The sequence below is a fragment of the Panthera leo genome, chromosome C1 (genome assembly GCF_018350215.1).
Source record: "Panthera leo isolate Ple1 chromosome C1, P.leo_Ple1_pat1.1, whole genome shotgun sequence".
Lineage (NCBI taxonomy): Eukaryota > Metazoa > Chordata > Mammalia > Carnivora > Felidae > Panthera > Panthera leo.
In genome coordinates, this window is record NC_056686.1 from 17,724,933 (window position 1) to 17,865,029 (window position 140,097).

The 140,097-nt window shown below is 51.7% G+C and overlaps 4 protein-coding genes and 1 long non-coding RNA gene across 6 annotated transcripts; 2 read left to right on the forward strand and 3 right to left on the reverse strand.

The window, feature by feature from the left end:
• Nucleotides 1-25,174: 25,174 nt before the first annotated feature.
• MYOM3 (myomesin 3) lies at nt 25,175-69,363 on the reverse strand. 2 transcript variants are annotated; one of them, XM_042951842.1, is made up of 35 exons: nt 68,991-69,363; nt 68,240-68,399; nt 67,337-67,494; nt 63,053-63,148; nt 61,366-61,454; nt 59,320-59,364; nt 58,711-58,851; nt 57,381-57,542; nt 56,580-56,721; nt 55,395-55,594; nt 54,072-54,125; nt 53,560-53,687; nt 50,774-50,957; nt 49,202-49,376; nt 45,995-46,116; nt 45,401-45,588; nt 45,014-45,140; nt 43,905-44,083; nt 40,838-40,952; nt 39,700-39,856; nt 38,925-39,034; nt 37,636-37,680; nt 36,820-36,956; nt 34,768-34,912; nt 34,595-34,654; nt 34,115-34,182; nt 33,205-33,315; nt 31,384-31,471; nt 30,810-30,848; nt 30,455-30,563; nt 29,129-29,292; nt 28,860-28,896; nt 28,648-28,670; nt 27,863-27,918; nt 25,175-26,643 (listed from the first exon to the last, which is right to left on the reverse strand). In XM_042951842.1, exons 1-35 carry the CDS (start codon nt 69,131-69,133, stop codon nt 26,350-26,352), a joined length of 4,251 nt encoding a protein of 1,416 aa, XP_042807776.1. In that variant the 5' UTR covers nt 69,134-69,363; the 3' UTR covers nt 25,175-26,349. The 2 variants fall into 2 exon arrangements, with proteins under 2 accessions (XP_042807776.1, XP_042807777.1); XM_042951843.1 differs by lacking the exons at nt 63,053-63,148; nt 67,337-67,494; nt 68,240-68,399; nt 68,991-69,363 and adding an exon at nt 62,668-62,696 and having other exon boundaries at nt 25,183-26,643.
• On the forward strand, nt 55,634-66,536 carry LOC122227392. Its single transcript, XM_042951845.1, has 4 exons — nt 55,634-55,870; nt 62,847-62,967; nt 63,874-63,991; nt 66,140-66,536. Exons 1-4 carry the CDS (start codon nt 55,787-55,789, stop codon nt 66,486-66,488), a joined length of 672 nt encoding a protein of 223 aa, XP_042807779.1. The 5' UTR covers nt 55,634-55,786; the 3' UTR covers nt 66,489-66,536.
• A 9,910-nt stretch (nt 69,364-79,273) lies between the features above and the next one.
• IL22RA1 (interleukin 22 receptor subunit alpha 1) lies at nt 79,274-97,561 on the reverse strand. Its single transcript, XM_042951520.1, has 7 exons — nt 97,243-97,561; nt 94,026-94,158; nt 92,928-93,106; nt 91,088-91,263; nt 86,411-86,549; nt 82,221-82,342; nt 79,274-81,197 (listed from the first exon to the last, which is right to left on the reverse strand). Exons 1-7 carry the CDS (start codon nt 97,283-97,285, stop codon nt 80,244-80,246), a joined length of 1,746 nt encoding a protein of 581 aa, XP_042807454.1. The 5' UTR covers nt 97,286-97,561; the 3' UTR covers nt 79,274-80,243.
• Nucleotides 97,562-107,265: 9,704 nt separating this feature from the next.
• On the reverse strand, nt 107,266-126,124 carry IFNLR1 (interferon lambda receptor 1). Its single transcript, XM_042953664.1, has 8 exons — nt 126,060-126,124; nt 125,778-125,977; nt 122,232-122,355; nt 114,667-114,851; nt 112,375-112,517; nt 109,970-110,129; nt 109,517-109,650; nt 107,266-108,541 (listed from the first exon to the last, which is right to left on the reverse strand). Exons 1-8 carry the CDS (start codon nt 126,122-126,124, stop codon nt 107,771-107,773), a joined length of 1,782 nt encoding a protein of 593 aa, XP_042809598.1. The 3' UTR covers nt 107,266-107,770.
• Nucleotides 126,125-126,386: 262 nt separating this feature from the next.
• Nucleotides 126,387-128,034, forward strand: LOC122227253. The gene is made up of 3 exons (XR_006205943.1): nt 126,387-126,436; nt 127,128-127,257; nt 128,000-128,034. It is a non-coding gene; the product is annotated as an uncharacterized LOC122227253 (long non-coding RNA).
• Nucleotides 128,035-140,097: the final 12,063 nt, after the last annotated feature.

Here is a 140,097-nt window from a genome sequence, read left to right on the forward strand (position 1 = left end):
AGCAGGCTCCAGGCTCTGAGCTGTCAATACAGAGCCCGATGCAGGGCTTGAACTCACGGACTGTGATATCATGACCTGAGCTGAAATCGGACGCTTAGCTGACAGAGCCACCCAGGCGCCCTGAGAAGTATAATTTTTGAAATGTCTGTCCAATACCGAGTGCCAAGCAGACCTCCACACTCTCCTCCATTATTCCAAAGAACAATTATCAAATTATAGTTGGATAAGCATTATATCAGAATCATTTCTGCCCCCCTCCCTGTTTGGATTTATGTATATTTTTGGTTAACTGCCTTTTCTTTTCTTTTCTTTCTTTCTTTCTTTTTTTTTTTTTTTACTGACTTTTTGATTGGGACCAGTTTTATTTGTCCATAGGAAGATTTAGGGCATTGCTATTTGCCATAAAAAAGAAAGGTGGCTCAGTCGGTTAAGCATCAGACTCTCCATCTCAGCTCAGGTCTATGTCTCAGGGTCATGAGTTCAAGCCTCGCCTTGGGCTCCTTGCTGGGTGTGGAACCTACTTAAAAAAAAAAAAAAGGAAAGAAAAGAGGAAACAGACATAAAACTAACAGGATACTTTTTAGTACTTTGGGGGATTTTTCTTCTTAGCGTCTGTCAGTGGCAACTGTCCAGTTTGTGCAGCTGCCTAGAATAACCTTTAGAGGTTTTACAGCAGCTTGAAATTGTTCTTTATCATTGGCTTTGATGTGTCTATCTTGATTTATGAAGCCACATCATATTTGATAGATTTGATAGATTTAAGCCTGTACTTCTCTTTGAGCAGTCAGCAGATGATTCGACTATTTGATTTCTTACCATGCTTCCTAGGAAGGATGCTGGCCTCCCTCCTTTCCTCTCTTTTTCTTTGTCTTTTTTTTAAGTTTATTTATTTTTGTGAGAGAGAGAGAGAGAGAGAGAGAGAATAAGAGTGGGGGAGGGGCAAAGAGAGAGGTTGATAGAGGATCTGAAGTGGGATCCTCCCTGACAGCAGAGACCCTGATATGGGACTCGAACTCCCAAACCCTGAGATCATGACCCAAGCTGAAGTCGGACGCCCAACTGACTAAGTCACTCAGGCACCGCTCTTTTTTCTGTTTTCTATAGAGGAATAGCATACGCCTTACAAAGTTCATAGCCTGTACTGACTCTAGGTGCTTAGTGGATTTTTACATATGGACACATCCTTGTCGCCATCACCCAAATGAAAATGGAGAATGTTCCAGCAACACAGTGAGCTTCCTGTGTTTTTTCCCTAGTCTACGCCACCCCACTCCTGGGGCTACCTACAATTCTGACTTCTATCCTCTGTTTTACCTGTTCTTGTGTATACAGTGTGGACTTTTGTGTGTGGCTCTTTTTGCTCAATATTCTGTTTTTGAGATTCATCCATGTTGTTGAGTGTACCCATGGCTGTTGGTTGCCGTTGAGTAGTATTCCCTTGTGTGACTATACCAGTTTCTTTTTATTTTTTTTAATGTTTATTTATTTTTGAGACAGAGAGAGACAGAGTATGAATGGGGGAGGGTCAGAGAGAGAGGGAGACACAGAATCTGAAACAGGCTCCGGGCTCTGAGCTGTCAGCACAGAGCCCGACGCGGGGCTCGAACTCACGGACCGCGAGATCATGACCTGAGCCGAAGTCGGCCGCTTAACCGACTGAGCCACCCAGGTGCCCCATATACCAGTTTCTTATCCATTCATCTGTTGATGCGTTTGAATTGTTTCTGGTCATTGGCTATCAGCATTTAAGCTGTTCGGAACATTCTTTTACGTGTCTTTCTGTGCAGTTACTTCTCCTGAGTGTATACTTAGGATTGACATTGTGGAATGTGAAGGTAGGCATGTAGTTAGCTCTAGAAAAATCTGCAAACAGGTTCCCAAAGAGGTTGTAGCATTTTATATTCCCACCAGCAAGATATGAGCACACCGGTTGTTCTAGGTCCTTGCTAACACTTGTCATTGTCACTCTTTTTGATTTAGCCGTTCTGATGGGTGTGTTATGATATAGCCTTGTGGTTTTAATTTGTTTCTCAAGAGGCTACTTGATTCTGTGGCTCATTCTACTCAGGCTTTTACTTTTTGTCTGAAAAGCCTTCACATTTTGTGTAGTGGAATATGCCAATTGTTTAAAGTGATTTTGAGATGACTAGACTAATTTACCAATTTGATTATTCCCAGTCTGGACATCAGTATTCTCATGGCCTGAAAATGCACACATACACGTGTGTGTGTGTGTGTGTGTGTGTGTGTGTGTGTGTGTGTATTTACACCTGGCAAGTCTCTGTTTCTGAGAACAAGCTTTCTCTAGAACGTTCTTGGCGTGTGGAGTCCTGCTGGGTGTTCCTGGAGAGTACTGGACGGTTACCTTGAGGGCATTGTTGTCAGAGTAGTAGTAAATCTCATTACTCTAAATTACACTTCAAGCATCACCTTCTCAATGAGGCCCACCCTGATTGCCCTGTTTAAAAATGTAACCTCGTCCCCCCCCCCCCCCCACATTCCTGATCCTTTTTCCCTTCCTATATTTCCCCCCCACAGCCCTCACCATTTTGTAACACAATTTACTTACTTATTATTGTGCCAACCCACCTTCCCATATTCTTTCTGCTCTGGGATTCTGAATTAGGAAATTTCTGCTTTGCCAACTGTTACTCTCTGTGGAAGCTGGAGGGAGGCGGCAGGGGAGGAAGAAGGGATTTGCCGCTGTTGGTTTGTTTCCTGCTCCCATTGTTGGGAAAATAAGTGAAGTTTTGTTCCATAAGATGGCTGACGGGACTAAAACAAGCTCTAGTTCCCAGCTTAGAGACTCCTCTTCTGGGTTCTTCCTGCCCTGTTTGCTGCGAAAGCTGCCACGAATGCAGAAGATGATGCTATAAATTACTCTTCCCACCTACATTCGGGGCTCAGATATTTGGAGAAATGGTCTCCTCTGAGCCCACTGGTGTTAAATAAATCTCCGATCCACCAAGATCTCTGAGGGCCGCTTGGTTTTTCTGCCAGCGTTCCAGCCTGGTTCCGTAACACCATGAGCTTCTCCCCAGCAACAGATCATCACCCGAGCGCAGCAGGTCCTTCATGGGGCAGGCTTTGGGGTGTTTGTAACCCTTCCAGAAGCAGCTTCACTCACCCCCTCCCAGACCCCAGCACCAGCCAGGTAGCTCCCCATCCTTAGAGGTCTGAGTTTCTGTTCTGTAGGGGCTCCTATAAACCTCTCCGGAGTGATGTCCCAACCTCCTCCCTGTGGCCCCCTGCCCTGGGGGTGGGAGCTGCTTCCCAAAGTTGCAACCTCCAGGATATCTTGAAATCCTTTTAGCACTTTAACCCCTTACTGACCTTGACAGTGACTTTATACCTAGTTAGCAATTCCTTACATAAGTTCTCTCTTCCAATCTCTGGTGTAGTTTCAGTCTCTTGAAACAATTCAGCATATTGTTTATTGTCTGTCCCCTGCCACCCCCCCCCCCCATTATCACCCCACCCCTGCTCCCCACTATAATGGAAGCTTCATAAAAACAGGGAATATTGTCTTTTTGTTCACTGTTCCAAGCACCTAATAAAGTGCCTGACACTTTGTAAGTGCTCAATAAATATTAAAGGACTGCATGAACGGGTGGGTGGGTGGATAGGTGGATGATTGTTAGTTTATGATTTTATTTGAATTATTTGTTTGACAGAGTATTCTATTTAGATTTTTGTTAGGTCTGAGCCAAGATTAACTGCAAAATGAGAATTTAAATAAGTTATAGTGCTATGTTCTTTTTGGAGGTAGAAACAGTCCCCAGAACTTGAATATTTCGACCTCAGTTTCATCTAGTGACGTTTGGGAGCCCCCTGGATTGGCAGGTACAGAAGGAGGATAAAACCACTAACGACAGGGACAACAGAATACTACTGTGGTCAGCAGTCAGCTCAGGACATCAACATATTTAACAAAATATGCTTGAGGCAAACATCGGAAACTAGTGTTTTACAGTCTGTGATGTGGAGACTCAGAGCCCAGCGAAACCAGGCTTTCATCAAGGTTCTTGCAAGAGCAGGTGTCTGACAGATACACTCAGGGCACTTACAGCAGACCATTTATTTCCTAGCATGCAAGTCCCTTCTCCGGTTCCTCATTGGCTGAGTGCTACAGAGGTTCCGGCTTTACCTGGACATCGACTATGCCCAGGTAAGGCAAAAAGTAGCCTGTCAGTCCCTCCTCCCTTTGTTCTTTGGCGCGTGCTCATTAGCACAAGTAAGCCCTCTGAACCGGTGAGGGGAAGAAGAACCAAGAAGTGAAGTGTCTAAGGCTTTGGGACTCCATTGTGGGGGTGGGAGGTGGGGGGTCCATCCATATCTCCGATAGGTTGTAAATCTACTGTTAACTAGACAGTACAGCTTTCACTTGGTATTTCTGAAAATGAATCATCTCCCTCACTGCTCACACAGTCAGGGCAAGATGGCTGTGACAGGCCTCCAGAATAGAGAACAGTCTCTTCGGCTAGAACCACCAAGACCTCAAGAAGTCATGGTGGCAATTAGTCCAGTCAACAGACTTAATGCATTGGTTTTCCATGGGATCAGAGAACATGTGGGTCGTTAGGATCCAAAGGTGTCTTGAAGGGACACTCAGAAAGTCACTGTTTGGGGCACCTGGGTGGCTCGGTCGGTTAAGCGGCCGACTTCGGCTCAGGTCATGATCTCGCGGTCCGTGAGTTCGAGCCCCGCGTCGGGCTCTGTGCTGACAGCTCAGAGCCTGGAGCCTGTTTCAGATTCTGTGTCTCCCTCTCTCTCTGCCCCTTCCCTGTTCATGCTCTGTCTCTCTCTGTCTCAAAAATAAATAAACGTTAAAAAAAATTAAAAAAAAAAAAAAAAAAAAGAAAGTCACTGTTTATTGAAATGATTTTTTCACAAGTTTTTTTAGCTCACCAAATACTAATTAGATAGACTAAGTTTTGGCTTGGACCTGCAAAAATTATTTTTAAGATTTTATTGTCTACTTTTGCCATGTTGTATAAACACTGTCACAGGCCGCAGGGACAGTTTAGTCTGAAACTACACCACTCACCAGCAGCACAGATCACAGAGTTATTGCTTTAAGTTTTGGCCTCCCGGAGAAAAAATGTGATCACTGAGTGAATTTGGGTCAGTTTTTTTTTGGGGGGGGGGATGGTAAAATTTAACCTATAGTGAGATTGCATAGATATATGTTCGGTGCACTGTCTTTTATTATTAGGGTTATTATGTCTATTCAATGCTTTAAAAAGAGTCTGGTCCACTGGGTCTTTGTATGGGATAGCTATCTTCTTATGGAGTGACTTGAATAGCCACGCTGTAAAGTCCTGGTGCTTCTGGCAGTTTCTGGGCTCAGGAGAATGAGGTAAGGTCTCTTCCAGGGTGAATCTAAAAAAAAGTTTTCCTTTAGCAGTCCTGCAAATGGATCTATCAACCAGGGTATAAATTGATGGCAGAGACAGGGAAGGATATATGGAATTGTTCTGTAGTGCTGTGAATAATATTTCACAAAACCCATAAAAACTCGGCAGGAACTTACAACTCTAGGAGTGCTTTTGAAGGTCTTTTTTTTTTTTGTTTGTTTGTGTTTTTTGCTTTCTTTTTTAATGATAAGGGTAAGCCAGGGTTATTTTTTATGGGTCTTCTTCTAAGAGGGCATGAGCTCAGATTAATTTACCTGTTGGAGTTTCTGCAATATTTATTAGCCAACGGGAAGCAATTTAGGCCATTTGATATTCGTCATGGCAAGTATTTTGGCTAAACTTGTCTTTAAGGAAAAAAAAATTAAATTTCTTCTGAACTCTGAGAATCATAGGGACAATATAACCTATGTTGAATCAGAAAGAATTTTGAGATTTTTGGAAACAATCTTCTGGGACGCCTGGGTGGCTCAGTCGGTTAGACTTCGGCTCAGGTCATGATCTCACGGTTCATGGGTTCGGGCCCCACATCAGGCTCTGTGTTGACAGCTCAGACCCTGGAGCCTGCTTCGTGGATTCTGTCTCCCTCTCTCTCTGCCCCTCCCCTGTTTGTTCTCTCTCTCTCTCTCTCTCAAAAATAAATAAAACATTGAAAAAAAATTTAAAACAATCTTCCAAGTGCAATGAGTACCTCTATTACTTGAAATGGAGAGGGTTGGTCTCCTGTAGGCATTAATATTAAAAAAAAATCTTAATAACAAAGGCAGAGACAATATTTGTACATAGGAGGGCTTTAATTCTTCTGGGGGAAGAAAACCCCACCTCATTTAATTATGAAAGAGATTGATAGGAATCAGCCTTAGGAAATTGAATAAATGTCATTTGGAGGTGCAGGAAGGGACCAAGAGGCATTATCTCTATGGGCTAAGCCTCATCGTGGGTTTGGCAGATGGGTAATAAAAAGTCCAGTCCAGTCCGATATAAAAACCGCAGACTCTTGTCCAATTTACAGTTTCTCTTTCCCCAGGCTTGCAATCTTGCAGAGTGGGCAAGGATGTCTGGTAGGCATCTTCTCTCTTTCTTCTCCCACTTCCTTCCTGTTCGCTGGCTGCTGGTTTGGGTCTCTGTATGGTTGGAGCAGGGAGGGGGGAAGGTCTTTCATCCGGAGTTGGTGCCTTTGGGTGGAAGTCCAAGGAGAACTGTCTTGCGAGGTGATTTTGTGGACATTTTTTGAGGTTCTCCATCTACAGTTCCATGGAGAGGAGAACGCCCCCTCTGGCTGGCCACCCCAGCTTGGCTTCCATGTTTGATAGTCCAATATCCAGCCTCTTTCTGCCAATGACACCTGGCTTCTGGCAGGAAACTCTGTCGGTCAGATTTCCTTTTGGGCACCTCACCCCTGGCAGTCCCCTTGGGGTCTGCCCATGGAAAGCATGCCCCTTTACCCTGCTGTACGTTAAATTTCTCTCCTTGGAGATCAATACTTCGTCAGCTTCTTTTCTGTCCTTCTAAGGACAGCCTGTGTTACCTTTCGTGATGTCACTTAACGATTTATTGTGTCTTAGCATGAAACCCACCCTTTAACGCCCTGCTTTGTGTTACTGAAGCCGGAACCCTGCAACTATTTCTCCTTTGCTGGTGGCCATCATGTGAAGCCTTGTCTGTAGAGCATACTGGAGGGACACTGCCGGGGGAAGGGGACTTCTCGTCCTGTTTCCTGTGTTCTTCTTTTCTTGCTCCTGTGATGCATAATGGCCAGCAGTGTTTAGTGGCCACTGGCGTGTGGGACAACCAGGGCTGCTTATGCCTAGTGAGTTTTAGAGTCGCCCCCGTGGGCTTCCCAGTGAGTTTCAGGGGCATCTTAAGTGAGTTCTATCGGCACCTAGCAGGCAGCTTCCCAACGGTTCTTCTCGACAAGTAGTTTCCCCCCCCCGGGGTTTTGTTGCTGCTCAAGAGGGCAGATTTCCACTTGCCAGCCCCGGCCTGTGTCACGTCAGCGAACTTCTCTGCCATCTAGTGGGCCAAGCCACATCTTCTCCAATGGGGTCTGAATCTCTTTCAAATTCGATTGTTACCTATAGGTAATGCCGGTTTCCTAGGTCAGCAGCTCTTGTTTCATTCTTTTGAGTTCTTTTTACCACTTAGTAACTAACCCCCTGCTATTACTTAATGAGCTTTCCCTGTTCAAATTACTGTGTGGCTTCTGTCTCCTGACCAGACCCTGACTAATACATTTGTCTATTTCCTCCTAATCTTTGGTAATTTTTTGTATATTCTGAATCTTAATGCTATGTTTATGTATTTGTCATGTATCTTTCCCCAGACTCTTATTTATATAAAAGTACACATATGCATAACTTAATTTTTTTTTATTTTATTTTTTATTTTTTAAAATTTACATCCAAATTAGTTAGCATGTAGTGCAACAGTGATTTCAGGAGTAGATTCCTTAGTGCCCCTTACCCATTTAGCCAATCCCCCCCGACAACCCCTCCAGTAACCCTCAGTTTGTTCTCCATATTTATGAGTCTCTTCTGTTTTGTCCCCCTCCCTGTTTTTATATTCTTTTTGTTTCCCTTCCCTTATGTTCATCTGTTTTGTCTCTTAAAGTCCTCAGATGAGTGAAGTCGTATGATTTTTGTCTTTCCCCAACTAATTTTGCTTAGCATAATACCCTCCAGTTCCATCCACGTAGTTGCAAATGGCAAGATGTCATTCTTTTTGATTGCCGAGTAATACTCCATTGTATATATATCCCACATCTTCTTTATCCGTTCATCCGTCGATGGACATTTGGGCTCTTTCCATACTTTGGCTATTGTCGATAGTGCGGCTATAAACATGGGGGTGCTTGTGTCCCTTCGAAACAGCACACCTGTATCCCGTGGATCAATGCCCAGTAGTGCAATTGCTGGCTCGTAGGGTAGTTTGATTTTTAGTTTTTTGAGGAACCTCCAGACTGTCTTCCAGAGTGGCTGCACCAGCTTGCGTTCCCACCAACAACGCAAAAGAGATCCTCTTTCTCCGCATCCTCGCCAACATCTGTTGTCGCCTGGGTTGTTAGCGTTTATAATTTAATTCTTAACTGTAGAGACAACTCTTGTGTATCTTCCTACCCTAAGTCAAGAAGTACGACATTGTAAGCACCCCAACATTCCTCAGCATGCCCCCTCCCATTCACAATTCCGTCTTGCTCTCCCTCCGTCCCACTCCAGACAACTACTACCTGTATTTATTTATTTATTTAAAGGTTTATTTATGTATTTGTTTTGAGAGAGTATGCCCACGACTGTGTATGTGACCTGTGTGTGAGGGTGGGGGAGGGGCAGAGAGAGAGAGAGAGAGAGAGAATCCTAAACAGGCTCCATGCTTGGAGCAGAACCTGACATAGGGCTCAGTCTCACGAACTGTGAGATCATGGCCTGAGCCAAAATCAAGAGTCAGACACCGAACTGACTGAGCCACCCAGGCGCCCCTGGCCTGACTTTTACAATGATAATATCCTTGCTTTTCTCTGTCGCTTTAGGACATGTTTGCATCCTCAAACGATGTAATCATGTCTATTTTTAATCCTCTATGAACACCGTCTTACTCGATGTGTTCTTCTATAACTTCTGTTTGTGAATTCATTGGCCTCATTGTGTATAGCTCTAACTAGTTTTTTTATGTTGCTGTAGAGTATTTCATCGTGTGAATAGATAACATAGAGTGTATCTGTTTTACTGGTGGTGGACCACAGCCTTGTCCACAGTTTTTGGCTGTTAGGAACTATGCAACTATGCAACTAGGAATATTTTTGAACAGGTCTCCAGGTATGGCTGGGAAAGCTTTTCTACAGTACATACTTAGAAGTGGAATTGCTGGGTCAAAGGAATAGAATATCTTCAACTTCATAAGATGATTCCTCTTTTCCAAACTGGTTGCACCAATTTACATTTCCACCAAAAATGTAGGTGACATTTCTCTTCCTCTACATCCACACCAATACTTGTTATTACCAGATTAAAAATTTGTTATTATTATTATTATATTTTTGGCTATTTTGGAAAGTATGTAAATAGTATCTCATGGTTTTAACTGGCATTTATCTGATTACTAATGAGACTGAGACCCTTTTAATCTGTTTATTGGCCATTTGTATTGCCTTCTTGTGTGTGTGTGACATTGTATGAAAAGCGCTTACCTATTTTTCTCCTGGGGTTGTCTGTCATTTTCGTATTGATTTATGGGATGTATTCATTTATTCTATGTCCTAGTCTTGGGTGGGTTTTTTTTGTATTTCAAACACCTTTTTCACTCTGTGGCTTGTCTTTTCACTCCCTGTATTATACCATTTGACAAACAGAAGCTTTACATTTTAGTGTTATCAGATTTATCCATTTTTTTCTTTATGGCTATTGCTCCTTGCGTGTTTTTTAAAGGAATTCTTCATGACCCTGAGGTCATGAAGATATCCTTTCTAAAATCTTTTTCTTTTTTTAAAGGTTTTATTTTTAAGTTGTCTTTACCGCCAACATAGGGCTCGAATTCACAACCCCGAGACTGAGAGTCATATGCTCTACCAACTGAGCTAGCCAGCTAGCCAGGAACTAAAATCCTTATACTTTTTATTTTTCATACTTAGACTTTTTATGAATGCCGTACGGACAGTCAATTGTCTAGCACCATTTATTGAAAGACTGTCTTCCCACTGATGAGGGTTGTCACTTTGTCATCTATTAAGGCTATTTAGAAGTTCAAGTATGTTTCCAGGCTCTATAATCTGTTCCATTGGTATGTTTGTCTATTCATGTAGCATCAATTTGTAAATTTTCATTTTCTTATCTTTTTCTTTTTTTTTTTTTTTTTTTTTTTAAATATTTTTTTTAACGTTTATTTATTTTTGAGACAGAGAGAGGCAGAGCATGAACGGGGGAGGGTCAGAGAGAGAGGGAGACACAGAATCCGAAGCAGGCTCCAGGCTCTGGGCCATCATCAGCCCAGAGCCCGACGCGGGGCTCGAACTCACGGACCGTGAGATCGTGACCTGAGCCGAAGTCGGACGCTCAACCGACTGAGCCACCCAGGCGCCCCTCTTATCTTTTTCTTAAAGTATGGTTTATACCCAACGCAGGGCTCAAACTCACAACCCTGAGATCGAGAGCCACATGTTCTACCAACTGAGCCAGCCAGGCGCCCCCAAATGGATTTTTGTATATGTATTTTCTATCCAGAGACTTTGCTAAACTTTCTGATTGACTTGAGCAGTTTATTGGAGGTCATTTTGAATTTTCTATGTATATACAATGTAGACAAATAGACCAATGGAATGGTTTAGAGATCCCAGAAACAGACCTAAGCTTTTATGGACCCTTGATATATGTGACAGGATTGACAATTTCCAGTCCTTATAACTCCTATTTCCCTGTTCTGCCTAATTGCCTTACTGAGTTAGCTAAGACCTTCAGTACATCGCTGAAAGGAAATGGTCATCCTGGGCCTCTTGGCCTTCTTCCTGATCTCAAACTTTTCACCATTGCATATGATTTATGCTGTGGGTTTTGTTTTAAAATAGATATCCACAATCAGATTAAACAAATTGCCTTTAATCATAGTCTGCTAAGAATTTTTACCGTGAAAAGATGTTGACTTTTACCAAATGTATTTTCTGCACCTATTGAGATGATCGTATGACCCCCCCCCCCCAACCAACACACACACACAAACTTGCTACTTTTTGTACCTTCTAGTGCCTAGTAGAGGGTCTGGCACAGAGTGGATATTGAGAAAAATGATATTTGAGTGAAGTAATGAAATACTTGCTGAATAAATTAGGGGACTTGTGACAAGTAAGTAATGGAGCCTTAAGATCTAGGATTTTGGATTTTTAGTCCCAATATAGTTTTATCAACCCCTACCCCTGTCACCATGATTTTCATATCAACCTCGCAGCTGGGGAAAATTGTTAGAAAGGTGACTTTCTAACATGGTCTTAATACTGTGCTCAAAAACCAGTCTAGCCTCGGGAGTCATGATACTAAGCTTACCATGGATGATTGGCAAGGCTTTCCTGCTCATATGCTTGCTGTATTTCACTGCAATCTACTTGGTGACTACAAGATCGATGACAGTTGGTGACACCAAGAAGGTTTATGTCTTCACAGAGAATCTGAAGTTATTTACATGGAGTGTGGGACCTCATGAGGCACGTGGAAAATTATTAATTAAGGAGCAATTGGTAAATGACTTTTTAGAAATGGCTAAATTACTTGTAGTGCATTGTGTTTTATGGAAAGATCATCTGGGTTACTTTTCCATTTGTGCCTCAACCCCTGCAGTTTATGATTAGGTTAGATTTTGGATGTAAAGTCGCCAGTTATATTTATCTCGGCATATTTCCTTTACCACAAGCCGCGCTGTCACTCAAGGCTCCTCTGTGCTCATGGTACTAGGGCCAGTCAGTTGGCCTAGAACTTGGCCATAGATACTGTGGATGCCCAACTCATGTTCTGGGCCCAACCTGGAGATGATCTGTAAACCATTACTGCAGGATAAATGGCTTCCTATTTCCCCCACGCCTGAAGATGCCCTCAGGCCTCAGGAACTTGCTTGGCTTGTGCACAGGAATACTAGAAATGGTGGAGAGTTAGTGCCCAAGATGAGGGATGCCCTGGTTAATAAGGGATGGAGTTGGGATGAATACCCCAGCCTTGCCCTTTGGGTGGACAACTCTGTGTGCTACGTAGTCTCTCAGAGGATCTCTCAGAGGGTCCCCGGGTCGGTCCCCACCTGGCCACAGCAGCAACCTGCTCCTTAACGCACCCTTTCTTGGCTTCCTCCCTTCCCTCTCTCACTTGCCCACTCCCCTACTGGTGCTTCCTGCCATCACCTCTCAACTAAACCACTTATACCCAAATTCTTGTCTCAGGGGCTGCCTTTGAGGGAACTCAAACTAAGACAAACGTTGTTTGGTCCTTTCCTTCTGCCACTCATGAAACTGCATTGGCTCCTTCCCATCCACCAGGTAGAGTCCAAACTCTGCTCCCTGGGGTTGGATGCCATTTGTGATTGGCCACCTAATGTCGCTTTCAACACTCCCGCACCCCATTCTCCAGTTCAACCACTGATCCCTACCCATGCTGTGCGTGTGCCCATCTCTGTGCCGGAGCTTTCTCTTGTTCCTCGAGGGATGCCTTTTAATCACCTGCCAGTGTTCTCTTCTCTGTCCCGCTGGACACAGCTCCCCAGAGACCAGCACATAGTAGGTATGAAAAGGATTTGTAGAACAAATCCGTTAACGATTGAGACGTCATTTTTAGCCCGTTAGACTACTAAACTATTACAGAGTTTGAGAATAACAAGGATTGGTTATTGGTGTTGGGATGTACGTATGTCCTGTGCTGCAGTAGGGGTATAAATTCGTAAGTCTTTCTTGAAGGACATGTGGCAGTATCCGTCAGAAATGTAAACATGCCTAACATTTCAACACAACCGTTCCAGAAATACTTTATCCTGCAGAAATACTCTATTCCTTAGAAATATTGCACGTGAGTTCATGGTATAAAACACTCTACCTCAGTTAAAAAGGATGAGGAACGGTCGTTAAAAATCTTTGACACTCATGTTCAAAAAGCAAGCAGAAGATGCATAGCATGATTCTATTTATATAAAAAGAAAAGTACACATGGGTATATTTATATATATGTATATATTATATATTTATATGAATGTACAAAAAGACTGGACAGATACACTCCAAACTGTTAACAGCGTTTACCTCTGGCAAGGGAAGTCTTGCGTGTGTGACCCTGGACAGGGGATGGAAGGGGAGACTTCTGCTTTGAATTGTAGGCATTTTTGTTCTTTTTGCATTTTTTACAGCGAGAACATAGTTTTTTCCATTTACAGTTACAACAGCGGGCCTATTACCTATCTCTTTTCGCCAAGACCCTTGGTGGGATGAAAAAAGGTCTCCACTCAGATCCCCTTTGCAACCATTCTAGTAACCAGAGCTTCTGCTAAGCAAACAAATGGTATTTACTAGTGGAAAGATAATAGTCTTTATCTGTAAAATGCATTTCGATCTTCCTAGATGGTTTATTGTGAATAAACCCGGGATTTATGGGTTTACGAGGGCATAGCCTGGTGGAAAATGTTACCCATGCTGTGTAATTAATGGGTCATAAAAAGAAGGTGCTGCATAACCAGTGTGCTCCCTCACATAAGTGATGGCACGTGCAATTGCTTAATTGCTTAAGCCTTACATGTGAAATCCAAATCACAATGTGTGCCATGTGGGAGAGGAGGAATTTATGGGGAGCTATGGAGATGGTCTCAGACTTCTCCAAGGAAGGGATGTTTTGCCAATGTCTTTCAACTGCTGTAGACTTTGAAATAGTAGTGTTCGGTCCTGAGTATGCTCTGTGGTGCACGTGAATCTGATTTATAAATCGGCAGATGGAAGTTGGATAACATCAGCAAATAAATGCACTTGAAGGCCACGGAGCTTGGGAGAATAATCTGGGCTGAGGGCATGGATAGGAGAGAGAAGATCTTCGACCACCGGGATAGCCTCTAACCTGGTCTCCTGGCCTCAGGGCTCTTGACCTCTCCCCAACTCATTCTCCACTGCCTGACGTCACCCTTTGAAACTTGGCAGGAGTTTGCCAACACCTTCAGAATAAATACAAAATCCTCACCATGCAAACAGGCTCCTGGTGACTTCTTGGGCTCAACTCCTGGTGCTTACCCGCCTTGTGTGCCAGTGGCCCCGCTAGCCTGGCCTCCCTCGACTGCCAGAGAGCCTCTCTCTGGCGTTGCCTCTGCCCGCAGGATCCTTCCCCTGGGACATTCTCTGTGTGGCTGGCATCTCTCATGTTTCAAGTCTCAGTTCCAATGTCACCCTCTCGAGACTTGCCTTGATAGGCAACCTAAAATAGCTCCCTTCTCGGCCCCAGTCTCTCATCGCCACACCGCTTTCACAGGCTGCTCTCTGAAATGGTTGTGGCTTTTGGACAGATTTTTTTTTTTTATTGTGGTAAACTCTACATAACATCAAATTTACCATTTTCATCACTTTTAAGTCACATCTCATGGGCGTCATATGTAACATTCTCAGTGTTATGTAACCCAACACCACTATTTTCCAGAACTGTTTTCATCCTCCCCAGCGGAAACTCTGCACCCCGTAAACAATAACTTCCCATTCCCTCCTCCTCCCAGGTCTCTGGCCACCTCCAGCCCACTTTTTGATTTTACGATTGCCTATTCTAGGTTCCTCCTGTAAGTGGAGTCATCCAATACTTGTCCTGGCTTACAAGACTCATCTATGTTGTAACAGGTGTCAGAATTTCCTTCCTTTCAAAGCTTGAAGAATATTCCATTGTATGGATAGACCACATCCTGTTTATCCATTCACCTGTTGACGGCCACTCGGGTTCTCTCTACCTTTCAGTTGTCATGAATACTGCTGCTATGAGGCGTACAGGTGTCTGTTTGAGTCCTTGTTTTCTATTGTCTTGGGTATCTACTCAGGAGTGGAATTGGCGGTTTATTATTGTTTATTTGTTCACTTGTTCATTGTCTCCTTTCCACTAGAATACAGACCCCCCCCCCCCCCCCCCCCCCACTGCCCGGAACGGTGCCTGACCCACAGGAGGAGTTCAATACATATTTTCGAAAGGGACATATTTCTCAGGTAAACTGAACAGGGAATCATAATCATCACCTACTTCATAGGGCTGTTAAGAGGATGAAATGCAGCCACTCACGTCCTAGCACGGGGCCCCAGAACCTTGTCACAGTTCGGGGTATGGTGGCTGTAAATGAACACTTCACAGCTCAAGTTCCTGACCTTCATAACTGCTATTTTGGCTCCGATTTATCTTCCTGTGGCCAGCAAAGTGTTTTGTTTTTGTTTTTTTTGACATTCTCCAGCTGCCCAATGCCATGAAGGCACTAAAATCACAAGGATCGAGATCTCACCCCTGTCCTCAAGCAGCTTATAATCTAATTAAACTCAGAATATAGCCTTAAAAGCGGGCACCAGAGGAAACGGTTCGTGGAGCGAAGCGGCTTGTGTTTCAAATCGAATCCAATTAGTTTCATAACTGACAACGTGACCTGGGAGTCCTATCCAAAATGGGTGAAAAGAAACCGAGAACGGAAAGTCGCCCCCGTGTTTCTACGCTTCTGCCGTGTATGATGATCCCAGCAGGACCTGAAGTTCTGGGCTAGAAGCGGGCACCCGCCCTTCAGGTTTTCTCTTCACCTGTTGCGTGTCGGGGGGCAGGAAGCTGCTTAAACGTTCGCCAGCCTATACTCTCATTTCATGCTTCTTGGAATTGTAATATGTGAATCTTCGGGGGCAAGTGGAGAGAGGAAGGAAAAGGACGCGGGAGCTATTAGTAATGGACTTGAAACAAATATCAAACCACCAGAGGGTTCTTACTGAGTGCCGACTATGTGCTTCTTACAGTGCAGTGAGAATAGGGGTGGGGGCAGAGGGGAGTTAATTTACTGTCACTTTGTCCTCACAGAGGTTATGGTCAGGAAGGGGCGGGTAGGACTCCTGGCTGAGAAACCCCCACCAGACAGAGTCGTAAGTGCTGAGAGATAAGGGGGTTACGGGTACAAACTTAGACTGTCAAGATGGAAGGCCTCATTGCAATAACGAGCTTGTCCCTCATTTTAGAGGGGAGAAACCGAGACTCAGAGAAGGTAAGTGATTTGCTTAAGGCCACACAGCTAGATGATGTCAAAGGGAAGACCTGAAACTCGGGTCCCCCAACTTCTCCACCATAGTGTTTTTTTCTGTTGCACCACCGATGACTCAGTTGAACAGTCAAGCTCGGCCGTGTCCAAGTTCTGTAACATGAGCCACATAGAGAATTCTAAAATGTTAATGTGGCCACATTAAAAAAAATTACAAAGAGACAGGTAAAGTTAATTTTCGTAATAATTTTGTTTAACCCAATGTACTTGAAATAGTATCATTTCATGTACAAACAATATACAATTATTAAATGAGATATTTTATAATCTTCTCATTGTACGAAGTCTGAGAGATTGATGTACGCTTTACGTTTTAGTGAATCTTTGGACGAGCCACATGACAAGTGTATTATAGCCACACGTGGTTAGTGGCTGTTGTGTTGGCCAGGGTTGGCTAGCTATTTGAATTTGCTGATTGATGTGTGACGTTTTCAGGGGAAACATTGAAGAATGTGGAAGGCGTCACGTAGACATCAGGGCGTATAGACGAAAGAGTCTTTAAGTTGGCAGCCTGGGGCTTGGATCTCGATTTAACCTCTGAGGAGCGGTGTAGACTCTTGGCAAATCACTGAACCTCCTTGATCTCCCTTTCCCTAATTGGTTTCTACGCATCAAAGGGCAATTGTAACGATCTGTTGAGCAGCATATACGACATATACATGAAAATTATTCGCTAGTGTGGCATCTGGTACTCAGAGTATTATTTTTATTCCCCTAGAATACAAACGATTTTGGAATGCTGTCATGTGGTGAAACAATTTGATCAAACATCTTTAGCATCCTGTGAAATCAGTACAGAAACAAGCAGGAAGCAACTAAAGATGTCACAGGATGTTGAGCTGGGAAAGCCAGCTCGTCCGGTCAAAGTCAGGAGGTGGCAACCTCTCTGAGTCCCCGGTCTGTTTGCCTCCTGGGCCCAACCCCAGATGACAGCCTGTGGAGTCACCACGGTCAGGGAGATCTGAGCTCTTGGGCCGGCAAACCGAATGCTTTTGTGATCTGCTATGTTAACATAGTCACTTAAATTTAGGATGCGGAATTAGATGCGGAAAGTTCTGCTAGAAGCTGAACTGCCTGAGAACGCAGTCCCAAGCCATTCTCCGATACCGGAGAGCACCCCGGTTATCCAAGTAGGTAAGCATGTTTTCATCACCACTTGGCCCATGAAAATACTGAGTTCTGGAAATTCAGAAAATATTGAGTTCCGCGGTGATTAGGCCAAAACAAATAAGCTGAGATTTGAACCCAGGTAGCCTGCCCCGGAGGCTGTGTTAGGGACCAGAGATGGGTATTAGAGAAATACTAGATAAACTGAATGCGATGAGTGGCTTTCCCTTCTTCAGAGAGCAATCTGGAGGCTCTGCTTTAGTTTTATTTTCTCTTTTTTGACTTTTAATTAATTAATGAATTCTTTTTTTACCCTACATATAATTTATCGCCAAGTTAGCTAACATACAGTGTATACACAGTGCTTTTGGCTTCGGGAGTAGATTCCCAGGATTCAATGCTTCCATACAACACCCCGTGCTCATCCCAACAGGTGGCCTCCTCAATGCCCATCACCCATTTCCCCCTCTCCCCCGCACCCCCATCCACTCTCAGTTTGTTCTCTGTATTTAAGAGTCTCTTATGGTTTGCCTCCCTCTCTCTTTGGAACTATTTTTTTCCCCTTCCCTTCCCCCACGGTCTTCTGTTAAGTTTCTCGAATTCCACATATGAGTGAAAACATATGGTGTCTCTCTTTCTCTGACTTATTTCACTTAGCATAAAACCCTCCGGTTCCATCCACGTTGATGCAAATGGCAGGATTTCGTTCTTTCTCATTGCCGGGTAGTATTCCGTCGTATATGTAAACCACATCTTCTTCATCCATTCATCAGTCGATGGACATTTGGGCTCTTTCCATAATCTGGCTATTGTCGATAACGCTGCGATACACATTGGGGGTACGTGTGGAGGCACCGCTATAAATGGGTCTGTTTTTAGTTCGTTAGTGGCTACCCGTATACCTCTAAAGATAGGTTTGTGTGGTTATTTCTCAATGTATTAATTTTAGACATTTCTATTGGCTTCTCACTGTGGGTTATACAACCTCCTTTCCTTCCTTCTCGTTCTTGGGTTGATGCATTACACGCATGTAAGCTTCATAAACCTCTTTCCTTTTCCTCCAGCTTTCCGCGGTTACCTTTGGCTTCCAGGAAACAGAGTTTACATATCATCGTCGTGTAAGTAGAGCCCAGTAATGTTCTGACATGGCATTTCCTCCTCTATTAACTTAATGCCCCCGGAGTCAATTTCAAAAGGATTCCTCTTTCATACACGTCACCAATTGTTTAAAATCATGACCTGTTTTACTTTTGGATTATGTCTTTCCCATACCATTTCTTCCCCCTGGCATTTCTGAGCCTCTGTTTTCTTGTTGGGAGCAGCTAGTAAAGATTACTAATCTTTTTTGAGCAATGACATGCTACACACATCACTGAGTGCTCTACGCGTAATAATTTAATCCTCGCAGGTACCCAAAGGGGAAGGTGCAAGAACGTCCCCATTTTACAGATGAGGAAATTGAACCACAAAGACGTTAAGAGATGGAGCTGGGATTTGATGCAGACGGCCTGGCTTTACATGCCTAACCGCTACCCTCTTCTCAAGGGACACGTGCCACTGTCACCACCTCCCTACTCCATTCTCGCCCCCTACTCCTTCTGTGTCTTGCTTCCTTGTCTTAATCTAGATCTGTTTCCTTGCCTTTAGACCATGTCTTTCTTGTCCAAGTATTACAGCTTATTTCAAATAGACATCTTTGGGAGTCCATTGCTCAGTTTTCCACACCTGCGGAAGAGGTCCATGTAGGTCCTGGAAGTGAGTTTGGAGACTTTCGGTCAGGGAATTCTGGTTTCTGGATACTGGGTGCATAGTTTATAAAAGACGGATGTCACAGGCTCTGTGTGGCCATGTTCCCTTGGCTCGAAGGACTCCTCGACCCATAGAGAAGGGTGTAGCCAGCAGAGGGTCAGAATAGCCACTCAAAAAGCATGGGGCCCACAAAGGAGACCCTCTTGCCTGGGTCTAAGGCCAGTACTTTTCTCCCCAAGAGGTTTTTAACAGCTTTGGACAATAAACCTATCCTCAAAGCCCAGTGATTCACTACCACTGAAGCGATTCAAGAGAATGTACCCTAAGTTCTGACTGTCCAGTTGTGGGTGGCCATTTAAGGTCAGACCTGTTAGACAATCTCTCCAGCGCCAAGGCAAAGGGTGCCCAACCCGATCCCAAATCTGTGCTGCAGACCAAAAGGCAGATGTCCGAAATCCCTGGGGCATTTCCCAGAAGGAAGGGCCGCCCTGAGAGGCATGTCCTCTTGGCCATGTGGGCTCATCACCTAGAAGGGGCTGCTGAAGATTGAAGAAAGGCCAGCAAGTCACAACAAGGAGCTGCACTTACGGTATGCCCAAGGAAGCTCTAACTAGACTGATGCTCCTGCAGACGGCAGCTATTAACTTCTGCTCTGTGTACCTCGTCCCCACCCCCCCAGCCCCCCATTTACCTGAAGCCCTGGAGAAGAAGCAAAAGCAGGCAGATCCAGGAAAGAAGTTAACACTTGGAAGAAACGAGTGACACAGGATGAGTTTCTAATTATTTTATGGCTTTCAGCATACTGCAGTCAGCACGCTTCAAGGATGGCTAACATCCCAGTAGAAACCCTACAGTGTTTCTGGCCTGAAAACCCAGAGGACGGAGTTGAGGGCATCCACAGCCCCTGGAAAGTGGCTCAGGTGCCTGGGTGGCTGAAGTCAGTTGACTTCAGCTCAAGTCATAGTCTCGTGGTTTGTGGGTTTGAGCCCCACATCGAGCTCTGTGCTGACAGCTCGGAGCCTGGCGCCTGCTGAGGATTCAGTATGTCCTTCCCTCTCTGCCCCTCCCTTGCTGCACTCCATCTCTCTCAAAAATAAATAGACATTGAAAAACAAAGCCCACAAAAACCCAGCTACCATCTCCTTGGATAGCCATCTGTTAAACGGCATTTCTCACGCGGGCAGGCTCCTTGTCTGGTTTGTTCATCACCGTATTGATAGCACCTAGCACATCGCCTGGAGTGAAATAGCTGCTCAATAAAAACATATGTTGGCTGATCAACTAACTTCTAACCTGTGCCCCTGAGGGGAAGGCCCAGGGTACCATCACTGTTTGCTGGCTGGCATTCCTGCCGTGTGGCTAGTCTGTTTTTGATCCAATAACTTATGCTCTTTGACCAAGCAATTCCTCTTCTAGAATCTGTCTTAAATCTTTTAGAGATGTAGGCAAAGATTTATACATAAGGATGTCCATCCGAATTTTATTTATAAGAGGGAAAATTGAAATAGTTTCCATGAAATGGAAATATGGAAATGACACATAACTAACTACATGATGGATAAACACAAATATGGGGTTTTAGAGTGCTTTTTGATACTGTGAAAAAGTCCTCACAACGTAATGGCATATGAAAAGCCCAGGATGTAAAATCCTAAGATTTCCCAACTCTGTTAAGACTAGCAGGAAATATACCAAAAAAATATTAACAAGTGGTATGTGAATTGGGAAGGCTTTCAGCTCTAAGGAACTCAAATCCTGACGTATGGTGCCTTAAACACAGAGGGGTTTATTTTTCTCTTATAAGTGGTCTAGAGGTTTGAGGAAGTGGAGTTAGCAGTGTGGTGATGTTAGGTATGGCATCCTGTGATTTTTTTTTTTTTTCTTTATGGTCACAAGATGGCTGCCACAGCTCCAGGCATCACGTCTACATTTGAGGCAGGAAGGAGGAAGGGGAGTAGCCTGGTGCCTGCAGTCTCTGTCCCTTTTATCAGGTACATCTAGAGCCCATTGAGGTGCCCCAGCAGATTTTTGTTTAGGTCTCTTTGACCAGAATTGGGTCCTGTGGCTGTCCCCCATCTACAAGGAAGCCCGGGACGGGGAATATTTAGCTTCCAAGTCTCCAGAGTGGAGGCTGCAATGGGGAAGGAGTAGGGATATCTGTTATGTTAATAAACAGTGTCTTTTACGCTGCTTATTTCTGGTTGGTGGGCTTATGGACCTTTTTACTTCTTTTTGTGGTTCTTTTCGGTCTTGTCCAACTTTTCAGTGACCAGCCTTTATAATTTTTATCATTGACAAAAAATACAACAGACGCTACTTTAAAAATCCCTGTGAGTACAGAAAGCATCTGTATTGTCATCAGTCACAAACGTGCAGAAGCAACTGTTGAATTCTGTGGGAGCTGGACTGACCCATCTATTGTCCCCCCGGCAGACTGTGACCCGCCACCCCCCTTTCCCTCCTCCAAATTAGACACTGTGCTAGTTACTCGGCAAGCATCCCTTCACCTAATTCTCACAGCAGCCACCTTTTCCAGAGGAGATGCAGGAAGGTTAAACAAGTCACACACAGACTCAAACAAAGCTTGGTCTCAGAAGATGGCACCAAGCTTTAATTTTGTATGTTCCTGCCACGCCGCAAGCTCGGTAAAGATTGTGTTGAATGAATGCAGGGCAGATGAATCATGGGCAGGTGCAATTTTTTAAAAAGATGTTTAATGTTTATTTTTGAGAGAGAGAGAGAGAGAGAGAGAGAGAGCAGGGGAGGGGCAGAGAGAGAGAGGGAGACATAGAATCCGGAGCAGGCTCCGGGCTCTGAGCTGTCGGCACAGAGCCTGACGCGGGGCTCAAACGCACAGACCGTGAGATCGTGACCTGAGCGGAAGTCGGAGGCTTAACCAGCTGAGCCACCCAGGCGCCCCTGGATGTGCAATTTTTTTCAACTACAGCTATTACTTGATAATTATTTCTCGTAGTGCCTCTATGTTACCACTAGCTCACTAGTTAGCGTGATCGAAAAATAACGGGCTGTTATAAACTGCCTGCGAGAGAGGACCTCTGCTCATTACCCTGTGTTGAATACCCTTGCCTGAATAGCTGGATAAATAACTTGGTATGACTCCAGGTGAAAAGTCAGCTGAGGATTTATTTCTCGTGGAGCCTTTAAAGATTTTTATCATGAAACGTTTCAAACATAAACAAAAGTAGAGACAATGGGAACTGAACTGCATGTGCCTAGCACCCAACTTCAAGAATCATTTTGCTAACTTTTTCATTTATCTTCCTCCTTCCACGTGCAACAAGACAAAAGAAAACTGGAGGATTTTATTTTATTTTTTAGTGTTCGTTTTAGTTTTTACTTTTTTAAAACTTACATCCAAATTAGTTAGCCTATAGTGCAACAATGATTTCAGGAGTAGATTCCTTAGTGCCCCTTCCCCATTTAGCCCATCCCCCCTCCCACAGCCCCTCCAGGAACCCTCAGTTTGTTCTCCATATTTATGAGTCTCTTCTGTTTTGTCCCCCTCCCTGTTTTTATATTCTTTGTTTCCCTTCCCTTATGTTCATCTGTTTTGTCTCTTAAAGTCCTCAGATGAGTGAAGCCATATGATTTTTGTCTTTCTCTAATTTCACTAAGCATAATACCCTCCAGTTCCATCCACGTAGTTGCAAATGGCAAGATTTCATTCTTTTTTGTTGCCGAGTAATACTCCATTGTATATATATCCCACATCTTCTTTATCCATCCATCCGTCGATGGACATTTGGGCTCTTTCCATACTTTGGCTATTGTCGATAGTGCGGCTATAAACACGGGGGTGCATGTGTCCCTTCGAAACAGCACACCCGTATCCCGTGGATCAATGCCTAGTAGTGCAATTGCTGGGTCGTAGGGTAGTTCTATTTTTAGTTTTTCGAGGAACCTCCAGACTGTTTTCCAGAGTGGCTGCACCAGCTTGCATTCCCCAAAACCGGAGTATTTTAAAGCAAACCCAAAGGTTCATTTTATCATGAACATGTCTATAATTGGCATACAAAGGCTTCTGGGTGACCTCGTGTTTCTCTTTCTTTAGATCTGCTCACATAGGAAGCAGTGACATGAACCTCAGCCAGCCCAATGACATTGAAGGGGCCCAGGAGGGACACATTCCTTCCAGGCTGTGCAGTTTGCTTTCCCTCCAACCCAGGCCACTCCTTTGCTGAAACTCCTCTGGCCTCAAGATTTATACTTTTCTCAAATGCTGAAAATATCTGGCTTCCTCTAGCTAGAGACATCTGGGGAGTGTGGCTTCTGAAAGTATTTTTGGCATGAAAATGTCACCCAAGTTGCTGGAAGTGATTTGGAAATTTTAAGGTATTGAAAGCATCTGGCGTGGTGGCTGAGGCCGAGTGGGGAGAGGTTAATTGTAATAATGGGCAGTCATTTCTCTTTAGGGCCCTTGCTGCCTATGCTCTCCCTGTTTACAGCTCTTAAAAGTTTTTTTAATGTTTATTTTTGAGAGAGAGAGAGAGAGAGGGAGGGAATGAGCAGGGGAGGGGCAGAGAGAAAGGGAGACAGAGTTCCAGGCTCCAGGCTCTGAGCTGTTAGCACAGAGCCTGACGTGGGGCTCAAACTCACAAACCACAAGATCATGACCTGAACCGAAGTCAGACGCTCAACCAAGCCACCCGGGTGCCCCTCCCTCTTTACAGCTCTTAATGTTTTAGGACAAGGATTGCACCCAAGGTGCAGAATAGGTGTAGGGGATGGTGGCTGGTGGGGGAATAAAGGGGGACCCCACTGCTCCCTGGAAGTCTGGCATGTTGGGAGACCCACCGAGGGCTCCTGGGGGATGCTGGGATCACGTGTTTGCTGATGGGCTCCGTCAGATAAGACGGATGAAGTTCTGCCTCTCTGAGTCCCACATAGGGTACCAGGGATCGGGCTAGACCAACAGATGTTTCCCAGGAAGAACCATTAAAAGAATAATAAGGAGCAAGAGGAAATCGTAACTAAGGAGGAGCCAGAGGGATCCAGGAAGCAGGTGCTGAGAGCAGCCTAGGCTGGGGGCAGGAGCAGAGGCCACTGGGAAGGGTAGAAGAAGGTGAAAGCCAGCGGTTTGGACACTGCTCAAGGGCAGTGTGGCAGAGCAGAACATCCTCTGGACCAGGACCCAGGGACTCTTGTTCTTGTCCTGACTCTGCCATTTACCATTTGGGCTCTCATTCGCCCTGTGTGGGGAAATGGAGCCTAGGATGCTGTCCCATTTGATCTGATTAGCAATGAGGTATGAGAATGCTTCATAATCTTTAAAGTGGTTATTTTTTAAATGTTTATTTTTTGAGAGAGAGAGAGAGCACGCAGGGGAGGGGTAGAGAGAGGGGGAGACATAGAATCTGAAGTAGGCTCCAGGCTCTGAGCTGTCCGCACAGAGCCCGACGTGGGGCTCGAACTCACGAACCGCGAGATCATGATTGGAGCCGAAGTCGGGCGCTTAACCGACTGAGCCACCCAGGCGCCCCTGAAGCGTGGTGTGCGTGTGACCATCGTGATCTCCGCCTACCTCCTCCCTGTGTTGGGATGATCTCGTGAAGGAGAAGTGCTTTGTGTCATGACCCAGTACATACATAAGCAAATGTGAGGCTGTCACAGCTCTAAGCAGAAAGCGCATGGACACCGTGCTTTCTGATTTCTTTGACGCAGGTGACATTTTGCAGTGACACGTGAAAGAACCCAAGTCCCCTCTCCAAGTACAAGAGCGGGAGCAGGGGCTATAGCATACAGCCTTCTTTTCCACCAGTCACGGGGAAAGCAAAGCCAAAGGGAGTTAAGTTCTGGGAGGTAATACGACTCTCAGTGTCAGCCGTAAGGCCTTCAAAAATGATCTTTCGGCTTTCTCGTGTTACAGATGGGACGCAGAGAGAGGCCCCGAGGAAGGGAAAGAATCGCCCAAGGGCACACGGCGAGCCTGTGGTTTCAAGCCTGGGCGTGTTTGCCTCCAAGATCTGCACAATCCCGATACTCGTTCCCAGCCAGGGACAGTCGCGTTCCCCCCACACCCCGTTCCCCCCGGCTCCCCTTGCCGAACACCCGTGCTGACCCGCACCACGGAGCCTGGAACGCGAGCCTCTGGGGGGGTACAAGTTAAGCCACCCTGCGTGCATGTGTAGGTAGTGGATGGAGGGGTGATTCGTTTCATCCTGAACTTCCGAAGCCGTTTCAGAAATCGGAGGCGGGAGTTCTCTCCTGCTGTTGGGAGTGTTGATGATTTTATTTTCTCCTCTATCATTTTCAGGGTTTTTCCAAAACATTACAACAAGCATCTATCATTTTATAAACCCCACTCCCTCCAAATCTCATTTTTAAAAAAGAAGGAGATTGGAGCGCGGCGACACGACCGGCTCTGTGCTGAGGTCCAGCCGACAAGGCCAACCAGTATGGGCCGCGCCAGGCAGAGGCCCCAAGCTGGAGGAGGTCCCGAGGTTCTCCACCTCTCCAGCCTGGAGGCCAAGGCCACCGAGGCAGCGTCACCCTGAAATGTCCTCCTCTCAATACCATGGCCAAATTGGACTCACTTTCCAGCGTCCAACTCCAATTCCACTAGTCCTGTGAAGGTGTTTTAAAGCTCACCTTCCCCCACTGGGACGAACACCTATCTCCCTCCTCTGACCTCTGGGGGCACTTTCTTTGGATCTGTTTTGTCATCCTTCTCTGCCTTGTCCTGGAGTCTTTTATATCCAGGTCTGTCTCTCCTGCTGGGCTAAAGCCTCGAGGGCAGGGCCTGCATCTCAACGATCTTTGTGTTTCCAGGGACATTCTCAGCCTGGCACATAGGGACCTCAGAAGAGTGTCTGTTGAACTTCAGTGAATTGAAACTATAGACCCCTAAGGGGGGACGTGGCGACCTATGGGTTTATGGCAGGACTCATGAACCTCGGCACCACTGTCCTTTGGGGTCTGATAATTCTGTCGGGGGGGGGGGGTGCTGTGGTTTAGTAGCGTCCCTGGCCTCTACCTACCAGATGCCAACAGACGCCCCCGGTCGTGACAACCATAAAGCGTTTTCATAAACAATCCCTCGGAGGAGTTCCCATTTAGCAGATGAGATAGGCAAGGTGCACGGCGACTTTGGACTTGGAGTGGGGTCTTGTGTGTAATTCTCCACTCCAAGTCCAGTGCCCATCTCGTTACCCCGAGACCCCTGGGGACCCCAGCAAGGTCTTGGCCTCTGCGCTTTAGCGTACCCACTGCACTCTCACCCCCCGTCCTGGGTTCCACCCTGTCCCCTTCCCCCCTGCCCGGCCCAGGGGCCTGTGACCCACTGGTTGACCCTCCCGGGCCATGCACACTAGGCCTCAGGCTGTGTCTGAACACGCTCTCTCATTTTCTCTAGCACCTTGGCCTCCTCCCCATGTTTAAACACGCTGATGGTGACCTGGCCCGTCTCGGAGCCATACTTGTTCTTGACGAAGACGCCGTAGCGCCCACTGTCCTCACTGTTGACTCTTTCGATGGTGATGGTGACCTCCGACCCCTTCACCTCCATGTGGTAGCGGTCAAGGAAGGTGACAGGCTGGTCGTTCTTCAGCCAAGAGATTTCAGGGGTGGGGTCTCCCGAGATGACACAGGTCAGGCACAGGGTCTGGTGGAAAGCACAGGAAGGGAACACTCAGTCTGGCCTCCCCATACTAACACTTGGCGTTCATCTTCACTACCCACCCCCCCCCCCCCCACCGCCCGGAGAGCTCCCAGTACGTTTCTCTTGGTGATAAATGTATTACATGTGTTCTCTTGTGACCCACAAAAGGATAACAGTAAAATGGGAGAGGCAATGTATTTTAATTCCGCATCCTTCATCCCTCAAGTTTTCTACAGGCACATTTACTTGTTGGAATTTCAGACCATTGTTACCCTAGCAAATCTGCCCCAGATTGGCCTGAATTTTGCTTTATTGTTTTTTGTTGCATATCTGCCGTTAGGATTTTACCATGTAAAGAAGACTATACTGCTTTAATACAAAGATTTATGAATTGGCTTTGAAACTTCTTTTTGTTTTTAAATGTTGATTTATTTGTTTTGGGGGGGGAGAGGGAGGGGGAGAGGGAGAGAGAGAGAGAGAGAGAGAGGGAGAGAGAGAGAGAGAGAGAGAGGGAGAGAATGAATCAGCGTGGGGCTTGATGTCTCAACTTTGAGACCATGACCTGAGGCAGAATCGGGAATTGGACGCTCACTCAGCCAGGCGCCCCTGAAATTCCTTGAACAAGCTCTAACACAGAGCGCTACAGTTTAACAGTCAAACACTCAGTGGGGAGCTGGGCACATGCAGATTCTGAATCTCAGCTCTGCCCCTTAGGGCCTTGTAACCTTGGGAGAGTCCCTTAACCTCTCTGGGCTTCAGTTTCCTCAGCTACAAAGAGGGACTAGGAATAATCCCGTTTCATGTGGTTGCCTTGATGGTTAAACAGACTGAAGTACGTGCACATAACGGAATAGTGCCTGGCACAAAGTAAGCACCATGCAAACATTAACGATCATTTTCTAGAACACTAGACTTGGGTATTTTCGGGTCTAGAGGGGTTTTTAGGGATCACCAAGTAGAACTCCTACGGAAACGGAAGTTCACTGACAGAAGGCTGTGATGCCCAGGGCCACCCAGAGAGCTGGGGTGAGCACCCCCACGGGCCCGACACGAGGCTCAGTGTCTCTCCTTATACTACACGTGCCCAGTGACTGTGGTCACTCGGCCAGACTCGGGTGGATCCGGCTCCTTCGGCTCTTGAATCCACGGTGCTACCTTGTATCAAGATCTGTAACGGATATGAGAGGGGGCAGAGCGTGGGACTGCGGGGGTTGGTCAGTACCTTATCTTCCATGATGGTGGCTACATCGGGCAGGCCCCTCACCACCTTGGCACGATCTGGAAGGGAAAAGAGAGACCCTCGGTGATGAATGCTTTCCTGCCAGCTGCTTCCCGGGATCAGGTTCCACAGAGCGGGGGTTTTATTTTTAAGCAATGTTTCTTTTCTCTATTTTCATCATTTCGGGTAGAAATCTTTAAGTCCGTATTACGTGTTTCTTTGCCTTCACAAACAGAAGATAGGGACACGCTGTGCTTCTGTTATTGACTTGAAGTCACCATTATGACCGGTGGTGCCTGAAGGTGACAGTGAGGTGCCCCTCCCCCTCCAGAACTGGGGAGGAGGAACGGGCCGGGGTCACCTGATGAAGGTAACGTGTGTGGACTTGGTGGTGGCATCCTTGCTGCTCAGAGGCCAATTCACGTCCCTCTGGGGTTGGGGCTGTGTCCTGGGCTGCAGGAGGCCCCAGTGCCCCAACAGGCAGAACCAGCTTCGGCTTTAAGGCCGTCCCCTCCCCAGCCCTCACCCCTCACCCGGAAAGCCCGCCCAGCCTCCCTCCCGTCTATCCCTGCCTTTCAGGCCCCGGCTGCTGCACCTGCTCAGTCCATACCCACACATCAGGCGTCCGTGGACCCCTTATCCATCCATCTGTCGTCGTGTCCCTGCCGCCCACAGCCACACAGACCCCATGGGGAGCTGGGACCTCAGAGCCCTGCCAGGAGGCATGAACTCACGGGAAGCTGCCCCGAACTCAGACATGAAAATAACAGAAATACGACTGGACTTACTCTTCTCAATGATGGCCAAGGCTCTGAAAAACAGAAATGGGAAAAAGGCTTGAGTTCCATTTGATAAAGGACAGGCCTGCCCGGGGTGGGGGTGAGGGGGCGATGAGGGAAAGGCACAGCTGGCTGAGGCTCCCAGGAAGGGGTCCTGTACCCAGCTCGTGCCAGACCCCAAGGGGCCGATGGTTCACACAAGAAATGCAGGGGGCACTTACTTCAGCCGCTGGTGCTCAGCCAAGGCGTCGTCAAAAGCTGCCAGAAGGAAAGAGAGGGAGGTGGGGGTGGGGGGGAGCGTCAGAGCCTCAGTCCCTGTGACCTGCAGGTTACAGGGCTTAGCGCTGACTGTTCCTCCACCGTCTTCCCATCCCTGTGTTCTCTCGGGGCAGTGCCAGGATTGGGTGGCGAGATGGGAGTCCCCTGCCCCCAAAAGACCACAGGATTTTCTAAACAGGTTTCTCTGCAGACAGACGGATGGACAGCTCACCTTGTCCCGAGAGATCAGTTGAGAGCTGCCGGGTATCCTTCCCGGCGGCTATCTCCAGGGTGTATTTGCCCTTGTCTGAGTCCTTGGGGTCCAGGATGTGGAGCCAGATCTCATCCAGGGTGGTGCCAGCCCTCACCCGATCACCACTCTCCAGGCGTTTTTCTCTGGATATGAGGGCAAAGAAATGTTGAACACGGCTCAGCCCGTCAGTGTTGCCCTGCTCGTCAGTGTTGGCTGGCTAGGGGTCTACAGGCACCCCCCACCCCCGCAAACTCCTCTCCTGGGGTTTTGTTTCCAGATCTGTGGGCTGACCATCCATCCATCATTCATTCATTCATTCATTCATTCAGCAAATTCATGGCACATCAACCATGTTCCAGTGCTGAGTCTGTATTTGTGATGTGTCCTTCAGCCTGGGACCTTAAAGAAACGGGGCTCTGGGGTCAGTGATTCCCACGTCCTCCACCCCCGGGGATCACTTCCTCACCTCTTCATTTTCCTCAGCTTAAACCCTCCCAGTGTGTCTTCCCACCATCATCCTTCCCTAGCCCTTAAAAACCATATCGACTCCTTCCCTTCTTTACTTGTATTTCATTCCTGGAGATGCCCGGTCCATGTCCTCAGTGTTGTGTTGCAGAAGTGACACCTGTGGACCTGGTCACAGGGCTCAGAAACTCTGGCTAGGAAAGGAGCCCTTGGCTTTGACAAACTCGTTTGACAAACTTGACCAAGTCAGTCTAGCCTTCTCCATAGGATGAGTGCAGCAATGTCTGCTCCACAAGGCTGAGGCATGCAAATGGTAAGCAGCACCGGGAAAATAATGCTCTCAAACTGTCTGCAGTCCCTTAGCTCCCGGCTGAGTTTCTGTGGGTAACTTACCCATCCTGCCTCCCGGCCCTGGCACGCAGTCCGTTGTCAGCCCCACACATCCCTCTGCCTGCACCTCTCCCCTCAGCCTGGCTGCCTGAGTTTGCTAAGGCTGCAAAGACCCACAAAGGCGCCGTGACCCACCCAACCATCTGGTCCTCCCTCATTCTGCATCCTTCCAAGATGCTTCTCTAAGACAATGATGCTTCTGTGGCCATGGATGTGCTAGAAAAATTGGTTTACCACCAGGGTTCCTACCTTTCCTGGGGAACCTCCCTTCTGTACCTTTCATTGCTCTTCCCTATCCCTGATTCTCTGTGGACAGAGTGACTAGTAACAGACCCTGTCTCTGCCACCCCTGTGGGATTGGGCTCTGGGACAGATGCTGTCTGTCCTCCCCCACCCTCTACTCCCCCACCCCCAGAGCTGGGCTAGGGCTCCAGGGAAAGGCCAACTTACTTGTGGAACCAGGTGGTTTTCATGTACTGGATATTGTAGTACTTGACCTTGCTGAAGATCCGGATCCCCTCTTCGGTCCCCTGGATTTTCAGCGGGGTTGCAGAGAGGGCTGGGGAGGCAAAGGAGAAGGCCAAGGCCCTTTGGGCAGCACATCTGGGTGCCAGCCCGCTCCCCCCCTGCTCTACACGTGCGGCGGGGGAAATGCAGCATTGTGAGGAGGTACGAACTTCTACGTCGATCTTTGAGGTTGGAAACTAAACCCATGCCTGGCAGCCAAGGCTGGCTGGAGGTGCGTTGGAGGCTATTTGGCATCAGGACAGGGCTGAAAAAAGGGTGGGGGGGGGGGCTTGCTTACCACCAATCCTGCCCAGCTCAGTGTAGATGGCATCCAGGGCTGGAGGGAGACAGAGAGATGGTCAGCTGACATAGGGTCCTTCGAGGGATGTGCCAGGGGTAGGCATGTCCCCGGGAAAGCCTGGTGGACCTCATGAACAGCTCAGGGTACAGGGAGCTCCACAGGATGTCCCCTCACTGGCTTGGGTCTGGGGCACTCACTGATTGATGGGACAGGGGGGCACCACGGATGGAGGACAAATAGGGCAGCCTGACAATTTTCTTGGAGGCTGAGTCAACCAGCCTGATGGTTGACTGAGCCTAGGGCTCGGTAGGGGGTGGAGGGGTGAACTCCGGCTTCGGGTCTCGAAGCCTAGGCTCACGGCGGTATGCTGCAGAGAATCCGGATTTCGGTATCACAGACCAGGTCCCGGCCACCCGCCCGCTGTGCAGCCTTGGGCAGGTCCCTTAGCTTCTCTATTGCCCCAAGTGATATGGTGATCTCATAAATTTTACCCTACAGGTCGTATCACATCTTGTGGTTCTGTGTGATCCCTGGGTCCTCCTGGCCCATCTCTCACATCGCCAGCTCCTACCTTCACCTGTGAGGTCCAGTATGGTGTCATCCTCCCCTCGATTGTCAGAAACCGTTGCTCTATAAATTCCCTTGTCTTCTTTGGACAGCTGGAAAGAAGGATGAGAGCATGAGGGTATTGGCATACGTTCTGGAAGGAGTGCCAATCAGCCTGGGCTCCAGGCCTGCCCCTAACTCTCTGTGTGATCGCAGGCAAAAACTCTTCTTCTCTCTGGGCCTCAGTTTACCCATCTGGAATGGGTGATCTCTAAGGCTTCTTCTACCTCTGGAGCTCTTTGATTCCAAGTTCAGGGCTGGTCTGGGCCAGGGGGCAGGTAGCGGGAGGTGGGGGGGAACTGAGGGCAGAAGCAGACACCCCACCTTTAGATTCACAGGCAGCGGCACTGAGAAGGACATGAGGACCTCTCTTTGCAGGGTTACCTGAGCTGCCCTGCTCCCTGGAGGCCCCGGCTGGAGGGACCCCTCTGCACTTCTCCAGAAGGAAGCGTGCTATCTTTTGGCCAGGACAAGGGGCTCCTTTCTGGCGCGTGCTCGTCAACCCCAAATGAAGCCCGAACTGACACTCAGCAAAGCAAGAGCCTGGGTTGCGCTCCTGAAGCAAGGTCCAGCTGTCACAAGTGACCTCTCCTTGCACAGCATCTCCTTCGGGCCCTGGGAGAACTATCTGCTTCCCTGTCCCCCCTCAAAGGGTCTCTCCCACTCCGACCATCTCTCCATAGTGTGTTTTGAGGCAGAATCCAAGGCAGAGACAACCCTTGACCTGGGGATTGGAGAGCTGAACCCCAACAGACCTCTCCTGCTTGGCCCCCACCTCCCCCAGTGGAGGCTCCAAAGTCCCAGCCAAACCGGGGGCGGGGGGGGGGGGGGGTGGGGGTGATTGTGTCTTTGCACTTAACCCCTCGGAGCCTCCATTTACTCGCCTGTGAGATGGTGGCATAATCCTCGCCCTGGCCACGGGCTGTCGCTACAAAAGGCGGTAACTCTTTGGAAGCCAGAAAGCCAAAGATAATCCAAGCAATTATTACAACAAGCCTCACGAGCTACGAAGCGCCTACTTGCCCTGTGCCAGGAGCTTGCGCTGTGGCGACAAAGGCCGGTTGTGGCATCATCCCGGCCGGGATTTGGGGGAAGACCCTGAAGTCACTGTTCCCTTTCTGGTCAGCAAACTCACATTTGCTCCAGTCCTCCGTGGCACCCCGTGAGGCCGCAGAAACCAGCCGCAGGGCAGAGAAGCATCGAAGGTTTGAGCACAGGCCTTGTGTTTCCATCTCAACCAGGCCACCCACCCTCTGAAGGCCAAGTGGGCTGGAGAACTGAGCCTCAGGCCTGCTCTGCTCTGCCCAGACCCGCCTCACATAGCGATCGCCTTCCGGCCCTGAATCCTACACTCTTGGTCGGGGCAGGAACAAATCTTTGACTGAGCGTCCCTTCTGACCCATTCATGTTACAGACGAACGCTGAGCTCAGAGGACAATGACTAGCCCAAGGTCACACCGTTAGTGGCGGGGCCAGAAATGCAATCCAAACAAAAGGAAATATCTGTATTGCTGTTCCTGCCTTTACCTAAAATGTTTCTATTTTCCCCTCCATGGGCTTTTTTTTCCCTTGAGTTAATTTTGGTTCAAAAAATACTGCGTGAAATGTTATTTATCTTGATTACTGAGGTTTTAGTGCCCCCTTAAATTCTGTGCTCAAAGTGAGTGTCTCACTGGCCTCATCCTGGTCCCAGCCCCGCTCCTGATTCCGTGCCCAGTGCTCTTGACTCCGGTGCCCAGTGCTCCTGGTGCTGCCTGGAGGGTGTGAGACCTAGGGTTGCACTTACCTCCTCGATGCACAGGATTCCCACTCCAGTCTGTGGGTCGTACTGACCGTCCGGTGTCTCTTTCTTCTGGAAGAACCACTGGAAGCAGGTTTCCTTCTTGGTGTTGGTTGCCTGAGGGAGGTAGGGAATGAAGAGACTCTCTCAGGCTTTCTCTTTTTAAGTAAGAACTCAACTCATCAGATCTCTCTCTCTTTTTTTTCCTACAGACTTGCGTCTCCCTCACCCCCATACTCGCTCGTAGCTAATTCCTTCTTAGATCTCAACTATTCCTTCCTTCACACCGCATGTCCTCTGCTCGTTCCACATTCTGGATCTGATCTCTTCTCTACTCTATTTTTCCTTGTAAGCGTCTGTGCGTCTTACAGATCCTACCCTTCTCCAGGCATCTAAAGAGGCTGCAGGGTGCTGAGAAGGAGCACCACCCTTGGAGGCAGACTGCGTTAAAACCACGCTCCAGACTTCACCTCCTACCCCGTGGTCTTGAGCTGTTTCTCTACTTGTTCTCCGACCCACGCCTGTCTCACAGATGATTGTGAGGCAGATGGGTGCTGAGCACAGGGTCTGGCAAGGCTACTAACAAACATTAGGGAATCCCCCTCCATATATAGACCCCTCACTTGCTCCTGGCCCCCCTGGCCCCACAGAACCCCTTCCTGGAACAGCTGGGAGATCTAGCTGAAGGCTGATGGGACCCCCACTAATTTGGCTCCTTGGGCTCTTCCAGGGAGTAGCTCTGTTTTCTAGTTAAACTGGTCCTCCTGGGGCTACTTCTCCTTGGGATCAGCCAAGCACAGGAATTTGGGAAAGCGGGCAAGGACAGCCACCGGGCTGGGGGGGAGGAGCCACATGTTCCCCGCACTGGGGGGGGGGGGGGGGGGGGGCAGGGCTGGAGGCAGGGGCGGGGATTTGCCTTGCATGTCAGGAGCACTTGGCAGTCCTCCGTGACCTTCCACTGCAAGGGCTCCTCGAAATAGGGACCTGCGAGCACAAAACAAACACGCCCACCGTCAGAGCTCCAGGCTCCGCCAGGGCGCCACCTGGTGGTGAGATGGGGGGCAGCCCGCGGGGGAGGGGCAGCTAGAGATCACAGGTCCCTCAGATTCTGCCGCCACCAAGGCAAGGGACGGAGGTGAGGCAGGAGAGGTGCCTGGGGCGCCAAATTTAAGGAGGTGTCACTCTCAGGGTTGGGCTTGACCCTCAGGGGTGTTGCTCGGTGTCTTGTTCTTGCACCGGGACAGAGCTGCATTGAATTGCAGTGGCCCTCCCTCGGGGACCCAGTGGGGCTGAGGGACCTGTTAGCCCACCCGTCCCGCAGGTCCCTAGCAGGTCCCCAGCACTGTCCGCTGGCTTGGCGGCCACGGCCTCTGAACTTCACCCCAGCACTTCTTACCCTGTTTTCTCTTCCAGTCTCTCCTCTTAGCGTCCGCTTTCCGCAGAAGTTTGTCAAAATCTGTGAACACATCGGGACGAAGAGTTGTGAGCCGGGAAGAGCCTGGGGATGGACACAGGCCCCGGAGCTGAGAGCCCAGGTTGGGCGTGTGGGGCGGGCAGGGCGCGGCTGACCGTCATCCACCAGTGCCAGGGTGATCTGGTTTTTGGCTTTTCCATCCTGGAGCTGAGCAGTATAGGATCCTTTGTCATCCTCCGACAAGTTCTGGATGATCACTTCCACCAGGCCCTTCGCTCGGTCAAAATTGATTTTGCGGTTCTGGGGAGAATAAAGCCGGAGAATCTTTTTTGCCCTTTTCCTATCCCAGGGAATTTGTACTGTGGGACACAAATCAGGGCGTACCTGGACTTGAAGGGGTGGGGGGTGTGATATGTGCAGAGTTAGATGCCTTCAGAGACTGGGGAGGAGGCCCTGGGTAACTCTGCTTCTCCTATAGCCCTGGGCTGCGTCACACCGGCCCCCGGGAACACCCTGGGGCCCAGCGGGCACAGGAGAGTCTTGGGTACTTGAGTTAACTGCGATTAATAATAAGCCCAAACCCCCACTGTGCCACATTTTCTACAAATCCCCATGCAAGTTTAAAGGATAATATAAAAAATGCCTGTGTGCTTGCTACCCAGAATTAACACTCATTTACATTTTGTCACGTTCTAACAGTTTTTAAAAGTTTTATTTTCCACATTTAGGACTGTCTTCTCTCCGGACTTATTTGTATGTATGATTTGAGGGAGCCATCTAGTTTTATTTTTTTTTATAATTTTTTTTAATGTCTATTTATGTTTTTGAGAGAGAAAGAGACAGAGGGTGAGTAGGGGAGAGGCAGAGAGAGAGGGAGACACAGAATCTGAAGCAGGCTCCAGGCTCTGAGCTGTCAGCACAGAGCCAGATGCGGGGCTCAAACTCACGGAGTGTGAGATCATGGCCTGAGCGGAAGTCGGACGCTTAACCACTGAGCCGCCCAGGTGCTTCCCCCGCCCTTTCTTCTAAGTTTATTTTGAGAGACAGCAAGTGCAAGCAGGGGAGGGGCAGACAGAGAGAGAAGCAGAAGCAGGCCCTGCGCACTGTAAGTGTAGAGTCCCATGCGGGGCTCGATCTCACGAATAGTTTTATTTTTCTGCAGGGACAACCGATAGTCCCAATGCCATGCACTCAAGAGGGCAGACTTTTTCACACTTCCTCTACCATGTGCCAAGGTCGCTGTTAATCTTTGTGTAGAAGTTTCATGTCTATTTTCTCGTTTGCTTCTTCTGATCCCGGGACAACCAGCCCCGTTGTACCGATACAGAAACGGAGGCACAGAGAGGTGCACAGGCCTGCCCAAGGGCACACAGCCCACAGGTAGGAGTCCTGACATCCAGCCCTGAGCAGATTCTCCTCTGTCAGAACCAGTGCTCCTCTCTGTAACACATATTGTCTGATGCCCACTTTGCCATCTGAAAATGCAATTTGCAAACAACATGGCAGTATGATCGAATCTCTCCTGAGACTGAAATTGCCATGTTTGTAAAAACAGTTGAACGTGGGCAACTCATGCTTCAATCTAATACAATCTATCGACAGGCATGATTTTTTTTATACCACAACTGTAACGTGAAGAAGAAATAAAAATCATATGCATTTCAATAGTAGATGCTCAGCGATAATCTGTCTTGTTGCACTGATTTATGATGAACTGGTTTGAATTTAAGAGAAGTTCGGTAAAGCAAAAAGATCAAAAGCCATTTTGTACAAAAAAGAACAGGAAAATGAACGAAAGAGTGTAGGGTCAGGTGGCTAACGGAGTAACTTGTCTATTAGGTGTATGTTAAAACTGCACAAATACTTTGTATCACAAGGTGAGGGTCTAGGTTCAGAGAACTGTAAGCGTGAATGTAGGTTTTTAATCTTAAGAATGTCTAGTAAGACAGTCAAAAGTTGTGTGTGGCGGGGGGGGGGGGGGGGGGGGGGGGGGGGGGGGGATGGAGAGTCTTTATCCGTGGGAGTGTTTCTCGCACTGGCGGGCCCTAGCCACCAGGTGTCCCCACCCCCATCTCATCGCTGTGACAAAGCATGTGGCCGTTCCTGAAATGTCCACTAGGGGGTGCTGTTGGCCCCGCCAGACGCCGCGTCCCGGGCGGGAGGGGGGGGGGGGGCACCTCCCCTAAGAAGTCTGAGCCCCCGGTTACCGGTGAGCTGAAGATCTCCTTCTCGTTGAAGATTAGATGCAGCTCAGCGGCGGGAGATAACTTTTCCACTTCCAGCCACAGGCGCACCTCTCCTTGCTCGAGGATGTCAACGTTCCAGCCAGAGATCAGCTTGATCACTGGAAGGCGGAGGACAAGAAGCGGGTGGGTGGGGCACCCGTCTCCCCTCTCCACTCCCGACCAGCCCCACCGTGAGCACACCCTGGCCATTTAACAGGCAAAGCGCTTCAAGAGTCTGAGGGCCACGCCGCTGGGATGGGGGTCCGGGGACGGTTTCCACGTTCAGTCCCTCTAATGCAATTCATCTCAGAGAAGCGTCCCATCTCCCTAGGGATCTGAGGCCATGGTTCTCACCCTGGCCGGGCACTGGATCCCTGAGGATTTTTAAAAAGGTGAATGTCTGGGCTCCAGCCCCAGAGGTTCTGATTTGTCTAGGGCACGGCCTGGACACTGGGGCTTTAAAAGTTATCAGGGTGACTCCCAGGTGCACCCAGGTGTGTGACCCCTGCTCTGGGGACCACACGCTGCTGCTAAGCAACGGAAGGGGGCGGAGGCTGAGATGATCCAAAGTCCACAGGACGGAAGAGCCAATTATAACAATTACAAGAGGACGGACGAAGCCATCTACTCTGCCCTCCTCTGTATTCCCTTCCCGCCCTGCTGGCCGCCCTTTTCTCCTTTGCGGACCGCAGACTCCCCAGGCCTCTGACCCTGCAGCCCCGTGATGCTCCCATCCTCTGTCCCCTCTGCTGGGCCCCAGTCAGCTCTGCTCCAGACACCCCCGAGGGCCCAGCCTACCTGGGTTTCTGATCTCATGGCTCAACTTCTTCAGCTTGTTCAACTCTGGGACCGGGAGGCACAAGGAGAAACAAAACAAAACAAGGAGAGTGAAGTGCCCGGGGCCAGTGGGTTCATGGGAGCCATCCTAGCGTCCCGTGCTGGGTGAAAGTCCCAAGAGACCCCTCCCCAACCCCCCCCCCCCCCCCCCCCCGGCCTGGAGTCACTCGCTACACAGGAGGTGAGGGTGAGGGACAGTGCTGTAGGCCGCCTGAGGCGTGCTACCTCCTCGGGGAAGTTTTACCCTGTGCCGGGCTCCGCGTGCCCTCACCCGTCCTCACACAGCGCTGTGGGGTGAGCACTACTGTCCCCTCTGACCGCTCCAGGCCCACTGGTGGCCGGGGTGGGGCCCACACTTCATTTTCCCTTGTAAGCCCCAGAGCCCTGAGTATGGTGAGTCTCGACTCATGGCAAAGTGAAAACAGAATAAAACGAAAACCAGAAACGTGGCTTGAGTCTGCAGACAGTCAATCACCTGACTGTATCCGCATAACATTGTTTCTGCTGGGACAGCCCCGGGGATTATCATCTCCCTTTGCAGATGAGCCAACCGAGGTCCAGAGAGGCGACGTGGCTTGCTCCACATCAAGCAGCCGGCAGATTATGGAAGTGGACTCGGGACCTGAGCCTGTGTGGCTTCTGCATCTTAACAAAATCAGAGGGCCTCACGAGCAAGCACTCAGCCGGGAAGACGGCGGCCCGTCGCCCCTCGTACTCTGGGGACAGCGGAGCCGGAGTCTTGTCCGTCAACAGCACTGGCTCCGGTTCTGTCTAAGCCATCAAATGTGGCTGACCCTTGAGACACAGCATCCCCTCTCTGGTTTGCCACAGTCCCCGCTGCTCCCTATTGCCCTGGTTCCTCAGACCAGCGGCCATTTGCAATTTGCCCTCACCCTGCGCTGTGGTATTTCTGGGGCGACAGAAGGAGGTGAAATAATTCTGGTTCCTTTGCTTTTTATCAAAAGTAGAAAAGGGAAAGAGAGACAAGAAGAACGTGAACTCCGCCGAGCAGGGGTTTTTGACTGTTGAGTTCCCAGTGCCCAGGACAGTGTCTGGAGTATGGTAGGCGCTCCACAGATACTCGTCAATGGACTGGCTGACTGAATGGGTGGGTGACGGCCTACTTCTCCGGAAATCGCTGCTTTATCAGTTTTTGTTGCTCCTTGCCAGCCTCTGGGGACATTTGTGTTCGGGACTCTTGATGTGGGCCTGTCTCTCTGGGGGAGGTGGCAGTGGGGCAGGGGCATTACCTTCCTCAGTCAGCGTGTGGCTGGCCGAGATGTCTTCGTCAGCATCGGTGACCACTACTGAGTAGGTGCCCAAATCCTCAAGGCCAGGCTCTTTCAGGATGACCTTGGACCTGGCGGAGAGAGGAGAGCAGAGACTCGGTGAGGAGCCTTGTGCCCTGGAGGCCTGAGAACTGCAGGCCCCGGCACCCCAGCCCCACCCCTGGCCACGCCTCCTTACACCCCCCCGGGGTGCCCTGCCCAGGGTAGCTCTGGCCTGGCACCTTCAATGGCCCCGTTAGCCAGGCTCTCTGGCACAGGGTCTTCCTACTGGCCACACTGCCCTCTTGCCCCCCAGGGCTCAAGCCATCATCTGGACAGGGCCAAAGCCAGAGCTGCCGGGGGTGGGCGAGTGAGACATGGGGACGTTTGACCTCTGGTCCCAACCCCTCTTTTTACACGTGAGGACGCTGAGCCCAGAGAACTTTTGAGAGCAAGCCGTTGGCACCCAGGCTAGAAACCACGTGCTTTGCGTCTCCTTGGCAGCACAATTCCTTGCAGAAGAATCTTTAGTGAATGTTGCCATTTTTGCCCTTAAATGCATCGTCCCCTCATTTCTACCTAAGGTGGCAGCTGGCGTCCTTGGTGAGAGACCAAGCAGCCCCAGCCAGGCCCACTATCGTGAGTACCCCCCCTCCCCCCCCCCTCCCCGGTGGCCTTGCCCCTGAACTTCTCCCCACTCACCTGACAGCCTTTGGGACCTGTGGACTAGTTACACTGCCCCTCTGCCCTCACTTACTTGTTAGCTTTCTCCTCGACCTTGACCCGCTGGGGGTCTGGCGGGCCCTTGTAGTCCTTGGACCACTGAAACTCTGACGAGTCAGGGGCCTCGGGGGCTTCGAAAGCCAAGTAGATAAAGCCCTCTTCATCCACACCAACCTCGATCTCTCGGGCATCTGAGGGCAGGACCCAAGGCAGGGCACCAGACGTTGAGAAGCAATAAACCCAAGTCACTCGCCTTCCTGCTTAACCCTTTCCACGGCTGCCCATTTGCGCTCGAATAAAATGATAAACCCCAGTCTCCTTGCCCGGGTCTCCAAGGCCTTGTGTGATCAGCTCCCTCTCAGCTCTAATGTCACACCTCCTCAGAGAGGCCCTCCCTGACCACCCTGGCTAAAGTAAGCCCCGCCCCACCCCACCCCCCTGTTCATCTCCTTTACAGCACTTACCACCCCCTTAAGTCATCACCTTCGCATAATCCTTTCCTTGTTTATGTCCGGCCCCCTCCCCCATGCTAGGGCAGGGGCCCTGTGTCCCCAGTGCAGTGTGGGCATCACCAAATATTTGTGGAATGAACGGAGAATTGAAAGACTGGAAAAAGAATGTGGCTTATAGGCCGCAGAGATAAGTGATTCCGTCATGTGCTAGCTGCGTGACCGGACCGGTTAACTTCTGAGCCACGCCAGAGTCAGTTGTGAGTGGGGGCAATGATCCCTCGCCCAGGGGCCTGTTGGGAGGGCCGGGCCGTATGAGGACCTAGTGTAGCACCTGGTGTGTGTGGCAGGAGGGGACCTCGGGAGCTGTGGCTGCAAGAGAGACAAAGCCTCGTGTGGTATCTGGGATGGAGGTGGGTGTTAAATATCCACGAGGAGTTGTGGGAGTTTATGCATATGGCACGTGAAAGAATGGAAAACCCCATCGAATAGGAAGCAAACATATGTTTGTATCTTGGGGTCCCACAGAAATGAGCAGGAGTGGGGAGTGGGCGAGAAACAGGCAGAGAGGAAAGGCGGAGCCGGATGATGTGCAGGGTGGCGGTGGGAGGGGGGCCCTTCCTGCCGCACATCTGCATGCTCCTCCCGACCCTCCGCTCACCTCTGCCTGTCCCTGATGGCACAGCCCGGCCTCGGGGTGCCCGCGCCTCCCCCTGCCCTTACCTGGCTTGTCTTCCAGGAGTATGGGGTCGGTGGGCATGGATGGCTGTCCCGGACCCGCTGAATTCACGGCCTGAACCTGGAACCTGTACCTCTTTCCCGCTTGCAAGTCAGAGACCTGGGGGAGGTGGAGGGGTGGGCCAGAGTGAGCACTGAGGACAGCAAAGACTCGCCCTGGGGTGGGGGGCAGGCCAGGAGCACCCCACTCTCCCGAGTCCCGGTCTGCAGTGGGTTCCTGCACTGGGATTACTTCCCATGCCCGTGGCACGTGGAATTCTGCCCACTTAACTCGTCACCCGCCTCAACAAGAAAGCACCCCATCTCTTCTCCATCCATCACCCCAGAGAGAAGCCTGGGGATCATCTTTGACATCTTTCTCTTGGGCCCTACACTTCTCATCACTGAGTTCACACCTTCCCCAACATTTCTTGAACGTGGCTACTCTTCTCCACGTCCCAGCCGTGGCCCTGATCGAGGCTTTATTTCTCCTCACCTGGATTAGTCCAACAGTTCCCCGAATGGTGTCCCTGACTCTAGATCCTTCTTCCCAGACTTCCCCTCTGCCAGTCCTTCCAAGATGCCGGTCTGATCATGCTTGGCATGCTTAGCGCAACATCTTCTTAATCTGGCCCTAGCCTTCTGTGTCTTCTGTGTTCTTGCCGTTCCGTGTGGCCCCTTCACTCCATGACTCCCTCCGGGTGCCCAGATTCACCTGATCGGTTTCCCGTTCCACGTCTTCCTGCCTTTGTCCTTGCTGAGCCCTGTGCCTGCAAAGCCCTCCCCTCGTTCTTGGTCTAGCCAATGCCAATTCATCCTTGACCACTCAGCTCAGCTCGGGCAGATTCGAGGACTCCAGGAAGGGTCTCTTACCTTCCTCCTTGGAACTCCCAGAATCCCTTTGGGCCTCCCCCTCAATCATACAATACACGGTAAGGTAACTGCTTGCTGCCCAAAGACCGCGGCTTATTTTGCTCTTTACGTCTAGGATCCGGTTCCAGACCGGGCACTAAGAAGGCACCAAGAGGTGTTCAGTAAACGGCCAACCACCCACAACGCAAAAATGGTGCCAAGTCACCAGGGCCTGCCCAGCCTGGCCTGGGCCAAGCTACGTGGGGAGGCAGAAGGACCGTCCCTCTCGTGTGGCTCTCTGGGACCAGCTGTTCAGCGCTGGCCGACTCTACTGCAGGGGGCCTGACCCCGTGGGGCAGAAACTGCAGAATCGCAGAGCATTCCACTGGCCAAGGCCTGTCCTCCGGTGGCCTTACGGCTATTGTTTCAAAATGAAAGGTTTTAACTGTTTTGATTCTAAAAGAAAGACACACTTGCTGGGAAAATATTAAAGCAATAGAGAAGGATGTAAAATGAAGGGTTAAGCTCTCCTGGCAGTCCCACCCCCACAGACGACCAGAAATAACAATTTTTTTCCCCCCCAAACAAATCTGGCTTTACTTTCCAGCGGAAGCCGATCCTCGATCTAACGCTGCACAAGGTTTCTTGGACGATGACAAGAGAAGTCCCTTTACACTGCCTCGCTTTGCCAGAGAATCCCCGTGGAAGGCTTCGCGAATCTGCACGCTGTCCTCGTGCTGGGACCATTGCTCATCTTCTCTGATGGTCCCAATTTTAGTATAGGTGCTGCCGAAGCGAGCACCAGAAATAACAGTTCTGTAACACTCCGTTTGGGCTTTGAAATGCACATAAACCATGTAGAAACAGGACAGGGACCACGTTTCTTGGCTTTGCATTCTTTCCACATTGTTCGGGGCATCGTGAACGTGCCTTCTTCTCTCTTGGTGCTAACTGATGGGACGCTAATGTGTGGTCTTGAAAAGTGAGTTGGGGAAGACACATTCCTCCTTTCCCTAGAGCTCCAGAAAATAGAATCTAGTCCACATCACAGGACTATCCTCACAAATGTTCCTCAAACACAGGCGGCCCCGGGGGGTGGGGGGGACTTGGTGGCTGCAGAGATGGGCGCTGGGTGTGTGGAAACAGCCTCAGGCACCGGGACGTCTGGGATTCTGACGGATTGACTAAGGCAGTGATTTGCGCCCACTGAGAACGCTTCCTTGACACTTTGTTTTCTGGCCTGTCCAATATTGGCCAGTTGGTGGAAGTTCCAATGACCACCACAGGTGAATAAAACCAACGATTCTGCTAGATTTCTTATTTATCCAAAAAGTTTAGAGTTTGTTTCTCATTTAAATTAGGAAAATACTGGGGCGCCTGGGTGGCTCAGGCGGCTAGGCATCCCACTTTGGCTTGGGTCATGATCTTGCGGTCTGTGGGTTCGAGGCCTGCCTCGGGCTCTGTGCTGACAGCTCAGAAGCCTGGAGCCTGCTTTGGATGCCGTGTCTCCCTCTCTCCGCCCCTCCCCCACGGGCACTCTGTCTAAGAAAAATAAACATTAAAAAAAAAGAGAAATATGTATCTATGTATATGTTTGTTACTGTGTAATATTATGTATATACATAGTATGTTATCGAACATATAAATATTCTACTTTGTATTCTGCTTTTCTTAGCCACAGATGATGGATCCATTTTCATGTCAGTACATACATGTAGGGACACCTCATTTCTTGTACTATTGTCACTCCTTAAACTATCATCGCCTTTCTACTACCTGGCGCAGGATTACGCTCTAAGATACACCGACTGATTTAAGCAAACCCCCTACCGATGGACATTTAAGCTGTTTCCAACTTTTGCCTGTATAGGTCTTTGTGCGCTTGCTTAATTATTCCTCTGCAGTCCAATCCCAGGGCAGAATTCCTGGCTCGAGGGAAAAGGCCTATCCAATGCTGACATACCTGGATGACTGTGAGGGAGGGTTTAGGGAGGAGTCTGCCCAGCTTGGAGCAGTTTAAGGCAACCGGCCGGCGGGTCAGACGGCCCACTTGCTGTGTGACCCTGGGTATGCCACTCCCCGTCTCTGGTCCTGTGCTGACATTAAGTGAGGGCAGTGATCCCTGAGGGTCATCCCAGCTCCAGTGTTCTGTAGTCCTGCTATGTTCAGTGGCAGGGAAGGCTCGGGGTGGGGCAGGGGGGTGAAGGGGCAGGGGACTCACCCTCAGGTGGGTGCCAGAGATGCGGTCTGGGGTGACTGGCTGCCACTGTTCAGAGCCTTCTTCCTGGACACTGACGAGGTAGCCTGTGACCGGCCCAGCCCCGGTATAAAGCGGGGGCTCCCACTTCAGCATCAGGGAGGTGGCCCGCACCTCGAACGCCTGCACGTCATACGGGGGGCCTGTGGGAGGTGGGGTAGAGGAGGAGTCGGCCAGCCAGCCAGCTAGGCAGCGAGCCGGGCGGTCTGCCATCAACCTTGTCAATCTGGAAGCACCTGCTCTGGGCATAGTGGGGACCTGGTAGGACTTGGCTTTGCGACAAACTTGGTCTTGGTCTGGGCCTGAGAGAGCGTTAACTTTTCAAAATGTGCTCAGCATCACTTCTTCCGGAAGCATCCACGATCTTCTCCCTCCCTATCCCAGGCAGCAGTAACCCTTCTAATGTCTTTGCTATTTCAGTGATTAGTGTAGGGGCTACGGCATGACCCCCAGAGTCAGATCCCCGGGGTTCGGGCCCCAGCTTCAGGCTTTGGGGCCTCTGCTCAAGTTCCTCAACCCCTATGTTCCTGTCTCCTCATCTATAAAATACAGATAATGATATTGTTCATAATTACTGTCTAAAGCATCACGCATACTAATTATCTACCATTTAGTTAAAAATAAAAACCAGCACTGAGCTGAACAGCATGATGGAAGGTTGCGACCCTTCCTTCCTGGGGAGGAGGTGGGGGCTCATCTGAGAGAAAGTTAACGAGGTTGTGGGGAATGGCGTGCAGGGTGTCAGTCACCCTAACAGCGTGCTCCTGGGGTCTGACATTGGCCTGCGGCCAAAATCAGAGCTCAGATGGTGTGCTGAGCTAGGGGAGAGTTTATGCAGAGGGTGCAGAGCCAGTTGATGGCCAAGGTCAGGGGTCCTCTAAGGTAAGGTTAAGACTGTCTGTGTCAGAGATTATAGGGTTTGTTGGTGGAAGGGACCAGGGGTCTGAGGTCTGGGACCAACAGAGTAAGCTTGGATGCACAGAAAGCTTGGTGATGCCCATCCCATCTACTGGTTGGATTTGGGGGACGGGGTGAGGGCAGGTGCTGGGCTTCGGCATCTTCAGACCCCTCACCTGGTTGGGGCATCGTCCACTCTTTGCACTCAAACAGGTTGCTGGGCGCCGACAGCTCACCAACACCTGCCCAGTTTGCCGCCCGGGCACGGAACTCGTAGAAGTGGCCTTCACGAAGGTTACTGATCTTGAAGAGCAGAGACAGACAGTGAAAGCCAAGGCTGAGGCAAAAGGGAAAGGGGTGTGGCAGGGGCAGCGCGGAGGTCAGAGCAGGAAGTCCCTGGGGCCTTAAACAAGGTTGGTCAAGTGAGTCTGCATTTGAACATTAGCCAGATTATTGAGTCCAGGGAACCTGAGGCCTTCTTGGCTTCAGGACCTCTAACAGTGACCTCTGGTCTCCACCGGCACAGGCCAGGACACGAGGCGGTGGCCACATTCCAGGCTTACCTTGCAGACCCGGCTGGGGATGGGCTGCTGGTTGACCGGGTGCCAGTCCAGCTCCTCTGAGTCGTGCTGGTCCAGGAAGTAGCCCAGGATCTTGCCGCCTCCACGACGCTTGGGGGGCTTCCACCCAATGACCATGTCATTTTTCCCACAGCTCAGGAGAGCGAAATCATATGGGGCAGATGGCGTGGCTACGGGGAGGAGGGAGGTGAGGACAGCCGCTTCCTTAGGGGCGGCCACATTGGGCAGTGGGGCCCGAGGGAGACAACATGCGTCCTCCAGTGGATGCCCACCTTGCTTTGGGGTACTAATTTAGCCAACAGCATTTGCCGGTAATCGTGACTCCACTCCCTAGAGGGCAGCTGGGCCTCAGAGCTGGTGAGACCTTTGCCCCATGGCCTCAGGCCATTGTCATTTCCTCCCCAAAGGAAAGGCAGGGAGGTGCTCGGGGTCAGCTTTAGTTCCCCTCAGAGGACTTATGCCCCCTTGGTCTCTGGGACTGGACCCTCCAAGATGTGGTCGATAAGCCCCCACTCTCTGCCCCGCTCAGGGCTGCCCCCAGGAGACATGCAGACTGGACCTGCCCTTTGGACTTACCCAGAGCCTGCTTGACCCTGATGGGTTCGGTGGTCGCTGAGCTCTCACCTACCCCAGCCTCGCTGACTGAGCGGACACAAAACTCGTACTCTTTCCCTGTCCTCAGCCCAGGGACCGTAAACCTGGAAGAGAAATGTGTAAGCTTTCAGGGAGGGTCAAACAGCTTGCAGATGTCCCTGAACTTTCTAGAACAATCTTGTGGGCTAAGTGGCCACCAGAGGTAGGATTTGAGGTTTTGGGCCAGTTCTTTGTTTGTTTAATTTTTTAAAGTTTATTTTATTTTCTTAAAAAATTTTTTTCAATGTTCATTTTTGAGAGAGAGAGACAGAGTGTGAATGGGGGAAAGGCAGAGAGAGAGGGAGACACAGAAGCTAAAACAGTCTCCAGGCTCTGAGCTGTCAGCACAGAGCCTAACGCGGGGCTTGAACTCACAAACTGTGAGATCATGACCTGAGCCAAAGTCGGACGCTTAACTGACTGAGTCATCCAGGTGCCCCTTAAGTATATTTTTTATTGATTTTGAGAGAGAGGCAGAGAGAGTGAGTGGGAGGGGGTAGAGAGAGAGGGAGAGAGACGATCCCAAATAGGCTCTGCACCGTTAGCACTGAGCCCAATGCAGGGCTCGAACCCATGGATCGTGAGATCATGACCTGAGCCGAAATCAAGAGTCGGACGCTTAACTTACTGAGCCACCCCGGTCCCCTAGGGCCAGTTCATGCCTAAAGATTATTGCCTCTGCCTCCAGAGTGATGCCCGCACCCTGGATGCTGAGTTATTAAGATTTTTAAAGGTTGGAGGAAGGTGGTCAAAAGGTACAAACTTCCAGTTATAAAGTAAATCAGTACTCGGGATGGAATACACAATGTGGGGACCACAGTTATTACCACTGTGTGATATACAGGAAAGTTGTTAAGAGAGTAGGTCCTAAGAGTTCTCATCACAACGAGAAAAATGATTTTTCTTTTTACTGTGTCTATAGAAGATGATGGACGTTAACTAAGCCTATGGTGGTAATCATTTCATAACATACGTAAATCAAACCACCATGCTATTTACCTTGAACTTACACAGACAGTCACGTATGTCTGTTATCTCTCCATAAAACTGGGGAAAAAAAGGATGTTAAAGGGTGTGGCTCTTCCAGAGTCCACCATTAAAATGCAGATATGCTGGGAAAGCTACCCCCCGAAGGCCCAGGCAGCCAACCCCTGAACTGTGCTACCTGGTGTATGTCCAGGACTCTGGGCCTCGTCCTTGAAATACAGCAGTGGTTCATATTATCTGCATGGATTCTGTGATTCTAAAACACAGAATCCTTTCAAAGACCCAGAAAGAGACTTGTCATCCAGAGACATACATCCAGAGACACTCTGGTTTAGACAAAAATGCCCCTTCCTGATAAAACCCAAATGGCAGACCCCTTTTTCTCTCTTTTCACTTATCGCCAGTTTCCTGTAGCAAATCTTGCTCTACAGGGAGCTTCTCTCAGCCAGCTGTCCCCGATGAGACCGGAGGACCTCAGTCAAGTGTTGACAGCTGACACAGCAGTAAGTTCCCTGCTCAGGGACACGCATGTCTCATGGGGAGCACACCTCAATGAGAGGGATGGAGCATGGAGGGGGAGATGTTGCTCAGGGAGCACCTGGCCAGGGGAGGCTGGGGGTGGCTCCCAGGACCAGCCCCTGCTGACAACAGATGGTGACCACGACAGCAATGACGGCAGCCACGCACACAGGTCTAGCCCTGGCTTTCCCTATAATCTACGTAACCGCAGGCTCTTGTCACAGCACCCTCAGAGGAAGGTACTGTTCTTACCCCTGTTTTGGAGGTACGGATGAAGTTTAATGTCGGAATGCGGAGGGGCCCTTACGGATCAAAGGGCCCAGTTTCTGCACTTTCCCGGTGGGGAGGGCCTCCCCCAGAAGGGAAGAGGAGAGCCAAGGGCTCCCGGCCAATTAGAAACACCACCTGGACCACAGCCCAGGCCTCCTGAGTCCCAGAGCAGAGCCTGCCCATTCGTTAGTCATCCGTTAGGACATTCAGACATGGAACATACAATGAGCCGGGTTCTGTGGGGCCCGGAGGTATGGCAGACTGGGCCCCCACAGTCCAGCGGGGCTCCCTTTATGCCATCACACAAGGCAGCACTCCTGGGCAGTGGTGGTTAGCCTCTTTCCAGCCATGACATATGTAACCGTCAGCACGCACACGTGTGATGAGTTCTCTGGACGTTCCAGAAGAGTGTGCCACCCCTCATGTGTGACGTGTGTCCCAGATGTGCCAATACCTTGAGTAACTCTCTCACCACCCTTGCCTCCCCTCAGGGAAGCACATCAAATGCAAGTTGAAGGAGAGATATTATTCTAGGGACAACCTGGTCACATTTGTCAAAATTTGTCAAAAATCTGATGATTCTCCCACTTGGGAAGTTTTAGCCATAACGAATTATGAGTGGCCCCTCACAGCTGACCACGAGATACCAAAGACTTGTGGGGGTCCCAGGTTCCGTCCCTTTTTCTGGTAAGATAATCAAGGGGCTGGTGGCCAAGGGGAGCCCAGCCAGGTGTGCTCAGGGCCCCCAGGCAGTCATCTGATGGAAAAGGAGGGGAGCCCCTGACCCCACAGAACCTCAAAACCGACAGAAGTCAGGAGCCCAGAAGCTTCAAGGTTCACTGCGCCTGCCAGGACCAGGGCCACCGAGTGAGGAGGGAGCCTCTGCGGAGAGGAGAGTCAGGTCCTACCTGCCCAGATGACGGAGGAGGAACCCAGAAGAGCGAGTACCCATGCCCGAGCACCAGGCGAGTGAGGGGTGCGTGCAGAGTCCGAACCCAGGCCTCCCGGGCTGCACCCTCTGCCTCTCTCTGTCTCTAAGCTCCCGGACAGACGAGACCCAGTCTGTCACCTCTGCAGGCAGCAAGCCCTCAGCCAGCGTTTGCTGAGTAAGAGCCCATCCGGTCAAGTTCCAGTTTTCCACTACTAGCTAAGGGACTTTGGCAAGTTACTTAAGAGCTCTATGCCTCAGTTTCTTCATCTGCATAGTGATGAGAAAAACAACAGTCCTAAACTCAGAGCATTGCAGTTAGAATGAACTGACCTAATATAGGAAAAGAGCTTGGAATAGTGCCGAGCACCCAGTGCCACATTGTGAAACGGCAGGTGCCACGGTCCTTATGGCCCCTCCTTGCAGGAAGGCTGGGGCAAACTCACTTGTTGCCCTGGATGGGTTTGTTGTTAACCGTTTGCCACTCAGATGATCCTGCCTCCCGGGAGTAGATGTAATAGCCCAGGAGCTCTGGGTGGCCTTTCACCGGGTCCCAGGTCAGGGACACAGAGGTCTGCGTGTCTCGGAACGCTTGAACTTGAGCTGGAGGAGGCAGAGTAGCTAAAAAACAGAAACGTGGGTGATGTGATGCTGCAGGGGAGGGGAGGGATGTGGGGAAAGGCTGGGAGGAGCCCCCACCACAATCAAGAGTGGCAGGGGGGTGGCAGTCATGCCCTGGGGCTTTGGGTATTCCCTCCTGGGCCCAGGGGCAGCCCCAGACTATTAGTCTCAAGTTCCCTCCCTCTTACCTCCGAACATCTCTGCTTCCTCATGAAAGCCTCCATTCATTAATCCTTAGTCTCTGTCCCCTCCCTCCCTCACCACTGTCTCTCTCTTTGGCGTGTGTGTGTGTGTGTGTGTGTGTGTGTGTGTGTGTTTTCTCATTTGGTATAATAATTTAACTTTTACAATACAGACAAATGCTTTTTCTTTCTTCCTCCCTTCCCTCCCCCTCTCCCCTCTTTTTCTCTCCTCACCTTTTCTGAACTATACAGGAACTTTGCCCCTGACCCTGCCTTCTGGTCCAGAGACTGCCCACATCTGATCACAAACCGCTCACTGGCCAGACTCTGAATCATGTCTATATGTTAACTGGGCCACGATTAAAGAAAAACACCACTTGTCCACCAATCCATCCATACTTGCTATGAGTGTGTGTGTGTGTGTGTGTGTATATATATATATATATATATATATATATATATATATACATATACATATACATATATATATATACTTCCTAAATTAGTGAAACAGATCAAATCTAGGACTTTGCTATCTTCCCCAAAGGGGCCCTGCAGCACTTCAGGCTTTTCTTGGATAGGGCGAGCTGCAGCTGGGTTCCTTAAAGGGCTAGTCAGTCGCGACAGCTGCAGGGAACCTTCTGATCTTATCAAAACCAAAGAACCCCAGAATCCGGGGGCCTCAGAAGAGGGAGGGGCCCTGCGAGGTTGGGACCAGGATGGAGACGCAGCCGGGAGACTCCGAAAGGGGCCGGAGGCGGGAGCGGTACCCAGGCTTTCAGAACCCCAGGTTTGGCAGGTGAGGACGCCAAGGCTTGCGGCTAGGAAGTGACTTGCCCAGGCCCGCGCTGTGTTGCTGATGAGAAGCGCCCTGCCTGGGGAGCCAGAGCTTGGAGTGGGACAGCGTTAGAACTGAGGGACCACTTGTTCGCACTCAGCTCCTGTGCTGGACCAGCTGGATTCTGCAACCTGTGAATCGCTGATCTGGAAAAAGTCTCCATACTCTCACGAGCTCCCCACCCAGAGAAACGTTGATTCCTGATGTTCTGAGATCAGGGCTGAGATCGTGCTGCTTGTCAGCTTCGTGATAGGCAGAAGGGGTCAGGGACAGGGAATGGAGCATGGCTTTGTCTCTGCAGCGGTGGAGTCCCCGCTCTGGATGCTGACGGCCTGGCCTGGCTTGGTCTGCCCCCCTCTCCTGCATCACATGGGTACCTGGCTTCCCCTTCAAGGCGATGGGCTCGCTGGGCTCCGATGGATCACTCATGCCATACTGGTTTATTGATCGCACTCTGAAGACATAGGACTTCCCTTTCTCCAGATCCAAAAGGGCGAATCTTGGGGATTTCACAGGAGTTTCTGAGCTGATGGCCTCCCAGGTGCCACTACCTATGACCGACTGTGACAAAGGAAAGAAACCCGCATTAGTTAAGCGGTTGCTTGGGACCGGGCTCTGTGCCCACACAGCTCTCATTAACTTCTAACCCCCGGCCCAGGCTGCCCCTGAACACTGAGTTCTGGATCCCCTATCCCCTCAACATCTCTGCCTGGATGCCTACTGAGCATCTCACCTTCAACATGTCTAGAACTTGACTCTGGATCTTGCCCCCAAACCCGCCCATATTTGGTTGGTGGGACCCGTCCTTCTAATCGCTCAGGCCAAAATCCCTGAAGCCATCCTAGGCTCCTTCCCTCTGACCCTCACGTCCCAAATATGCTCTGTCAACAAATTCAGTTGGCTCCACCTTCAGAATCTATCCAGAAACCAACATGGTGTATCACCTTATTGACCCCTGCTACAGCCTTGATCCAAGCCATCAACATCATCATCATCATCATCATCATCATCACCACCATCATCTCTCACCTGAGCTACGTCACTCTTTTCTCTAAATGACAATCAGAAGGATCCTTTCAGAACACAAGTCAGATCACATCCCCATCTGTCCATCTGACATCTCCCTCAGGGTGGAAGCTTCTTCATGGCCTGACCCCTGCTACCCATGTGGCCACATCCACTTCTCCCTTCCCCCTGAGCCTCCCTGATCTTCCGGATGGCAACAGGCCCAACTCTTGCCTCTGGGCCTTTGCACTTGCTGGTGTCTTTGCCTGGGATGTTCTTCCCTCCAGAAATCTCTGCTAGTCTCCTCATTTCTTTTAGGCTTTTATTCAAAACTCACCTTCTCAGAGAGGACTCCCCAGCTCCCCATCCAAAAAGTCAGCCAACCCTCCCCCAAATACTTCAACCCCTCTCCCTCCTTTTTGTCTTTCTCCCTAGCACCTACCACTAGTTAATGTGCTAAGTATTTTCCTGACTTATCTTCTTTACCGCCCATCCCGCACCCCCTACTCGAATCTCAGCTCCACGAGCCAGGGGTTTGTCTGTTTTATCCACTGCCAACCCCCCAGGGCCCAGAACAGCACTGGTACATGGGAGGTGCTCAATCTAGGTTTGTGGGACCAACAAGTGAGGCAATGAATACATTCTCACAATAACCCTGCAAGGTACGTGTTAATTTCCTCACCAAAGAGAAAACTCGGGTTCAGGGAGTTTCGGTCACTTGACTGAAAGTCACGCATCTAATGACTGGTGTGTCTGGTATTTAAGCTCAGGTGTGGGTGCCTCCAACCTGCTTCCTCTTCACAGCATAAGGGACCCGAAAGGCAGCCATAGATGCTGCATCTCTGGGCACATAGAGGGTGAAGGGCTGAGGGGGGCGGCAGGTGAGTAAGACGCCCAGAGGCCACTACCGCTGGGTATGGCAGTTAAAACCCGGAAGCACTGGGGGAGCTCACTGACCCTGCCCTCTCTGTGCTTTCCCCTCCCAAGGCCCACCTGCCTGTCAGTAGTCCAGAACCCAGCTAGGGGAAAAAAAAAATCACAATAAAAACCAGGCAATGTTGCTGAGCACCTACTGTGGGCCAGGTTCTATTCTAGTCCTCATGTACTTTAATTAATTTGATCCTCATATTGGCTCTCTAAGGTGCGTACGGTTATTAGCTCTCTTTTACGGAAGAAGAAACTGAGGCACAGAGAGACTAACTAACTTGCCCAAGGTCACACAGCTAGTAAGTAACAGAGACCAGATTTGAACCCAGGCAATCTGACCCCAACATTTTAACCATCACATGGCTAAAGCCTCACAAAGCAAGTCCTCAACGATGCATGGCTTTCCTATGTAGGAAAGACAGGATCACCCGTGCGCATGCAAAGAGAGGCCCATTTGAACAACCCGAACTTTCGCTAACCCTGTGCTGTCCCCCTACTACGTGCTGGGCCGTGTGCAGCAAGTAATGAGAAGGTAACTCTGGTCTCTTCCTTCGGGGGAGTCGGAGTCAAGAACGTGTCCCCGGGACGTGTCTACAGGCCCAGAGCTGCGGGCCCAGCTGTGTGCCGCGTCTTATTTCACCCTCTGTTCGATGCTGGAGGAAACTGAGGCTCAGGGAGCTCAGGAAACTGGCTCACACAGCAGAAGTCAGGATTTGAGTTGATCTTAACACCATGCTGTTTTCCACTCTGCCAGCTGCCTCCCCTCCACTGTGAAATCCACTCCCGATGAGCTGCCCGCATCCCCAGACACCTGCCCCCACTTTGTCTGGCTGAGAACTGCCTCCAGCGTTACCCGCCCCGTGTGGCCCTGGCCAGGAAGAGGGGCTTGACTGGATGTGTGACTCCATGCCAGCCAGACTTGGGGGCGGAGAGCTACCCTGGAAATGGTGGATTGTACTTCTGTTATTGTGGTTTGTGTCCCTTAATTCTGTGTATTTCCATGAACGGCCTCGGGAGCTGCCGCCAGTAACTGGCCTGGGAAGGCTGAGGTCACCTCAAAAGGTCTGCCCCGGTGTAGGGCCAATCTCAGCCCTTCCAGGCAGGGATTCCCTTCTAGGGAACACTGCCTGTGGTCTCTCGGTGCTTCCCCCAGCTCCCCCACACCTCCCCGGGTGACAGCACGCCTACTCTTCAGCCTAGCCTGGGGCTGGGGCCCTTGGAGTCTCCATACCTTCTCCAGAGAGTATGTCAGTGGGGCTTTGCCCCGAGGCCTTGGCTCATCCCAGCCCAGAACCACGTAGGCATCACGGATCTCACTGGCGTGAACATTGGTCGGAGGTAAGGGGATGGTCACAAAGTCTGGAATCAGAGTCATCAAGGGGCGGAGACAGGTGGGCTGTCAGAGACCCCTCGTTTCATAGAGGAGGAAACGGGCCCAGAGAGGGGTAGGAACTTGCTCCAGGTCACCCAGCAAGGCCAGGCACAGCCAGGGCGAGAAGCCAGGTCTCCCAATATCCTCCCCAGGGCTTTCCCCGACGTGCTACCTCCTCTACAAGGGGCACAGCAAGATGGGTCACCGTCACCTGAGAACATTGGCCTCCTCCGACTGGACCTCACCGCCCTCCCCTCCCCACACCCCACAGGTGGACAGCTTCTGCCTCTCTGCCAGTTTGTGTCCCAGCGTTTCCAGAACCAAAAGGAAGCTGGAATCGTGAGGCAAAGGGTTAGGAGGTTCACACGTACCTTCAAAATCATCTGTGCTGACCGTGATCTTGTTTCCCAGGTCAAAGGGGATCTCTAGGGTGGAGAATGGAGCACGTTGGGGAATGGAGCATGTTGGGGGAGAAGCAGGGGGTGCAGAGGTTGTGTGTGGTGGGGGGCTAGGGCAGGAGGGGTCAGGGCAGGACCTGCCAACTCTGGGAGCTGATTCCTCGCCCTGTTCCCAGTCCTGGCTTCTGAGCTCCTCCCTGTTTGACCTCAAGCAGGTGCTGTCTGACCCCCAGACTCTCAGGGGTCTAAAGCAGAACACTGCTGTTCTAGACCCTGAGAGGTGCTCTGTCTTCTTGGGGCAAATGGGGACAGAAGGGAAGTAATGTGTCTGGGGTCGGATGCCTAGGGCACGGCGGAGCTGGAGGCAAACCCAAGTCAGACTGACCCCTCAAGGCTGGAAGGGCAGTGGGGGGGGGCCACCACATGCCCCCAGGCTGACAGCTCCTGAAGCAGGGCTGTTTTCCTCCTTCAGATTAAGGGCATCTGAAGAAGGTGTTGTGGTCCTTCCTTAGTTTAGCATCTCCTGTGGGCAGATTCATGTTCCTTCCATCAGACTAGCTATACCTTCCCCTTTGGGCTAGGGCTTCCTGAGGACAGCACTGCGCTTCCTCCAACAGCCTAGGGGTTCCTGAGACTGTGTCTCCTCCATCAGACTAGCAGTTCCTGAGACTGTGTCTCCTCCATCAGACTAGTGGTTCCTGAGACTGTGTCTCCCCCATCAGACTAGGGGTTCCTGAGACTGTGTCTCCTCCATCAGACTAGCAGTTCCTGACACTGTGTCTCCTCCATCAGACTAGCGGTTCCTGAGACTGTGTCTCCTCCATCAGACTAGCGGTTCCTGGGACTGTGTCTCCCCCATCAGACTAGGGGTTCCTGAGACTGTGTCTCCTCCATCAGACTAGGGGTTCCTGAGACTGTGTCTCCCCCATCAGACTAGGGGTTCCTGAGACTGTGTCTCCTCCATCAGACTAGCGGTTCCTGACACTGTGTCTCCTCCATCAGACTAGCGGTTCCTGAGACTGTGTCTCCTCCATCAGACTAGCGGTTCCTGAGACTGTGTCTCCCCCATCAGACTAGGGGTTCCTGAGACTGTGTCTCCTCCATCAGACTAGCAGTTCCTGAGACTGTGTCTCCCCCATCAGACTAGCAGTTCCTGAGGGCTGTGTCATGTCTCCCCCTACCCACCTTGGAACAGGGCTTGGAATGGGGGCTGTGCCACCTGTGTCCTGCGTGAGGCAGTCCTCACTGTGCCCTGACTGATGCTCTAGAATGTCCCTTCAGGGCCTCTGTACCCACCTTTCTTTCTCCGGGCTTCGTCATGGTCGCCCATGACAACCAGTTCTGAAGCCTTGGAGGGGAGGCTGGGGCCCGCTCTGCTGACGGCTCTCACCCGGAACCGATAGCTCTGGCCTTCGATGAGGCCTTGGATAGGGCACCGGCAGGTCCCACTGGGGGCCTCGTGGCAGGGCACCCACTGCCCAGACTCGCCCTGGCACCTGTGGGAGAGAGGCCTCAGCTCCAGCCCCAGCCCATGACTCAACCTTCCCGGTGTGAGCCCCTCCGGAGGCCACTTCTCCACCCCAGACTGCCGGCCCAGCTCACTGCTGCCGGTTCCAGTCCCGCTGTCCGTTCAAAAACCTGGCTCGAACCTCGGGCCCCCAGGAGGACTCGCCACCACCCTCGACACCATGTTGACCAAAACAGCCAGTGCCTCTGTGCAGATTTCCCGTGTGCCTGGAGGTGCACTGCACCCTCACAGCCCTCGGTGTCAGGTGGGATTCCCTTCGCTCTACGGACGGGGGATCCACTCTGGGCTCAGACAGTGGGACAAGCCGTGAGTCATGTGGCTCGGGAGTGGCAGTTAGGATTTCACCCAAGGGCTGTCCCCGTTGGCGTGTGTTCCAGATCGACTCTCAGGGTGCGGGCTCTCTGTGCCCTCTGGGTGCCCTGTCCTCCGGCGGTTCCCCAGCACACGCTGAGGCCGGACGGGGCGCTGGGCGCTTGGGGTCTAAATCCTGACTCTACCGCTGACGAGCAGATGCCTTGGGCAATCACCCTGTGTCACACAGTCTGTGCGGGACCGGGTGCTACCTCAAGCTGGGGCCTCACAGCTGGCAGCATTCGAAGAAGGTGGGATGTCGGGCCCCTCCCCTTCCTACTGTGCCCCCTCCCTCCGGGTCAGCGCTGTCCTGTCCCTGCCTGGCACTCAGGGAGGAGAGTAGCCACCACTTCCCCTCGTGCTCCATTTCAAGCACTTACCGTTTCCCCTCCCAGGGTCCAGAGGGCTGGCTCTGCTGGTGGAATCCCAGATTTGGAGGCATGGACACCCCTCCCTAGCCCCTAAATTATGCAACCTGGTCTACCTCCTGCCCTGCTCCGAGGCCAAGCATGGGGCTCCCTCTTTCCTGTGGCCCCCACTCCTGTTGTCACAACCAGGCAGAGGTGTCCCTGGGGGCTCTGCCACTCAGGAGGCTGACTCACCGCTCAATGGAGTAGCCGGTGATGGGGCTGCCCCGGGTGTCGCTGGGCGGGGTCCAGGTCAGGATGAGGCAGTCTCTGTTCACATTCAGGCAGCGGACGTTCAGAGGGGAGCCTGGGGCCCCCGGCTTCTCGGCTGCCGCATCTGAAACCCAGAGCGGAGGGTTGGGGGGGGCGAGGGGAGGACGGGGAAGGTTCTTCTAGTCCGCGTCTACTTGGCAACTGACCCCCCCCCCCCCGCCCTGTCCAACAACCTCTCCCGCTTGAACCCTCCAGGGCTCGGTTTTGGTTTTGAGGACCAGGACCTGCATAATGATGGTCTCCTCCTTTTTAGCAACAGCATCTGGGGGGCTGTGGGAGTGCCAATTCCTAGGGGCCCATTCTACTCCAGGCCCCTGAAGGATCAGTGTAATTAATCCCTGAGCCCCGGGGCATCCCCCCATTTTGTGGACGGGGACACTGAGCCTCAGAGAGATAAAGTGGTTTGCCCAAGGCTACCCAGCTAGTGAAGCGGCAAAGCCAGGATCTGAAACCAGATCGAAGACCAAGAGGCAGAACTCACCAGGTGCTAGAGTCATTCTAGCCCATGCTCAGCCCTCCCTCCACAGCTCCCACTGAGTCTGAGACTCAGCTGTGTCCTAGGGTCACAGGATGTAACAGGGATTCTTAGAGACTCTCACTCAACACCGCTACTTATAACAGGGAAACTGAGACCCCAAGAGGGTGGAAAACTCACCTAAGGTCCCACAGCCAATTTGGTCTCTGGGCTCCAGCTACGCTTCCTACCCGCCGAGCCCCTCTCACCTCTCACAAACACATAGGCGCTCTGATCCTGGGGCCCGAAGGGCGAAGGCACCTGGACAGTATAGAGCCCCTCATCCTCCTTGTAGGCACAGGACACCTTCAGGAATGCCTGGCGGTCTGCGTAGAGGATCTGTCGGCGACCCGAGGGTCTCAGTAGTCTCCCTGAGGAGGGGAGGGGTCCAGTGTGAGCTCTGGCCTCATCTGGGAACCGTTAGGTGGTCTGGGGGTTTAGGCAGAGGCATGGCTGATGTGGCTGGAGTGGCTGTAGCCTGTGGCTTGGCTGGGGACTTGGGGAGGGGGTGGTGGCCTCCAGGGCTCTGCCAAGCTAGCCCTGAACTCTCCTCTGTCTTGGGAGCAGGGCAGGGTCCAGGGAAGGGGACAGTGGGAATGGGAGTTTAGGGAAGCGGTCGGCAGCTCAGTGAGGCGTTGGAGGTGCTGTGAGGAAACAGGAACAGGAGAGACGGGGCCCTTTGTGAGGCCGGTGTCTCTGCGGGGCAGCTGGGGGCTCACTGTGTGTGTTGGGGGCTCAGTGGGTGGGAGCTGGAGGCTCACTGAGGGAGCCGGGGTGTCCGTGAGGAGGGCAGAGGACTCGCTGAGGGGGGTAGGGTCAGTGAAGGGAACGGGGACTCAGTTGTGTGACCGTAATGAGAGGGCTGGGGCTTCAGCGAAGGCACTCTGGGGCTCAGGGAGGGCGTCCGGCCCCGAGGCCACACTGTAGGGCCATCCTGTTCTCCATGCCTCCCTCCTGTCAGGACCTCTGTTCTAGAAGATGTACAGGTTTGGGAAGACATCTCAGCCTTATTGCAACTGTTTCTCAGGGCTTCCTGTGGCTTCCCCACCCTTCTGACCCCCTGCCACCAGCAGGTGCAGTCTCCCTAGGGGGGCTGGCTGGGGGCTGTTCTCCTTGACCTGTGGCTGCAGGCCTGGTCACAGGTGGGGAAGGAGGTCCTGCCATCCTTCTCCTCCCTGGCTGTCAACGGGAGTGGCTATGACTGTGTTTCAGCTTCCTCCCTCCTCCTACATGAAGAGTCCCTTGAATTCAGGCACATCTGCCCATTCTTGCCCTGGCACCCAGCACGGGGCCTGGCACCCACAGGGACTTGCTGACCCTCTCTCTGTAGGGTGACCGGATCTGAATCCACCTGCCCTCTGCTCCTGCTTTCTTCTCCCTCTTCAGCACTCATTACTCAGCGTGTACTTGGGCAGGGGCATAGCTCACTTCCTCTCTCCCCTGACCCAGGGACCAGTGTTGGGGTGGAGCCATGGCTCTAGCCCCTCTCTGGCTTCCACCGCTGCCTCTGAAGGCTGGAGACCAGGACGGCGTCCTCACCATCTCGGTACCACTGGATGTTCTGCTCAGCATCTAACACATCATCCGAAAATAAGCAGGACAGGGAGAAGGGTTCCTTCTCTCGGGCAAAGACCGGCTTCAGCACCGATGTGAATTCCACGCTGGGGCCAAACATCAGTCCTGGGGTGGGAACAGAAGTGAGGTCAGCAGCCTTCTGAGGCCACCCGCCTAGCCCGGGACATCCCACTCCTCTGGGGCAGGATTCATAGTCTCCGAGGTGGTCTTAAGGAGGAAAGAGAGGCCCGGTCCTGGAGGGTGGTGGGGGTGGGGCAGAGATTTCTCTAGGTGGGATCAGATGAAGCAAAATAGTAACTAGCCAGAGTCATGTCCATTTGTCTGTTTGGCTTTGCCTTTCTCACTCAGCTTTGGCCCCTGGACAGCTCAGCAGCTGGGGGCAGCACCTGGGGACAACGCACCCCCCCCCCCCCACCCACCAAGTCAGTGTGCAAGTATGAACAGCTCATATGCAATGACATGCCTTTGTGGGCAATGAGTGGCTAATTGTCTAAAGGGGGCTTTGGAAGGTCTGACGAGGAGCCCAGACCCCTCCCCCCTCCCCGAAGGCCGTCCCGCCCTGAGCCTCCTTACTTTTAAAGATCTCCGAATCGAAGCCAGCATCCTTCCCCACGTAGGCTGAAAGTCCAAGGCAAATGGAGTTTGAGAAGGTTCAGACCTCACATTCCTACTAGATTAGAGGTGTGGGTTTGGGTGTGGGTTTGAGTCCTCCTGGTGGGTCCATCTTTGGCTGCTGGAAGTTCCTTCACCCCTATGGGCCTCTATTCCTTTCTTGGTAAAAGGCAGACAGTGGTTCCTAGCTGGTGGTCGTGGGGTTCTGAATAAGTGAGTTCACATGAACCAAGCCCTCAGCCAGAGCCTGACACATAGCTGGTGCCCAATAAATGGTGGCTTTTTCATCCTCTGCCCAAACCCACTGCCAGGATCACACAGTATTCATCGAAGCCAAGTCTGGTCGGACCGGGATTTCTGGTGCAGTTGGGGACAGTCCGCAGGGGAAGGACAGTGCTCAGAGAGCCATGTGGGGGCTCAAGGGTGAAGTCCAAGGTGATGTGACACAGACCACCAGAGGAGAGTAACAGCTCTTGTTCACGTGGGGTGTCTCACGTGCCACATATCAACTCATTACATCCTCACGACACCCCGTCTGTTGATGCCGTTATCATCCCCTCATACAGATGAGGAAACTGAGGTGTAATCACCCCGCAAGTACCCCGGAAGCCTGACGCCATGAGGCGACTGGTCCCTGGTAAGGCCCTTCCTGAGTGAGTCCCGGAGAGGGTCAGGAGGCTGCCCAAAGTCACACAAAGTCAGCGACAGACTCAGGATTAGAACCCAGAGCTCCTACCCCCCAACCCAGGGTCTTCTATCAGTTGCTATGGAGACGACAGCCGGGAAGGGGGTGGGAATGACAGTGAACGGGTGCTCCTAGCAGGTGTCTGGCTGGAGTCTGGGGGCCAAGAAGCTGAGTGGATCCTAGGGTTGCTGGCCTTGAGGGAGGGAGGGTTGGGGGTCTGGAAGAAGTGATGGGAAGGATGGGTGGACAGAGGGAGGCAGGGCCCTGATGCCTGACCTTGGCTTGACTCTAGGCACAGCCTATAAGGACAGCTCAGATTCCGCAGCCAGCCAGACTGGCAGAGGGGACAATTGCCACCCAAGATCTATTTGGGGAACAGGGCAGAGGGGTGGAGAGGGCTGTGAAGGACAGTTTAACAAGGTCTGGTGAGAGGCAGGGAGGGGGACTGGAGTCCAGCCCGTCTACTGACCAGGGAGTGTGTGTGTGTGTGCATGTGTGTGTGTGTGTGTGTGTGTGTGTGTGTGTGTGTGTGCATGCACATGCTCACACATGCAGCCTCTCTCTCAGGGCCCTGAAGGCAAGGCAGCATTCTCCTGGGCCCAGAGCTGTGGCTTCCTGGGTACATGCTGCCCTGGTCATGGGGTGGGGGGACACAGAGTTATCCCTTCCCAAAGCCTCCTACACGTCAAGCTTTACCTATACCATGGCATTTAATCAGCCTAAGCACCTGAGCCAGGTAGAAGGCATCCCCCTTACAGGCCCGGCAGCTCAGAGAAGTGGAGTGAGGTGGCCCAGGCTCACTCAGCCAGTCAGTGGCAGAGCCAGCATATGGACGCGGGTCTGGCTGACTCCTGAGTGTCTCCCCTGCTTTACGCTGTCATTTCAGACGCCCCCGGGGGAACCTCCAGGATTGGGAATCACACCAATTGGGAACTGCACAACTGGGAAATATGCACCAGCACCCAGACGGGGCAGTGAGGTCAAGAGGCGAGTTGGTAGGGCTCAGCCTTTCCCCCTGAGGACCCCTCAGGAGGGCTGGCAGGGCCAGGCCACTCTTCCAGGGGCCCTGAGTTAGATCCGGACCTGAGTCCCACCTAACAAGATGAGCACGCTCTTTGGAGACTGCACAGTCTGAGGGAGGCGACTCTCACTTGCTCCGAAGGCCCCAGGGAAGCGAGTCTCTGTGGCTGCCCAGGTCACCTGATCCCAGGTGGCCCCCGTGTCAAGGGCCCTTCCTCAATCTGACCACAGATACATGTCCTCGTCTGCTCATCCCGGGTTTGCTGTGCGCCAGCCTGGCTGGCTGGAATGGGAATACTTACTTCGGACGAGGACCTTGGCGAAGGAGGAGGCCTGGCCGTATGCATTCTTCACCTTCACTGTGTAGGTGGCTGCGTCCTCAATGGTGCATCTGAAAAGGAGAGAAGACACCCCCCCCCCGCCCCAAGATTGCTGGGCTCCATCGGAAACTCAAGTCCCCATGTATGGGTAGGAAAGGCGGGGATTAACACGAAGCCCTCGCAGGGGAGACTTTAGGCTTTAGTTCAGGCCCCACCTCTGAAAAGCTATGTGCCTTTGGGCTAGCCACTGCCCTCTGGCATGTCTCAATGTCCTTCTCTGAAAAACTAGGGACATAACACCAGCCTAGTCCACCTCAGGTGAAAATATGATTGTTATTACTGACTGTGTAAGATCAGAGAGGTTAAGTGACTTGCCCAGAGTCACACAGCACCCAGAATTCAACCCAGCTTCAAGGTGACAAGCTCTCTTACAAGGCATAGTCTCCTGCCCTGTCAACACCTCCAAATCAGAATCCTGGAGCAGCAGCAGGGCACGAACTTGCCCAGGGCATACTGCCAGTCGGTGCCAGAACTGGGCCAGATGCCCAGGTGTTCTCAATCTCAGGCCTGGGTCTCATCACCAGTCAGGCCAACCCTGTCTGGTTCCCAGCAGAGCTTGGGCTGGCTCCATTCCAGAGCCACGTGGTGACAGAGCCATCGGTAGAACGTGGCACATCTGGTCCCATAAGCAAGCTGAGGGCTCCTGGGTGTCCCCGCTCTTACCCTGGCTGCACGGGGCAGGAATCCCTCTTGCTTCTGGAACCAGTCCCACCTGCCCCTCCAGGCAACCCCAGCCCTGCATGCCTTCCCTGACTGTACAGCCCCCGGGGCACGTCTCTTTGTGGCACTGAGTGGTCAGACATTTACGTCCACGCATCCCCACTTTGCTTCTGCAGGGTAGGATCAATGTCCTGTCCACAGTCGTGTCTCTGAAGTCCAAGTTGGCTGAGATGGAGGGACTGGTGTACTGGAAAGAACCCAGGTGGAGAGAACGGCCTCCAACCCGGGCCCTGCCCTGCACGAACCGTGCAAGACCCCTGACCCTTGGAGCCTGGGTTTCCTGTCCCGTAACATGGACATAACAATGCCTCCCTGCAAGATCAGCGGTGGGCATTATCAATCGTATGCGCACAAACCTAGCGCAGGGCTCAGCACCGGAGGCCACCACGGGGCAGCTCGTGTGAGCACTGCAGTGCCTGCTCTGGGGAGGACTCTGCTCAAATCCCCCGACGGCCTCCCTCCATGCACGCTGCGTCTCCCTTTAAAACCATGCTTACGGCTCACCATCTCCTGATCGGCCCATCTAACTGCTTCCTCTTGCACTCGTGCGTGCGCGTGCACGTGCGTGCGTGCGGGGACGTGTGATTTCCCTCCTCCAGCGAGGAGCGCCCCCAGCATTCCTAGCTCATCACTCAGTCCTTCCGGCTGGCCCCTGACTCCACGTTACTTCTCGTGTATTCCAGGCATCGGAATCACGCGGGACTGTCTGCCAAATACCAATCCCCAGGCCCCACTCCTGGGAGGCAAGAGGAGGGTCCCTCCCGCGAATCAGTGTTTTCATAAGCACCCCAGGTTCTTCCAAAGGTGAGGCCGACTCAGAAATCCTGCTCTGGCTTCGGTGCTGGTGGGGTCTGGGGGTCATGGGTCTCTCTAGAGCTCACAGTCTCACCTCCTGATCTCCAGCGTCAGCAGCCCATAGTTGTTGGTGATTCGGTACTTTCCCGCGGGGAAGAGGCGGGGATCGATTCGCATGTCGTTTTTGTACCTGTGGAGACACGGTGGTCTGTGGCAGGCTGGGTGGCTCTGAGCGGGAAGGATCTGGAGCCTCTCAGACCTGGATTCTAACCTCAGCTTTGTGCTCTTTACTTGCTTATGTGACCCGAGGCAGCACTTTCACTGCACGGAACCTCAGTTGTCCTCATCTGTGAAATGGGAGTAATGAGAGCACTGACCCTCAAACGGGAGAAGATTTGTAAAGCTTTTCTCCTGGGCCCTGGGTACTGTAGATGCTCCTGGGAAGCAGAGAAGAGGGAACCTGTAATTAGGGGTAGCTGCCCCTTCCCCTACCAGAGGTACCCCCGGGGACCTGGGCCCAGCTTTTTCCTCCTTTCTGAGGGTGTTGCCAAGGAAAGTGCCCCCATTTCTGCCTCCCCCATCAACCTCTTAGGATAGCAGTTCTGTACTTGGCGGTCATTATAATCACCGGAGAGAGCTTTGAAAATCTCCATGCCCAGTTTCTGAACACAAGGCTTTGGGAATTCGTATCAGGAGCTGCTCATTGGTCTCCAATAGCCGTCCCCCCTTATTCTAAAGGAACAGGATTCATCACTGGGCCACCCAGTGTGTGACATATTTCCTACCCTCTCCTTCTCCTAGGTGTGGCCATGTGACTAAGTCCTGTCAACAGGAAGGAAGTACAAGTGTCACATGGCTGCTACCGATGACCCTTTGTCCCCTTTTCTGTCATTTTCCCCTCCGTCCTACGCCAAGAACGTGGCCCAGGTGGCCGGCATCTCGCACCGGGAAAGACTGGGGCTGCCGGAGTCCCTGAGGGATCTGTGAGCAAAGTCGCCATGGCCGCCCCACCCTGTCTACATCAGGCTTGCAGGTGAAAGAAAAATAAACTTCTTATCTTATTTCAGCCGTTAAAAAAAAATCTCCATGCCCAGGCTGCATCTCAGATCACTCAGATCAGAATTTCTGGGGTGGGGCCCAGGCCAGAAGTATTTTTTCAACTCCCCACGTGACTGCCAAGGGTGGCCCAGCGGATTGCCCCAGCCCACTGCACCCTGGCCACGGCCCTCTGTTTTCTGTGGACTCTGGTGTCTTGTTCTCCCTGCTGTGGGCGCTGGACTGTGAGGTGGCCTCACCTCTGTCCACAGCCCGTTGCAGGGGTTTGGAGGCCTAAGGGGTCAGGGCTGGCATGTGAAAGTCTGTGAAGGCTGGGAGGCCTGAGTTCTTGACACGGCTGTGTGACCTTGGGCAAGTCAGTCTCCCTCTCTGGGTTCTCTGGGTCAAGAGGCTGCTGCATGGACAGTCAGCCCCCGTGGTGGTTGAGCTTGAAGAGCAGGCTGAAGCCGAGAGAGGGCGCCCCAGCCACAGTCCGATGCCTTCCTGGGACCTGGCTACCCCCCCCCCCCCCCCCCCCCCCGCACCCTGTTTGTGCCCATGGCAACCAAACAGTGCCACACCCACACCCCATCACACAGCCCCTGGGCTGCACCCTCTTCTGAAAGGAGCCCAACTAAGTTTCCTTTGGGGAGAGCAGTGCCTAATCTCGGTACCCAATCTTTTTCCACCTCTCCTAAGCCTGGGGGCCAAAGTCAGGTTCGCCCACCCCCACCTATCAGGAACTTTCCAGACACCTCGGCCCGGCCAGCTTCCATCTTTCCCAGAAAAAAAAAAAAAAGCAGCAGCTGCAGCTCTGGGCAAGGCCTGGACAGCCAGAGACCTCAGCGCTCATCTTGCCCTCTCTGGGCTCTGGGCTCCTGCCTGAACGACAGGCCCTCGAAGGCATGGGCTGTGCAGATCTCACTGTAAATGGCAGCCAGTCATAAAACAGCATTAAGTGAGACAACAGAGGCCAGGCGCCCAGCCCGGAGCCTGGCTCAGAGAGGCCCTCATAAAAGAGCGAGATTTTTATTCTTTCTCTAAATGTTCTTTCTTCGCATATTTTGGTATTGGATTTTACTTTTTAAGGCTGCTTGCTTGGCCTGGGAGACGGAGTCTGGTATCAGATAGAATCATGGCCAGGGCCCATGTCTGCAGAGTTAACATGGCTAGACTGGGCTTTGCCTAACTTGTCCTGCTGGTACCCCTGCATTCAGGAAGTGCTCAATGATTGCTGAATGAATGTACTTGCCTGACCAACCCAGTGTGCCAGGATCTTCCTCTTGAGCTGGGGGCTGGGTGTCTGCCGGGGCCTGGACAGAGCCCCGGAGGCCAGTCCCAGGACAGTGAGTGGCCCTGCCCAAAGTGATCGATGATGAAAAACCAGACCCCCCAAACCAGGAGCACCAGGGGCCACACGAGTCCCTCCTGCTGGAGGTGGGCCATGGCCTTGCTTCCAGCACTTACCACACTCAGCGACCTGTTGTGGCAACATTGCTGGCAGGGGTGGAAATGAGTCCCTTTCTTGAGAAGCTCCCACGGAATGCCTTAGATATGGGCCTAAGTGCCAGGGCAGGGCAGGGCTTGGCTGCCAGGCAGGACAGCTGAGGTACTGACCCCCCCCCCCCCCCCTTAGCCCAGGCCAGCTGGCGGGAGCCGTCCTCCTACCTGACCAGCCACTTACAGGCAGGGACTGCCTCGGTCCCCACGGAAAGCCAGCACTCAACGTGGTGAATTCTAGCCCCTGGCACACTTTTTTGAATGAATGTCATCTGGCCACCACCAGCCCCGATGCCAACCCCCTTAACGCCTTTCTTGATTGGTCCTGGCCCAAGGGCTTTCCATTTCTCTGACTTCCGAGGAATGATTTGTGCTTCAAGGGAAAATAACAATTGCAAGGATGACTTTCCTACTCTCTAAGCCGACTGGGAGGAGGCTGGGAGGAGATCTGAGTTTGAATTCTGACTTAAACTGGCTGTGTGACCTGAGGAGTAGACAAGTCACATTACCTCTCTGAGCCATGGGTGGCCACAGGGCTCAAACGAGAAGAAAGTGCTGGGTCAGTAAAAATGGGTTCAAGTATAAGATGTTGCTGTTTCCTTTGTGATCCCTGTCATTTGTGTGCTTATCCCCTCTCTCCTACTAGACCACGGTGTATTCACCCTCAAGATCTGGCTTATGTGTTGCCTCCTCTGAGAAGACTTCCCGGATCCTCAGGAGGAGGGGGGATGGGGGAGGCAGCCACTTCATCACCTTTATCTTTACTCTTATTTCAAATTACACCCATGAATGCACTTCTCTCTGAGTTGACATTTCTCTTCTGGGCTGAAAGTTCTTTGAGGGAAGACTGTGTGTGGTTCGGGCCTGGGGCAGATTATGCTCCTGGTAACTATTTGTTGAAATCCTTTCCTTCTCCCCCAGAATGTCTGACTCCCTGCCGAAAGACCCAGAGGGAGCTCAGTAAACAGTGGCTCAGCTGCACGAACGATCCCTGATCCCTCCGGTTAGGACTGAGGGCCCCCCAGCTGCCACGCCCACCTCCGCCTCCGCCACGCCCACCTCCACCTCCGCCACGCCCACCTCCACCTCCACCACGCCCAGTCCGAGGACACCTCCCACCTCCCCGCCCCTCCCTCTGCCAGCAAGGCCTAGATTGTAGCTCTGCTATGGTTACAGTCCCAGGAAGGGCATCTTCTGCTTTCCCAGCACCTTTCAAGTTCTGAGGGCTTCCACGTAGCTGTGGCATTAGATCCTCACCACATGCAGGCTGGGCAGGAGGCCTTCAACCCATTTTACAGAACAGGAAACTGAAGCAGGACCAGAGAGGTTGTGGTGTGACCGAGACCACCCACTGAGTTAGTAGAGAGAGCTGGGTCTGGACACAGGGCTCTCACTCCAGGTCTGAGCTCCTGGGGTGGGGGGGGGGGGGCTGCCCTCCCCGCCTCCCCTCCTGCTCCTCTGCCCCCTGCCCTGCCTCCTGCCGTCATCCTCCTACCCCCGAGACGCCCAGCTCAGAGCAGCTGCCTTCTCATGCCACCAGAATCATATTTTTACAAGTGCTGGCTCCCTGGTGGCCCAGTCTTCCTGCCCCAGGCTGGCTGGGAGGAGGCTAAGAATAACTCGGCCTGAGCCTCCCAGCAGCTGCTGCTCTCTGGGGGGTGGGCAGAGCTCAGGGTCTGTGGGGCTGGGTTCTTCTCAGGCAGCAAGAACTTCTGGGGGAGGAAGTTCACTCCTGGGAGAGAGGTGCTGGTCTGTAAAGAACTCACGCTTGCTCGTTTAGCCCTGGAGGCTGGGAGCACGGGGGCAGGGTAAGGACCCCTTCTCTCCTGCCCCGGTGGCTTACCAGGTGACCTGGGGTGGAGGCGAGGCCTGGACAGTGCAGGTCAGCAGAACTGTGGTGTGCTCCCAGACGGCATGGGAGCGCAGAGGGATCCAGAACCAGGGCCCCCGGCCGGAACACAGCTCTCTCAGCTCCTTGGCCTCCCGGACCTTCTCCTCCGTCTGGAGGCGGGAAGGGATCTGTGACTCCCATGAGCCAGGGGATCACATCTCCCCCATCTTTGCTGTCACCTTTCCCCCTGACACTCAGGCTCTGGAGTCACACCCACATGGACTGGAGCCCCCCAGGCACAGGCAGCTGAGAGGCAAGGTGGCACAGAGGGCAGGGGCCTTGGAACAGCTGGCCTGGGGTCAAGGCCAGATTCTGCCACTTCCTACCTGTGAGACCATAGGCAAGTCCTCAGTTTACTCATCTGTAAAATGGGGATGATAACAATATCCCCCCACCTTTCTGTGGGGTTTAGTGAGGATGAAATGAGCTAATATGTGAAAAAACATGGGCACGGAGAAAGCCCATGTATGTATTAGCTGTGGCTCTCTTGCCCTGGGGAGGGGGCACGGAGAGTGGCTTCAGCTCCCCGATGTTTGTCAGGAATAGTGTGTCCTGAGGCTCTTCTGTGTTCTCGGCACTGGCAAGGTCACTGGACAAGCTTAGTCTTGTTCAATGGCCACCCCCACCCCGAGAGTTGATACACCACATACATCTGTTTCACGGATGAGAAAACCGAGGCTCAGCAAGGGGAAGTTGCTTGCCTAGGGTCACACAGCTGGAGGGCTGGGACGCCGGGATTCAAACTGGGTCCAAGACCAGGGCCTGGACTCTTTCCTGAATGTTCAGCTGCCTCTGGAGAAGGGGGTAGATGAGGTGGGCGGCCTGTGATGGGGTGCAGGTCCCAGGACTCCTCACCCGTCGTCTCAGTGCCTTTCGGTCGCGTCTCTGGCGCAGCAGCCACTGGGTCCGAAGGAAGGCGATCTCCGTCCTCTCCCAGTCATTGCCGAAGCCCACCCGCTTCTGCCCTCGCTCCTCCAGCTCCACTGCAGAGGTCTGGCGCCTCAGCTGGGCCTCCCTGTGTGGCAGAGGCCATCAGGGGCCGAGGGCCCGGGGTTCGAGGGGGCACCCCAGCCAGGGCCACCCGTCCTCCCCCACACCCGGCATCACCAGCTGCTCTTTAAGCGTCTTGAGGACGAGAGCGGCTTTTAATCCTCTCTTGCCCCCCAAATACCCGAAATGGGCCCTGCTTACAGTAGGTGCATAATAAGTACTACGGATACCGTTTACAAGGCTCTTTCACAAATTTTTGTTCCTTTTGTCTTCACGACGACCAAGTGGGCAGGAATAGTCCCCCTATTTTACAGAGCAGGGACCTGAGACTTGGTGACTTGGCCAGTACCAGGACCCAGGCCTTCTGGCCCAGGACAGCCTCCCGCTGCTCTCAGGTGAAGCCTCGTGGTGAAGTGGGGACCCCCACCCTCTCCACTGGGGATGGTCCCTCACTACTGCCTGTGGACCCATCCGGAGTGTGGTCTGAGCTCTTGCGCTAGACGTGGAACTTTGGGCAGATTCCTTAAGTCCAGTGTGGCAGTGTAGTGGAGGCAGGGGACTGGCCAGGATGGCCCATTCTCAGCCCAGTGTTCGCCGCAAAGGTCACCTGACTTACCAAGATGTCTCTGAGGAGGCTGTCAGAGCCAGGGCTGCTGCGAGGGCGTAGTCTGCGGCGGTGAACTGAAACTCTTCCTCACTGTCGTGGGAAAAGGGAGTTAATGGCGCCTGCAGGATTGCCTGGGGATCTGGCTGGGGCATCCCTGAGATTAGAGCTGCATCTACCTACCCCTGTCTCAGTACACTAGCAGGCATGGCTGTGCCTCCTCACTGGCTGATCTCTACAAAGCAGGGCTGTACCTCCCCCCTCAGACTGGCATCTCCATAAAGTAGGGCTGTACCTCCCTCCTCAGACTGGCATCTCCATAAAGCAGGGCTGTGCCTCCCCCCTCAGACTGGGATCTCCAAAAGGCAGGGCTGTACCTCCCCCCTCAGACTGGCATCTCCATGAAGTAGGGCTGTACCTCCCCCCTCAGACTGGCATCTCCATAAAGCAGGCTGTGCCTCCCCCTTCAGACTGGGATCTCCAAAAGGCAGGGCTGTGCCTCCCTCCTCAGACTGGGACCTCCAAAAGGCAGGGCTGTACCTCCCCCCTCAGACTGGCATCTCCATAAAGCAGGGCTGTGCCTCTCCCCTCAGACTGGGATCTCCACAAAGCAGGGGCTGTACCTCCCCCCTCAGACTGGGATCTGCATAAAGCAGGGCCTGTACCTCCCCCCTCAGACTGGGATCTCCATAAAGCAGGGCTGTACCTCCCTCCTCAGACTGGCATCTCCATAAAGCACGGCTGTGCCTCCCCCCTCAGACTGGGATCTCCAAAAGGCAGGGCTGTACCTCCCCCCTCAGACTGGCATCTCCATGAAGTAGGGCTGTACCTCCCCCCTCAGACTGGCATCTCCATGAAGTAGGGCTGTACCTCCCCCCTCAGACTGGCATCTCCATAAAGCAGGCTGTGCCTCCCCCCTCAGACTGGGATCTCCAAAAGGCAGGGCTGTGCCTCCCTCCTCAGACTGGGATCTCCAAAAGGCAGGGCTGTACCTCCCCCCTCAGACTGGCATCTCCATGAAGTAGGGCTGTACCTCCCCCCTCAGACTGGCATCTCCATGAAGTAGGGCTGTACCTCCCCCCTCAGACTGGCATCTCCATAAAGCAGGGCTGTGCCTCCCCCCTCAGACTGGGATCTCCAAAAGGCAGGGCTGTGCCTCCCTCCTCAGACTGGGACCTCCAAAAGGCAGGGCTGTACCTCCCCCCTCAGACTGGCATCTCCATAAAGCAGGGCTGTGCTTCTCCCCTCAGACTGGCATCTCCACAAAGCAGGGGCTGTACCTCCCCCCTCAGACTGGGATCTGCATAAAGCAGGGCTGTGCCTCTCCCCTCAGACTGGGATCTCCACAAAGCAGGGGCTGTACCTCCCCCCTCAGACTGGGATCTGCATAAAGCAGGGCCTGTACCTCCCCCCTCAGACTGGGATCTCCATAAAGCAGGGCTGTACCTCCCTCCTCAGACTGGCATCTCCATAAAGCAGGGCTGTGGCTCCCCCCTCAGACTGGGATCTCCAAAAGGCAGGGCTGTACCTCCCCCCTCAGACTGGCATCTCCATAAAACAGGGCTGTGCTCCCCCCCCCCCAGACTGGGGACCCCTAGCGGGTAGGGCAATGGCTGGGGTGGGGTCCCTGATGATCCCACCTGGTGCGGAAGGTTCTCCTCCGCACTGAGGAACCCATGTGCAGGCGGTGCTGCCGTTCCTCCTTGTGCGCCTCCTCCTGGCGGTGCTCCAGCCGGTGGACGACCTCCACGGCCTGGGGGGGCCGGGGCTCCCCCACATTTCCGGGGCTGTGGGGCAGAGTCATGGCTGCGAGAGCAACAACCTGCGGAGCCAAGGCGCGCGGTCACACCACCAGGCATCCGCCCGCCCCTTCCCCATGTGGTCGTCCCAGCATCCCTGGGGGGGGGGGGGGTGGTTTGTGGGGTGGGCGTTCATGCTCCAGTGGGCAGAGCGGGGCATGGAGGCCGGGGCGGGGCAGGGACCTGGCTAACGGGACAGCGGCAGGCTTCACACCCTGAGCCTGCCTAACGTCCCGCGTGCAGCTGAGCGAGTGCAGCCCCGGGTCGCCAGCAGCCCCTGGCTTCTAGCTGCAGCCCAGCCTTAGTCTCTCCCGTGACCTGCGCCGAGCCCTCCCTTCTCTGGGCCTCAGCTTCTCAGGTGATGAGCGATCGGACACCGTGATGTCCGAGGGCTGCGCTATGACTCAAGATGGGCAGATGTCCTCACTCTTCCTGCCTGTGCCCGCTCAGCCCCACTTTGCCTGCACTGGTGGCCCGGCCTCTCTTGGAGAAACCTCTTCTTCCTCCTGGCCTTCCTAGCCCCACTCAGGCTTCACAGCCTAAGCGGAGAATGCTTCCATTGGTACATTGGTCGCGTGCGGAAACTCTGGGACGCGGTCCTGCTTCTCATGCCAGTTTTCAAGTGTGTCCCCTTGGGTGAGACTGTGTGACATGGTTTTCTCATCTGGAAAATGGGTCGACTGGCCTCCCGGGGTGGTTGTCAAGGTTGGATGAGTGCTTGGAGCGTAGTAATTCCCATGTAAATGTTAGACATCAGCATTAGTTTTCTAAGAATCCCTGCTGAAAAACTATAGGCCACTTAGAATTTTCCCTACTCTAATCCTTGTTATGCTTTTCTATCTCCACTCCAGTTTAGCTCTGATTCAAAGATGCCTCCTCCTCCTATTTATGACTTCCTATTTATACGTCTTGACTCTTCAACAAGATTATAAGTGAATTAAAAGTAATAACAGTGAGAGGCGCCTGGGTGGCTCAGTGGGTTAAGCCTCCAACTCTCGATCTCGGCTCAGGTCACGATCTCTTGGTTCGTGAGATTAAGCCCCGGGTCAAGTTCTGCACTGACAGTGCAGAGCCTGCTTGGGATTCTTTTTCTCCCTCTCTCTCTGCCCTTCCTCTGCTTGCCCGTGCACGCTCTCTCTCTCTCTCTCTCTCGCTTTCAAAATAAATAAATAAACATTAAGCAAAAAAAAAAGTGACACAGTGAGTGTTTACTGTGTGCCGTCCCATTGTCACCCCATTTTTTAAAATAATTTTTTTAACGTTTATATTTATTTTTGAGACAGTGAGAGACAGAGCGTGAGCAGGGGTGGGGCAGAGAGAGAGAAGGGACACAGAATCCGAAGCAGGCTCCAGGCTCTGAGCTGTCAGCACGTGGGGCTCGAATTCGTCAACCGCGAGATCATGACCTGAGCCGAAGTCTGATGTTCAACCAACTGAGCCGCCCAGGCGCCCTGCGTTATTACCCCATTTTACAGATGAGGAGGGAAAGTGCTTGCTCAAGGTCACCCAGCTGGTGGTGGGGCCATGACTGGCACCCAACTCTGAGCTCTCTTGACCTCTATGTCACGTGTCTACTCAAGGCCAGGCCTTGGCTGTGGCAGGGGACACAGCGGGCCGCACGGCCTTTCTTCTTGTAAGGGGATCACAACCGAGGGATCCCCCTTTTGCATTCTCGAGGCTCAGGTCTGGGCCACAGGTGGGGGCCGGTAGGGTTGGATCATATCGGTGTGGAGGAACCTCTGGGATCAGGGAGCGAATCCATGGATATGGAGAGGCAGGCAGGGAGAGCAGGAGGCCCATGAGCGAGCTGGCTTTGGATTCTCACACCAAGTTCTCTCCCAGATCTTGGCCTCGGTGTCACCACCGAGGGGTCTCTGGGTCTCTGAGGGCCCCTCTGATGCTGAAGCTCTAGGATGCTTGGCGGAATCCCTGGTGCCTTCCCTACCTCCTCCAGGTGGGAATTCTGGCGGGCAGGCCACTGACCTGGGAGGGTCCTTGCCGGGCTTAGGCCTGAAGTCACTCGTGGCTCCAGCCTCCCCGGGGGCCTCCCGGCAGTGGTGGAATGTGTGTGTATACCGGATTCTGACCTGGGTGGGAACATGGCGCCTGGGAGACCACTTCTCTAGGTCCATAACCTGGGAGATGGGCCGCCGGCCTCATCGGAGCTCCGTGGCCTGAGGGGCCGGTTATGGGGAGTCAGGGGGGGCTCAGGCTGCTGAGGGGCGATCTTAGTGGACCTTTACTCCTCTAGTTCTGAAAAGCTCGTTCCCTTTCAGTGTCTGGATTACTGCAGAATGTCAGTCAGGACCAAGGGCCGCACCGAAACTTCCTTGGCCTCCTGCAGGTGGCCTCAGCAGGACGTCACGGGACCGTCACCCCTTCAGCTTCCCATCTGGCCCCTCCTGAGGAAAAGGGTCTGCTGGCACCCAGAGGATGGCTGGCCCTGCTCGTTCTGCCCTTCCTTCCTCACAGCCCCAGAGGAGAGCTCTGGGTACCACCCGAGGCGGGACACCCTCCCCCCCCGCCCCCCTCCCCGCCACCACCAGCTTTTCTGGGACACCGTGGCCCTGGCCCCAGCAGCTGAGGAACGTTCCCTGGCATCAGCTGCTGGCTCCCTTCCTCGGATGCTCTGTTCCTGATTAGCACCGTGCAGGGGTGTGTGTGTGTGTGTGTGTGTGTGTGTGTGTGTGTGTGTGACTGGCACTCATCCTTGACCTCCTGGGCCTCCCGCAACCAGACCCCCGGCTTTAGTGGATGAGGCATCAGTTCTTTTTAAAGCACTGACTGAGGCTTGGGATTAAGAAGCAGTGGGAGGGCAGCGCCATGAGTGCCTGGCAGGGAGGGGTCGGCGGGGTGTGGGCCCGCAGGGAACCCCCACCCCCACCCCGCCCTCCCCCGTGGGCGCAAGGCCTGGGCTCTTGGTCCCGCAGCACGGCCTCCCCTTTTCTCCCAAACCCCCCCCCCCCCCAGTCTGCTTTCCCTCCAGGGCATCTGACAGGCAATGCGGCCTCTGCCCCTTTCTCAGGAGGGAAAGAGAAGGACACAGAGGCTGAGGGACTCACGGAACCTGATGGCAGAAAGCTGGGTCCTCTGAGTGAGCCCTGCTCTACCAGCTCCCGAGTCCAGAATTCTGACCCTGCCACTGAGTAGCTGGGGCCACCCCTTCCCGGTCTGGGCCTCGGGCTCCTGCCAGTGAGCCCAGGCTGGACGAGTGCCCTCCTGGCCCTGCAATTCGGGCCTTGAGGGCTTACTCCCTTTCCCTGCCCGCCCGGTGGGCCAAGCAGGCCTCCGCCAGCGCTGCTCCGGCTTCTCGGGACCTGCCAGCGCGCCCGGCCCCTTCCACTTGTCAGGCACCCGCGACGGTCTCTTTTACAGCTTTCACATCACAGAGGGCTCAGCCCAGAGGACCGAGGGCCACGCAGGACAGTGAGAGGGGGCAGGGGTCTCCAGAATCCCCTCCCATTTTTACTCGGAGTGCTGCCTAAGTACGTGTGTACCTCCAGGGTCCTTTCCCAACACACACACACACACACACACACACACACCCGCTTGCTAATGGAAAGCTGAGGGTCTTACTTTCTGAAGGCATCCCTCCCCACCTCTGATCCCTGGAGGTAACTCACAGAAGCAGCTGTGCCCACTTAGGCGTCTCTGGCGAGAAGATTCCAGAGGATGAGAGGGACCTCGGTTCCTTCTTGCCCTGGGCTCAGCAGGGACTGGAAGAAGAATGTGATCCTGGAGCCTGCATGGGCCTTAAATATAGCAGTGCTGAGACAGTTGATGACAATGGATGGGAACTATGGGGGGGGGGGGCACAGAGAGGAGGGGCCGTCCCATCAGGCCAGCGCTGCTGAGGCGGCAGCAACAGGTGGAGCTGTCCCCACCCCCACCCCAGCCTCCGCACACAGCTCCTGCCCTCTGCGTGATCCCTTCTGCCCAGTTCTAGCCCCCACCCCCTAAGTGCCGGAGAAAGAAGGTAACAGCTCTGGCCTGGTCACGGGAAAAGCAGATAAGGGGTGGGGTTGCTGAGGGCTCCGACTGGTGCCTCCAACTGGGGGAAGACCCCCAGCTTCTCCGATCTGATCCCCCTGTGAAAAGTGGACACGTGAGACTGGACACCAGCCATGAAGACAGTGGAAGGAATGTGACCTGAAGCGGGTGTTTCGAGCTTGTACGTTATCACTGGCCGGAATGGAGGCATGTGGCCTCTCGTGCCAGCAGCTACTGGCCCGGCCCTGCCCAGCCACGGTCAGCGGGGATGGGGCAAGGCCCGGGAGGGAGAGGAGGGGGAAGCTACCTCTTCCTGCACCGTCCGCGTCTCTCAGGCTTCCAGAGTGGCCACGACAGGACCAATCTTTCCAGCCTTTGGCACACCCCTCCTGTACCTCGGTTCTTTCCCCCACGTTCATTCACACCCACCCTTCGCCAGGCAGAAGGGAACAACACCCATGATGTGAAGGAATGGGAGGGAAATTTAATCTAGGCAGGGAGACAGGCAGTTAGGGCAGGGGGTGAATCGGGAAGGTACACCCGAGCCAGGTCTCAGGGGTTAAGCAGGTTTGAGGAAGCGGGTGCCGGCTCCGGTCCAGAGAGCACAGTTTCCCACCCCGGCCTCCTCTCGGGACCTCAGGGCGGGGTGGGGGGGAGGGCAGCAACACTACATCTGTCACTTTTCCTAGCGTCTCAGGGTCTACTCATGTGAAAGGGGAGAGAGAGAGAAAGAGAGAGAGAGAGAGAGAGAATGCAACTGAGCTCTTTAGCTACCGTGTTAATCTCCTGCCCTATTTGAAAACCCCTTTCTAGGGGCGCCTGGGTGGCTCAGTTGGTTAAGCGTCCGACTTTGGCTCAGGTCACCATCTTGCAGTCTATGAGTTCGAGCCCCGCGTCGGACTCTGTGCTGACAGCTCAGAGCCTGGAGCCTGCTTCAAAATTCTATGTCTCCCTCTCTCTCTGCTCCTCCCCTGCTCATGCTCTGTCTCTCTCTCCTTCAAAAATAAAAACATTGAAAACCCCTTTCTAAGTATGCCTGTGTCCCCCCCCCCCCCTTCCTCCCTGGCTGCAGTGTTAAAAGCATCTTTTGCGGGGAGAACATTTGGTGGCTTTCTTCCATCTTGTACTCAGTCAACCTCAGACGGCCTTCCCAAGACCCACATGTATACACTCTCCGTGAGGTGTGAGAGTGAATCGGACGTAGAGCAGGGGCGGTGTGGGCTTCTAGGCCAGCAGGAGACAGGCATTTAAACTGCTCCTGGCACCCCCTTCCCCCCAAGGCAGCCTGTGGACCAGGTGGCTGTAGGACCTTAGGGAAGTCAGTTAACCATTCTGGTTCTGTTACCTATACAGTGGCGTCAACTATGCTGGCCTTGCAGTGTGACTGAGAAGGTTCCGGTAGGGAAGGTGGAGCCGGCAGCACGGTGACTGGCACCCACAGAGGCCTGTGAAACAGGAACTCCACTGGCAACTCCACAGCAGTCGGAATGTGGGAGCTCACCCTCCTTCCGTGTGTGGGATTCCCATTCACCCCAGTGATGCCCTCACCCCTCGCGGGGATGTCACCTCAGGGAGAGTCGGATGTGCCGTGAAGTGCACACAGCCAACCCCGCAGGTCACAAGGCTGAGCAGAGGTGAGGCTTGGAATTACATAAACCTGGGTTTGTTTGCTTGTTTATTATTTTAAAAAATGTTTATTTATTTTTGAGGTATGAGAATGCTTCATAATCTTTAAAGTGGTTATTTTTTAAATTTTTAAATGTTTATTTTTTGAGAGAGAGAGAGACAGAGCATGAGCAGGAGAGGGGTAGAGAGAGAGGGAGACACAGAATCTGAAACAGGCTCCAGGCTCCGAGCTGTCAGCACAGAGCCCGACGCGGGGCTCGAACTCACAAGCTGTGAGATCATGACCTGAGCCGAAGTCAGACGCTTAACCGACTGAGCCCCCCAGGCACCCCTAAACCTTGGTTTAAATCCTGACCTCTGGCACCTGCACTCACTCATGGGGGAACCCTGGCCTCCTCTCTGGGCAATACTTATCCTGCAGAATGATTGTAAGAGTCAAACGAGGTTAAAATGCATACATTGCCCGATAAAGTACCTGGCTGGCGCCCAGTGCCCCTCCATATTTCCTTCTCTCCTTTCCTTCTCATCTTCCCCCTTTTTTTGCGTTCCCCGGATGTATGAACATTAAGGACAGTTGTTTAAACGCCCCCAGCAGCCACCCTGAACTTCCATATCACTTTTTCAGACCACAGCCAAACTGTGGTTTTTGGGGGGATGGCTTCACCTGGTGGCCAAGCAGAGTGCTGTCTGGCCCCACGCTTTCTCTCATCACCTCCTTTCTGCCTGCTTGTCTCCCATCCCTCCCTCTGTTGTTCTCCTCCCCACCCCCTCAGTTAATTCCAGGTACTGTTCTTGTCATACTTTCGGTCTAAGAGTATCTTCCTTATGCCGCTTCCTCCTTAGAGTGGGAAAGGAAAACGGGCTCAAGCAGCCCAGGGGCTGAGCAGGGGGCTAGGGTCTCAGGGCTGTGACCCACCAGCAACAGCAGGTGAGGCCATTCCTGTCTCTGTCCCACTTTCTGGAAGCTGGGGTGGGGACAGCGACAGGGGACAAGCCTTGGCCCTGACATGTGGTCATAACATCCTTGTTCAGGCTGACACTCAGACCTGGGAGGGGCACAGAGGGATCCAGCCTCGGGGACCCCAGAGGGGTCTAGTCCCAGGGGACTGGGACTCCTACTTATTCTCTGGGTAGGAGACTCAGGCAACCCCTGTATGTTCCTGGGGCCGGGGGCCTTGAGAGGCCAGAGGTCTGTGGACTTCACAGGTGCATGTGCTACCCGAGTAGCCTGGACCCCCACCCCCACCCAGGGGATGGGTGACTCCAGGGAGGTGATTTGAGGCTGTGGACAGGGAAACTGGTGGTGTGAGGGCATTGTTCCCTCCACCTGCCCGAGAGGAATCGCCAAAGGTGTTTATTAGAAATACAGATGCCCCAGGAGCAGTGGATTTAGCAGGGCTGGGGTGGGGCTGGGGAAGCTGTGTTTACTCCTGGGCCGGGCTCTGCTGTGAACACTGGGCTAGATGGGGCCAGGCTATGGGGAGTCCTGGTAATGGGGTCAGGGCCTAGGACACTCAGGGATGCCAGTGCCTCATCCCAGCTCCAGGGGGCCTCAGACACTCTGCCTTCTAGCTGCTTCCAGCCCTATCTGCAGGTCTGGGCTGCCTGCTTGGGAGACCAGAGACCTCAGTGGGGACAGGGCGTCCTGAGGAGGGTCACAGGGCTCAGAGCCATTCATCTCTCTCCTCAGGCACTCAGACGCCACCCTCCGAGAGTCAGGGAGTAGTTGGGACATCTGTCTGTCACCCTGAGTTGCTTAGAGACCTTCGCAGCCCGGTGAGTCAGAAGAGGTGTTTAGGGCCTAAAAAAATCATCTCTGTGACTCCTCAACCCTCTTACCTGGTGAGAACAGTCAAGCTGTTTCTCATTACTGAACAAGGTGAAGAGAGTCAACCTTTGGCCAAGTTCACCTCAAGGGACAGAAAGCAGACTTGTTTGCAGTGTGGGGGGAGGGGAACAATCATTGGGGCCACCTCAGCGGCTGCTGAGAGAGCGGGCTGGGGTCATCAGGAGGGTGGCCCACCCCTCTGTTATGGAGATATTGGGTCTAGACCAGTGACCCTGAAGATGTTAAATATTAATTACAAACAGATAAGAGCACCAGCACCTGGTGCTGTGTTGTGGGGGGCGGGGGGAGGGTAAGGAAGAGGAGGGGAGACATATCTGGGTACAGAGCAGAGAGGACACTATATTCGGGAAGGTCATGCTCAGGCAACCCGACTTTGGTCCTGTTTCTCAGAAATATTCAGAACGGGCTTCGGGATAGGAGGGTGATGACAGGTCCTGGCCCCTTAAAGACCCCATTGGGGCCCCCTTCTTTAATCCCCGTGAGTCTCATCTCTGAGAATCCAAACCAGCGTGGAAAGTTCCTTCTCGTGATGAGGATGAAAAGCACTAGGTTTGAGCTCCAGCTAAGTCATGGCTTCCGCGGGGGTGCCCCTCCCCGAGTCCCTTCTCTCTGGGCCTCGGTTATCTTATCGCAGGGCTCATCTGAGAGGGAAATGGGACAAAGGACGTGCCAGCCCCCTGCGGCATGAGCAAGGAGCCCTTTCCTTATGTAGGAGCAGGAGCGGCCGTGGGGGCAGAAGGGCAAGAGAGATGTTCACCGCCTCTGGTGAGCTGTCCTCTGGGAACGGCACCCCCACCCTTAAACAACTTCCTCCTGCAACCTCAGCCAGAAGGTTCCCTTTGTCTTCAGACCCTGTTTCCTTCCACCTCCCCCAGATAGCCCAGCCCCTCTGGCCTGGCCCAGAGCAATCCTGAGAAGATGAGGGTGATGTGAGCCCATGAGAAAATGCCCAGCGTGAAGCCACATCCTGGGGGCGGGGGGGGGGGGTGTCACTCACTGTAAAACATCACAACAGGACATTTCCTGGGCACTGTGCATGTGCCAGGCACAATTAAGTACTTTATAGACATTTCGTTAATTTCACCCTTGCCACACCGCCGTGAAGTAGGTGTTATTATCTCCACCTTACAGATGAAGAAACTGAGGTTTCGAGTAGTGATTCACTTGAAGTCAGACAGCTGGTAAGTGGTCAGGCTGGAATTTGAACCCAGATGAGCTCAGTTTCCAAAGCTGTGAAGTAAGTGCACTTTGTTGTTGTGTCTGCTTCAGGGGCCACATGACCCCGTCCGTGTTCCTTACAAACCCTGCTCTCAAGACAGGGTCTGAACCCTCGTCGTCTGCCGGCAGGAAAGGCTTGTGTGTGTCCTCCCTCCCTGGGACCTGCATTCCAGGGGAGGGGGGAAGCCCCCGGCAGGGGGATGAAATTGAGATGGTGTGATTTCAGGCAGTAGCCGGGTTGGAATGAGCCCCGGGCCGCGCCCCTCCTTCGTGCCACCTCGGCCTTGGCAGAGTGCAGGTTGTTCTGGTTCTGCCCAGCCTGCTATGAGGCGTCCTTCCCAGACTCAGTTTCTCAGGATAGGGGAACCACAGAGGAAGTAGAGACCTCACTCTCTGTCCAACTCGTTTACGAATCTGGCCAGGAACGGGATGGGGAACTTGGTGTCCAGCATCTTAGGAGTGGGGGGGCGTTGGATCTCCGTGAAGCCTCCTGCGTTAACTCCCCACACTGCTTCTCCCCTCAGGGCTCTGCTTGCACACGCTCATTTGCATACGATGCATACCCAGAACTCCCAAGCTGCAGTCCTTATCATGCCGTTTTGCTCCAACCATAGCTCACCCATGGCAGGGGCCCCGTGTCCCTCTTTCCTTTGGTTCTTTCAAGGGCACTCACCTGCGGCCGGGCTGCATAGTGTGCAGCATGGTCGGGTGTGGGAGTGACAGCCAGTGATGGGAGGTAGGGCGGGGACAGGGAGGAAGCCCCAGGCCCGCCCTGTTCTCCGCTCAGGCCTCCCACTGCACGGTCAGGGCCAGGTCTCTGAAGAGAGAGTCCAGTTCTGTGGGCTGCTTCAGGTCTGATGCCTGAGGGGCCGGGCTCCGGGCCTCAGTCTCAGATACAGGCTCCTCGTCCTTGGGACACACGAGGGACTCCAGCAGGCCCCAGGGACTTGGTTCCTGGTCTGTGGGGGAACAGGGGAGGGAAGGAGTGTTCAAAGGGAGGGATACAGGGTGGCCCTCGATCTGGACAGAGGAGAGGAGGGGGAGCTGGCCCTTCAGGTACGATGGTGTCCCTAGTTCCCCTCTGTGTAGCACACAGGGGACAGGTACTCTGTCCGTGTGAACTCCCAGATGCTGGTGGAAGGAATTTGCTTCCTGGGGGTCCCCCATATCCAAGGAGGTCACCCCTTGCAGAGAAAGGCCATCGGGGATATACCTTCCAGCTGGTGCCTCTTTCTGGAGCTGACCTTTAGGCCTGAGGTGTTTGGGACTAGAGAGTGTCACAGGTGGGGAGTCTTTGCCAGAACCTTCTACACACATCCCATAGGAAGAAGGCCAGCCGTCTGGAGTCATCTGAGGAGTGTAGGAGGGAGGCTGGACCTCAGAGATGGCCTGTGCCGTGTATGATGGAGGTTTAGCTTCGGGGGTTACTTGAGGTGCATAGGGTGGGGGCCTAACTTCCGGGGAAGCCTGGGGCGCACAGGACAGTGGGGAGAGTGCCTGGTGAGGCGGCACTCCAGAGGGCCGGAGGACGGAAATGTCTGGCTGCCCGAGGTAGGTGATCTCAGACAGGCTGTGCAGTGCTGGGGCTCCCGGGGTCTCCCTGGGCCCGGAGACCTTGACTTGAGAGTACTGGACGGGCTGGGCCAGACTGCTGGGGCTGCTCAGGTCGAAGACAGGGATCAGCACGTGCTCCTGGATGAACCGCAGAGGCTGGAAGGTCAGGACTCGCTGGACGTTCTGTGCAGGGACGACAACAGTCTACCCGTTAGGGCACGTTCGCAGCTCCCTGAGGGTGCCGCGGATAGTTGGGGTCCTCCAAGGAGAGGCAGAGGGGATGGGGTAGACCACCTGGGGCACTTTTCAAAATGCACGTGCCGCACACCCCCTTGGCTTTCCAGAGATTTCTCTGAATGCTGGGCCTCTGTGAAGGGACAGGGCTCCCAGTTGAGGCTTTAGTTGAGGGCCACTTCTAAAGTCTAGGCTATCTGAAGGAAAGAGAGCGGGGCTGTGCTTTCTCGAGGAAGGAGGTAACTCACATTGGGGGTTACCTTGGGGGTATGCTCTCGAGGTGGTGGCCCATACTGTTCATCACTCACGAGTCCCCAAGGGCCTGATATAGGGGGCCGGGTGCAAAAGGATGGGGGAGAAGGGGAGGCAGGGGAGTTCTACAGGAAACGGCTCATCTGGGCTTTGACATTGCGAAATGCCCTCAACTCCTCTGTCCCTCGCATAAACAAGAGCCGGCTCCTAGAGCCCCAGACCCGTCAGGTCGGGCCTCTGCAGCAGGCCCTGTGGCTTTAACAGACAGCCGGCGCTGGCCGCCATATTGGGGCGTGACTTGGGGGGCTTACATAGGGCCTAGAAGCCCTGGCTACACTGGCCCGGATTCCAGGGAGGCCCATTTTGACAGGATGTGAGCTCCAGGGCTCCCCAGAGTACCCACCCGCTGTCAGCCCCTTGTAGCCTGCTCTCCTAGGTTACCTGCCTGGATGTGGATGCTTTCAAGTCACGTGGGTTTTCTTTACCAAGCCCACTGTCCCCCCCCCCCCCCCCCCCCCCGTCGCCAACCTTTCTCCAATACACCCTGCTGGGCCACGTCTTTGTCGGCTTTAGGTTGGAGAAGAGAAAGGAAGTCTAATTTTCTGCACTATGTGCTTCTCCCTCCCCTTCAGGGAGAGCCAGGGGTCCCTGGGCCCATGCCCCTGCTGCTTTGGGGTCCCCCCTGGACCCCTCCTTCCGGCCCCAGGCGCAACTGCTCACCAGGGAGTTGGGAGGTGGAGGTGGCTTGGTGACATATCTGTAGCTCAGGTAGCAGAGCCCTGCGACGAGGAAGCCCATGGAGAACAGGAAGGCGCCCGAGAAGGAGTATGTCCACGTCCGATCTGGGGGGGCGGGGGCAAAGGGGCCAGAGCAGGAAGACTGAGGCTGGGATCTGGTCTGGGCCGGATCCCATGTGGACGCTGCAGGCTGGGTGCTTTCCCTGCCCTGCCCTCTTGGGCCAGGCTTGGGAAGGTCTCTCCTACTCCCAACGTGTGCAGGGCGGGGTCAAGAGCACAAGAAGGGGGCCACATACTAGATGCCTAAGTATCCAGAATTTATAAATCATTCTGACACTAAGTAAAATATGTTGTATGCTCCCACCCCGACGAATATATTTTTCATAACAACCTGGCTCAATGCAGAGCCTGCTTGGGATTTTCTCTCTCTCTCTCTCTCTCTCTCCCCCTCTCTCTCTCAAATAAAAAATAAATTAAAAAAATACATAACAACCTGGAAGGCTAGGTTTGAATTTTGGATTCTTAGATTCCTTGGGAGTCCCCGTGCTGAAATGTGGGGGTGCAGGGAGAGCCTGCCACAGGCCCCTGACCCACCCTGGCTCTATCCCTCTCTGGCAGGGGCCTTGTGTACACGGATGTGGACTCCCCAGCCCACACAGCCAAGCTCATCCATGTGCCCCCCCCGCCAAACAAATAGCCACAAACAAACAGCCATCCTTTGGGCTAAGGGTCTGCACATCAACAGTGTCTCCTCTTGGGAGGAAGGACGCAAGGAACAGATCTGCTAGACTGGACACTCAGGGCATTTGTACAGGGAATTTTGGGGTCCCAGGTACTCAGAGTGTGGTCTAGGAGGTCACAGGCTCCGGGGGAGAATCTGTGCATTTGGACCTAAGGACTCTTCACCTTGTGGGGAGGGTCATGGCCAGAGTATGACCGGAGCAGAGCCTTCTAAAGTGACCTCTGTTGCCTGGGTCTGAGGACAGCCCTACCTCCCTAGCAGGGGGCCGGGGGCAGAGGCAGAAGAGGTTGTGTGGGGGGAGGTGGCAATGGGAGGGGCCTGTCCTCTGTGCCTCCCTACAAAGGTAATGGGCTGGGTGTTTGGGAAGCTCTTGCTCAGGAGGGTCAGGAGGGAGCCCGCGAGGGCACCGCCCTTTCTAAAAGGGAAAGAGAAGGACGACTAAGGGCTTTAATGTAGAGCCTTCTCCCAGTGGTCCTGCATCTTTGAGACTGATGCTGCCAGTTCTTGGCCTGACACACTTCCTGTCACCAGCCCAGGTGGGACCGGTAGGGGGCGTGGTAAGAAAGCAATAGTTGGGGTTTTGTGAAAACTGGTGATTTGTGTTCTCCAGGGGTTTTGACCCTCCAGGCCACCCTCCTTCCATTCCCCCATGTGGTGGGATGCTGATTGCCAGCTGTCAGTGACCTTGACAATTGCTGTGAACCCTGGGAATCTCTGGAGCCTCCATTTCTAGCCCACTTCTCGCCCTTCCCCAGCTCTGACTGTTGACCTCTCTGGGTCAGCTTCCCACCTCAGTGATAACCCTGTCCCCTGTCACACGGTATTCCTCTTGGTGCTCTGGAATGTGGGGTGTTAGAGGTCTGGCTCAGCCACTGACATGCTGAGAATCCTTCTCTCTGCTGCATGACCCTCTCTGGTCTACTATTTATTTTTATTTTTATTAAAAAACTTTTTTTTCACACTTACTCATTTTTGAGAGACAGAGCATGAGTAGGGGAGGGGCAGAGAGAGAGGGAGACACAGAATCCAGAGCCGGCTCCAGGCTCTGAGCTGTCAGCATAGAGCCCAACGCGGGGCTCGAACTGACGGACTGTGAGATCATGACCTGAGCTGAAGTCGGACGCTCAACCGACTGAGCCACCCAGGAGCCCCTCTGGTCTACTATTTATTAAGAATAGGAGCCAGCAATTACTGAACTCTTACTATATGCACGGTGTGGGTGCTCTGCCTATGACATCCTACCAAACATTGAGGGCCAGAGATGCTCCTTTCTTAGGGATAATGAAGCTGAGTCTCAGAAAGCCTAAGTGACTTGGCCAAGGTCACACAGCTGCTCGGTGGAGAACCAGGATTGTCATGTTCAACTACAAAGCTCTCCTCATAGGCACTACACAAGGATGCCTTAGTTTCCCCATCTGTAAAAATTGGATATGGGGTGAAATGACCCCTAGAGTCCTTTCCAGCATCAAGATGCTCACATGTTGCTCTGTGACCCTCCCAGACATCCTGAGAAGTAAAGTGGAAATTCTGGACTCTGGGATAAGACAGACTGCATGATACGGGGTCAAGGGCAGGACCTATCACTCTGAAATGGAAATAAGAGACATAAATGTGCAGTAGAGAGGCCTAGCCAAAAACAAAATTGCAAAGTGCTGGTTAGAGCCCAGGCTTCAAGATTAGATGAACTGACCAGCTGTGCAGTTGCTGGTAAGTTGCTTAGCCTCTCTGAGCCAGAGTTCTGCCTCTGTGAAATGGGGATGAGGCTACCCAACCCACAAGATTGTTATAAAGATTAAATGGGATAATGCATGTAAAGCATTTCACATAGTGCTTGGCAATGGAGTGGGTACTTAATAAATGGCAGGAATTGTTGTTAATATACTTAATTTTGAAGGATAAGGGGACTTCTAGATGTCAGGAAGAAATAGCCAATAAGAAGTGTGACTTATGTAAAAGTATCTACGGTCTTAGAAAAAAAATAAAAGGTATCACATCATGAGCTAGACCGTGTAAGGACAAGCCAATAGAAGGATAAGGGTAGAGGGGGCTGCACATTGGCAGAAAGTGGGGTGGGGCAGGGGTGGGCCAGGAATGGGGGTCATTTGTCTAGTCCATCCAGGGGAAAGAGTCACAAATCATATACATGCTCCCAGCTTGGTGCCTGTACAGTCGGTTTCCTTTTCTAGCTCTGCTCTTGCCAAGTTCTATTCTGGTGTCCCCGTGGCCCTTCCCCAGGAAAGGCTTGCCCCGCGCAAGTGGCCAGTGCTGGCCTTTCGACGAGGCATCTTTTCCCCCGAAAATTAATGCACTGGGACTTGGGTGGAGACAATCAGTCTCTTGTGCATTCTTGGGGCGACTGGTGAGTTGAGTTTCTGAACAACACCGGGGAGGAGAGCTTCCCCGAGGATGATTCTACCGAGCTACAGGCATGCCCTACGGCCCAGCCTCTGGCAGCTGCCTCGCCTCCTCATTAGCACAGAAATCACCTACTGACATCATGAATCTGAACCTGATGACTAAGGAGGAGACTCTTTTTCCAAATCCATCCGACCCACTCCTATCACTTTCATCTTCTCAACTTGCACCATCTCCCTGAGCCAATGACTCAAAACGATTTCTATAGTAGCGTGGTGATGAGAACATGGTCTCCTGAATTCAGCCTTGTTCTATCCCTCACCGCCTGTGTGCCCTTGTGCAGGTTACTTAACCACTCTGAACTTTAGTGTCTTCAGTAAGACAGGGTGATAATCGTACCTGTCTCAGAGGTAGCTCATGAGGATTGTGGTTAGGGGTTCCTGGTCCCTGGCTAGCACTGCAGAATAGCTAGTTCTTGGGGCGCCTGGGTGGCTCCGTCGGTTGAGCGGCCGACTTCAGCTCAGGTCATGATCTCACGGTTGGTGGGTTCGAGCCCCGCATCGGGCTCTGTGCTGACAGCTCAGAGCCTGGAGCCTGCTTCGGATTCTGTGTCTCCTTCTCTTTGCCCCTTCCTCACTTGTGCTCTGTCTCTCTCTGTCTTTCAAAAAAAAAAAAAATTAAAAAAGAAAAGAAATGCTAGATCTTATCACTGTTACTGTTCTTTGACTTTGGAAGATACTGAGGGAACTTTTAATCATCTCTGCTTTCCCTTCTGCAGATTATTTCCCAGTATATCTCACCTGGGTTAATATTAAGGTGGATTTGCCAGGGTGTATACAAAGCTGGTCAGAGAGAGGATATCCAGCAGGTTGGAGGGTAGGGATTAAACACGTTTAATAACAGCCCATCAGCTAACTCAATGATGGATAAACAAACACTGACTTTGGCAATACGCTAATAATCCTTCTGTAGTTTTTGGTGTGCCACCAGACCTCACCTTGGTTAGAGGGAAGAAAGCACAGAGTCAAGATTCGAATTCAGGAGTCCCACCTCCCTCTGGCTCCAGTTGAACTTACCTGGCAAGGTCTTCACTCGGCATGTGTAGGGCTCGCTCTTTCTGACCAAGGCTGGAACAAAAATCCTGACGGTTCCAAGGAACTCTGTGTCGGGGGTCAGGCCAATGAACTCGTATTCCCTCTGCTTGCCTCCAAGGTGCTGAATTTGATAGAGAACTCAGAGTGACTCCTTTTACACACTAGTCTCCGTATGGGGCCCAAGCAAGCCTGTGCACCCCTCTGCCTGGGTTACTGCACTCAGTATGGTCCACCAGCTACCCACACCAAAAGCTGGTGGTTGGTCTGCAATGCTCCATTCCTATTCCCCTACCCTCTGCTTTATCTGCAAACCCAATCGGTCACCGAGCAACACGTGCTTTCACTAGAACAGGATCTGGCCCATGAAGCACTCTCTTTAGGCTAGTTGCTGTTACCATCACCACCTCCACCAACATCACCATTATCTCCCCTTCTCCTAGTTTTTCTCCTCCTCCCCTTCCTCCTTCTTTGTCAAGTATCAAAAACCCTTGAATATCCGTCCCTCTCTTGCCTTCCTCATTGCTTCTGCCTTAATTGGGCCTCAAAAGCTAAGAATTTTCTTCTTCGTTCTTTGCCTTTCAGCTACACCTTCCCCTTTGCAGGCATGTGGAGGCCAGGGTTTAGGGTTATTTTTATTTTTATTTTTGGAGGGGCATGTAAGTGTGTGAAGGAGTATACAAACGGATTTTACAACTCACTGTTTTGTGCAACTCATACGGTTGAAATTGCACACGTTAAATATCGTGTGATACAAGTCCAGCAAGTTGCCAAGGCCCAAGATTCCTCCTTCCCCAGATTTTTTTACTGCCTCCGGCCTGCTTCAGGCCCCACTGTTTCCAGCCCCTACCGTTGCAATAGCCCATAACTTTCTACCCTGACCTCTCATTCACTTTTTTTTAATCTTTTTTTTTTTTTTTAACGTTTATTTATTTTTGAGACAGAGAGAGACAGAGCATGAACGGGGGAGGGGCAGAGAGAGAGGGAGACACAGACTCCGAAGCAGGCTCCAGGCTCTGAGCTGTCAGCACAGAGCCCGACGCGGGCTGTACTCACAGACCGGGAGACATGACCTGAGCCGAAGTCGGACGCTTAACCGACTGAGCCACCCAGGCGCCCCATCTCATTCACTTTCATATTCGATCTCTCTTCTTTTTGCTCCCAGTAATTTATAGCTTCTTTGGACTGACCCTCCCTAAAGCATCAACTGTAAACTCTGGCCAAAATAAAAACCACCTGTAGGCATTAGAGAGTAAGCAAAAGCAGGCAGATACTGGAGAAAGCAGAAAGGGAAAGGCATTAGGTGGATTTCTCATTTTTTAAAATGTCTTTTAGCTTGCGGTGTGGTTTAAACCTAAATAGGAACCTTGTGATCTTACTGGTTTGAATAATAATAGGAGAGAGTTCTGGGCAGTCAGTACAGCTAACAGTGAGGGGAGAGACCGCAGAGAGGACTGGTCCGTAGAGAGGCAGGAGGCCCAAGTTCTGAGTGTAAACCTGGCCCAAGTCCCCGGCTGGCCCCTAAAGTGAGTAGGATAAACGCCACGCAGTCCAGGTAAAGGTCAAAGAATGGGACTGCCATTTTGGAGTTTGAAGCCCAGCCAAGTTACCTGCCTGCTAAAATAAAACAGAACAAGTCAATTACTCTTTGGAAGAAAAGAACAGAATCCAGAGCCCCCCCCCCCCCCCCCCCCCCCCAGTATACCATTCACAACATCCAGGATACATTCTAAAATTGTTAGACAGGCAGAGTAAGAGAAAACGTGATCCATACTCAGGAGAAAAGACAATCAGGGGTGACCTCCTCCAAGATGACTCAAATGTGGCATTAACAGGCAATGATTTTCAAGCAGCTAGTAGAAATACGCTCAAGGAAGTGAAAGAAAATGTGCTAAAACTGAGTGACTAGGAAGTCTCACCAGAATAGGAACTATGAAAATTGGAAACTTTAGAACTGAAAAATACAATATTTGAAATAAGAATCGCACTTGAGTGTTCTTAATAGCAGATGGGAGGTGACAAAAGAGAGAACTCAAAAACAGATCAACAGGATAAGGAGAATTAGCGTGATGGTCACACAACTTTTTGCATGTATTAAAAGCCATTGAGTTGTACACTTTAAAAGGAATGATTTTATGGTATGTGAATTATATCTCAAGGAAAAGGGCCAGGATGGTCAGAATGCTGTCTTCAAGAGATGTACTTTAAATATGAGACAGTGAAATTGACAATAAATGGAGGTAAAAGGATATACGAGGGAGATTAAGTATAAGAAAGCTGGCGAGGCTCTATGAGTAACAGGTGAAGAAGACTTCAATACAAAGAATAATACTGGGGAGAAAAGGACATTTCATAATGATAAAAGGGTCAGTTTAGGCCCCGATGAGGCCGTAACGATCAGAACTGTGTATGTGTTTGATAACGGAGTTTCATGCACACAATGCCTGGCCAGATTGCACAGAGTTAAAGGGAAAATAGACAAATCCAGTCTTAGGTGGAGGTTTTATTTTTTTGTTTATTAAAAAAAATATTTTTGGAGCTCCTGGGTGGCTCAGTCGGTTAAGTGGCCGACTTCGGCTCAGGTCATGATCTCGCGGTCCGTGAGTTCGAGCCCCACGTCGGGCTCTGTGCTGACGGCTCGGAGCCTGGATCCTGTTTCAGATTCTGTGTCTCCCTCTCTCTGACCCTCCCCTGTTCATGCTCTGTCTCTCTTTGTCTCAAAAAGTAAATAAACATTAAAAAAAAATTAAAAAAAATATTTTTAAAATCTTTATTTATTTTTGACAGAGAGAGAGAGAGAGAGACAGACAGACAGAGCATGAGCAGGGGAGGAACAGAGAGGGAGGGAGACACAGAATCCAAAACAGGCCCTAGGCTCTGAACTGTCAGCACAGAGCCCGACGCAGGGCTCGAACTTACAAACCACGAAAGCCTGACCTGAGCCAAAGTTGGACACTTAACTCACTGAGCCACCCAGGCACCCCTGGGTGGAGATTTGAATACTCTCAGCAATTAAAAGAACAGTAGACCTTCCCCAATCAGGAAAGACATACAGCATGTAACACTACCAGCCGCCTTTATCTGATATATTTATAGAGCGCTCTATCAAGCAATGGTAAGATAGACATTCTTTTCAAGCACACATGGATCACTCACCCAGATGGGCCATATGCTGAGCCAGAAAACAAGTTTCCATACATTTAAAAGGACCGCAAACACACAGAGTATGTTCTCTGGCCACAAACTGAATTAAGTTGTAAGTAAGATATTCAGTAAAAACCCAAATATCTCCCCACAAGGAGTGTGAGAAGGACTCTTCCTGCTCAGTAATCTCTAACTGCTCCCCTGACTGTGGAAATAAATAGAACTTCTCTGTCCACCACCCAGGTTTACCTCCCGTGGCTCGTCTACCTCAGTGGTTGTCCCACTTTAGGGTGGGGAAGAAGCCCTTGGGTTGTTCACTGAAAATTCAGATCCCAGACAGGCAAGTACAGAATTTCAGTGAGTAGATTGGAAGGAGGCTGCATTTTAAATAAATACTGCAGGAGAGTCTGATGCAATCGATTGGGGGCCACGTTTTGAGGAACAGCCCCCGCGCTCCAGCCAAACCGGGCAATTTGGTGCTTGTCGGTAGGGCTTTAAGTTTTCTTGCTTCTGTCTCCGGTCATGGTGGGGCAGCCTAGGCCAGTGAAGGGAAAATGTGGGCTCTGAACGGAGCTGGATAGGAATCTTGACTATGCTATTATTTGCTGAACAATCTTGAGCGAGTGCCTGAACCTCTCTGAGCCTCTGTTTTCTCGTTCAGAAAATGGAGATAATAGCACCTACCTCCTAAGGTTATGGTAAAGACTAAGGGATATCAGAAGCATGTATTCCTTGGCACATCTCAGAAATTGGCATTGGCACCAGAAAGTTCTGGGAGTTTTTCCAGAACTCTTTGAGCTGCCATTTCCCCCCTCCCCTCCCCACCCCTGCTCTACCACACACGATACCCTTATTTTCCTCTTTCTAGAACTATCTGAATTCTTATTTTTGCTTCTTCTTCATCTACTAGGTTATAAACATCTTGGGTGCAACAATAGTCATTCAATGGAATCATGGACTCGTGGCACCTGCTGGGAGAAAATACCACGTGTTTCCTGGATATAAAAGAAATACCTTGTATATGATTTGACCCTTTATACCCTTGCTTTCTACCTTTCCTTGTCAGTGATCTTAAGATACTGCCTGTATCCAGTTACTGAAAATAGAGGAGAACCAGCAAAAAGAACTGCAGCAGTGGAAATAGAGTCCAGCATTTTCTAAAGCGGACACGTGAAGATGTTAATAGAGGTTGCTCTCCAGGATGTTATAAGGCATTAGGCAAAAGATAAAGTTAAAAAAAAAAATCATGCAAAGTAAAAAGAGCTTCTCTGGTCAAGAAATTTGAGAGAAGTTGTATTCAATGAATCAAAACTGAAGACTTGGCTTTGCAGGACTTGTCAGAGACTTTAGTGCTATTGTGTATGTGGTCTACAAGAAGGAGGGCTGTGTTTCAGAGAATGCTAAAAAATACGTATATATAGAAAACACATCTCCTTTCTACTTAAAGCGATGCAGATCTAATTGAGAGGGAAATGAGTTTCCAAGGCAGGGAAGGACCAGGGAGACATATACACTTACCATCTGGTAGGTGTGGTTGACCTGGAGCTCTAAGTGGTAGGACAGGTCAGGGAAGACGTCCTCCAGGGTTAGCCGGTGGCCATCCCCTGTGTGGATAGGTGTGGTGGTGGGATGGACAATCATCTGGATGGATCTCACCTTGGGGATACAGGTCACATTGGGTGGTTTGATGGTAGCTAGAAGGGGGAGAAGGAAACGCAACAAAGAAAGCGCTAGAACCAGCCAGTAGTGTCTGAGACTGCCCCGGACCCTGGGACGGGACTGACTGCTTCCCTTCTCCTCCCACCCCAACCCCAGCTATGCTCTGAAAGCATCAGCTACACAAACTCATGAGAAGACAAAAGTTTTGCAAGCAACTGGTGTTTGGGGTTGAGGTTGGCAAAAGGGTGCCCAGGGGTGAGTGGGAAGAACCCAGGGAGAGGGGCAGTGGCCCCCTAGATTCACCATGACCTTACCCCTGCCTTCTCAATCCCCACCTCGAGTCTGGCCAGAGCACCCTTCCCCAAGTCTATTGGCTATGACAGCTTTGGGGACTGATGGCTCAACTACATAACCTAAATAATGTTTGGGGGGCCTCAAATTATTGATTCGGCCTCAAAGGCCAGACCTAAGACTTCAATCTCGTTCAAGACAAAATTTTCCCAATAACCAAATAACCCTTAGGGGTTTACAGACCTCTTTAAGAATTTGATGAACTCTATGGAACTTCTCTTCCCCAAAATGTACCTACAGATACGAATATTTTATGCTCGATTTTAGGGATTCATGAACCCTACTCCTCCTGAAGCTAACTTATAAAAATCCCTCAAGGGTCCATTGACCCACCAAGATCAAAAACATCTGAACTAGAAGAATGTGAACTTCAGTTTTGTTTATAAAAAACTGAGTTAAAAATCCTCAAAAAGGGAAGGAGGGAAGTAAATGAAGACTACCTCCATCGAATAGATCATTTTGCAGCCATGAGATGTCCACGTCGTGGAAAAATGCTTAACAACACGGGCAAACGTTCCTGATAGCATTCTATGAAAAACACCTGCCAACCAGGTTATGAAAGAGTAGAAAGGGTCCCTAGCAACTATGTTTATGTTTAAGTGTTCAGATTCTTTTGGGCTACTTTCATTTTTGTTTGTGGATTTCTATATTTTCCAGATTTTCTGCAGTAAATACGTATTAATTGGACAAGCCGAGAAAAAATAACTTGTTTAATTTTACTTTTTAATTTTCTTGGACAGCCACACGGCTGTTAAGTCAGTAAGTGAACATCACCACCTGCTTAACTTGTGTGGGGAGTTTGGCAACTCCTACTCCATTCATTCATTCATTCATTCATTCATCAGTTATGTATTAATTCCCACGTGCCAGGCCCTATGCGAAGGACCGAGAATACAGGGGATTCCACGCCTCCACATGGAGTCCGTGTTTCACTGGGGAAGGCAGATGCTATACACGTAAGCAAATGGTGACATGAGCTGTCGAGACAATGAACAGTTGACTGTGGCAGAGAATGACAGGTGGAGGTGTAGTGAAATGAGGTCACTGGGGCCGTGAGCGGGGACGCCCACTTAGGAGGTGATATTGAGGCAGAGACCAAGACCGAGGACCGGAAAAGAGTCCAGGCCAGAGTAGGGCGCTGAGTTAGGAGGCCTTGGGTGTAGTCAAGAGGCGAGGTGAAGGCGACTGACCTCGGGAGGTCGGGATGGAGCTGGAGGAAGATGAACAGTGCACATGGGATGCTCTGTAGTTGCGGCTACCTTCCCTAAAAGCCACGTCTCTAACGGCCCCCCAGAGCCCTCCTGGGCCGTCCCCCTCCCCTTCCCTGCAGTGAGGGGCGCCCACTCACTGTGATACAGGGAGCTGAACCGGTCGGTCATCTTGGTGGCCGACGGGCCTCCGGCGCTGATCGCAGTTACGCGGGCATAGTAGTGCTCCGTGGGGTTGCCCGTCTCCAAGGTCAGGTTGCAGGATTTCCGGGTGATCCGTTGGCAGCCCTCCTTTGCCAGCCACTCTCTCTCTCCGTACCTGGAGGCGAGGGAGGGACCGGAGCACACGTTCAATGAGCGGGCCTGGCACTGGGCCCGTGGTTTATTAATAATGATAACGATATCTAGTATTTACTTCGCGTATTCTGTGTCCCAGGCCCCTTATGCGGATGATCTGTGAGTCCTCACGGTGATCCCGTGAGGTTCACATATCATTCTCCCGCCTTTTCGAATAAGGAAGCTGAGGCTTAAAGAGGCAATATCTGGGCAGGTGTTTGGAGCTCACGCCTGGGGAGCCGGGATTTGAACTCAGCCAGCCTGAGTTCATATTCTGGGCTCGTCGTCACCAAAAGCCTTTGAGGAAGGCACTGTTATCCCCGTTTGACAGATGAGGGATCGGAGGGGCAGAGAGGGGAAGTGGCTTGCCACGGGATAAAGTGGCAGGACCAGCAACGGAACCCGGGTTTGCAGACCCCTGAGCCCACGTCAACCTCCTCCCCTGCATGGGAAGGGAGATGGGCAGGAATGAGGGCACGGCCTCGAGGGGGTGGGCATGACTTTCTGTTGAGCTAGTCTCACTGATGAGAATAAAACCACTATTGGTAGCTTATTATTTTCCAGGCACGAGTGTTCGTGGGTCTATCTTAATTAATCTACCTAACAATCCAATGATGAAGGTCCTCTCACTTTACGGATGGGGACACAGGCTTGGTGCCCATCGCCCAAGGTTATAAAGGCGAGAGCCGGCCAGTCTGACCCCGGAGCCTGGAATTTTAACCATCACCATATCCTCCCTTTGCAAAAGAAACCACAAAGCAGCAAAGCTCTATCTGGCAGGCGGTGGTGCAGGCTGTATAACACCGGGTGGGGGTGTGGGGACATACCGCACAGGGGGATTTTCTCGGAAGGGTCGGTTTCAGAGCAGAATCAAAAGAGGTCATGTGGAGAGGGAAGCCTACTTTTTATACTCAACACTGTAGACCGTGTCTGGGGCGCTCTCCGGCCTGCTGTCCCACGTCAGGATGTTTTCGAAGTTGCTGGACTGGAATTTTACGTGTTGAAGAAGATCCGAGGTGTCCTCAGCCACGTGAGCTGCAGGAAGCGGGGAAGCAGCGTGAGGAGATGGGCACGAGGACCCTGCCTCCAGCCTCCCAACAAGCCGTCCGATGAGGGGTCCTACTCACCAGAGACTCTGCAACGGACCATCACCGCTCTCCTTCACTTCTTTTTCTATTCTTTACTGAGCTACTTTTATTGTTGTTATTATTATTTATGATTATATTCAGTATTCATTATATATTATTGTATTTACTATTTTCATTCTTCACATCCCATAAAATTCGCCGTTTTATTTTATTAAAATTTTTTTTTTAATGTTTATTTATTTTCGAGACAATGCGAGAGACAGAGTGCAAGCCCCGGAGGGGCAGACAGAGGGAGACACAGAATCCGAAGCGGGCTCCAGGCTCCGAGCCGTCAGCCCAGAGCCCGATGAGAAGGGGCTCGATCTCACGAACTGTGACATCATGACCTGAGCCGAAATCAAGAGTCAGTCGCTTAACTGCCTGAGCCACCCAGGCGCCCCTCAGAGAGGTTTCTTTGCTCAGGGTCACAGTTAGTATATGACAGAGCCTGCAGGACTCATCAGAGTGCTAGACTGGTCATGGGGGGATACAGGAGGGCAAGGAGGGGACAGCAAAGGGCCAGAGCCCCAAGAAGAGGACCAGGGAGGGACCACTGCCCCTGAAGCAATTTTTACTATAAATGAGAGCCTTCACTTCCAAAGCTCTTCTCTCAGCCCTCCACGCTTGGTCTGTGGAAAGGAAGAGGGGCGCAGGAAAATGGCAGCCGGAACTGACAGCTGGCTCTGAGCGTGCTCAGAAGGGCCTGGTTGGCTGGGGTGGGAAATAAACAGGTGCGGACCCACTTGCGCCAAGGTCTTGGGGCCTTGTGTACATATGTGTCTTTGATGTGTGTGTGCCTCCACCCACCCTGGACGTGACCATGACCACAACAGGCCCAAGGAGTGGGTTGTTATTTAGTCCCCACTCTGAGTCTACATACGATATTTCTGCAAGAGGGGTTCATGGGCTTAGGAGGCGCCTGAGAGGGTGGGAAAGAGGGTTAGGACAAACCTGACCCTGCTGTGCATCCACTGGCAAGGTCTAAGGACGCATTCCTCTTTGGACCTGGGTTGGTCAGTCCCAGCAGCTATAGAGATCTTTGTGTTCCAGGTTTCTTGGAGCTCTCAGAACAAGGCCTAGGGGTCTGGGGGTGCAGGGGGGTGTCTTACTGCTTCTAGCCAATGTGGTGGCTATGCTATTGGGCCCCAAGGTGTGGCTGACATCTTGTTTGGATCTGAGTCTGGGCAGAATTGGGGTCTGTTCTGGAGGGAGTGAGCGATCCTGGATTCAGGGCTGGGTCTTAAGTTGAGGGAGGGAGTCCAATTTGAAGTCAGAACTGAATGGTGGCTTCTGGTGGGGTGGTAAAGGTAGGGCAAGGTGGTAAAGGAGAGGGCGAGGGTGGATATGAGAGAAGGTCAGGGTCTGTCTGGGGTGTCTAAGCCACCCCTCGTTAGGGGCTACAGTGGAAAGGTTGCTGGCTGGGGTCAGTATGCTGGTGGGCTAGTTGGGTTGGAGGGAGCCTGGTGGCTGAGGCTGAGACTTGCTTGGGAGGTGAGGGGCCCAGGCTGGGAGGAGGTTGGCACCGTTTTTTAGGAGGGAACTGAAGTTGGCTTCCAGAAATGAGGTGGATGGACCTTGGCTGCATTCTTCTTTTAGGGGGGATTGAGGGCTAACAGGATCTCTCCTCTCCTCTTACCTCACTCATTTCTTTTTCTCCTCAACTCCATCATGCGTTCCCCAACCTGTGTTGTGTCTGCACTTCCTGGGTGAAAGTCTACATTGTGAAATCCTGGACACCCATGTGTTGTCTAGAAACTGACAGACCGGTAGCCTCTAGAAAAGGAAGTTCCCACGTTTGCTTGGAAAAACAATTTTATGTCAACAAGTCAGAAGCTAAGGAAAAATGAACAAACAAAAACAATTCAAAATATTCTGGAATCAGCCTCAGAATGCTAGGGCAGAGGAGACCTGGGTCCCAGAGAACCTTCTTGGCTCTGAACAACTCCTAAGACTGTTTCCCTTCGGTCCCCATCTGAAAGGGTCAGGAGCTTGTAAGACTTCCAATCAGAATGGAGTCTTCGGGGGAGGCGACAAGTCTTCCTCACTCATCAAGGGCGCAGCGTGTTGGGAATACCCATCTTGATGCCGGAGTTGGACAGACTGGGGGGGCCCAGGTGGCAGCCGGAAGCACTGTGGATCCCACCGGCTTACGCAGGGGACAGGGACAGCAGCAGAGGGGGCTGGGAAGCCCCGGCTCTTTATGGGCTTTATCCTGCACTTGAGCCAGAAAGGACCCTGCAGGGACCCTCCCTCCCGCTCTTCAGTCAGCACTATGCATTCACTTCCTGGGAAAGTTCCCTGAATTGTACTACCCCTCTCCTGGAGCAGAGACACAATCTGGGATCTCACACATCTGTTTGAAATTTCTCTCTAGCGGTAAATCAAGAAACCGATTTTATTGGGTTTGGAAACCATGCCTTCTAGTTCTGTTTTCAAAGGGTGTTTTAAGACCCGTTAACGCAGCAGGCCTGGCTGTTGTGGGACAAAGCGCTCTCTGGGATCTAGAGTGAGGGGCCGGAAGAGCCCCCCAGCCCCAGAGGTGAGGAGGGAAACAATGGCCGCACTCGAGTTTTGTCCCTCTGTTGTTCTCCCACCTCCCCTTGTTGGGCCAGTGAAAGCCAGAAGCAGAGGAAGGGACCATACAGCTATCAGAATGATTCGAGTGGTCCAAGGAGGTCTGCCTCCCTCGGGCCAATTCTCTAACCACTGAGGTGAGGGGATCTGGCACCCCCAGTTCAGACAGCTGGCTACATCCCTAAGTTTAGAGGTTAGTTGAGTCTCCAGAAGAACCCAGGGTCTGAGGGGCCCTCGCATCCTCTCCCCAGTACCCTGAGGTTTCCCCCAGTTCTCCAGGGAAACATATCATCCAGTTCAGCCCTAGTGGAGAGGAAACAGAAACTGGCTGGGATGGGGGAAAAGACCCCAATCAACCCTCCCGGGTGTCGGGGGAGGTGGTGGGGGGGAATCTGACCACAGGGTGATGGGCACTCACCGGCCAGGGATCCCGCGGCCAGGATGGTCAGTAGCGTCCTCATGGGGCTGGGCTCAGGGCCCTCTTTTGGCCTCCGCTCTGGGCAGAGCACGGTTGGAAGACTGAGAGGCTTTGCCGCCTTGGCATCAGGCTCCACCCAGGTGCAGGGGTGGGGAAAGATGGGAGGGTGGGGCCAGAGCAGGGGGAACGAGGTGCAAAGGTGTCTGGTCTGTAAGCTTCAGAATTCCAGGTCCTGGGCGGGATCCGAGGGAGTTCCTTTCCTAGTTGCAGAGAACAGTAATAGCGACAGGCCAGCTTGTTTATCTGGTCTGGTGGCTGATTCAACCCAGGCTGTTCAGTGCTTTATCAGGAAGCTAAGAGACAAAAAAAAAAAAAAAAAAAAAAAGGCAAAAATAATCCATGACACGCAGCCCCATCGGACAGCAATTTGGCACTGTGTCTCAAAAACCTGCAACATGCGGGTAACTTTTGCCCCAGAAATTTCCTTCTCAGGAATTTATCCTGAGGACAATCACTGGAGCAGACAAGGAAGGGAACAGGAAATATGTTCCAGAATGTTCCTGGTGGCAAAGGAAAAGCTGTGACTCCTTGGCTTTGTTCTGGCAGGAGGAGACAGAGGAAACCATTTTCTCCTTGTTGCTGGGCCTCAGGGAGGCTGGAGGGACCTGGACGCTGTTCAGGGTGGACCTGATCAGAGATCTGTGCTCCTGGGAAGAGTTTGGCTCTCCCCGGCCACACAGCAGCAGGCCGAGGCCCAGAGCAGGAGAGCTGGCTCCTAAGGCAGCCAGTGGAAGCATCCAGAAGCCTATGGCTTTTGGATGTCGTAGGCTGTGATACCCAGCAATCTGTATTTAAGTTTTTCTTAAAAACAATTGTTAGAATTGTTTCCTTTCTATCAGCTTTGAGTCTTTGGTAAAGTTGGTTTGCCAAAACAGCCAAATCTCAGCAATACAAGAATGTGGGACTATCTAGACTTCATTTCTAATAGGAAATAGTAAAAAAGAAAGAAAGAAAGAGGAAGAGCCTCCATATGCTCCACAGGAGAGGGTTTTCTAAATGAATAATGATATGTCTGAAAACGCAAGCTGAGCACAACCTCGCATGTGAATGGTGCTGGAGAAAATGTTTGGTGGCCGAAGACTCCCCATATTTTGTCAAATGAGAGCGAGCATGGCCTATACTATGTACGACACAAGCCTGGTTAAAACAAATACACACAGAGAGGGGGAGAAAGTCTTAAATGATATGATTGTAATATGGAAATATTCATGGAATTGTCTCTGGGTGGGAGTAGAATTACAGGTGATTCTTATTCTCTTTCCTTTGCTTATCTGCACTTCCTAAAGTGCTTATAGGCAAGAATTTTTTTTTTTTTTATATTAAGGAAAAGCAAGGCTACTGAGCAAAACAAAAATACATTAAAGAAATGCGTTGAGCTAGGCTGTACCCACCTCCTGCAATTCCCTTTCCTCTCTCTTAGCCAGACTCCCTCTTCTTCAAAGCCAGCTGGGATGGTTTCCTCTCCTGCAAGATGCTCTTGACAAGTTTAGCCCCCAGCAGGTTCACTTTAAAAAAAAAATTATTTATTTATTTGGAGAGAGAGAGAGAGAGAGGAGCAGACTGAGAGAGAGAGAGAGAGAGAGAGAGAGAGAGAATCCCAAGCAGGCTGTCAGTGCAGAGCCCGACATGGGGCTCGAACCCATAAACTGTGATATTATGACCAGAACCGAAGTCATGAGTCAGATGCTTAACCGACTGAGCCACCCAGGCACCCCAACCACAGGCTCAATTTAAAGGTCCCTTTAGGGCTCTGATTCTGCACATTGGCATTGTCCAGTGTTATTCTTCAGGTGTGCTCCTGTTTAAGACTGGAAAGGACAAGGGGCACCTGGGTGGCTCAGTTGGTCAAACGTCAGACTTTGGTCACGATCTCATGGTTCATGGGCTTGAGTCCCACGTCGGGCTCTGTGCTGACAGCTCAGAGCCTGGAGCCTGCTTTGGATTCTGTGTCTCCCTCTCTCCCTGCCCCTCCCCTGCTCATGCTCTCTCTCTCAAAAAAGAATAAACATTAAAAAAAAAAAAAAAGACTGGAAAGGACAACTCAGGTCAGGGCAAGGTGAGACATTAGCACCATCTTTGAAAAACCCTAACTGTAACCCTAACCCTAACCTGTTGCGTGAATAAGAGTCTCCTTTTATGTAACAGGAAAATGGGGGTGGGGAGGGGAAGTGGGAACACATATCAAGGAGACGAATTCTTTTGATTTAAGGAAATAGCTTTCAGTACGGTGGTGTGGCTGATTTTAGGATGGGCTGCTCTTGGTTGCTGGCGGTATTCAGTGAATGGCTGTGACCACTGGTAGATATTTCATAATAATTCCATTCTTTGGTCTTTAAAATTCAATGGCTCTTGTCTTCCCAGTGAGGGAGAAAACATTCTGAATGCAAAGAGATCTTCCACGTGGCTGAGTATAGAGCAACTATCCAACATTAAATTGGCCTTTAAAAAAAAATTAATGTTTGTTTATTTATTTTTGAGAGAGAGAGAGAGAGAGAGAGAGAGAGTGCCAGGGAGGGGCAGAGAAAGAGGGAGACACAGAATCTAAAGCAGACTCCAGGCAGAGTTGTCAGCACAGAGCCCGATGCGGGGCTTGAACCCACGAACCCTGAGACCCTGACCTGAGCCGACGTCGGACACTTAACCAACTGAGCCACCCAGGCGCCCCTAAATTGACCTTTATAGCAGCAGATTCACCCTGCTGGTTCTCTCTGGTTCAGCTTGCCAGAAACACGCATTCGTTTGCTTTCTAATAAATTTCTCCAATGCACCTTGCATCGTCTTGCCTCTGAGCCTTTATCCAAGCTGTGCTGCTGCCTGGAATACAGTTCCCACCCCCCTTTTTTCCTAATTCTGGCTCATTCTTCAGACCTCTTCTCAAATTCTCTTCCTCCAGGAAGCCTTCCCTGTGTGAGCCCCGGTTCTGTTCCCCTGCCCTCCTGAATCTCACCCATCCTCATGTACATCACACTGTAGGATTAGTTTCCTGCTGTTGCCAACTGTGGGGACAAAAGGTGTACTTTTCTCTCCTTGATCTCTCAGTGGATCAGCCTCCGAGAGGAAATAGACGGTAATATTTTCTCAATGACTAAGTATGGGGGCGGGGGGGGGGGGGGGTGGGAGCCGGCCAGGGCTTCTTCTGTACTGACTATGGAACACCCTAAGCTGTAAAAAAAAAAAAAAAAAAAAAAAGCACATCTTAAAATGACAAATACTCAGGAATGTGACGTGCTTCGTGCTTCGTGCTTCTGTGCTTCCGTCCCTTCTTTCAACACCCAGGGATGCCGGAACCAGTTCTGCAGAAGCAAGAGCACCAGAGGGCAGAGGGCTGGGGGAGGGGGGAGTGCTGTTCCCTTGGTTGATGACTCAGCAGTCAGAGAGCTTGAAGGGGGTCCCTGATCCTTCATGGAGGGAAGAACGAGGCAGGTGCAAAGCCCTGGTGACCTACCCCCAAGCCTCTTCTTAGAGAAAAGCCTGAGAATCAGACTCACTTTGCAGTCCGTGGCTCTAAGCCTCAGCTGTGTCGATCGGGGACATTGACTTAGTGTCCCAGGTCGGGAGCCTGGGTCTGGTCCCAACCTTGCACCTGACTCTAGGTGACCTGAGTGGGCCTTGTCCCCTCTCTGGGCCTCAGTTTCTCTGTCAGTGAGGAGACTTGGCCCAGAAGGCCTCTAAGAGCTCTTGGAATTTGAATGGCCCCAGTTTCTATGTCATTAAGGGGTTGGAAACCCCAGAATTCCGTTCATGGCTACTGCCAGTGACACACGCACACATTCAGCCCAGTGTTTATTGACTCTGCTTATAATTTCAGCTGTCTCTTGGGGTGAGGAATTCTTGAAGCTCATTACCTGCTTAGAAGACCGTGCTTCTGCATAAAAACAAGATCTGTGTAAAAGACCTCTCTGACCTCAGCCGTAGCAATCTCTTACTCGACACATCCCCAAAGGCAAGGGAATTAAAAGCAAAAATGAACTACTGGGACCTTATGAAGATAAAACGCTTCTGCACAGCAAAGGAAACAACCAACAAAACTAAAAGGCAACCAACGGAATGGGAAAAGACATTTGCAAATGACATATCGGACAAAGGGCTAGTATCCAAAATCTATAAAGAGCTCACCAAACTCCACACCCGAAAAACAAATAACCCAGTGAAGAAATGGGCAGAAAACATGAATAGACACTTCTCTAAAGAAGACATCCGGATGGCCAACAGGCACATGAAAAGATGCTCAACGTCGCTCCTTATCAGGGAAATACAAATCAAAACCACACTCAGATATCACCTCACGCCAGTCAGAGTGGCCAAAATGAACAAATCAGGAGACTATAGATGCTGGAGAGGATGTGGAGAAACGGGAACCCTCTTGCCCTGTTGGTGGGAATGCAAACTGGTGCAGCCTCTCTGGAAAACAGTGTGGACGTTCCTCAGAAAATTAAAAATAGACCTACCCTATGACCCAGCAATAGCACTGCTAGGAATTTACCCAAGGGATACAGGAGTACTGATGCACAGGGGCACTTGTACCCCAATGTTTATAGCAGCACTCTCAACAATAGCCAAATTATGGAAAGAGCCTAAATGTCCATCAACTAATGAATGGATACAGAAATTGTGGTTTATATACACAATGGAGTACTACGTGGCAATGAGAAAGAACGAAATATGGCCCTTTGTAGCAAAGTGGATGGAACTGGAGAGTGTGATGCTAAGTGAAATAAGCCATACAGAGAAAGACAGATACCGTATGGTTTCACTCTTATGTGGATCCTGAGAAACTTAACAGGAACCCATGGGGGAGGGGAAGGAAAAAAAAAAAGAGGTTAGAGTGGGAGAGAGCCAGAGCATAAGAGACTGTTAAAAACTGAGAACAAACTGAGGGCTGATGGCGGGTGGGAGGGAGGGGAGGGTGGGTGATGGGTATTGAGGAGGGCACCTTTTGGGATGAGCACTGGGTGTTGTATGGAAACCAATTTGACAATAAATTTCATACATTGAAAAAAAAACTCGTAGTATTGTACACTTTAACAAGTGAATTTTACTAATGTAGATTATAACGTAATAAAGCTGACTGAAAAAAATTCAAAAAAAAAAAAAAAAACAAACCAAGATCTGTGTCTCAAGCTAGAACTGGGGGACCAGTTTCACACACGCCGTGGGAGCCAGGAAGTGAACAGAATGTGGGCTTTGGGCAGACAGACCCCAGTTCGAATCGCAGCTCTGAACCCGAGGTGTGCAGGTAGGTCTGTAGACCGTTTCTGAGGAGGGGCTCTCACGTGTCTCCTCTGTTGCAGAAAGAGGAACCAAAGACCAAGGGAAGTCCTTTAAAAACCTTTACAAAAACCTGGACCCCTGGGTGTGTGGGCATGGGGATGGCTGGAGTGATACACATTCCCTCGGGGTCTGAGTTGCCCATAGCTCCTGAAGCCAAAATTCAGGGACAGGGGAAGCAAGGGCATTGCATTCTACAAATTAGGCATCGCAGCTGGACTGCAGTTATTTGCGGGGCTGCGGGTGGGTGGCGTGGTATTCCGTGACAGAGCCTGGAGCTCAGAGATAGGCATGGGGGGTGCGGGGAGTCTGAGCCCCTCTTGGAATCTGGCTGCTGAGATGTCCACGTAGCGCCCTGAGAAGCCGGGGCTTACAGCGGGGAGTATGATTTGCGTGAATGGATGGGACTCACCCTGGAGGGAGGCACTGACGCCTGGAGAGAGGCCTCCCACCTCCTGCTGATGATTTTCCCAAAGCTCTCATTCTGTGTCATCACGTGCCAAGGGGTGGGGCTGCCTGGGCTGGAATGGGTCCTGGGGCCAACCAGTATCTCTTGAGTAATTGACTCATGGAACCGACTCGCTCATTTAGATATAATTTCTGGTCTTTTTTTTTTTTAACCCCCAAACTCTCGTCACGTTAGCCCCACTTTGCGCACAGTGAATACACTCAAGGAAGCTGGAAGCTAACAGCCATCGATCAAGTCCTCAATGACAGGGAAATGAGAAGTTACAGTTAGGGGACAAAGGTACTCTTTGGTCTCCCACTTCTGTTCCTTTCCTCGCCATTCACTCACCGAGCAGCACCAATCGCCCCTCGGAACAGATGCTGGGTTGAGGAAGGATGGTTATTCACGTGGGACAGGAATTTGGGATCTGGGATGGTGTCACCTAATGCACGATCTCTGGCTGTCTTATATGTAAGCCAGTCAAGGCCAGCCCTTTACCGACTCCAATTCGTAGATCAGTGCCCTCGTTCATTTCTTCATTAATTGATTCAAAACCAAACTTGCACCCCATGCCAGGTGCTGGTGCCAGGAGGAAAACTCCCTTCCCTAAAGGAGTTCTTGGGATGCGACACGCGGTACCCTAACCACTCCCTCTCCCAGCTCCAAGAACCCGAGCAATTCAGCAGTCCTGCGAACCCACCTCTGTCCACATGATGGGCAGCAAACAGGTCAAGAGACCCTCCAAAGGCATGGTGTCAGAAGGCAGAGTGGGAGGTGATCAGGATCACTCAGAGAGAAAGTTCTGCCCTGTTGTCTGGAAAGGATCTACTGTACATCCATTCAAGGGGATAGCGGCTGCAACCGGACCACAAGCTGTAATATGCACAGTCTCTTTGTGAATTGGTGAGGACATCTGGTTACAAGAAACAGGCAGCCCAGGGAGATGGTTTAAAACTCCGATGCCAGAAAGCTAGGGACAGGGCTGCAGCTGGGCTCCGGGGATGGATGGGAGCCAGGGTTTATAACTTCTCATTTCGGCAGCTCACCTGGACGCCTCATTCTTGTTTCTTCTGAAGGTTTTTAAAGGTTTAAAAGGTTTTAAAATGTGAATACATTCCCAGGTCCTGCTCCTGCAGAACAAATCTGCAGAGTTCCTTACTGAACTCCCAAAGCCCTCCAGGGGGACTGAGTCCCAACTGCCCAGAACAGTGACCTATCTGGTTATGTACCTGAACAGGCTGCTTTCCCTCCCTGCCTGGCTTCCCACTCCCCTCTTGGTGCTTTCTGGAATCCCAGAACTGCCTCTTATTCCCAAATCCCAGTCTCTGGGGAAGCCGCTGGGGACCCCAACCCAAGATCCTTGTGGGATGAGTGGTGAGGACCCTTTGAGAAATAATAGCAGTACATCTCCATTCAATCCTGCCATTTTCTCTAAAAACAGTAGATACCAAAGACCATTAGGGGATTATGTAAATGTGATATAAACCTAGAACATTAGAAATAGATACAAACACCTAGGTACAATACATAATCTCAGTGCGCTAAAGAATTACAATGTTGGGGCACCTGGGCGGCTCAGTTAAGCATGCAATCCTTGATTTTGGCTCAGGTCACGATCCCAGGGTCTTGGCATGGAGCCCTGTGTCAGACTCGGTATTAAGCAGGGAGCCTGCTTAAGATTCTCCCTCTCCCTCCACCCCTCTCCCCTGCTTGCACTCTCTCTCTCTCTCTTCCAAATAAAATTTTAAACAATTATTTAACAAATTTTTATTCACTTAAAAAAATAAAGAATTACAATGTGGCTTTAGCATAAGGCGTCTCCCCCATAACCTTCAACAGAGGCCGCGGTCCCGGGGCTCACTCTATGCACTTCCCGGCCGCCCTGTACATGAGGGCTCTGTAAACAGTTGAGTGCTGAGCATGCCCAACAAATTATTATACTGAACATCATGCTCTCTCCTAACGCTTCCTATGGCTTTTTGTTGATGACTTAATGACTCTAAAAGAGCTGGCATTGAGAATTACTAAAAAAGCTCGGCCTATCTCAGAAATGAAACTTGGAAAACAACGCTTGAAAAAATAACAAGGCTTAAAAACACACACGCACGCACGCACACACACAACAGCAAGGTTTAAGGAAAGGGATCGAATGGTTCCTTCTCAGAAGACCAAGACAATACTGATGATGGCTTTTGGTTTTTTGAAGTTACATCCATGAAGCAGCTGGGTCTCAGAAAGAACGTCAGTTAGCAACCGTCTGGGCATTTTCCTGAAGACTTGGCCCTGAGCCACAGCCTTCCCTAGCTCTGTGGCTTTCAGTGTGTTTTCCCTCCTCTGTGCTCAGGGATGTGGACAAGCCCTAACTCCTGCAGAAATGCATACGTGTGGGTGCGTGCATGTGCACGTATGTGGGAGCCCCAGCAGTGGTGAAGGCCTCTTGCCAGTTTAGTGCCCCTCGGAAATCCTTGTTGAGACTGATGCGGCCAAGGGCACAGGGGTTGGCCCAGCTGGCCAGAGACCAAAGAGCTCATCTATAGTAAGAGCACATTTCTTTGTTTGAAACAAAAGACAGGTATTCAATCAAACAAGTAGTGTGCTTTTTCTTTAGCAGGGGAGCCCCCTCCCCACCGAGCACAGCCTCACACGGAGGGCCATGGGGTGGAGCGGGACACTGGGAGACTGCTCTGGCTGTCGTGGGGATCCAGTAGTCCCTGGCAGCCTCCGCCCATGAAACCCAAGACTGTTTGGGAGCGTGGTTGGAGAACCCCTAGACCAGATTCCCTTTTCTGGATCCTTCATTTAACGTCGTGCCTTCTTGTTGCCTTCAGAACAACAAGCTTGTGTGGGTGAAATGGCTACAAAGATGCTTTTTTCACAAACGTCGAAACGTAAGTTCTGGCTACACGGCAGGGCCCAGGTCTCGGAGCCATGATTGTTCGGATGCTCAGCCACAAAATGACAAAAAGCTTGGTCCCTATAGGCGAACGCTCAGCTATGCTCGCCCGTACCCTGGTGGGTATAGGTTAACAAGGCAGTTGTTTGAGAACACCCGTCACTACCCCCCGGGTAAGGCTAGTCACCTTGTAGGAGGGCTGACAACACTGACTCCATGTTTGGCTCTCCATCTTGTTCATGTCTGCTCCACGACCTTCCTCAGGACTATGTGTCCCGGGCCCTCGGAGATTAATAGATATATCTTAGAAATGCCCACCAAGGCCGGGATGGCGGGCGGCTTGTTTTAGCCTCCCACGAATCCGTTAGAGAGAACATAGTCTTTCTCTTTCCTGATGCACAGGATCTAATTAAAGGCCAGCTGTCAACCAGGGGCACTCAAGCCCTTTGAGGTGCAGGCGAACCCTCTGATCTCACTACAACGCCCTTCTGAGTGTCCCCTGGCCCCTTCAAACCTGCAAGCTGAGGTCTGGATTTTGCAGAGAATTACGATGCAGCTGTGTGGCTTATCCTCCCCCCAACTACGCCCCCTCCCCCCGCCACACCCCATCAGTAAATTACCCTGAACAAAACTCTGTGTAAACTGCACGGAGTCGCCTGCTTCGTTTCCTGGCCTCAAAGCGCCATCTCAGTTTGGGGGATACTTTACCATCTCTCTGCCACCTTCTAACATACCTGCTTCCAGGAGACACCGAGTCTCATAATTAGAAGGGAAAATGGGACTTCTTTATAACCAGAGGTCTAAAGTGCGGTCTAAAACCGGGATCACAGACCCAGGAGTCCAGTTCTCTGACGGGTCGTTACCCCACCCCCAACAAATCAGACCCCTTGGTGGGTGGATCCCTTGGTTCTTTCTTTTCTGGGAAAGGGGAGAGCGATCCGGGTCCTTCTTGGCTGGGCTCTGCCTTCTGAGAGTGAGGTTTCCTGACCGGGAGGAGAGAGGAAGTGAAGGTGGAGGGCAGGAGGTAGACGAAGGGGACACCAGAGAAAAGTGAATGCTGCTAGTCAAAGTCACGTGACTGGTAAATGGCACAGCTGGGATTTGAAGCCAGGTCTGTCTGATAATAAAACCGGAGGGGCGCCCGGTTGGCTTCGTTGGTTAAGCGTCCGACTCTTGATTTGAGCTCAGGTCATGATCTCACAGCTCGTGAGTGTGAGCCCCGGGTCAGACTCTGTGCTGACCGCGCAGAACCTGCTTGGGATTCTCTCTCTCCCTCTCTCTTTGCCCCTCCGCTGCTCATGCTCTCTCTCTCTCTCTCTCTCAAAAAAAAAAAAAAAAAAAAAAAAAAGCTGTGTTAATTCCGTAAGTCAGAGACTATCCCCTGCTTACTGGGTTTTGAGGTCCACGCTAGAGGACTCATGAACCAGGAGGCTAAGACTCGGGGGAGGCGGGAGTTCAGCAGGTGCCAGAGAAAGGTATGACACTCATAAAGATGTGCTCCAAACCTCCCTCCCCCCAGATCCAGATGGTCCCTTGTGGCGTCAGCCCTTGGTTGTCTACTGTGACCTGACCTCTGACATTGTCCAGGGATGCTTTCTCTGACTGCCCCGTCACCCCAAAGGCAGTGGGGTGATGTGACAGCCAGTCAGCCTCTGACCTCGGCCCATTCTTGTCCTCACCCTTCTTAGAGGTCGGCCCGAAGCCGGCGAGTCAAAGGATGGGGTGGCTTCTGCGGCTGGGGTTTCTAAAGTGCCGTAAGAGCCCTCTATGGCCTCAGGCAGGATGCGCCCAGGCTCTCAAGTCCAGGTGGCGTCTAGGGTCCTTGGAAAGCTTAGACTTGGAGGGATGCTGAAGAAAGCTTACCTGGCCATGTAATGCCCTAGTGTCCCGCCTCTGACTTCAGCCTTCTGGAGGCTCTCAGCCCTCCAGTTGCCAGTAACGTCACCCTCGATTTCTGATTCCCTCTCCCCTCCTCCTCCTTCTTCTTCCCCCTCCTCCTCCTCTTCCTCCTCAGGGCTGCTGTCCCAGCAAAACGTCAGTGTGTGAAGAGAAACTGGGGGCTCCCCAGGGACCAGATTCAGCCCTGGTGATGAAAAGCAGCTGGTCCAGGAGGAAAGGTTGTCTTTCAGGGGATCTTCCAGGAAACTCAGGTCCTGGGAGAATTCGTGGAGGAGGAGAGACTCCTGACACCCATCCCCACCTGGCCCTTGGCCCGGTCCCTTCTTGGCTAAACAACAAGACTCGGGCTCATCCCGGGGAGAGGAGCCCCCAGTGCTGGCCCCGCTTCTGTCTGAAGCATCCGCAGCCGAGGAGCCTTCGGCCTGGCTGGGAGGAGTCCAGGTGCCCCCCACCTCCGAGTGCCCTGGGGTCCGGTGGTCCTGCCCCAGGAAGGGCGGTGGTTCGATGTAGGGCTGGAAGCTGACACCGTCATCTGTGTCCTCCTCATCGTCCTTCTCCTCCTCAGCACTGTCCTCCTCTGATCCTGCCTGGACGGTGGCTGGGGTCCTGACACTAGGGCTCGGCCTGACCCTTCTGGTCAGTTCCTTTTGGGGACAGAGGATCAAGGCATCTGGGGACTCAGGGCCACAGGGCTGAAAGGTTGCCACGGGGCGTCTGTGTCCAGTAAAGTCCTGATTTGGGGAGGGGAGAAAAGAAGGGAAAATTTAGGCTTTCCTGAAGCCTGGGTCCCCCCGGAAACAGACCCCGAGACAAAGATTCAAATGTAAATAGTTCTTTTGGGAAGTGATCCCAGGAAACACTAGCAAGGGAGTAGGAAATTTCAGTGGGGCTGGGGAGAGCCGCCCATAAGAGGGTATCACCAGGCAAGTTACCCCTGGGGTAACTGAGCTGGGGGCTCAGGGCACCATCGGGTGAGGGGCGGGGCGGGGCGCAGAAATGTCTAACACAGACGTTGTCATTCAGTTGGGATTTCCCTGAGGGTCCCAGAGCCAGGGACTTTGAAACCACTCCTGTGTGGCCAAGATACTCAGAATCCATCCTCAAAGCCATCCTGACCCAAGTGCCCACCACACCTCACCTATGGCCCAGCCACCCTCAGCAGACCCTCGTTTGAACAAATTGGACCCATCTGACCTCTCCAGGCATCCCCTCTGCCCCAACTGGCCCACAGCCTTAAGGAAGTGAGGCAGCAGGCAAGGGAGGGGATCCCAGGGTCAGCCGAGGCAAGACTCACCCTTGCTTAAACCGTGAACTAAGTGTTGGGACCCTTCTAAGATTCCCCCTTTTGGTACCACCCTCTCCCCTTCCCCCTTCTGGGCATCTCTCCTGAGTCCCAAGGCTAGTGGCCCTGCTCTCAGTACCTGACAAACCCGATGAAGTTATTTCACTTTGGAGACTGAAGGCACTGCTCCCTCCCATTTGAATTTTGGCGAAGTTCAATTCAAATTGAATATTTGCCATTTGAATTTGGCGCCAAAGGAATGAATTGCTAATGGTGGAAATTTAAACACAAAGACAGGAGATGTCCGTGGTGTGGACTATCTTGATAGTCTGGTCTGTCCGTCTGACCTATGTCTAAGTCCAGCCCCATTTCCTTATTCTTAACAACCCTCCGCCTCTGTTGCACATGCCCAGATTTGCCATACCAGGGCCCATGGCATCTTTGCCTGCTGAAACCAGGGGTTGTCTGTGAACCTCCTCCAGATCACATGGCCGATGGCAATGACCAACAGCAGTGGAAGCAGAAGCAGCAGCAACCCCAGGAATACCCAGTTGGCTCCTAAGGAAGGAAGAACGAGAACCACAGAAACAATGACCATGGCTCTCATCTATCAAGTGCACCTGTGCAGCGGGCTTCGCGTACATTATCCCACGTGATCCTCAGAAGAATATACCGACCCTACAGATTATGGAAACTGAGATTCAGAGAGGTTATGTAAGCTACCCAAAGACACACAGCAGGTATGGTGAAGCTGGGATTTTAATTGAGGTGAGTCTATCTCTAGACCCATGCTCTTGACCACCTTATGATAAAGATAGTCTGTCCCGGGGTGGGGGGTGGGGTGGGAAACCTCACTTCTGTACCACTTTGCACTCACCTGGGGCCCCCAGGAAGAAGCAGGTAGGCTTAGAGAACCCACTGTACTTAGGATCACCAAAGGTGTAGATGGTTCTGGCACTGAGGCAGTAGGGTCCGCTGGTGGCTGGCTGCAGGGGGATCTGGACTGGCTGGCCACGGGGAGTGGCTGGAAATCGTGTCTGTTTGGAGAGAGAACAGGGGTGGGCAGACCTGCTGTGGGGATGGGCTCTGCACAACCGGGACAGGGTGGGGCTGGCAAGATACTGCCGTGACCCCCACATCTTTCCCTGCGTTAAAGTTTAAGCATTAAGGGAGCACCTCCCAGCATCATCTGGCTTCTTTTCCACCGAGTCCTGAGGTACAGATGGACTGAGCTCAGAAGCAGCCCTGCCACTCAAAGTCCCCCTTGTGTGCCGCCCCCCGGGGCCTGCGGGTCCCTCTTTGAAGGGCAGATTCCACAGGCTGCCTGCGCTCGGAGCCTCACGGTGTATTTGGGGGTAGGGAGCATCCTTCAGCCATCACAGACCCGGAAAACGCTAGGCCTTCCCTGCCCAGTCTGGTGTGGGTCACATGTGGTGACTAGCACTTGAAGTGTGACTGGTCCAAACTGAGATGCGCTCCAACTATAAAATACACATGGGCTTCCAAAGACTGGGTGTGGGGCGCCTGGGTGGCTCAGTCGGTTGAGCATCTGACTTCGGCTCAGGTCATGATCACGCGGCTCGTGAGTTCGAGCCCCACGTCGGGCTCTGTGCTGACAGCCCGGAGCCTGGAGTCTGCTTCAGATGCTGTGTCTCCTTCTGTCTCTGCCCCTCCTCTACTCACACTGTGTCTCTCTGTCTCTGTCTCAAAAATAAACCTTAAAAAAACCTCAAAGACTAGGTGCAAAAAGTATGTAAAACATGCCAACAGTTTTCATATTATTTACATGTTGAAATGATAACATTTTATGGGATGAAATAAATTATTAAAATGAAATTAACTTGGTTTTCTTCATTTAATGAGGAACATTTAAAATGACACATGTGGTTCACATTATATTTCTTTTTTTAATTGTTTAAAAATTTATTTATTTATTTATTTATTTATTTATTTATTTATTGAGAGAGAAAGAAGGCAGAAGTGAGCAAGGGGCAGAGAGAGAGAGAGAGAGAGAAGTGGGACTTGTGCTCACCCGATGTGGGACTTGAACTCATGAACCGCGAGATCATGACCTGAGCGAAAGTCAGACACTTAACAACTGAGTCACCCGGGCGCCCACTCACATTCTACCTCTATTGGATGGGGGTGGTCTAGAATGTTTGAGTTGTTCTTGAAGAAAAAAAAAATTTTTAATCTTTATTTATTTTTGAGAGAGAGAGAGAGAGAGAGAGAGAGAGTGTTCAAGCTGGGGAGGGGCAGAGAGAGAGGGAAACACAGAATCCGAAGCAGGCTCCGGGCTCTGAGCTGTCAGCACAGAGCCCGACGCGGGGCTCGAACCCATGAACCATGAGATCACGACCTGAGCCAAAGTCAGATGCTTAAGTGACTGAGCCACCCAGCTGCCCCTAGAATATTTGAGATATCCTTAAAGGCAGGGACCATCTGAAGACGATCTATATCCCTGGGATCCAGAGCACATATGCAGAGTGTCAGGAGTGTGAATGCTGGTTCAGCAAGACAGAAAGAACAAAACCAGGGGACAGCAAACTACACGGGTCAAATGTGGCTTGCCACCATTTTTGTACACGGCGTTTTCCTAGAACACAGCTATGCCCATTTATAGACCTAGTGTCTATGGCTCCTTCTGTGCAGTAGACGTAGAGTTGACTAGCTGTGAAAGCCCACATGACTCTCAAATTCAAAAAAACATTTGCTATCTCGCTCTTTACGGGAAAAGTTGGCTGACCTCTGCCATCAATAAACATGTGCAGACAGGCACATGTTCATGTGTGAGAAACGAGTCTGAAGCTGGGTATTTGTGGTAGTCTCTGGGTACTTTTAGTTTTCTTCCTAGAGCGTATCTGTACTTTCTGATTTTTTGGTAATGAATCCAGGGGCTTGGCAAGCAGGCTTCCTAGCGCCTCTCATGCTTCAATCAGATATCATTGGGAAAAAAGGATTTCATAATTAAAAATGAAATATATATATATGTATATTGGGTAGAAAAACTGTGCTGTTACCACCTATAATGCGAAGGGGCAGGACGCCCTGTGCTTGGCCTCTTAGGGGGAAAAGGGCAGGGGTGGGCTGCAGGCCAATCGTGCTGCACAGAGTCAGGGAGTGACTGCCAGGGGTGGGGGTATGCGGGGAAGGCTTCCTGGAGTTGGTGTGCAGAAAGCAGGCAGGGAGGGTGAGAGGCACTGGGTTTTGGTGGGGCGGTAGGGGACGGGGGCGGGGGGGGGGGGTGGCGTCCAGCCAGAGGGCAGGAAAGAGGCTTCCTACCTTATTCTTTGTTCCCTCCTTCCAGAAATCCACCTCGTACTTCAGATCCGGTGGGGGCATGCAGTGTGGCAGCTGATATGTGGCATTGATGCTCAGGATCGCCTCCTTCCGGATGACTACCAGGACGGGTGGGGCTGGCTCCACTGGCAGAAATAGAACCAGACCTGTCAGCATCTATCCCCCTGCCCCCAGGCAGGCCTGCTCCTCCGCTCCCCCCAAGCCCTGCCCCCAGCCCAGAGACCGCTCCTAGAAAGGGAAAAATGGCTCTAGTGTTTGCATCAAGAGCCTTCAAGCCATTTGGTTGAAGTCTTGCAGTGACCTTGGAAGGGAGCTACCACTATTCCCATCTTACAGAAGAGGCAAACTGAGGCTCGGAGAGGTCAAATGAACAGGCCAAGCTCACAGCTAACCTGCCTTTCCTCATGCTGTCCCTTGCACCTGGGCGCCCTTCCCGTATCGCTGGGCTGTCAGAATCTTGCCCACTTGGTGCCACATCACCACAGAGCAGCTGCAAACAACACACACGCATTATCTCGGTTCTGTGGGTCAGAGTCCAGTGGACTCCGATTACATATTAAGCCCTGGGCAGGGAGCTGGAGGGAACGGGGATCTTGACCTCCAGGAGCTGGAGGAAATTCGGGGGAAATGAAGTATGCAAACTACCGAAACTCAAGCGAGAAAATGACCAGGGCCACAGCCGAGGGCAGGAAAAGGCAGGAAAGGTCATTCCGGCATGGAGTGTGCTATGGGAGAATCAGGAGAGCTTTAGGGAGGCGGAGGCAAAGCCAACATTAATACTACTTACAAAAGTAACCTCCTCGCCGCCTCTTTCCTTCTAATCTCTTATTCCTGTCCGTCCTGTCCGTCCGTCCATCCGCCTGTTCATCCTTCGCTCTTCTAGCCTGTCTGCCCGCTCGCCTTCCCACCCTTCCTTCCTTCCTCTTCCTTTAGACTGTCTTCCTGCCTTTAGTCTAGCCAACCACCTGCTCTCCTACCATCCACCCTCCCCATCCATCCATTCTTCTTCACTTTCCATACATCTTTCCTTCTTGTCTGTCCCCCCTCCCTTGTTCTCCTTTCCTCCTGTCCTTCCGTCCCTTCCCAGGCAGCCAGTCAACCTTCTATTTGCTTCCATCTAGCCCGTGACCCGTCCATCTGCCTTTCCTTCCTGTTCTCCATCTTTCCCATCCACACATCCTTCCTTCCTGGTGAGCATGTCTTTCCATGTAGCCTTCTTCCTTCCCCTCCTCCACCATGTCCTCTGTACCCCCTCCATGCGTCCTTTCTTCTTACCCATCCGTCCTTCTACCCTTTTCATCCATCCACCCAGCCAGCTTGTACCCAAGCCAGTTCTTCTTCCTTCCTACTCTCCCTCCCTGCCACCCTTCATTCAAGCCCTTCCTCCTCTCCATCGGAGCCTTAATTTGCTCGCAAGTATTTTGAGAAGGCTGGGCAGCAAGTTACAGATCTCAGCTCCGTGAGGATATTGTCTGAGTATTTATCTTCTCCTTCTTACCACCCCGCCTCACTCTTGGTCTGGTTCAAATACCGTGTTCAAGACTAGAAAGACCCAGATTCACGTTCCATCTCCACCCCTTATTAACTGTGTGTCCTGGCAATTTCCTTAACTTTTGTGAATCTTACTTATTATTATTTTTTTAAATGGGGCAATGAAAATGAACCCCACAGGTCTGTCGTTAGGATTAGAGATAAAATATACTGGGAAGAGAAAAGTGCTCTCCTCATTCAGTGTTTGTTTGTTTGTTTTTATGACATTTATTTATTTATTTTTGAGAGACAGAGCACGAACGGGGGAGGGGCAGAGAGACAGGGAGACACAGGATCTGAAACAGGCTCCAGGCTCTGAGCTGTCAGCACAGAGCCCACTGCGGGGCTCGAACCCATGAACCGCGAGATCATGGCCTGAGCAGAGGTCTGACACTTTACTGATTGAGCCACCCAGGCACCCCAACACTGGTGATTTCTGAATGTGGTACACATGGGGGATGATTTCCTCTCTATTTCTATTTTCTTTGCCCCCCCCCACCCCCAATTTCTACACTGTACAGCAGTTACTTTTGCAACTGGCATTAAAAAAAAAAAATTTGTTTCTTAAAGAGAACTTGAACATAAAAAATAGCACCAAGCATATGCCGGCAGATCTCCCCTGACAACCTGCCACGATGCCAGGCTACGTGGGGCTGCCTCTGCTTTAGAGAAGTGGAGACAGTGGCCGGGACAGCAGGGCCTGGACAGGGAGCCCCCCACCTGGTCCCTTAGCCACAGACCTACCGTCAAAAAGGTAATCCAGGTACTTGGACTCCACCGGGGGGGACCTGGAGCCGGTAGAAACTGCCCACACACGCCCCTTGAACTTGTTGTACAGGTCTTGTTTCTCCAGGCACATCAGAGAACAGGCCAGCTCTTTGGTTCCTGCACACTGTTTCACTTTTCGCCACCGTCTGGGGGTCGGAGCGCTGAGGGAGGAGACAGGAGAGAGCGTGGGCTGCAGACTCAGCCTCTGGGGCCAGGGAGCTTGGAGAACACCGACTCCCTTGTCCCTTCATCTGCCTGATCGTCCACCCGTCTGACCTATCAGCCAGCCACGGGCTGGGACAGAATGAGAACAGTCCGGTTAGGAGCTCAGGCTCTGGAGAGAAGCACGCGGTGGGATCCCGGCTGCGTCCCTCACTAGCTCCGGGGCCCCCGGCAGGCCAGCCTGCCTCCTCCTCCTCCTCCTCCTCCTCCTCCTCCTCCTGCCTCCCCAGGGCTGCATGGTGCCTGCCATCACTGGTACCAGCAGCCACTTCCCCCGTTCTTCTCCGCTCAGGCCTTGCGGGCCACCTGCTGTGTGCCAGGCATCGTGCTGGATGCTGCGTGGCTGTCAGCGGGGACCCGCAGGCCTGTGATGTGACTGTTCTGAGAACACCGTTGTCCAAAGAAGGGACCAGCACCCCGGGCATTATTCCTGGGGAACTGGCAATGCCGGGCAGGTCCTGCCCTCGGGAACGTGACGGGGAAGGGGTGAGAGACAATCATCACATCACTGAGGTAAATCCGGGAGCAGGTACGTGCAGTGACAAGGGGGAATGGCATGGCAGGTGGTGGGGGGGAGGGGTTGGGGGGAACTCCTTTCCACAGGTGGCTCAGGAAAGGCCAGGAAGGTAATATTGAGGCCGCAATGGCAAAGCAGCCGGGTGAAGGCCTGGGGGAAGGAAGTGTCCAGAAAAAAGCAAGGAGGCCAGCGGGGCTCAAGGCCAGCGGGTGAGGCGGGGAGAGGTGTGGGCACAGGGGTGGGTGGGAAGAGCAGGCAGGGCCTTTCCGTCTTGCCAAGGAGCTTGGATTTTATCTCAAGTGTGCTAGGAAGCCACTGGAAAGTTCTGAATGGGGGGGCTGAGGCGACCTAATTTCTGTTTTTGAGAGATCAACCTCTGATAAACCAGCTGGGAGGCCGCAGCAGCGGTCTAAGAGAAAACAGAGGTGAGGATGTAAGGAATGGGCTGGACTGGGCTTATATTTTGGAGGTAAGGCCAACAGGACTTGCTCGTGGACTGGATGTGGGACACGAGGCAGGGAGAAACCAGAGCGACTCCTGGGTTTGGGAACTGAATGACCCGTGAGTGGGGGAGGCTAGATGGGGGCAGCAAAGAGGACGGATTTTTGGAAAGAACTCCTGTTTTGTTTCTTGCTGGAGTTACAGTATATAAACGTTAACAATAAAATGAAACCTGGTCTAGTTATATTCCATTTTTTTTATGTGTATTTATTTTTGAGAGAGAGAGAGAGAGAGACAGAGCATGAGTGGGGGAGGGGCAGCAAGAAAGGGAGACACAGAACCCAAAACAGGCCCCAGGCTCCGAGCTGCAGAGCCCGACGCGGGGCTCGAACCCATGAACCGTGAGATCATGACCTGAGCCGAAATCAAGAGTCAGACACCCCACCAACTGAATCACCCAGGCGCCCCTATATTAGCATCAGACAAAATATAAACTTCAAAGTCCAAAGAAATACTAAAGGGGAAAAGAATCACCACATAATGAAAAATTATTCCGTTTACCGGGATGATATAAAAAAAACTCTCCCTGGGGCGCCTGGGTGGCTCGGTCGGTTGAACATCTGACTCGTGATCTCGGCTCAGGTCATGATCTCATGGGTCGTGGGACTGAGCCCCGCGTCTGGCTCCACGCTGAGCGTGGAGGCTGCTTAAGGGTCTCTCCCTGCCCCTCCCCCACTCACACTTTGTCTCTCTCAAAGTAAATAAATAAACATTAAAAAAAATTCTCCCTGAGTATTACGCTAAGTGAAATAAGTCAGTCAGAGAAAGACGGATACCATATGTTTTCACTCACATGTGGATCCTGAGAAACTTCACAGAAGACCAGGGGGGAGGGGAAGGGGAAAAAAAAAGTTACAAACAGAGAGGGAAGGAGGCAAACCATAAGAGACTCTTAAATATGGAGAACAAACTGAGGGTTGATGGGGGTGCGGGGGAGAGGGGAAGTGGGGGATGGGCATTGAGGAGGGCACCTGTGGGGATGGGCACTGGGTGTTGGATGGAAACCAATTTAACAATAAATTATATATTAAAAAAAATTCTCCCTTATATGTGCCTGCTAAATAGATACACACTCTAGACAGCAAAACCAGACAACACTATAGGAAGAAACAGAAAAACCACAATTATAATAAGAAATGTTTAATATGCCTCACTCAGTAATTGAAGATTGAACAAGTAAAAATAATTATTAAATACATAAAGCACAAAAAAAAGAACAACGTAATTATCAAAGTTGGCTTAATGAACATAAATAGGACTGAAAAAATTGGTTGAGCCACACGTGAACCATCAGAAAATTATTATTTTTTAAAAATTTTTATTTATTTTTGAGACAGAGAGAGACAGAGCATGAATGGGGGAGGGACAGAGAGAGGGGGAGACACAGAATCGGAAGCAGGCTCCAGGCTCCCAGCTGTCAGCAGAGAGCCTGATGCGGGGCTCGAACTCACGAACCATGAGATCGTGACCTGAGCTGAAGTCAGACGCTCAGCCGACTGAGCCACCCAGGCGCCTCAAACCATCAGCAAATTATTAACCGAAATATTAATACATAGTCCTATTGGCTTAGGGCCCCACCCTTATGACCGCATTTGACCTTAATTTCTTCTTGAAAGGCCCTATCTCCACATACAATCACGTGGGGGGTTAGACCTTCAGGCTATGAATATGAGGGTATACAATTCAATCCGTAACAGAGCTATTATGAATTACAGTGCTATGAATGTTCATGTACAAGTCTTTGTATGGACATGTTTTCATTTCTCTTAAATAAAGCTTTAGGAGTAGAACCTGGGAGATTTGGTAACTGAAGGGGAAACTTGACAAGAAACTGTCAAGCTGATTTGCAAAGTGACTGTACATTCCCACCAACAGTGCAGGAGAGTTCTAGTTCCTCCACAAGCTTGTCAACACTTAGTATTGTCAGTCCTTTGAATTTTAGCCATTCTAGTTGGTGTGTGGTTGCGTTTCATTGTAGCTTTAATTTGCCTTTCCCTAATGACTAAGGTTGTCGAACATCTTTTCATGTGCTTATTGGCCACTCCTTATTGGCCACTCGTGCACTTTTTTGTGAAGTGATTATTCCAGTTTTTTCAGGTGATTTGTCTTCTTATTGTGATGCAGGAGTTCTTTATCTATTTTGGATACTAGTCTTTTTCCAGTGTATATATTGTAAACATCTTTTTCTCAATGGCTGGACTTTTCTCTTTTTCTTTAAGCATTTTTTTTTAAAGACTAAAAGTTTTAAATTTGATGAAATCCAGTTTATTAGATATTATGGACTAAATTGCATTCCCCCCAAATTCAAATGCCAAAGCCCTAACCCCCGATGACTGTATAGGCTTTTGGAGATGGGGCCTTTAAAAAGGTGATTAAGGGGCGCCTGGGTGGCTCAGTCAGTTGAGCGTCTGACTTCGGCTCAGGTCATGATCTTGCAGTTTCTGAGTTCAAGCCTTGCATCGGGCTCTGTGCTGACAGCTCAGAGCCTGGATCCTGCTTCAGATTCTGTGTCTCCCTCTGTCTCTACCCCTCTTCCACTCGCTCACTCTCTCTCAAAAATAAAAAGAAACATTAAAAAATTTTAAATAAAAAGATAATTAAGATTGAATGTGGTCATAAGGGTGGGACCCTAAACCAACCGGACTTAATAGTTAAAAAAAATTTTTTTTTAATGTTTATTTATTTTTGAGAGAAAGACAGAGCATGAGTGGGGAGGAGCAGAGAGAGAGGGAGACACAGAATCCGAAACAGGCTCCAGGCTCTGAGCTGTCAGCACACGGCCCGACGCGGGGCTCGAACTCATGACCTGCGAGATCATGACCTGAGCGGAAGTCAGACATTTAACTGACTGAGTCACCCAGGCACCCTGGACTTATAGTCTTTAAAGAAGAGAAGAGGCTACCAGGCATACTCTCAGCCTGACAGAGCCATGACTCTCAGCCATACTCTCAGCCATGACAGAGAAAAGGTCATGCGAGAACAGAGAGAAGGTGACCGTTTTCCACGGCCAAGGAGAGACGCTTCAGGAGAAAGCAAACCTGCTGACACCTCGATCTTGGACTTCCAGCCTCCAAAACTGAGAGAAAATAAATTTCTGTTGTTTAAACCACTCAGGCTATAGTATTTTGTCATGGTAGTCCTAGCAGACTAATACGGATTTTGGTACCAGAAATCAGGTGCTAATGTAAGAAATAGCTGAAAATGTGAAAGTGGCTTTGCCCCTGGGTTTGGGTAGAGGTGGGAGAGATTTTCAGGTGCGTGCTAGAAAATGCCTAGAGTGCCTTGAAGAGACCATCGGTAGGACTATGGAGCCAAAGGTGGCTCTGGGGAGAGCTCAGATGCAAAGGAGGCGTGTCTTACTGGAAACTGGGGGAAAGGCGATCGTTGTTACAAAGTGGCAGAGACTTGGCTGAATTGTGTTTTGGTGTTTTGTGGGAAATAGAAGTTGAAAGTGATGAACTTAGATATTTAGCTGAGGAGATTTCTTTCTTTCTTTTTTTTTTTTTTTTAGAGAGAGAATGTGAGTGGGGAAAGGGCAGAGGGAGGGAGAGAGAAAGAGAGAGAGGGAGAGAAGGGGGGGAGAGGGGGGGGGAGAGAGAGAGAGAGAGAGAAAGAGAGAGAAAGAGAGAGAGAGAGAGAGAGAGAGAGAGAGAGAGAGAGAGAGAGAGAGAGAATCTTAAGTAGGATCCACACTCAGTGCAGAGCCCAATGCAGATTCGATCTCACAACCCTGGGATCATGACCTGAGCAGAAATCAAGAGACAGACGCTCAACTGACTAAGACATCCAGGCACCCCAGCTGAGGAGATTCCTAAGCAAAGTGTTGAAGATGTGGCCGGATTTCTCCTTACTGCTTATGGTAAACGGAGAGAGGAAGACAGGCACATAGGAAGGACTGTTAAGCAAAAAGAAACCAGAAGTAGGAAATTCTCAGCCTATGCATATGGCAAAAAATTAGAAAGCATGTTCTAGAAGGAACACCATGGGTGTGGTTGAAAACTCATTTCATAAGGAGATCATGGATGGGGCTTGCTGATTTAATCACCCATCTCAGCAGAAGCCAGGAACAGAGGTGGAATTATAGTTATCTATCTACCCATTTCACACTCACTGAAAAAATCTAAAGCAATAGCTAAGTAGTGATCAGCACAGCTAACATACACATTGTGTCCTTTAAAACCATTTTCTAGGGGCGCCTGGGTGGCTCAGTCGGTTAAACATCCGGCTTCGGCTCAGGTCATGATCTCGCGGTCCGTGAGTTCGAGCCCCGCGTCGGGCTCTGTGCTGACAGCTCAGAGCCTGGAGCCTGTTTCGGATTCTGTGTCTCCCTCTCTCTCTCACCCTCCCCTGTTCATGCTCTGTCTCTCTCTGTCTCAAAAATAAATAAACGTTAAAAAAAAATTAAAAAAAAAAACCATTTTCTACTAAGTGGACAAATGGCTGATTCTGGTTTTAGGTCAGGAATTGTGCAAATGATCCTGCAACATCTTGTTTATAACAGCAATAATCAAAACTACTAGAGTCAAATTAAAAGGACTCTGGAGCCAACCTGAAAAGATTTTTTTGCTGGCCAGAGATGGGACAACTCAAGTTTTAACGAGTAGACAGGTTGCAATGGATTGAAACCATCAGATATGTTTAAGCACTCGAGTTCATAACGATTAAAAAAAAAAATTGATCACCTTTGGGAGATTAGAAGGAATTCAATTCGTGATCTTGAAAACTTGAGAAAAAAAAAAAAATGAAGGATATGTCCCATCTGGCCCATCTGAAGAGTACCACTGAATATCACATACTACAGGAGAGGAAGCATGTCTTTGTAAAATAATTCCAACTAATCCATGAAAAAAAAAATGATACAATTAGAATATCATCATTTTAGAATCCTCATAGGTGTTTAAAAGTGTCAAGGGGAAGGCAAACATCATAAAGTCCAGAGGAGGGACTTTCAACCCTAATCAGTTTATTCTGGCTCCCCTATTCCCAGCTATGGGGCTTTGAGCAAAATATCCTCTTGCAGAAGACCTCGGCTGCTCTCTCCTCACAGGGCTGTGTGTCAATAAAGACACTTAACGTGCCGACACGGTACATGTTAGGTGTTTTCGGCCTCCTGATATAGTTCTGTACAGTTCTTTTTTTTTTTTTTTTTTTTAAGTTTACTTACTTATTTTGAGAGAGAGCGCAAACGAGCAGGGGAGAGGCAGAGAGAGAGGGAGAGAGGATCCCAAGCAGGCTCTGCACCGCCAGCTCAGGGCCCGATGCAGGGCTTGAACTCACAAACCTGAGCCGAACTCACGACCTGAGCCGAAACCAAGAGTCGAATGCTTAAGTGACTGAGTCCCCCACGCACCCCCCCCCCACAGTTCTTTTTTTTGAAAGCTTGCTGGCCCGTGTGCCCTTTTCCAAGGCAGGCCCCCATCGCTTGTGTCTGGATGCTACAGGAGGAGGGAACATGACAGAACAGGAAGCGCATGAGCTTTGGGGTCGGACGGACTTGGCTGTTTCTTCTGGCTCCATCCTTGGTTTCCTGGGGTAAGTCACAGCACCTCTCTGAGCTCAGGCTCCTCGCCTCTAAAATGGGGGAAATGCAGGCATGCCTGGGGATCCAGGGAGCAAAAAGTGAACTCTTCACGCGAGACCTTAGCGCTCAGCCTGGCACAGGCGGGTCCCGCGTCCACAGCGCTCACCTCCCCCTTCCTGCTTCCTCCTCCTCGCCAATCCTAGAGGAGTCCTCCTGCCTCTCTGCTTTTATCACCTTACCCTCCTCAAGTGACCTCAAGGTTCTTGAGGAAAGAACCTCAAGTGACTCCCATCTGGGTGCAAAAATGGCAAATTTGCTTCCACTTTCAGATTCCTCTGGGTTGGCAGTGGCTGCCTGGGCTGCCCGTTGGGCAGGACCTCAAGTCGCCGTAGGGGAAAGGTTGTGGAGCGACGCCTAACACAGGCTCTGCAGGAGATACGTGTGCCCTCCCTTGTCAGCTGGCACAACTCCAAGCACCTCCCCCAGGCCCTGGAGAATTCTACCACTGGGCCCTCGTAGCTCTCCTCAAGCCGTGTTCTGACTCTTCTCAGAGATCGTCCCCACCCCCTGCGGGCCCATCACCTGTGCCCTGTGCCCCAGTCGACATCGTTCTCGCCGCCAGACCTTTATCTCATTCTCTCCAGGTAGCTGCCCATGCTATCTCCCCCGGGACACAGGGAACCACAGTGGCCACACCCCACCGCAGGCCCACACAAGCCCCTCCAGCCTCGGCCCACCTCCTCAGTCTCCCCGAACGCCAGACTGGAGGCTCCCCTCTACCTTTGGTAGGCCACAAAATAGGTCACATTCTGGGAGTAGCCAGGCCCTGGGAGCCATGTCAGGTAAACACTGAAGTTCCGGGAGAGCAGCGTCACGTTCTGAGGAGGAGCCAGATGGGGCCTCCCTGTGGGAGAGAAAGAGGTCCTGAAGCCTGGAGCTCCTGGCTGCTCTTGACGTGGGCCATTTGGAGCTGACCAGTGGCGGGCTGGGCAGTCGGGCGCTCACTGAGTTTGAGAACCAGGAGTCATCTGGGGTGGCTAGAGCACAGGGGACATGGTGTCGGCTGGGAGCCCAGGCTCAGGATGCCAATCACGGCCTTGCCACGGACCGGCTGTATCGCAGCCCCTTCCCCTCCGTGGGCCTCAGTGGCTGCTCTGTCCTATGGACAGGAAGCTCCTGCCCATTCTGGCACATGAGGGTTTCAGAAGCACACCGCAGGACAGGAACCACCTACTGGATTTCCAGGACTCCAGGAGGGTACAGGGTCTCAGGAGCAGAGGCTCAGCTCTGTTCGTAGCCATGTCCCCAGAGCCTGTCTGCAACGGTTCCGGGCTCAGAGTAGGTGCACAATAAATATTTGTTGACTAAATGACTATTGTGATAATTTGGATTAGTCCAAAGGCCGCCCAACTGGTCTCCCTGCTTCCAATCTTGCCCATTCTCTACAGAGCAAGCAGCAAGGGTTAAGATGAAAGTCAGATCATGTGGCGTTTCTGCTTTAAACCCTCAACTGGCTTTCACTTCATTCAAGGTTAAACCCAAAGTCTTTATAATCCTCCACAAGATTTACCTAATCCCAGCCACAGCTCTCCCCGTGCTCGCTGCTCTCCAGCCACACTGGCCTCTCTGCTGTTTCTAGAGCCTGCCAGGCACCCTCTTCCTCCAGGCCTTTCCACAAGCTGTTCCCTCCGCCTAGACTGTTCTCCCCCTGGATCTCTAGCAGGCTCGCTCCTTTGTTTCCTTCACATCTCTGCCCAGATGTCACGGTCCCAGTGACCCTTTCCCCGACCACCCTTAACTGGCTTCTGCTTCCCCTCTTCGGCACCTCTTCTTCACTGCTAACCCTCATCTTCTGAAATATACACCTGATGACACCTCTTCCCAGTTCTATGCCCTTCCCTCGCCCTTAGAAAAATGTCCACGCTCCTTAGTGAGGTACATGACCGGCCATCTTGTCAACCTCTCCCCAGTCGGCTCACTAGGCTCCAGCCAACCTTGTTTCTTGTCCTTCTCAAACTACTGCGTTCTCTTGGGTACCTCTGAACCCAGGGGTCTTCGACTGCCTGGTGTTTGTTCACCTTCTAATTTTTTTTCCACCATCTAATCCTTTAAAGACTTGATTCCAAAGTCACTTCCCTCGGGGAGTCTTTCCTGATATCTCTAAGAAATGGTAGTGGTGACTGATGGTGGGACACATCTGACTGATGATGATGACAGCAGCTAATGTGCTCTGCATCCTAACTACGTACCAGGAACTACGCTAAGTACATGGGTTGCATTTCTTTGAATCCTCCCCACATCTCTAGGATGTAGGTACTGACTGTGACCGTCACATGACACATGAGGAAACAGGCCTTCTCAGGTAATAAGCTGTAGAATCAGAATTCACATCCAGGCCTAGCCAACTCCACATTCTGAGCTCCTGATCATACTTCCTCTTCTACGTTCTCGTGGGGCCTGTTCAGCTTTATTCTTCCAACATCTGCGAACCGCTATTGGCCAATGACATCTGTGCCGCGAGTTTCACAGGGGAACACAATTCCATTCCTGCCCTTTAGAAGCTCGTGGACCCAAGGGAGAATTCAGCGCCCTGAAGTGTCACACGGGCCATGGTGGAAATCCATACAGGTTACAGAATGGCATCAGGGTGGAGGGTGGTTGTACCGATGGCTCTCAGCATGGCTCCCCACTTCTGGTCTTTTAACCCAAATGTGGGCACCTGCTTCCACCCCATCCTGTGATCTTTGGCAGGAACTGGGTCACTGGGGTACAGGTGCTATCATTGTTCCCAGCTTTCCAGCTGGTGACCAGCAGAGGCCAAAGTCTATCTGCAATCAGCTTATAAGGTATCCTTTTTTTTTTTTTTCAGCTTATAAGGTATCTTGTGGGCAGGACAGGCCCAAAGTCTGAACTTGGCCACAGTGGAGAAATAGCCACGACAGTAGTTACCTTATTTACTGAGCCTTCAAAGGGTGGGACGCCCTGGTCTGGCACTTTATCCACAAAGCCCCATTCAACCCTCAGGACGAACCAGCCTATAGGGTAGGTGCCATTCTCCTTCCGTGCAGGGGCACTAGATTCACAGACAGACAGTAGGCAATAGGCCTGACGCTACACAGCCAGTTTGCGTGGGGGCCAGGATCTGAACCTGGATCTGGCTGACCTTCACCCTAAACTGTCACACAGTTTGTGTTGGGTACATTAAGTGTTCCTCCGGTAAAAGTAGCGTTAGGCCCAGATGGGAAAACTATTGAGTTTGACAGCGAAACAGGGGGACAGAGGACCCCCACCCCTCACACACAGGTACACTGTCCCTCACCAGCTGCAACAGCAGTCACTGCGCAGAGGTGCCAGGGGCTGGGGCATCCCTGAGCTGACCCAGGTGGACGGACGGTCCTGCTCTAGCCACCCACCCCACAGCCAAAGCTGGCCGAGCTTGCTTCAGCCTTAGCCTTCTCTTCAGGGGTCTCACCTGCGCTTTCCTTCCTGGGCAATTCCCCTCAGTGCCCTGGGCCTCAGCTTCCCCATCCGAAAAGGGAGAAAATAGAACCTACCTCATAGAAGGGTTGGGTTGTTTCGCTTTAAATAGGGTAATGTGCCCAGCACAAAGAAGTCTTAGTATTAATTATCAGTATTAGCTTGTGCCCCAGGGCCCTTCTGGGTCTTAAATTGTTAGCGGAAGACTAGGAAGTCTAAGACTGGGGGCAATATTGGGACCTTCTCCTGATTGGTTGGGGTTTGGCGGGTAGGTCCTATCCTGGGGTGTTTTGTACCCTGCCACCTTATTTACCAGTGGGAGCTCAGAAAAAAAAGGTGGCTTTCGTTAGAGTAACAGCAGCACGCAGACTAAGCCAGAGCTCCCTCCCCTCGGGTCTGGGTGGAACTTCTGAAACCGCCCAGGGGGAAAGGATGGCTACTCCGGGGGAGGACAGGGCACTCCCCTGACTTCCCCGGGTACCGTACGGAGGATCCAGCGTCCTGTGAATGCAGAGGACAGGGCTCCCGGGGAAACCTGAAACAGCACTCTGTAAATCAATGCAGCTGCGTTTTAAACTGCCACCGTCTTTTCCTGTTCACCTGGAGCTGGACTGGCAGTAAGAATCTGGGTCTCTTTCCTCCCGGAAAGCAATTGCAAAGACTCGGGTGTGTCGAGTTCCAAGCCCCAGTGTAGAAGAAAACGGGCGGTGGGTGGGCAGGGCGGATTCGCATCCCCTCCTCTGGCGGCGGCCGGGCTGAGGCCACTTCCCTCCTTCCGGGAGCTCCGCCGCCCAGGGCAGGCGCCCCGCCGCCCCCCCCCCCGCCCGCCCCGCGGCCCCCCGCCCTTACCTTGAGTGGACTGCAGCAGGCACAGGAGCAGGGGGACCCACCGGCCGAGCCCCGCCACGCCGGCTCCTGCGCTGCCCGCCGGGCGCCGCCAGGTCCCCCCTCCAGCCCCGCCGCCCGCCGGCCGGCAGGTGGTTGCGGACGGCAGCCAATGGGAGGCCGAGCCGCGGGCCCCGCCCCCGCGGGCCGGGACTCGGCGGGGGCTTCCCCGGGGGCAGCCCCGCCGCGGCGAGCTGGGCGGCCGGCCGGCTCCCCGCGCCACCGCGGCTCAAAGACGGCTGGAACCTCCTCCGGGTCTGCGTGGCGGTTTGCTCCGCCGCATCCCGGGGGTGGCGGTTCGGTAAAGCCATGCCTGGGGGAAGGGGAGGAGAAGGGTTGATGGCCGACGGCCACAGTTAGGGGTTCCAGTACGGGAGCTAAGTCAAACAGCACGCAGAGTTCAGGGCCAGTTCAACAGCACAGCCTCAGACCCCATTGGCGGTGTCCGAGCGTGTTTTATGTGCCGGGTACTAAGCCAAGCACTTCCCGCACGTTAGCTACTTTCATCCCCCCCGAGAATCTGGTGGGTCAGTCCTGTGACTCTCTGCCTCCTTCACAAGGGGATGGCAGCCTCGAGAGCCTACTTCCGGAGAAAGCTGGGGCCTCCGACACCAAAGCCTAAGGTGTGTTACCAGTCACCCCGACGGTAATAGCTTCCGAGTGATGGAAACAGCCTCACCGCAGAATTGTCTACCGTCATTAAAAAGGAGGCTGCCAAGGGATATGTCACGGCTCGGCGAAGTTGGCAGCGTACTGGAGAGGCAGAAAAGCAAGTAGCAAAATATGGTCCCATTAAAAAAAAAAATATGTGTGCGCATAGGCATGGATAGCAGATGGAGGATATACACCGATATGCGGGTGGTTGTTAACTTCTGGGTGGTGAGGATTTAAATATATATAATACATCACACATATGTAATATACATATGTGTATATTATACAGATTATATGTATACATATTATACACATGTGTGTATACGTATATGTATATTATATATGTGTGGTGTGTATTATATATGTATTATGTATATTGTTATAATATAATACATGTATGTGTACATGTATATATATGCAATATATATGTATTATATAATCTATAATATATAACATACATATTATATATTATGTAATATATATATATTCTATATTATACACATGTATTTTAAGTTTCTTCTTTCTGCTCATGTTTCGTTTCTAAGCTTTTCAATAATTTGTATGTATCGCTTTTCCGACAAACTCTAAAGGTGATCATTGCTCTCCTTTTATTAAATGTTATCTTCTTCTCTTTCTCTTTTCATTTTTTCTGTTTCCCAGTACTTCCAAGGAGGGATTGCCTCCTCTTTACAGAAGAGGAAACTGCCATTTTGAGGACCCAGAGAGCTTATGCAGGTGCTGGGTTCTGGATTCGGCACCCGGCCTGACTGCATGGCCACCCTGCCTTCGGGTAATTGCTTTGTCCACTCTGTGGGTATCCGTGACAGGCCGAGTGACCACTGGTGGGCTATGATAAAGCCGGTGAACGCAGAGGAGATACAGAGCACAGAGAATCCTGCTGCAGGTGCCGGCTCTCAAGCTGTATCCCGGCAGTTCTCGATTGAGAGAATGCATTTTCACAGAACTAGGTGGATCCAAAAGTGGCCCTGAGTTTGGCCCTGGGTGAAAACATTCAGGAATCTCAGGACAGTTCTGAGATTCGCATCTATGATTTCAGCTCAGTCAGCACTATTTCTTTTAAGTTTATTTATCTGTGAGAGAGAGACAGAGAGACGGAGAGAGACAGAGAGTAGGGGATGGGTAGTGAGAGAGGGAAAGAGAGAAGCAGGCTCTGTGCTCTCAGCGCTGGGTCCGACATGGGGCTCAATCCCATGACCTGAGCCAAAATGGAGAGTTGGACGCTCAACTGACTGAGCCACCCAGGTGCCCCTCAGTCAACACTACTTGACAGGGGCTTACAGGGACCATGTTTGGACCTCAAAGACAAGGAAGATGGAAGAACCCCCGCCCCCCCCCCACCCCCCCAACCAACTTCATCCAACCCACTGCAGCTCTTTCAGGCCAAGAATCCCAGTGAACTGGGAGCAGGGTGGCAGTGGGGACAGGGCACTGGGGAAATGTCTTCATCTGCCACCTGCTCCACCCACTTGGCTTGTCTGAATCTGGCACCTGTTTTTTGTTTTGCTTTTCAGTAGGCTTCAAGCCCAGCACAGAGCCCAGTGCGGGGCTTGAACTCACGACCCTGAGATCAAGACCTGAGCCGAGACCAAGAGTCAGACGCTTAGCTGACTGAGCCACCCGGGCGCCCCGATGGTACCTGTTCTTTTTGACAAAATCTGCCGCGTGCTTGTTCTCCCCGCCCCCTTCCCCCATACCCTATAATCTCAAGCTAGGAAACCGTACGTCTGGATGACATTCTGAATCAACATGAAAGAACATTTTGTGACCATAAAGGTCAGGTTAGTTACTTCTCTCAAAACCTTAAAGGAAGTCATCTTGGATGCGGGTCAGAAAAATCTCAGCCAGTTACCACAACCTAGCGTCTACGCAGGTCCTCAGTGTGCCACTCCAGGACCTTTCCACTATCCCCAGTATTGCTCGTAAATCCATTCTGGTATAAAATGAGTATACTTCTACTGAGATCTCTTTATCTAAAACAGCATTCAATACCCTTAATATTTATTTGAATCCTTGCTGTGCAACAGCCTCTGCAGTTTACATATATTGTGGTGTTTAATCCTCACGACAACCCCACGAGGTGGGTATTTGTATCCCTTTTAACAGACGGAACTCTGAGAGGTTACGTCGCTTACCCAGGATCACACAGCTGATTAGTGATGGGGCTAGGATTTGAACCTTGGTCTGGCCGTCCTCAAAGCCCGTGGGTTTCAACTTCTGCTATTTATCCTCCAGATGGTTAAGGGCAGACAAAAATGAAATTCCCTGATCTTGATCACTTCCTGATTTGCAAAGATCACAGCACTAAACCGGGAGGTCAGCTGGAAAATGTTTAACAAGTGGGTCTGGGGGGGCGGGGAACAGGAGGAAGCCCCGTGTCAGTTTCTGGGGTGACTCTCTCCATGGCAAGTTCAACGTGAGGTCACCGAACACGGAGTTGTGAAGAAATGCACCCAATTGGTTCTTCTGAGCCTACGTAGGCCTGCATTTCTACACTGGGAAAGAACCATCACTGAGCTTCTCCAAGGTTAGAACAAAGCACATCCCAAGCCCTAAGTGGGGAATAAGGCTTACGTTCCACAGCACGAGGCTCAAGATGTCTTACACACGATCAAGTTTACAATGTGGCCTCCACCTTCCCTTTGACCCTCTCTTCCAATTCTCTAGGCTCCAGGTACAGAGTGCTCTGCTGGTTTCTCTCCCCCATTCCCTCCCTCCCTCCCTCCCTCCCTCCCTCCCTTCCTCTCCCTTCTGTCTGTCTGTCTGTCTGTCTGTCTCACCTCCTGGGGTTTTCCCTTCCCAGGTTGCTCTTCCCCCTTGTCCCCTAGTCAGTGCCTGTTGCTGCTTCCTGTCTCAGCCCCTAAGTCACTTTCTCAGGGCGCTTTCTTCACTTCCTGACTTTGGTTTCGTCCCAGTCCCCACATATGTCTCCTTTGTACTACTTAATCACCATTTCACGGAAATCATATTTGTGCCTGGAATCTCTCTCTTCCTGAGTACATCCTCAGGACCTGGCACAGGATAGGTAAGACCCACGCACCTTCAACATCTGGGGCTCAAACACAATTCTGCATGCTCCAAACAACCCAGCTTCCCTCCTGGTTCTTGGCAGGAAGCCACTCACTTAAATGTTTACTAAGCTGAACTTGACATTGACTCATACTTACAAGACCTCAGTATCTCTTTTGAAAGTATGACTTCACAGTCATGTTTCTGTCCACAGGTGGGATTTTATAATCGTGCCTCTTCCACAGACTCTGAGAATAACGTGTATAAAACCACACTGCTGTACGAGGATTCCCAGCCTCTCCCTCTCCTGCCTGGGCCAGCAAGGGGCCTAGCGAGACTGGGTCAATAAACACTGGAAAAGGCAGGAGAGGAGGGAAAAGTTAAGAGCCAACTGGGGCTTAGGCATTTGGAGAAGAAAGGAGCAAGTTTAGGGAACAGAGGCTGCGAAGATGAGACATATGAAGGGAGAGGTGGAGAAAATGGATTTTGGAACTTTTTGTTCTGTGTTAGGACTGGAATCCCTTGTGGCATTTTTTTCCCCCAGTTGCATGACTTAATGACTATATTAAACACTGTATGCTTCTTTTTTAAAATAATTTTTAAATGTTTATTTGAGAGAGAGAGAGAGAGAGAGAGAGAGAGAGAGAGAATGAGCAGGGGAGGGCAGAGAGAGAGGGAGACACAGAATCCCAAGGGGTTCCAGGCTCTGAGCTGTCAGCACAGAGCTCGAACTCACCAACCCTGAGATCGTGACCTGAGCCAAAGTCAGATGCTTAACTGAGCCACCCAGGCGCCCCAAACATCGTACACTTCTAAAGAGTGAATTTTGTAGTAGGCGAATTATATCTCCATTGAAGAGAGGGGGGTTGCTTAGGGCACAGACAGGTGGAGCCAGGATTTGAACCTAGGCAGCCTGGAAACATATGGCAGCCTGGAAAGAGCCTAGGATTACCCAGCCTGACACAGCGCTTCGCCTGGGGCCCCTTCCCTTCCAGCCTCAGCCGCTCCTGCCGCTCCCTCTGGGCCTGGACCGGAGGGGGACTGCGGGGAGGCGCGGCCACCCGGCGGGGCGGGGCGGGGATGGGGACGCAGAGGCTTGGGAGAGGAGGGGCAGGGCGGCGCTGGCCGGGAACCCCTTCTCCCTTTCCCGTAAGAGCAGCCTGGCTCTTCCAAACCTGCCTCAGTCTGCTCCTTCCAGGCCTGGGAAGGCCCCCAGGCGCTTGAGAGCGGCTCCCAGGTGTGCTGACCGCCGGGCGTGCAGAGACGGCCGGGCACCTGCCGGGACCCGGCCCCAGGCCCGCCTGCTTCTTCTGGGAAAGCGGGGGCGGCCGCGGGGAACCTGTCGCCCCGCAGCCACGCACCCCTGCCCGGGAGCCTCTGCTCACCTCCCCCATCCTTCATCTCAGTGGGGTCTCCGTTCTTGTGCTGGTCCTCCTGGGCCTGCCACGTGCTACATCTTCCTGGGGAGGGGTGGGGGGGGGGGGCTCCTGACTCCCTCCCTTTCTTCCTTTTGGTCTTTCTCGAATCTCTTTTTAATGGTGAATTTTTGATTACACAAGCGATAGGTGGATACACTTTTCCTCTTCACACATTCTCCTATCTCCCCCCAATCACACCCAACCCACTGCTATTGCCAGTTTTTTTTGGGGGGGGGGGCGGATTTTTCCAAGTCTTTTCTCACGGACCCCGGGAACACAGATGATCCTGTGCCTCGGTCTGTGTGGTTTTATATACATTGTTTCATACCCTCATTCTGCCACTTGTTTCTGGCCCTTTTCAGCTGACAACACTCCATGGAGAATTTTCCCCACTGTACCCACCCCCCCCCCCCCGCCCCCTTCTTAAAGTATTCTGTGGGTCAGATGTGTCACATTTAATCCTTCTCCAGTTGGTGGATATTTAGGAAGTTCTTAGTTTTTTAAGATGACAAAACGCCTCAATGATCACCTCTGTGACCACCCTGTCTACACTCTGGCTGGTGTTTCTCTGGGGTAGATAATACTGAGATATGGATCTGCTGGGTCACAGGATGCATTTGAAAATTTAGCAGGTACTGCAAATTGCTCTCTGCAGTGGCTAAACCAATCTAACTCCTACCAGTAGGACACATGAACATATCCCTTTCCCAACATCCTGGCCAACCTTTGACCTCTTCAAACTTAAAAATGTATTGCCAAAAGTGTTTTCTCACTGTTGTGCTAATTTGCATTTCCGTGGGTGCTTCCTGTAAGTTCCAGGTTGCTCAGGAATTGGGAGTAGATGATCTGAACACCAGACACACCCTGTCACCTGCTGTGTGATCTTGGGCACACCTAGTCACTTCTCTGGTCCTGGGCACACTCATATACACCATCTCTCTGAGGCCCCTCTTCCTCTCTGCCTGAGAACCTTGGTCATCAACTTTCTCTTGGCTTCCCTGCATCCCTCTCTCTGACAGCTAAGGTTTCTTGGTCCCCAGGGAGTTCCTCTGCCCTTTCCAACCCCCTGCTCCCACCCTGCCAGGGCTCTGAAATGCTTGAGTAAGGCACCGTGTTCAGAAGTTCCCCACTGGAATACACATGTGTCCCCACCAGTGGACACATCTTCAACTTGCCCAATGTTCATGGAATAGCGTTCTGGAGGGGACATTCTGACCAGCTCACAGCAGGCAACAGGGGCAGGACGCCAGATGGAAAGGGCTTTATTTATTTATTTTTTCCTTTATAAAACTTTATTTTTTTAATTTATTTTTGAGAGAGAGAGAGAGAGAGAGAGAGAGAACATGAGCAGAGGAGGGGCAGAGAGAGACGGAAACACAAACTCTGAAGCAGGCTCCGAGCAGGCACAGAGGCCGATGCGGGGCCCGAGCTCGTGAACCGCGAGATCATGACCTGAGCCCAAGTCGGGCGCTCAACTGACTGAGCCACCCAGGCGCCCCACCTTTATAAAACTTTAGAAACATGAAACGTGTTGTACAGAAAAAATTTAAAAACTATTAAAAAATAAAAATAAAACATAATTCTACTCTTCAGAAAGACTCATTGCTGTCATTTGTGTGTCTATCTTCGGTAGATGTATGCATAGATGCTATTTTTACACGCGTTTTTGTCCTAATTTTCCATTTAACATTATATAATAAGCCTGTCATTTAAAACCTTTTTTTAAATCTTGATTTTTTTTTTTTTTTTTTTTTAAATAACTGCTTTCAGAATAGCTGTACCAGTTTGGGTTCCCATGAGGTGTGGATGGGTAAGCTTTGGAAGGAGCGGCATGGCCCTTCCACACCTGGACACAGGCTCTGGCCTTTAAGGGACAAAGACCTCTGCTGGGAGGGAGCCTGGTCAGGGTGTGGTCCCAGAGCGCCCAGGCTCCTCCTTTACCTTCAGAGCCTGGGGGTTCTCCCAAAAATCTTCCTTAGATAATCAACCAACTGCATTTGCTAAGAGTGAACACCAGGGGACACCACACACCAAAGGAAAGTGATCCAGACTGAGCCGTTGCATTGGACCGAGCCATTTCCCCAGCCACTCCAAGGCGGAGAGACTGTCTCTCCTGACCTCCTTGACATCCCCCTACCTGACCTCCTGCATCCTCTGGGTTAGGTGGCGTGTGTGTGTGTGTGTGTGTGTGTGTGTGTGTGTGTGTGTAACTCTCAGACGTGCTCAGAGGAAGCTCTGTGAGTTGCAGGGATCAGGTATTATACAACATCATGGTAAGAGCCCTGGACTGCACTTCCCTGGTGTGCCTCTTTGGGCCAGTTACATCATGGTGTGCCTCGATTTTTCTCATCTGCCAAATGGGAGTGACAATTCCCTGCCCTTCTTTACTGTGTGTGTGTATCTTGTGTAAAAGTACTGTACTTTGAAAACCAGGGGCGCCTGTGTGGCTCAGTTGAGCATCTGACTCTTGATTTGGGCCCAGGTCATGATCCCAGGGTCATGGGATTGAGCCCCACATTGAGCCTTGCGTTGGGCTCCATGCTGAGCATGGAGTCTGCTTAAGATTCTCTCTCTCTCTCTGTTTACCCCTCTCCCTTGCTTGCTCTCTCTGCAATTAAAACAGTAATAATAATAATAATAATAATAAAGGTACTTTGAAAACCAAGAAGACCTAAGGGCTGTGCCTGCAGTGTGGACACCGAGTGCAGGGGGTAAAGGTGTATGTACCAAGACTGCCTATGTGGCTGCCATGTGAGTCCAGGGGTAGCTGGGAAGGTGATGAGTAGCTGGATTCTGGACGTGTTTTGAGGGTGGAAGTGGAACCGATGAGATTTGTTGGAAGATTGGATGTAGGGTGTGGGAGGTAAGAGGGTTAAGGATGATACCAAGGCTTCTGGCTGAGGAACAGGGACCAGTAATGCCTTGTGCCTAGAATGGGGAAAATGGCGGGAAGATGGCTCAGGAGGTCCCAAGCAAGGGCTCATATTCGGACAGGACAAGCGTGAGATGCCCTTTCAGTCCCTGAGTGAACAAGTAAACACAGAGGTCAGAGGGTTAAGCCTTGGCCCCCTTCTCGGGAAACCCCTTTCTGGGGAAATGGCTTGGTCCAATGCAACGGCTCAGTCTGGATCACTTTCCTTTGGTGTGTGGTGTCCCTGAGTAGGTTCGACGAGATCGGAAACGCTGCCCCATCCCTGCCTGTGCCCCCGACAGACATCAGTAATTCATCGCGGCACTCAGAATCCTTCTCAACAGAGTTCTAGATAGCAACTCTAGAACCAACTGAGTGGAGATGATGGAAAGACCGCCATCATCCTCAGACTTGACGGGAGGCCCAAGAATGCAGTTAAAACTATAGGCTTTTGAGTGAGACACCTGGGCTGGAAAGCTAATCTTGCTACAAACTAATGTGAGACCTTGGGAAGAATCATTTATGTTCCCTGCTTCAGTTTTGCCATCTGAAAAACGGGGTTAATAATAGTTCCTATCTTATAGGGTCATTGGGAAGATTAAATGAGATAATCCAGGAGATTTACTTAGCACAGTGCCTGGGGCACGGTAAGCTCTTAACCAGTAACAGCAGCGGCAGCAGCAGTAATAGCTGTTGAATGTGTTATTCCAGCTCGAACGTTCTAGAACAGATCTCCCTTACCTGCTGTTTGTGACCTCTAGGACAAAGATACTGTAATGCCGAGGCTGTGCAGCAGGAGGCACTGTTGACATTTACATCTCTGTTGCCCACAGAGATTGAGGAAGTGGGGAAATTTTTCCCTGGAGTAGTGACCCCCAGTGATGGTCCTGGCAGCTGCCTAGACCCTTTTTTCCTGGTACAAGAAACCAAACTCCTGGCTCCTCCCAAAATACGGTGTCTCAGTTTCCTTCACGGGCCTGGTCCTCTCTCCTCCGATACTGTTCCTGGCCTCCTCCTGCTTATAAACTCCAGCAAAGCCACTGAGCCTGGCATTCCAGACCCCAGCCTCCCACTGTCCAGCCTCCCAACCTGTGCCGACTTCCCCAAAGTGACCGGGCGTGTGCCCGCAGCCTTCCCTTGGCATGTTGTGCCCACCTGGAACTTGGGTCCTTCATCCTCCCTTCCCCTTTTCCTCGTCTTCAGAACAGGAAGGAGATGGAGGGGGGAGTTCTGCTAACCCCACCGTGCGGACGGAACGAAAGGAAGGCACATGTTCCGCAACACACCCCAGCTCGGGTCACGGGCAAGCTAAAGGGGAAACCAGAACCCGGGTGTCCCCAGCCTCAGGCATGGCTGAGTCACTCACCACCCAGACCGCATTCATCGTCAGACTCAGGCATTCATCTGGCATGTGTTGAGCACCTGTGATCTGCCCGGCACCGGGCCAGTGCTGGGCCAGACCAAAATGGAGTAAGGCCCCGTGCCGGGCCTCCAGAGGGCCAGACGGTGCTCAGATGGGCGGTAACAGGGCCGAGCGAGGGTGCCGTCATGGAAGCGTGGGTGACCAGGGTGCTGGTCGGGGGGCTAATTTCTGGATGCCTGTGTTAACCCTCAAACCCACAGCCTCACTGAAACTTGCACCTTTTTGATTTCATTATTTTATTTTTAATTTTTTTTTATGTTTATTTTTTAGAGAGAGAGACAGAGAGAGCATGAGAGGCAGAAGGGCAGAGAGAGAGGGAGACGCAGAATCCGAAGCAGGCTCCCGGCTCTGAGCTGTCAGCGCAGAGCCCGACGCGGGGCTCGAACTCACAGAGTGCGAGATCATGACCTGAGCCGAAGTCAGAGGCTTAACTGACTGAGCCACCCAGGCGCCTCAACCTGTGCCTTTTTTAAAGGGTCCATCTTTCCCCACACCCCACGTCCAACATGGACCTCTCCTCAGCCTCCACATCCCTTTCTTGGCCACATATCACCTCTTCCCTGCCTCCCCTGCACCCCCAACACACACACACACACACACACACATGAACACACACACATATATGCACACACATGCGCACACTGCTGTTCAGCATGAGATGGCATCATGGGAAGGCCCTGGAGGAGGGCCAGTCAGCTGGGAAGCAGCGTCCGAACCACCTCCTTTCCTTCCCCATCCCTGCTGCACCACTGCCCTCCACCCCCTTCCACCGACCCCCCGCCCCCCGCTTCATGCCCACTCTCACCCTGGCATCTGAGGCCTAGAGGACATCTGTCCCCAGCCTTCGTCACTTTCCACCCCCCAGAGCCCAGTTTGGTACACAGGAGATGCGAGAACTTAACACTGGATAAACCCCGGCGTGCCTGCCCCACCCCCCCCCCCCCCCCCCCCCCCCCGCCGTCCTGCAGATGAAATCTGAGCTCTTTGGCATGTCTATGTTCCCAAAAAGCTACCAGTAGGTCATCAGCTGTCACCGTGAACAAACAAGAAAAAGAAAATGAAAATTGGGCTGCTTTTCGAGGCTCTCGTACCCCCAAACTACAATGACAGACCTGGAGTTTTCGGTGGAAGGCAGCATGGGGTCAGCCCGCGTGCTGGCCGGGAATGTTACATGAGTCAGTGGACATGGGGAGGGCAGTAGTTACACTACACGTTGATAAAAATGATGTCTCTCCCTCTCTTTTTTTTTCCAAAAAAAGAAACCCCCCCCCCCACAATACGTATTAGCTGTACAAAAACTAGGAACTAGAAGTTTTAGACGGAACAGAAAAAGCAAACGTGTGCTTGTCACCCCGCCACCTAGAAACAGTCAATCACTGGGAATGCCCTGGAGGGTGCCTCAGACCTCACACCTTTGTTTTTTCTTTTACGGAGTGAGTTCATACTGTATATACGTATATATTTAGAGCCCACCTTTCTTATTGAATAGTATCTTCGGAGAAAAAAACAGCTAACGTTTATAGGGACTCTACGTCAGGCACAGTGCTATGCCCTTGACATGCGGGGTCTCATTTCATTACCCCCCTGAGGTTGATTGTTTACTGTCCCCATTTTACAGCCAGGAAGGTCAAAGGGTCAAGGGCTCTTTCTACCCTAAGGGACAGTAAGAGACGGAGTGGAGCCCAGGCTCCAGTTCATTCTGTCCCTGGTTCAGGGCATCAGTTTTCTCATCTAAGGAATCAGGGTTGGGCCAGACGACCTTCTCCCTGGGGAGGGGGCTCCAGACCTCCCCTCCCCCCCCTCCGCCTACAGAGTGACCTCCTCCGGGGCCTCGCTTCATCCTCCTTCTCAGGCCGACAGTAATCGCTAATGCTCGCTGGGCTGCGTGCCTGGCTGTCCCAAGCAGTTCGTTAACAAGGTAAGAGTTATTTCCGTCCCTCTTTCCAGGCGAGGAGACTGAGGCACAGAGAGCTGAAGTCACTTGCCCGATGTCGCTCCATTCGTTAGGGGCAGAGTCAACATGCAAAACCCAGACTCCTTCAGTCCCAGAGCCTGTGTCCTTAACTATCACCTGTAGCTTTTCCGATGCGTCCTCACCCCCAGTAAGAAGCACATTTCACATCCTGACTCAGTAAACACGCGTATGTCAATATTGAACTGGGATAAAAGTTTCATGAGCTGAAAACCTGAACTTCGTGACATAGTCTTCAATATTATTTCTTCGAGTCTCTTCTTGAAAATTTCTCTCTGCGGCCACTATATTGCTTTCAAGGCTCATAATAGATTATGACCTGTAGTTTGAAAATCATTGCTTCTGCCGTTTCCTCTCTGCCCCCAGGGAAGCCCTATTCAATGGGTGCGGAGTCTGTCCACTTGATCCTAGGAAGTCGCCAGCACAGGCCCTGTGATCCCGTTTCAGAAGGGAGAAAGCTGAGGACCAGAGAGGGCAAGGGCAGGTCCTGCTGAGGACAGGTCACTGGGAGAGCACTGGGATTTACAATCTAGGGACAGGCTGAGGGCTGACCCAGACACAACTGGCCTTCCAAGGAAGAAGCTCAAGTCAAGACAGTGTTTCTATTGAGCCCTGTTCTTTGCGGGGCATCTCATACCTCACGGCATGAAAGTTTAGGTCAGTCTTCACAGACAGCAGGGGAGTTAGGAGCCCCTTGTTATAGATAAGGCAGCGAAGACTCAGAGAGGTTGAGTGACTTGGCCAGGGCCACCCAGCCTGTAAGAAGCTGGGTCTGGTTTGGGTCCCCACTGTGCTCCCGGAACCAGGCTCAAGGCTTGGAACACAACAGGTGCTCGGTAAACATGTCTGTCTGGCTGGCCCCAAAGCCCCCTTCCTCTGCCATTGCTCTGTGATTTCCTCATCAGCCCCCTTCCTGGGAAGCATGGTCCTGGGGCTGGGCATGCTTGGGTTCCGCCTGGGCAAGGGTCCCTGGGGTGGGTGGGTACTCTGCTGAGTTTCGGTCCCAGGTCCGTGCACGCTAGTCCGGCCCAGCCCTGTCAGTTGAGAGGGAGGGAGGGATCTAGACCGCTCCCCTGGGCTGGGGTGGAGGAGCCTGGCCGGCGCCTCTGCTTACGGGGCCTCTCCCACCCCTTGCCACTCCTGGCTCAGGCCTCTAGTGGGGCCCAAGAACTCTGGGGCTACCTCCAGCCTGAGTCAGGTCTCAATCCTGGGGCTCTCTCCCTGGGCAGCAGGCACCTGATTTCTGAATCTTTCTGCTGGAGAAGTGGTTGTAGGTGAGAGGGCTGAGCTCTGGCTGAGGTCATGCTTCCCCTGGTGGAAAAGACACAGAGCCTCACACTCTGTTCTTTTTGGAATGTGCGTTGTCCTTGCCTCAGAGAAAGGAGGTGGGGTCCCTGGAGTCTTAACGCTAACCCTCCCTTCCTTGAACAGGCAAGGATCTGACCCCTAGCAGGAAGCCCAGAGCTGACTCAGGAGATGGTTCTGGACCTTGGAGGGGAGGAGGGGAAGGATGAAGGGCTAGAAGCCAGGGCAGAGAGCCAACAGCTGGCTTTGACAAGGCACCGCATGTTTTGGAAAGTGCCACGTGTTGCAGGGGTGTGGCATTTTCGCCTCCACCCTCCTCCCTGCCCATCTGGGCCCCACCCCTCCTAAAGAGCTGCCTCAACACTCCCTTCCTCCAGGAAGCCTTCCTGGATTGATTCTATCCTGCATTGCCTGGCATCACTTCCCCTATGAGGGAAGGAGGTGAGACTGAGACCCAGCTTGGTGTAAACTCACAGTCCAGTCGTGAGCCTGCACATCACAGAAGTGAGCTTGCACATTGCAGCTGGCCCGACCTGTCTTCCATCTCACGCTCAAATGTTGGGTCTCTCTTTGGAAATGGCTGTCAGCAGGATTTTGCAGATGAAACGCACGCACACACACACACACACACACACACACACACACACACACACTACTTGATCATCCTATCTTGTTTTTTGTGGGGTTTTTTTGGGCCAGGAACAGTAGATGTCTCCAAAGTGAATTCTAGAGGTTGCCTGTTGATGTTAACCCACCCTCCTGACTCTCCCACCAGAACGAGGGAGCCCTGTGGTCAAAAACCTGGGGACTGTGGGACTTAGGGGTGTCAATTTCTGTGCAGCAAGCCTCCTCAGATCTTTAATAGTCTGTGCACATTGTGAATCTCTGAGCACCTGCAGCTTCCCAGATTTACTTGACCTCAGAACTTTTTTTTTTTTTTTACAGTGGAGCATTTCAGGGGCTCATTACTGAGCACCCTTCGAGAAATGCTGGGGCAAAGACTATTCCAGAAAGGGCAGACCCCGCTTAGCAGTAACTTAAATTAACAACACAACATACTTCCATGGACCGAGGGCTAACTCTGTGCGGGGCTCTGTGCTAATAAGCCTCTTAGCAAATTCTCAAAAACAGTTGGTGAGATGAATATGATTCCGGAAGGAAGGAAGGATGCCTAGGTCATTTGGTGGTTTAATTCATGATAGCCACAGGTCTCCCATGACCTGGAATGATGTTCAAACTATCAACCCACATGGCACAGCCATTGACCAATATGCAGGCATACCTCACGTCATTGTGCTTTGTAGATACTGCCTTTTTTTTTTTCTTTTTGCAAATTGAAGGTTTACGGCAACCCTGTGTCAAGCTAGTCTATTTATCGGCTCCATTTTTCCAACAGCATTTGCTCACTTCACGTCTCTGTGTCACATTCCCACAATATTTCAAACTTTTGCATTATTATTGTATTTGTTACTGTGAATTGAGGTCGGTGATTACAACTCCCCGAAGCGCAGATGCTGGTTAACATTTTGTAGCAATCAGATATATATTTTTTAATGTTTATTTTGAGAGAGAGA

Bases quoted from the DNA above. Each gene is read 5' to 3' on its own strand.
- LOC122227392 (XM_042951845.1), top strand. From the start codon at position 55,787: ATGTTGACCAAAACAGCCAGTGCCTCTGTGCAGATTTCCCGTGTGCCT. The intron at 62,968-63,873 runs GTGAGGCCGACT...TCCTACGCCAAG, and splicing joins CACCCCAGGTTCTTCCAAAG to AACGTGGCCCAGGTGGCCGG. The intron at 63,992-66,139 runs GTGAAAGAAAAA...CTCTCCTACTAG, and splicing joins TGTCTACATCAGGCTTGCAG to ACCACGGTGTATTCACCCTC.
- MYOM3 (XM_042951842.1), bottom strand. From the start codon at position 69,133: ATGCCCCAGCCAGATCCCCAGGCAATCCTGCAGGCGCCATTAACTCCC. The intron at 59,365-61,365 runs GTAAGTATTCCC...TTGGACTTTCAG, and splicing joins CGCCAAGGTCCTCGTCCGAA to CCTACGTGGGGAAGGATGCT. The intron at 37,681-38,924 runs GTAATGCCCCTG...TCCCGGTCCCAG, and splicing joins CCACACGCTGACTGAGGAAG to AGTTGAACAAGCTGAAGAAG.
- IL22RA1 (XM_042951520.1), bottom strand. From the start codon at position 97,285: ATGAGGACGCTACTGACCATCCTGGCCGCGGGATCCCTGGCCG. The intron at 94,159-97,242 runs GTGAGTGCCCAT...CGCTTCCTGCAG, and splicing joins GGCCGCGGGATCCCTGGCCG to CTCACGTGGCTGAGGACACC. The intron at 86,550-91,087 runs GTAAGTGTATAT...TATCAAATTCAG, and splicing joins TCAACCACACCTACCAGATG to CACCTTGGAGGCAAGCAGAG.
- IFNLR1 (XM_042953664.1), bottom strand. From the start codon at position 126,124: ATGGCTTTACCGAACCGCCACCCCCGGGATGCGGCGGAGCAAACCGCC. The intron at 114,852-122,231 runs GTAGAGGGGAGC...CTCCTCCCTCAG, and splicing joins TATTTTGTGGCCTACCAAAG to CGCTCCGACCCCCAGACGGT. The intron at 109,651-109,969 runs GTGAGTGCAAAG...TTCCTTCCTTAG, and splicing joins CTTCTTCCTGGGGGCCCCAG to GAGCCAACTGGGTATTCCTG.